The sequence below is a fragment of the Sturnus vulgaris genome, chromosome Z (genome assembly GCF_052056855.1).
Source record: "Sturnus vulgaris isolate bStuVul1 chromosome Z, bStuVul1.hap1, whole genome shotgun sequence".
Lineage (NCBI taxonomy): Eukaryota > Metazoa > Chordata > Aves > Passeriformes > Sturnidae > Sturnus > Sturnus vulgaris.
Window position 1 is genome coordinate 50,205,889 of NC_142283.1, and position 144,179 is coordinate 50,350,067.

The 144,179-nt window shown below is 37.3% G+C and overlaps 1 protein-coding gene across 13 annotated transcripts; it reads left to right on the forward strand.

Annotated features, from left to right (window-relative positions):
- The first annotated feature begins 4,451 nt into the window (after window positions 1-4,451).
- Window positions 4,452-87,423, forward strand: MPDZ (multiple PDZ domain crumbs cell polarity complex component). 13 transcript variants are annotated; one of them, XM_088157333.1, is made up of 49 exons: window positions 4,452-4,523; window positions 5,094-5,260; window positions 13,402-13,623; window positions 14,541-14,680; window positions 16,676-16,889; window positions 18,810-18,938; window positions 20,120-20,323; window positions 22,285-22,399; window positions 23,477-23,565; window positions 24,773-24,968; window positions 26,248-26,337; window positions 28,300-28,379; window positions 29,106-29,252; window positions 30,476-30,643; window positions 31,658-31,843; window positions 34,557-34,766; window positions 37,190-37,303; window positions 39,881-40,039; window positions 42,808-43,095; window positions 43,992-44,115; window positions 47,131-47,329; window positions 50,139-50,180; window positions 54,389-54,493; window positions 55,274-55,366; window positions 55,864-56,041; window positions 58,152-58,262; window positions 58,786-58,869; window positions 61,406-61,507; window positions 62,732-62,803; window positions 65,538-65,700; window positions 66,301-66,497; window positions 71,094-71,185; window positions 71,321-71,411; window positions 71,755-71,835; window positions 72,391-72,483; window positions 72,573-72,647; window positions 73,993-74,170; window positions 74,729-74,874; window positions 75,182-75,265; window positions 75,372-75,565; window positions 75,816-75,963; window positions 78,843-78,929; window positions 80,243-80,339; window positions 81,006-81,049; window positions 82,113-82,235; window positions 83,052-83,156; window positions 83,275-83,387; window positions 84,403-84,526; window positions 85,166-87,423. In XM_088157333.1, exons 1-49 carry the CDS (start codon window positions 4,508-4,510, stop codon window positions 85,310-85,312), a joined length of 6,426 nt encoding a protein of 2,141 aa, XP_088013459.1. In that variant the 5' UTR covers window positions 4,452-4,507; the 3' UTR covers window positions 85,313-87,423. The 13 variants fall into 13 exon arrangements, with proteins under 13 accessions (XP_088013459.1, XP_088013460.1, XP_088013461.1 ...); XM_088157334.1 differs by having other exon boundaries at window positions 81,009-81,049; XM_088157335.1 differs by having other exon boundaries at window positions 61,430-61,507.
- The last annotated feature ends 56,756 nt before the right edge of the window (window positions 87,424-144,179 follow it).

Below are 144,179 nucleotides of genomic sequence, written 5' to 3' on the forward strand. Positions count from 1 at the left end.
GACATTGGAAAAGTAGCTAGGAAAAAATACATAGAAAAACATGAGATCTTTCAATTTACTGTGAATAGTTTCCACTGCCTTAATTTTTGACAAGACTGTTTGGAGTCCAGGAATTCATATTAGTTCTCCACCTGGGGTTTGTAGCCAATTTTCAGGAGGTAACTGGGAGAAATGAAAGAGCTCTTACAATCTGCAAGCAAGACTGAGCATTTAGCAGTAACAAGTATCTCCCAGTTCCTGTATGGTTTGGTTTCACTTCCTGCACCACACAGTGCTAACATAATATGCATGTTTGAGTGATAACCAGAAAACTGGGGAGGAAGATGACATGGGATAAAAGTCAAGTACCAAAGGATATCCTAGCCCAGACAAATCCAGGCCAAAGTGTTAGATTAGAAGTTTCGAAATACTCTTTTTAGCAGCTATAAAATGCATGTGGTGCTTACCTTGCTGCTTAATTGAAATAGATTTGATTTTAATCTCATGCAACTCCAAGCCAAAGTTTGGGCCTAGAGATCACTCTTAAGATAGGCATTTCTTCTGTATCCTCAGAGCACTTCAAGTAATGCAGGAGCTATGGGGCAAAGCCTATTACTATGCTTTCTATCTTTGGCATTGCATGTTTCCTAATCCATGCTGTGAGCATTAGTTTCCAAGGTATTATCTAAAATGGCTTTATAAAATAGTAGATGGAGTATCTGTCAATAAAACAGCGTAGGTTTCCTTGTAGAAACTAAGTGATCAGTTGTGAAGGAATGATCAATGGAAATGGGTCATCTTTCTGTTTTAATGAATCTTTTGTCTGTTTAGCTAAATGCCTTCTGCAATTTTAGTGGAAAGGAGGTGATCAAATAAATTTAGGATTTAAAAAAAATTCTGCCACCTGTATATTCAGAACTGGACAGAAAGAAACCAGAGTTGCAACATGGCAGCTCTTTTCTGGCAACCACTGTTACCAAAGAAGAATGGCAATGGCAAACGTGTATATAATATATTTTTGTTCATTAGCATGAGAAGAATAAAATTTAGGAAATACAAGCTTGAAAGGGATCATCTTTAGTTTGTTCTTAGAGAGACTGTGGCATGTTTGTCACCATATACCGTAGACCTATCTAAAATTCCACGTGTTTTCTATTCTAATATTCTAAAATGGAAGGAAAAAGAGAAGATGATGAGGCTTGTTTTCTTCCCTTTTCTTTTCTTTTTGGTTTGTTTGACTGTTTGGTTTTTGTTTAAATCACAGCTTTCAGCTACCTGTGTCTTTAGAACTTGAAAATAGATTTACCTGCTATTTGCTTAACAGTATTTCTTTGATTTGCCGATAAAGTCTTAACTCAGATAGTCTGTGTTCTTATTACTGTGAAGAGATTAATGAACTTCAGCACTGAAATACAAAAATAGCTAAATCTGCTTTGAGCTAAGCTAGTAAGCTCTTTGAGGTGTGAAGATTGTTTTATCATGTATAGAAGAGCTGGTTTTGGCTTTGGGGTCCTGTGATACAGACTGCAAAATGAGAAAATCAGAACTAAACTTTCCACTGTGCACCTAGAAATCTACAATGCTTTATAAAAATATTCACTATGGCAGAATGAGGCCTTTCAACAAGTAATCGTGCATTCCACTCTACTGCTCACTAGCACATATTGCTAAAATACCTAGAAGCAAGCTGGTTTAAAGGCCAATGTGTCCTGCAGTGGGAGGTGGTGTTTATGGAGATGTCTTTAGTGCATTTTGGACAGGTGTGTGGTTGCTTCTCCAGTACTTCCACTATGTTAAGATGCCACTAAGCTGGTGCTGACAGATTCCACTTGTTAGCATGGATGTGGCAGAGCAGGAGCCGTCACGTGGCTTTTTGCCCCTTCAGAGTGCAGACGCAGCACACAGGGGTCCTCTTGGCCTGCTACATGTAGAGGTGTGCCTCAGTGCCTTGTGTATGCCTCAGAGGACGTGTCTGAGGAAAACGTTCTGGTGACATTTTTGGTCTTGCTCATGGTTATTGCTGCAGTCGACAGAAGCATTAAGCTGGCCAGCTGGGGAGGGATTCCCTGCTAATATAAACCCAAATAAGGAGAATAAACTGAGAGTTCAAAATGGATTTGCTGCTGCTAGACCAGACATAGCACTAGAGCAGTATTCAGTCCTCTCTCTAAAACATGACATAAATAGAAAGTAGGTAATGAGTGTCTTAGCAGAGCTAAGGGCTTCTTTTCATTCCAAATTACATGGCATAATATCAACCTATAGATATGTTTAGGACTTGTGTGTGCTTTTGGAATCTTCTGCTATAACTTATTAGAGTTCATGCCTTCAGGGTTGCATGAACACAGTGATGACCTTGGGTGCTGTCACTTGTAAAATTTGCCTTTCACAGCGCAAGAAGAATGAGATTTTAGTCAAATTGAGTCCTAAGGTAAAGCAATATCCAGCCGCTCCAAAAGATAAAGCATTTTACAGCTGCATCTCTTCTTGAGGTTCTTGCAGAACAGTAACCCTCTGTTTTTCCTGAGTAGTTTCATCTGTTGAATGTATGATGTTATGTGTTTGTGTGTATAGTGCTGTGATAAATGAAATGACTGAAAAATACTCCATTTCTAATATTTTGCACAGTTCTCTGGTTCCATCCACTGCATAGCCCCAAGAGTAGGTAATGAGAAAGGACTGGAACAGTGAAACAGGAATGAACAGCTTTGATTGGCATTTCCACTGAGGAAAATATCTACAAGCATAACACACATACCTCTGTTTTTAAATAGGGCTCTGAATAGAAGTGGTAGTAGTTTTTAATCTAGAAAAAAAAAACTATGGCTGATTAAGGTTTGGGGAAGTCAGATTCCTTCATAATGTTTAAATAATCTCATCCAGCCCTTCCTATGTAAAATAGACTTCATTTTGTCCTGTTTCTTAGAGTGACAAGGTGAAAATACAGGATATTTGGGTTGTTTTTCAGATCTGGTAATAACATGCTGCGATTTTTTCTTGCCAAATAAGACAAAAAATTCATTAAGGCTTATTTTTATTTAAAGACAATTTGGATCATGGAGTAACATTACTTTGACAAAGTCAGGTTTAAATATTTGAATATTGTATATTGTCCTAAAAAAGATGATGAGTGATTCTGTATCAAAGTATTGTCAAATTCAAATGCAATCTTCAGAGAGGTTGTAGACTCCCCATTCTTTTAGTGGGCTGGATTGGGCTCTGAATAGCAAGATCTAGTGAAAAGTTCTCTGGCCATGGAAGTAGGGTTGGAACTAGATGATCTTTAAGTCTCTTCCAACATAAACCATTCTGTGATTCTGTGAATAAAACTGATAGGAAGCTTCCGGTGTATTGAAACTAGGGAAGTCATATTGATGGAACTTGAAATCATTTTAAACCCATTTGGTTTACTTCTTCTGCACAAACTGCAAATAGTATAAGCTTGACAAAATGGTAAGGTTCTATAACTAATGATCCTGTTAGGCTGTCTTATCTAGTGATCTGTCAACATCATTCCTTTTCCTGTTTTTATCCAAAGACTCAAGAAAAAAATCACTTCTCCTGAGTGCTTAGTGATCACAGCTCTGCATGTTTTTAAGTTCTCCAGATTCAAGTGGCAGTGCTGTACTGAAGTGTTTTCCTACTGTAAAGAAAACAAAATCACTGTTATGAAAGATAAGATGAACAATTCATATACCTGCAATGATATTTGAGCTCCTCACTTCTCCTCAGCTATCCATCTCCATCAGACATGTTCTGTCACTGCAAATTTCTGAGCAATTGCACGTGTGCATTAAAAAGCCCCAAACAACCCCAGAGAACCAAACCAACAAAAAAGAATAAGCAAAGCAACTTCAGAATTTCTTTATCCCTGTAGAATTTTCTTCCTGGAAATCCACACTGATGGAAACACAGCTATCATCCAAGAGATAACTCAATTCCAATAGATGCTAATAGTAGAGTCTCTAGTGTGAGAGTCCTGCAAGCCTATAGCCTTGTGGTTTATATGATTCTTCTTTCTAAGGTGGCTGTAAAAAATGTGGTGTGGCTCATGCACCTGAAATTGTCAACACAGAGCTTGAAAACTGATCCCTCAGGGAATATCTTTTGTGAATCACTGAAAAGGAAAGCAATGAAACGATGTAAAATATCAGTGGCAGCTATGATTCACAGTGTCTGATTAAAGCAATGCGGAACATGTTGTGCAACAGTATGCAGACAGCAGCTTTGATATGGAAATGCAAATCTATTACAAAGTATATTCCTAAAGCAATTTTCAGAAAGGTTTTGAGCACCAAAGTGAGTCAAACTATGGTCACCTTTGACATTATTTTAATTATCTGTGGAGATATTTTTTGTGGATTGTTATTTTGCTGTTTATTGCTTTCAAAAGTTAAGATTTTTTTCTTCCCCTTCAGCGCTTAGTGTTTCTATAAATGTGACCCTTTTTTCTTCTTTCTGTTACTTTTCAGGGAAATATTTACTTGTCTCTTTCCAGTGTTGAAATAGAACCTGAGAAGCAGAAAACATGTTGGAAACAATTGGTAATTGCTTTGCATTTGTATCACAGTACTTTTGTGGCCAAATCAGGTGTGTGTGATAGATATGGGATATGGGTGTATACTGCTGAGAGACCTTTTGAAAAAAATTATCTACTGTGCTTAGAAATGTATGCTGTGTTTCGGTTTTTGTATTTGAAAATAAAAGTTGTATGATCATATGTTTAATGTGCTTAAATTTTTGCCTTGTCTTGATTTCATTGTTTTAATATTTTCTTGAATTAATAGTTTGCATGGAAAGGACAAATGTTTTCTGTTATGACTATTTATGCCACTATTTATTTACAGTGGACTGTAGCCACAGTTCCTGTAACTGAATTTCAATGAAGACTCATTCATTTTTGTAACCCATTTCTTGATGGGTAAAAATACAATTTTCGTTGGTTTATGCTTTGCCTCTGACTTTGTGCTTCATTAGATAGGGTGGGATTTTTGTTCAAAACAGAGCCATTCAAGTTCTTAGTAGTTTGAGCAGTAAAAAGAGTTATATTTAAACCTGTTGCCTTGTGTGGCTGTTTCTAGACTGCTACTGACTAGAAATGATTATTGCTACAGATACACATCGGGCCCTCCAGGCCATGGAACGCTTACAGGCAAAACTTCGGGATCGAGGTGACGTTGCAAATGAAGAGAAACTGAACCTATTAAAATCAGTGCTGCAGAGTCCTCTCTTTAATCAAATTCTGAGCCTTCAGACTTCTGTTCAACAACTGAGAGATCAGGTAGGAAAAGCAGTCTTGCTAAGTGCAAGGGGAAATTTGCCAAGGTAATGCAAAGATGTGTGTGTTTCTGCTTGTTGAACAGTGAAATAGCTTAAACTAAACATCTGATCCAAAGGTTCAGGGACATACCCCACTGACTTTTCAGGGCTTTGTTGAGGCCGTATTTTGTGTATGTGATTTTTATGTATATGCTCATTACTTAAAATGTGCAGGGTAGGGAAATGGTGGTATGGGTGGGGGTTAACATAAAGCTTTCTTTCTCTGCTCTTCAAAAGGAACATGTTTTCTATGAGGTCTTGGACTTATTTCGTAGGAGCCTTTTATTGCTCTTTTGTGTCTTACCCTGCTAAAACGAGGATGTAGAGGAAAGCTGTGGAATAGTTGACTTCAGAAGGATATGAAGATCTACTTTGTACTTTGTATGGGAATAAAAGATCAAAGAGAAGCCAGAGCTCCTGCCTCCTTTTTGCTTTCAGGGTGTTAAGTATTAATTTTCTGCATGTTTTCAATGCTTGAGAAAAGGGTCAGCAACTTGGCTATATTGACTTTTTTTGTTGCTATAATTTCTTGTCAGCAGAATATAGAAGGTAGTTCAGTAACTGAATCAGGGCTAAACCATGTATCTGGCTTTACAAATTGTTGTTCCTGTTGATTCCTGCAAGATGGCAAGCTCTGTTCTGGTATGCAGAATTGCTGAAGTGGGAGGGAGCAGACTCTGCACATGGACCTTATTGTCAGTGTGGAGCCCCATCTGGTCTTTCACCAGACTGATGAGGATTCCTGACAATCCTCACAGTACTTCAGCTGTGTAGCAGAAGAATGCACTGTGGCCTTTTATTGCTTAACTTGTGGATCATCTTGATGCTATTTTGCACAGGCAAGAAATAAATTATACTGTATTCATCATGATGATTTTCAGATTTTGTCAGTTTAGTATTTAGAGACTTGATGACAATGGAGTAATTTTTAGAAATCTCAAGAAAAAAAACTGTCCTGAGGGTTTGTTTGCGCTGCTATTTGAAAATGAGAATTTAACAGTGACATCCAGAAATTACGCGAATAGGGTGAAGACCCTGGGAACATGTAGTGAGAAATAAAAGTATGCCTGAAATGTTAATAGAAGTTTGGTAAAATAGCAAATTAAATTTTCACTTCTGGACATTAGCTGTGAAGTTAAAGGATAGCTATCTTTTTAAATACACTTGCCTAAATTAGAAAATGAAGCAGGAGATACTAGGATTGGTAATTTAAGGCATGTATTTTTTAAAAAGCAAAGAATAACTTCACTTCCTGTCCTGACTCTGCAGGTTTATCTGTGAGGTAACTTTTGGGATCTATGCATATTGCATGGTATATACACCCTGTCTAGTTGACAGGGGAGCTATTTGAATATGAATTCCCTCTTTTATGTGTGCTTATATGAAGACTTACACATGTCAATATATGCTTTCAGCATTCTTAGATTTGGATTTGTGTCAGTTCTTCATCCTGTACTTTTTCTGCAGAATTTCTTCTCTACAGTATAACGTGAGATTATTTGGTTTTAGTCTGTGCTATTTAAATATTTACAAAGCATACTGAAACAGGACAAAGAATTAAAGCATGAAATAGACAGTTATATTAAAAAACCTTGTCTTTTCAAAGACTCACTTTTGAGGACACCCTTCAAGGACACCCTTTTTACAACTGTGGGAGTACTGTGCTCTTGAAGCTTTTAAGGTACAGGATGAAAACTGCAAAGCATGTAAGTAGTGACCAGGTTTTTTGACCAGGCCATGCCAGACTAAAGAGACAAGTTGTGTCCCAACAGTTGCAGTCAGAGCTGTGTTTGAGACAGGAGGAAAAACGGTGCTGAGTTGTGCAATGACAAAGTCTTGCAGTTATTACCCACTGGAGACCAAGATGGCTAATTTTTTAATATTTGATGATGAGCTGCAGTGACAGTTGAATGGGGATTTGATTCTTTTTGAGGTGAAGTGTAATAGTCTGTTTAACAGCTCCTGTGTTTTTAATGAGTTTTTAAAGAGCTACAAGACTACTGCAAAATTCTTGGGGAGGTCACCTTTCAGGACAGTGTAGTTTGAAAATGGGGATGGGAGCGGAGAAGCCAGAATGGCAGTTTACTTTGCAAGTCAAACGGATTCCGTGCAAGTGTCCCAGCAGAAGTTGATCAACCAGTGAGACTTCATTGCAGGCCTTTAGGGTCGTCAATAAATTTCAAGGTAAGGATGTATTCCTTACATGAAACACTATGTCTGGAAAGCATAGAAATGATAGTGAAAAGTCCTGCCCTCTATTTGTGCAGTGTGTGTGCTGACTGGTATGTTGTTTTATCTTGAAGCATGGTGCTAAAGTCAGCAAATCTGATGCCTTGGTTCTTATTAGTAGGCTTTAAAGTTGTGGGGTATTTTTTTTTCTTAAATGAGCAACCAGGATTTGTTTGTACTGCAAAAATGTCACTGTGAAGTTAACTGAAGAGAAGTCTCGGCACAGCAAAGCAATGTTTTTTTGTGAGAGACTTCGCAAGTCTCTTGAGCTGGGGAGCGCTGAAGGAACCAGTTTTTTTCTTGTCTCTGTCCTTTTTCTTCAGTTAATGCTTGTTTTCTCAAGTTGAAGAGCAGTCTTGTTGTTGGAAGATAAGGCAGAGATGGAGAAGAAAAATAGAGATTGTGGCGGTTTTAAATAGCTTAATAATATTTTATTTTCTTTATAAATTATTCAAAGAAAATGATCAGACCATGCTAGAATTTCTGAGCTGCTTCTCTGCCATTCCTTTTTGTCTCTCAGTTGTTTACCTCCTCCTCCACACCTCAGCCTGCCTTCTTTCCACTCAGAACTCTGCAAGAAGAAAATACCTGGTGGTTGGCTCAAATGGCAGGGCTGCAGTTCTCAGTTTTGGGGGGTTTTATATTTGGTGGTTTGTTTTGTTTGGTTGTTTTTTTTTGGTTTTTTATTTTTGTTGTTGTTTTGTTTGTTTTTTGTTTTTTTACTTGTGAGTTTGACCATGGTTTTTCCTTCACAGTGTAGTGGTGGGTAGGAACTGGATGTCAGTGCAAGAGAGGATTTAGGGAAGAAGTGAGAAGCTGTCTTTTCATATTGCCTGTGAACACTTAACAGTGTTAAGTTAACTCTATTTTGCACAACTAGAGATGTTTAATTCATGTTTTGGGCCCCTTTTGGCAACAATAATGTTTGCTCTTTTAAATGAAGTAATCACAAAGAAATGCTAATTTGGGATCTGCTTCATCTACTTTGAAGTCATACAGGTGCAGCCAGCAGAGTGGTGCTGGTGCCAGTTCCTGTTCCTGGGAGCTCAGGGCCTTTCCCGGCTGTTGTGCTTGCATGTTCTCTGGCTTGTGCTTCTCACGTCAGTGTGATTACTGTCGCAGCTGGCCTTTTTGCTACTCAGGAATCTTGCAATCAGACTTGTGCTTCTTGGGGTGTCCAGAGCTTCTCCTTCAGTGGCTGGAGTGCAGAAATACTGAAAATTTATTTTTGCCTAAGTTGAGACCTAGCAATGTTGACAGCATTGCTTTAAGTGCTGATACAGTGCAGACATGGCTTGTGTTGCTTTTTTGTTAAAAAAGTATTTTGAGCTACTGCATGTAAGCACTGCTTGATTGTATTTAGTGTCTATCTATGTGACTAAAATTTTGTCATACTAAGTGCTATTTATGCATTTTTCTTTTTATCTTATCAAGTTATGTTCACATTGGAGACGTTTATACCATAAGGAGAAAGCCAATCAAGGAAAAATAGCATAAGCAAGCTTATAAAGCAAATCTGTAATGTTTCATACTGTAATTATGCAGTCACAGTGCTATAAAGCTACTTACTTAAAATGGAATTATGGCGATTGTATTACTGCAAGGTAGTGCAATTTATAAGTTATGAAAAATATTTAATATTAAGATTTACACTTGTGGTGTATTGCTCCCCTGGAATCACCTATACGTCTGTGGTCAGCAAGAATATATAGCAGCTACTCTTTACTTTTTAATGCTATAAGCCTGGATTTTGGGGGGCGCATGGAAAAGAGTGGTCATCACATTTCTGCTTATAATTTATCTCGGAATTCTGAACTTCTACCTTAAGTACTACTGTAAATGCCACCATAAATGTTTTTATAGTTTTTAAGGTGTAACCATGTCTGTTTCAGAAGAGGAGATGTGAAATGTGAGGTTTTTGCACACACACATAGACAAAACTTTATTCTCTTAACAGTCTAACTTTTTTTGAGGTTTTTTTTCTTGGGGTTTCAGAGGTCAGATGGCATTTTATGTGAGGCTGGCTTCATGCACTGAGCACATCCTCCATTAAACATGAGCTGTGTTTGTTTAAAAAAGGTGTGGTGGAAATGAGATGTTGCTGTCAGTTGCTCTTGATGTTACTGTTCAATACTGTTTTGTAGCTGTGCTGTTGTACTGAAATTTTGAGAAGCTTTTAAATTTCTAGGTTAGCTAGTGGGAATTGGAAGGTTATTGTTTACTTTTCCTGCAATGTATGTAGTATGCAAGACTTCTGTGCTTTAACCATCACACAAATAAATATAATCCAGTGTTTTCAGAATAGTGAAGTTGTTATTGTTGTATATTAGGAAAACATTAACAACTTCCATCTTTTGCTTTGAAAGGCAGAAGGAATGGGAGAAGTCAATTCTGATATGTCTGCAGTAATGTCCCAGCTCACAAAAGTATGGAGAAGGGATGAAATTTCAAACGGAAGAGTGGTCACTATATTGCCTGTTTGAACAGGACTTGGTCAGTGAAAACATACAATGTAAAAACTAAAAAAATGAATTGGCCTATAACTATTTCTATTTCAGCAAGAGAATGTGCAAAGTCTGTAGCGGGGAGAAAACCATAATTTCCTAAGGACATTGCCTTCTCTTTTTGAAGAAGTCCTTCAAACTTGAGTAGGAAAAGCCTGGTGATACTGGGCAGCTGTTCAGGTGGAAGTTAAAATGCCCATAATGGGTACTCTGCTCTTAGAACATTGCAAACAGTGCAGTGAGCTGACTAAAGCAATCAATCCACTGTTCAGTAGTACTAGGAGGACATACTTAAATCATAGTACAAGATTGAGTGGTCCAAGGAGTATTTTGGATTCAGATTAGGAATGTAATACTATTCATAAGGGCAATATGTCGTATTCTAAAACCTTTTTTTTGACTTGTAGTTCCATTTCTTCTTTGGTGATTATGCATACAGAAAGTATTTTATTGTATACTAGAGAAACACAGTATCATAATGCAAATACTATTTATAACTTTCATACTATTGTAAAACTGCCATAATTTTAATAACTGTGGCTTGATGTAGGTTTTTGTGCGTGATTTTCCTAGTGCAACTTCCTCTCTACACATTTGTGTGCAAAGAAGTACTCTACATACACAAAAGACATGGGCTTTTTATGCAGAGAGGGGTTTCACAAACTGGGATTGTCTCTGTGATAGCTGTCTGAAACACTGTGTGCTGACATGGAATAAATTTAAAGCAGTGGGCTCTCAGCTACAGTCAGTTTCTGTGACATAAATTTCTGTTTCTCTCCTTTTTTGCCTGCATGGCTTGTTCTTTGTAAAGTAGAAGGTGTTCTAGCTTTCTCTATGTGGTCTCAAATTTTGCTTTTAGCATTATTATAAAATTTTCCTTCTTTTCCCTTTTTTTGTCTTAGAAATTACTACACACTCTGCTCAGAGTGGGGAATTCACACACTGTTGGGTTTTATAAGGCTATCAGTAATACCAATGACTCTTCCCTTCTGCCACCCTGAAACATGAAACATCCGGAAACTCCTACCACAGTAAAAGGCCCCCAGGACAGAATAATGCAGTTACAATGGTACTAAATGAAATTGCAGACATTTAATGTATTTTTCTCTAGGTGTAATCATACTGATTGAAGTCATTACCATTCTCGGCTGCTGAGCCTGACTCACTTTGTTTGAAGTTACCACTCCAAAAGCTGCAACAAAGTAGTTTTGTGAGCTCTCACTGATTGATATTGGATGAAATTAGTTGGTTTTACTCGTACTATTCTGTTCTTTGTTTAGTCTGACTTTACTGGCTTTGCCAGAGCCGGTGATTAGTTCTCTAGGGACTGCTTTGAAAAGGGAACTCAGTGCTGTTTTCTGCAATGAGCACTGCAATTTAGAAAATGAACTTGAATCTATTACTTAATGACATTTGTGATATCAGACCCGTATACTGTGGCCTTTGGGTGCACATGAAAGGTAGTTCAAATATGCGTCTCATATAACTCTTAGGCTGCTTCATATTGCTGTAGAAATATAAAAATACTTTAGTAGAACCAGTTAAGAATGGTTAATTGTAGTAATGTTAGATACTCCTAGGATTAATGATTTCACCAATGACCATTTTTTGTGGGAAGAAGCATAACAACATGTTCTATAGGAAGATTTGAAGGTGGAGGGGAATAAAAAATGAAGCACATAATTGACCAAGTTCAGTTACACAGTTTTATACATTGAAATGGACAATATTGGGAAGGTGGAATTGAATTAACCTATTATATGGCCTTATGCAGGTAAGTATGTCATAGATTTTACTAGTTTTGAATCCATTCATATAATGTAAAGGGAAGTCTTATATTCTCAGAAGGGTAGAATTTGGTTACATCTTTAGTGTTGTTGCATGTAATGAAGTGTGAAACAAGGCTTGTCTGCATATGCCTTACAAGCTTGCCAACATGAATGTATATGGTTAAAGTGCATATGTGCACACTTTAGGCGTTACAACTTGTTTGAAACATAACCCAAATGATTCCTCACATTGAATATAATCAATGGGATATAAAAATCACTAAGTTCTAAACATCCACATTTTCTTCTTTACAGATTTTTGTGTCAGAGCAGGCTTAGAAATGCCGTTGAGAGCTTTTCTTTTTAATGCTGCCTTGTGGTATTTTTTCTTTAACTTGAGGGCCTTCCCAGCCACATAAATTGTTCAACAAGCTACGTTTGTTTTATTGCATTTTCCAAACACACTCGGATGAGATGGAATTGTTTGGTGGAGAACAATATTGACCTTTTAATGACTGGACTGTTGTAGGACTGATATGATAAACCTAATAGACGTAACATGCTTGAACAATTGAGACTGGTGCAGTAGACATTTTAGAATATATCTACTGTTTTGAAATTTTTATTGATATTTGAAGTTTAAAATATGACTTTAAGGAAGGGAACCTTGGGTTTCTGTATTGTGATGCAGAATGCTAGAAAGTGCGCATTGTAAAATTATGGAAAGTGTTTGAAATTGCAATATAATAGTTAGTGAGCCAGGCAAGTAGGAAGCACATTTGTCTAGTGTAAAGCAGTATCAATTGATAGTCAAGGGACAAAAGACAAATGAGGGTTTCTGCTTCACCTGAATTTTATATCACCAAAAGCCATTTATTAGATTGGTTGGCACAGATCTGCTTGAAAAGAGGTGATTTACTACGGCTGTGCAAAACAGGGAATTTTCTTATTTTCTTTCCTCTTCTAAGAAAATTGGATTGTAAAGTCTGTCTGTGTAAATAATTAGTAATTTCAGATCAGCCTGGTGGTTTTAGACTTGTTCAGTAATCTTGTATTTAATCCTAGCTCATGTAGATATTCACATTGGTAGCTGTAGTCCAGAGTGTTGTGGAAACCCTGACCAGTGAAATTTGTTCTCTATATAGCTGTGAGATTTACTTATTTTTTTCATCAATATGGGCATACTTCTTTTTTTTTTTAATTGTAAAGTAACTGTTAACATTTTTTTGGTTTTTGTTTGCTTGCTTTTTGTTTGTTTGTTTTTTTCCATAAATACTGATACTGTAGAAAAAAATAGTTCTTGTTTACCTCTAACACAGTGATGGAATACTTCAAGATGCTATGGTGATGGGAACAAATCACTTTTAGACAGAGTATGGAAAATAATTTTAGGGTCTAATGAATTTCTTTTCTGTTTATGCTTGTAGTTCGCAACTTTACATTGGGTATAAATATTGAAGGTAATTTTTCTCCTTAAAATGTCTGCATAAAATTGAAATTTCAAGTACTTCTAATGATCAGTTGGCTTATGATAATGTTCTTACCTAACGAGAAGATTTCTGCTCTGTCTATAAATCCGTGTTGCCTTCAATCTTTTACAGGTGAATATTACACCTTCCATACATTCCAGTGGTGAATTCCCTCAGCTTCTCCATCATGGTGTGAACGTGGGGTCCTTGCCACTTAATGAGTCGTATTTGTTGGCTCAGCAGAATGGCAGCCCAGCTAATGCGTTAGAAGCATCAATGAGATCAATTACTCCTCAGATTAATGGGAAATTCTCTAGTGATGACTTTGAGCAGCTAATCAGAAACATGTCCCAGGTAACCCTATCATATAATAACCACAAAATATGCATTACTGATTATATGAAGATTAGGATACATGTACATTTATTTAAAAGCAATTGAGTTACTACACAAGCCACTGTACCACTTACTGTATAAGATAAAAGTAACCTTTTAGTTTGAGAAACAATTAGTAAATGAGGAAGCTGTTGAAAACTAGCCCTGACGCAGTCACTCAGGAGTTACTGTCCTTAGCTGACCAGTGTGTGTATTAAAGATCAGCATGCCATTATTTTTCCATGCTCATTGTAGAACTGCTGCTCTATGCATGAGGGAGATACTTTGTCAGAGCATGCTCTTATATGCATAATTAATGAAAGCTAGTTCTATGACTTTCTTTGACCTTGCTGTGCATTGTTCTGTAATCTTACTAATTTGCTGTAGTAGGCAGAAATGGTACATGAGTCTCTTCAGTGGCTGGAGCTGAGAATGCCCAGCCATATATTCTAGAGTTTATCTATTCAAGGAGAAGTCTAATGGTGTTCAGGAGAGTGTTTTTGCATAGTCCAACTTTCGTTTGTATTTCTGTAATTTGTCCTCTTTTTCTGGTTTTGATTGAAAGTTGTCCTATACCCTCTAAAATAGATATATATAATATAGTCATTACTAAACCAAAACTCAGTATATTTATCTTTTGTTTCCTGATTTCCTCTTCTGGGGTGCAATAATATTTATTTCTCAAATATTTTCTGTATGAGAGCAGAAAATTGGAAATGAAAAACCATGTTTTAGTTATTAGCTTGTATAATCTTGCCCAGCTATAGTTGTCATTAGAAGTTAATTTCTAAGTTGTTTGCCACATTTTTTATTGCTGTTTTCCAACATTTTTAACCTCTGTTAATTTTTAATCTTTTAATTTGTGTACCCTTTTTTTTTTAACTTCTGCTGACCAGGGTCGTCTTGTTGAGACAATTGACCTTGTTAAACCTCTAAGTGGTGGTCTGGGCTTCAGTGTTGTGGGACTCAAGAGTGAAAACAGGGGAGAACTAGGAATATTTGTACAAGAAATCCAGGAGGGAAGTGTGGCACACAGGTAATACTATTACTGAATACTATACCAAATGTTAATGTGACACTGCAGTGCGGTTGTGTTAGTGCTGTTATTTTTGTGGTACAAGAGCATGTTTCTCTCTTCATATTCTGAGCATCATTGCAGATGCAAAATTACCTGCCGCAATTTATGTAATGTTGGAACAGGCATCATATGAACTGTTTTTAATTTATAGAAACTACAAATGTCATTTCCCTGGAGTTTTTAAATAGCGAAAAAGAGGAAGCTACTGTTCTGTGTCATGTCTTTTAAGGCTGAAATATATGTTTTGCCGTTGTTGAATGTACTGAAGAAGAATTTGATGCAAAAAAGTCAGCTGTGTCTGGCAGTGTTGTTAGGCAGAGTGCCATTGAGCAGGTGTGAAACCCACATTTGAAGTCAAGCAAGTCTTGACCTAAAGTCAGGGATATTCGCAGAGGTACTCAGCTGGTATTAGAGAGCTCAGCAGTAATAATAGCTTGCTGAAAAGTATGCTTTAGACTTAAACTCGGATTCCACAACTAATGTTGAGACATGTGCCTGAGGGAGTGGACAAACTCAGTGATAAATGACACTAATTCACTGCACACTGGTTAGGTGTGTCACTGCTCAGGATCCTCACCCAAGCTGCTTTGTGGTGTACCCCGTATGTTGTGTGGAGAGGCTGGGTCTTGTTGGTGCTGTTTCTCACTGTGCTTTAGGGAGATACTTTTGGATTATTTGTGATCTGAACATTGTAAGTCTAAGAAGAGCATGGGCAAGAGAGACAAGAACATGGTATACAAAGTTAATTGTTGTTATTCAGTTACAAAGTGTAGCATGCTTGATATCTCTACAATATTTTTAATCTGCCTAATTTCCACTTAATCTTTTGTTTGTTTTTGTTTTGGTTTACGTGAGGGATTATTTTTTGCTTGTTTCCTTCTCATTTGACAGGTATTTACTTTTACTATGCTTACTGCTTGGAGGTGAGACCTATCTTTACTGAATCATTGCCCAATTCATTGTCAAGAAAAAGAACATTCAACAACTGTTGCAGTGCTTAAGATATATATATAAATGAGAAAGGCTCTGGCAGTAATAAGTCTTAGAGAGCACTCTGAAAACCAGTTCAAATTCACAAGTGAAATACTATGGATTGAAGCTAAATTGTCTTTTTCTACCGGAGTGCTCTATGTGGTGTAGGTGTTCACAAAGGCTGTTTTAATAGAAGTCTTTGTTTTCCTTGCTGCCCTTTGTTATCAAAGCATTGCCACTTTGGGATGCAAAGAAATGGTGGAGGAAAAAGAAGGTAGTTCAATTGTGTAGGCTTTGTACACTTCTTTGGAACAGATCTGAGGAAGGATGTAATTTTACAGTGATGCTTCCTTTGTCAGAAAGCGAAGAGGTTTTTTTAATTTGTTCAGGGCTTTTTCCCCTTGTATAAAAGGGATCTATTTTACCATTTTTGTTCAGTTTCTTTCTTTGTCCTTTTTTGTTTTTGTTTTTTTGTTTTGTTTATTATTTTTCTTTTTTTTTCCCTTGTTTTTCAGCAAAACAAAATTTGTTTCTGTAACACTGATGAAAGTGTGTTCCACTCCATGGTTTGATGAATATTCAGAATGGGTGCACTGAACAAAGTGGGGCACTTGGTCTGTAAAACAAGAGGCTCAAAGTCAAGGATAAACCTAAGTTCCCAGGCTATGTCTGGGAGGGACTGAAATTAATATGCTTAGTCTCACATGGGGGCTCAGGGAGAAGAAAACTGGCTGGGGGGTAGTCACCAGGGGAAAGTAGCAGTGGGATTAGCTTCAAAGGGAGCGATCACCAGGGTGCCACATCAGCTCCTTTTCAGCAAAACTGCAGGGGGGGATTAAAAAAGTGGTGGGAATAGAGACCAGGCTATTAAAAATACTGGAAAGCTGTCAAAATACTGTAATTTCTGTGACAATGCTTCTTTGTGATTTTACTTACTTGTTTATTTTGTCATCCCCCTTCCTGTTTACACCTATGTGACAGAGATGGAAAGCTGAAGGAAGCAGATCAAATCCTTGCTATTAATGGACAAGCCCTTGATCAGACAATTACACATCAACAGGCTATCAGCATTTTGCAGAAAGCAAAAGATAATGTCCAGCTAGTTGTGGCTAGAGGCACTTTTCCTCAGCTCATCAGTCCTGTAGTTTCCCGGTCTCCATCTGCTGCTAGCACAGTTTCAGCCCATTCCAACCCGGTAAGTATAGCCCAAACCTCTGTGTATTCAGTTCTGGATGTGCATGGACTTTTGAGTAATTTTTTGTAACTTGTATGTACATTTCTTCACAGTTCTTGAGGTTTTTCTTCTATTTATCTTTATATGTACCTTTCCCCTACAAAGAGTAGAAAATACCTAACCTTGCTGGGGGAAAAATCTTCATCTTGGATGTATTCCTTGCTCCCATCTGCCAAATTATCTATATCCACCAGTGCAAATACAGCATGTTTACTTTACTTGATGAAGCTTTATTTTGAGGTTGCAGTAAACAGGAAATTTTTTTCTTTGCCTTCTGCTTGAGCAAACAATTTTTGGGGCATTGTAATCAGATCTGCACCACCAGCTGTATGGGTGTTTTAGTGTTTGTTTCTCTGTTGTCTGCATGGGAGCTCCAGTAAAGTTACAAGATGCACTTAAGGACTCCCCAAAAAGCAGCTCTCCTGCAATTCCTTTCTTATGAGAGCTTTTGCACATCTTGGTGTAGACAACACAGTTCAGAAACATGGTGATGTTAACTGTACCTTCTCTTCCTCTTACCTTACCCATGTAATGACTTGTTCTGGGATGAAACATCCTATATTCAGTTTCTGTAGGTTTTACTGTTCAGTTATCTGTGGCCCTTCTTTAAGGGAGTAAATTACCAGTAGTATAGAGAGCAATCAGTCTGGAAAAAGGAACTGTTTTAAGTGTTTTTTTTAATCATTAGCATAAAACCTTTAATGAAGGCATGTCAGAATTATTCTTTTTAACTGTGTGCAGGAGTGCAGCTGACTGACCTAACTTTCCCTGCCAGCACATAGGAGAGGCCTCTCTACTCCAGCATTGCTGTGACAAAATTATTTCTCTATATGATTGCCTCTTTATTTGCCTCCCTTGCTCGAAAAGATGTTTCTTACAAAAATTCCATAACTGCTGCTCGTTTTTTTAGTATGCTTTTCCCAATTCTGGTGTTCTCTTCAGTTTCAAATACATCATAGGAGCCATTCTTTTTCCTTCAGGCTTTATTTTATCATACTGGATTTATATTAAGACTGGATCTCCAAACAGGTATCGCAGGCCTTTGAGTTTGCAATATCTTGATTATTAAAAAAGAAAAAGTTTATTTCAAGATTAAACCTGTTCTAGCACCAGCTGTGGTTTTAAATTTCAGATGAGTTTGCTGTGTGAGTTCTTCAGGAGAAAGAATACTATGACCTGTCCCTTCAAGTACTGCCCCATGCGAGTGAACTAGGATTTGTCTTTCTTTGAGCAGTTTTGCTCCTGTCAGAACACAAAGTCTGTCATGAGAACTTCATTCTAATGCTGTTGTCATCAGACAACCCAGAACACTTTATTATATAGGGTAATTCTGCTAATACTTGCCTCACAATATTTGGTTCTGCTTTCAGCCTTAAAAATACTGAATTGGGATTTTGCTTTCTCCTGTGCTTTGTTATAATGTGATATGAACATGCACTTATGTGAAGATATTAATTTCCAGTCCTGTGTGGTTTACTAGCAGCAGTATTTACTGACTGAAAAGGGGAATGAAGGTGGGCAGCCCTAGGCTGCTGCCTAAATTCATCTGACAAATTCTTGGAAGATCTGACCCATTACCCAACTCTGGTTTGTACCAGAGAAGTTCCACTTGTTATAGAATTAGTAATTTACTGATTAAATATTGTGTAATGTTACACTTAATAGTAATTGTTAAAAAGGTATTATATGTCCATCTTCCTCTAACTTTCCATTATTAAAAACATACTTAAGAAATGGGAGAGAATAGCTTTGCTAAGAATAGCAAATTCTTATACATGTACTAATAGTTTGACTTGATAATCTTAAAGGTCTTTTTACACTTGAATAATTCTATGATTCTTTGTGTTTAATCATTTGCACGTATATATTTATTCCTTTTAGGTTCACTGGCAGCATGTGGAGACCATAGAGTTGGTGAATGATGGCTCAGGTCTGGGATTTGGGATAGTGGGAGGAAAGTCAACTGGAGTGATTGTTAAAACCATCCTCCCAGGAGGGGTTGCTGATCAGGTAAATTGAACCTACCTCTCTGTTACTGTTCAGTAAGGTGTGAAGTTACTCTTTTATGATCAGATCAAATAGTGGTAGCTTTTATCCAAATAAAAGTAAAAATAGAAACAGTAATTACTAAAATTTTTCCTCTGTAAAGGTATGCTTAATGCAGGAGTCTCTGCATTTGAGTGTTAAAGATGGATTAGGCTCTAAATCATGTTTTCATATCCATAATGTTATACATTCTGTGCATTTAGAGTCTTAATTCCTTCACAAGTATACTGGTTGTAATTAGGTGTGTTGTGGACTCCAAAGATTGTTTTGCTGTGCACTAACAGCTAAGAGCATCTGCTTTTCTCTGCTGAGCTTACTGACTTTTGGAGCCAGTATGTGGCTTCATGTGTCTGCTTCAAGACACAAGCTCTGCTCTTGCCTGAAGGGCTCATGTGAATGGAATTTGGTTATCACAGGTCATTTCAAGCCTGTTCATTGGACAGGTACCTAGGGCTGCATTAATGATGGTCAAGGATTGAATGGGCATAGAGACACTGGTCAGCTTTCCAACAACAGTAGTAGTAGCCTGACAACAGGGCCTGGAGATGCATGGACAGGATTTACTGCTGCTGTTCCCCTGAACAGGTAGATAAGTTCCTTTTACAAACTTCTCTCTGTAATAGTCGTCGTATGGCCTAACTTCATGTGAAACTTTTTTTTTTAATTAAAGGTAAATTAGTAAGAGACTAAACCAGTGTAAAGCAATTTAGCTGGATCACAGGAAGAGAGAAAATAGTTTTATTTTGAAGTCATGGTTAATGCTGTTACTACTAGTTTTTTAGTATCAGTACAAATCTGAATGCTTTTCTTTGGAAGTGTTCTTGAAAATTAAACCCAGAGTTCTGCAGTCTAAATGCAATTGTTATATATGAGTAGGAGTAACTGTAACTAAACGCATTTTTTTCTCTGTGCTTGGGTGATGTATTGAAAAGGGATCTCCTGGATATTTCAGGGGAAATTCCTAGTAAAATTTGTGTGCCGTTAGGCAACCTTCTTTTCTTCTCCATGTTATCAGGATATTGACTGGGCATCCAAAAAAGTCACCCGATTCTTATGTCTTAGAAGTGACTAAAGCTATGTGCTTTTTTTCAAATTTTATGGTACGTGGGAGAAATGATGTTTTTTTGTCATTGCTTTTCCTTCAGCATGGAAGACTGTGTAGTGGAGATCACATCTTGAAAATTGGTGATACAGACCTAGCTGGAATGAGCAGTGAGCAGGTGGCACAAGTTCTTAGGCAATGTGGAAATAGAGTGAAACTGGTAATTGCAAGAGGTCCTGTTGAGGAGCCAGTTCTACCAGCAGTTCCTCCAGGTACACCAGTACCCACCTCTACACCAGAGAAACAGGTAAGCCACAGTGAACCCATGTAACCCATTACAAACTTCCTTCCTTTTTAACTGCTATTTGGATGTCTTTTGTGTTTATATTGTCAAAAGCTAGGATTTTCTTTACCAGTAGCGCTATTCTCATCTGACTGTCTGGAAGAATTGAAAGGTAATGAGTCCACAGTGCAAGGAATGGTAGTCTTGAAAACTTCTGGGATTAAGGCTTAGGACTTCCCTAAATATAATCTGATTAACAATTTGTTCTGGGTTGCTTGTAAGGATTTGTTATTACACTGGGACAACTGAAGCAATACAGTCTTCAGGACAGAACTAGTTGACTCTTTAGCATTTCTTTTTCTGCCTGCCCTTATTCTTTCCATATAATTTAATCTGTTCATCAGAAATTTTCTCCCTGTCCTAACCAGCAGACAGATGCCAATCCTTTCCTACATCATCTGTCATTGTTTATTTGCTAGATGTTTTCTAAAAAAAGTAAGCCAGCTGCTACCCTTACTCCCCTGCTGATGATTGTACTTTGTATTGTTACTCCTGTACAACTGTCAGCTGCTTAAAAAATGCTGTAAATATTATCATGACTTGCAACCTGCCTAATTTCCTTATGTTTCAATACCTCTTTCCTGGTACTTCTCTCCTGGCAGGAGGCAGGCTATTTTTAAACTGCTCCTGCCTACACAAAAGGGACACCCTGTTAACAGTCATGCAAAACTCGCTGATTTGGGTCTGGAGTGAGTTTGATGATTCAAACAGCTTGATTTTTTTAGTTTTTTCCTATCAGATATGGTGTGGGTAGAGTCTTAATGATGCTCTTAAAAGTATTATTGAGATCAGAATGGCTTTGCAAAATGGGCACTTCTTGCCATATTACCTGCAGATGTCTGTCTTGTAAAAATTCCTGAGACTATCGGAATTGGATCTTTTTTTAGTGGCATTACCTGTGGCCAAAAGAATCCTTTATTTTCAATCAGGGGGATGATTAATGCATTAGAAAATTATTTTTCTTGTGTTTAATTTGGTTTCTTGTGAAGTTGCTTGGATAAAGAGCTCAAGTCAGATTCCTTTTTGGCAAGCAGCATCATAGCTCTCCTGAAGTCTTTTATGGTGCATACTTACCTAGTCAAACTGGGTTTAGTTAGTATCTGCCTGGTTGCCATATTGTCACTTAAAGAAAAAAATGAGCTGCTATTTGGCATGCAGAAGGAACAGAATAAAAACTTTTAATACAAACCCCCATTGTTAAAATAGGATTTTAATATATATTCCACTTTCATTAACAAGTAATTAAATAGCCCCAGAATCCGTTGTTATTGAAATTCAGAGTTATAGCAGGTATTAATGAAGATTATAATTATTTAGCCAGCTAGAAATATAATTGCTATGTGCTAAACCAAAATTTTTTGAGCCTTTCAAAAGCAAGAGATGAAATTGCCTGACTAGTGATAGCTTTTAGCATATTTTTAACTTACAAGTTTTAAAAAGATACCTATAGTTAATGAACAGAAATTTGGAGAAATAGAATACAAAATACTATTTGGAGATTTTTTGTCTTTTTAGTAACACAGCAGTCTAAAGCTAGTTCCGAGGAGAATGGCCTTTCTGCCAGAAAGGCAGCAAGCTGCATATTCATATACATATGTATGTAACTTACTGTACAAGAAATTAATTATTCAATTTGTACAAATTTCACCAGTTATTTTAGTCATTAAAAAATTATTTGCTAGGTTAAAGGTAATATATGTCCCAGAATGGTGGGGTGAGGAGGACATGACCTGCTCTGCATTGCTTTACCATGAGGAATGCTACCTATTTCTTGCTTCTCTGATGAACTGCAAATAAGAACAGACGCAAATTTCCTAATTCGTTTTTTTGTGTTTATATCTAATTTTATGTGTTACTGACATTAAAGAATGTGGTGAATCTTTAAAGAAAAAAAGCTTCCTTTCTCATCCCACTTTTCTTTTTAGGATGATGCTTCTATTGATAGCTGTGAAGATGGGGAAAAATTCAATGTTGAACTCACTAAAAACAACCAAGGTTTAGGAATAACAATTGCTGGTTACATTGGAGACAAGATATCAGGTAATTGTTGATTCCTGCACTTTATTATACAGTCTGTTGCATACTATATTATATGTGCATCAGAGACTTAATTTTGGTATAGCTTCTCTTAAAAGAACCATTAACCATCTAAAATCTATTTGAAATTTGTAAAGGAAAAAGAATTGTTTTCCTTCTGTAAAAAGGATGTTCAGAATAAAAGTAGTCGATACTATTATAAAATCACACCTTGGTATTTTAAAATCAGTTTTTATCTTCACTTTTGGCTAAACTTGTGCTTATGTGTTTTTGAAAATCAATGGTAGAATAGGTTGAGCCCTTTTTGCTAGAAGTAGCCTTCTTACCAGGCAGCACAATAGCATTCTGAGTAGTTTTCTGAGATTGTTATTAATTTTTAAACAATGTGTATAATGCTAAAAGCACATCAAGAATTTTTTCTGATTGAAAATCAGAAATTAATCAGAATTTCCTTCTGATTCAAAAGTAGTAACGAGTTAGTAAACGAAAATGTTTCTGTTTTCATGGGGTTTCTTTTGTTTAATTTTGTAGTTTTGTTGAGGCTTTTAAAACTTTGTGACCTTTTTATCTAGTAGTGATAACTGAAAGTAAAAACTAGTTCAAATCTAAGTTGTAGTCCTGTTTCCTTATAATATTCTTAATCTGGCAATCCAAACATGCATTTTCTTAAGCTGTTATTAAGTAGAAAATTCAGAAATTACTAGATTAGTGTACTCAAGCTGAATTTTCTGTTCAAATCTGGCAAAAGTCCGAGATACGTTTTTTGTCTATGTTGGTTTCCACATTTAGATTAAAGTAAGTTAGATTATTTCTTGTTTTGCATCAAGAATTGTCAATTTGGTGTTCTAAGGTTTTGAATAAAATCTGATCCAGTGCAAACAGTCATTAATCTGACTCATTCTTTAAGACAATAATAATATATATATTTTTTTCTCAAACCATTGCTTTCTTTCTATCTTACTTAGAGATAGTGTTTTCTTTTTTTTTTTTCCCCTGCTTTGACTGGTGCCTTTAGTTGCATTATTTAAATTGTTTCTTAATAAATTAGTTAACTTAATTTTCCCTGTTTTTTCATCCCAGAACCTTCTGGTATCTTTGTGAAAAGTATTACAAAAGGCAGTGCTGTTGAACATGATGGCAGAATCCATGTGGGAGATCAAATTATAGTTGTAAGTAAACACAGGAAGAAGTGGGATTTCTTGTCTACAAGACTCTGCTTCTTTATATTGCAAAGAAATGCTCATGTAGTTCTTGTATAAAATACTTACGATCAGTGTTGCAGTCCTGAATGCTTTTCTAACAGAGTATTTCATCGCATGCTTTCTGATTATGCGACCTGCATGTAACTTATATTTCTTAATTTGAGTGACCTCAGACACAGAACAATAAAAACCATTTTTAAAATATGGTTTATTTACGCGTGCAGGAAAAATTAAATAATCCTGCCTGATTTTTAGTTACTTTAGATTTAGAAGAATTGCAGAGAAGGACAACAAATGACTAAGGGTCCAGGGGATTCATTCTTCATTTAAGAGGACTTAAAATAATGATGTGTGTTGTGTAGGTTGACAGAAACAAATACAGGAGTCAAAGAGCATAATATTGTAAGAAGTATTTGAGAAATTTAAGGCGCTGTGGGGTAGATGTAGAAATAATAGGATATTATGGAGTTTGCAGGGAGAAGAAGAATAAAATGTGGTGGGTGCTAGGTAGGGATAACGGGAAAGAATTGAGAAGTGCTGAAGTTTAGAATTTCGGAAAGAAATCTGAGTTAATGAGATAATCAAATAGTTTCAGACAGAGATGACCAAAATTTTATCATTTAAACTATTCAAATGATGAACCAGTGATAATATCTGGCTGGTTGTGACAGTATTCTGTTTGGAAATTGGACTTCATGATGTTCATTAGTAGACTTCTCGGTACTTGACCTTAGAATGGCTGCACTCTGTAGACCTTTCTACCACAGTGAATCAGTGTGTGTCTCCTTAGTCTTCTCTCTCCAGAACTCCTAGCCATGGTGTGTTGCTTTATTCACCCAGTATTTTCTCCTTGGAGGTAGGAGAAGTGGTTGAGTGGACAGGCTGCAAAACGTGCCCTGCACAGCACATGCTGTATCCTCTCCCATGTTGCAGAGCGGATCTGCCTGGCCACACCATGGTGGTCACTCCTCCCCTCTTTGCTGTGGTGTCACCTAGCTCTGGGGTACTCCAGTGGGAGTGCTTAGCATATCCAATTACATTAACTTGTATAGGTTTTGTTCTTGCCCCTCCACTTTTTTTTTGCTTAGGCTAACAGATGCTGAGAGCTCACTGCATTGTTTTGCCCTAAACGTTTTCTCCCCTGGGTGAACTGAAAGGCTGCTTAATCCTGCAGGTGGATGGAACAAATCTTCAGGGTTTTACTAACCAGCAAGCAGTTGACGTTTTGCGGCACACAGGACAAACAGTTCAGCTCACTTTGATTAGAAGAGGTCTTAAGCAGGAAAATCGTATTCCACCCCAGGAGGACTTCAGTGCTCCTGTTGAGAAGGACTTATTATTCCAAGCGATGGATAGTACCACAGCCAAAGGTAATTAATACTGACTTTGCTGTAAAGGTGGGTTGAAACATTTTTCTTCTCAATTGCAAACTGTAAATAAAATGGACCAGATTCATTCTGAGTGGCTTTTACAGATGGCAGAGCTGCTGTACATGAGGGTGGAATTTTGTCTACTATGGTTTGACTAATCTTTTAGACACAGTGAAGTTACTTGCTACATTTTCAAGTTGAGTGTTGAAAGTTCTTCCTTACATTGTGCTTCTGGCTGAATTGCTCCAAGACTTTGATCCTGCAAATGTTTGAATGATAAAAAGGCAGCAGATGTTTTATTCATGCTCAAGAGTGAGAGCTGCATTCAAAAGCAATCAGAGAAAGACCCTCATTGATGACCGTAATCAGTCTCATCCTCTTTTACTCTTGCTTTTTACAAGCTACAGGTATGAGAGAAGTAGCCTGTATTTAGGGGCTGATTGGGTATTGATGATGCATATGTAAAGAGACCAGTAATAATTTTGCTGCTGATGGCATGAGATTAGTGTAGCTTTATCTTACTTACTCTACGCATATTTAAGTATATGTGTCACATCTTGAAAATCAGTGTGTTTGAATGCAAGATATCTGCACAGGGCCTGGAACCACAAGACAGCTGCTTATGTTATAATTTGATGTCAGTGAAAGTATGTCACAAGTATGTCACAAGTAATCAACGGAGGCCTAATCCCCATCTCACACAAGATTTTCAGAGCCAGTAGGATGTTACCTGTATGTCATCCTCTCACTCCTGCCTTTTACAAGAAGTAAAAGACCAAATGTTGGAATGCTATTTCTCCAGCCAGCAGGTGTTCAAGACATCTGATAGGCAGCTAAATACATAATAGAACATGGTGATAGGAGAGGTTTTTTACGTACGAAGAGTGTGCGAGGTCTTCAAGGCTGAAGTATTTTTGTTTCCAGCATCAGTGTTTTGAATTGCACAAAGAAAAAATAAAATTCATACAAGAATGCTAAAGAATGTTATATTTAGGTGTATTTTCATATAAATGCAGGTACTGATAGTTGTGCTGGTTTTTTTGTTGGTTTTTTTTTCATTGAAAACTCACTGGAGAAGGCAAAGCATTTACGGTAGACAACGTGTTTGAAATGTGATGTTTCTTCTGGGCCACCTGTGCCACATTTCATTTGCCAAATCTGGGTACTCTGAAGTCCAGTGAAGGAGAGAGTTGGTGTCCCAGAGCACTCCTGTGAGCTTGATAAGTATTACGACATATGAAATAGCTAAACAGCTGAAAAGGTTTCTTCTTTTTTTCAGATAACAGTGAAACAGAACAGGAATCCCCATCACTGCCATGCAGTGCCAGAGTGGTAAATATTGGAGATGACATGAAACAACAGGAAACAGGTTCTCAAGACTTAATATTTTTTTACGTGAAAATGCACTTCTGTATGCTTACACAAAGATCAGGTGTTTTGTATGTCTTTCCATCTTCTGTGAGCTCTGTAGCTGAGGCAGAACTAGAAAGTCAAAGTAGTCATATATATACTCATGTACGCTTAATCATTAGTGTTGTAGGAGCAGACTACTGTATGTATCTAAAAATAATTATATGCTGAAGATATCACATGAAGCAGTCTACTTGGGCTACTTGCTCAACCCTCTCCTCGTCTAGCTTTGCATGTCTACTGTTTTTAGTATAGTCTAGAAAAAATAATTTCTTCCCATTCCTCATTATCTTTCTGGTTGTCTGCAACTGCCCAGGTACAGTTCCAAGATTTCTACATCTGATAAATTTCCTTTTTGCAAATTCTTGAGCTTACATTTATTTCATTTAGTATTCTCTGATAATGTCTGAAATTCAATCAGTTCTGGTGCACTGATATTCTCCAAATTTTCCCATACTCTTTGTCAAAATTCCTATTTTGTACTGGGTATTTTTTTCCTGCTTGATCTCCTAGAACACTGTTTGGCATTTCAGAAGTCTTGTGTGATGATGCACTTTTCAGATTCAGGCATAACTTGATAGGTAACATTTTTGTTCAGAGGTAACATTTTGCTTCCAGAGGAAAAAGGGGAACTGAAATTTCTGCAATATGTATCTTTTCATAACTCATGCTTTCTGATTTTCTTGGATAGATGAAGGAATTTCTTTTTAATGTCTTTCCTTCAGATACTGCTGGGTCTTGGCTTTGGGGAAGGTATTGTCATATTTGAATGCCATGCAACATCTGACTTTATATTTAGTAATGTCTCTGAGCCATGATTAGACTTAAAACCCTGTCCTAGGCTCTTAGTCATGTTTTATTCTTACTGAAATTAGTGGAATTTGATAACTTTGTAATGAAGTTTCTTGTCTTTGCCTTTGTGATGAGCATTCAGATCTGAAGAGTTTATTTTGATACTTACGGTAGACACAGCCTAGACCATGGACCTTGAATATATATAGGATCCTGTTAAACCTGCTGTGTTTGTTGGCTGCTCTTGTATCTAAATTCTGCTTTTTATTGGTTTCTGACAAATGAATGAGGGGAAAATGAGCAGGAAGAAAGCATTTCTCTGTTTTTCAAAGCTGCAAATAAACTTTCAGTCAAATTAAGATTTGCCACACTTTATTACCTAGCATGTTGCTGTATCAGTACACTTCTCCCCCTTCCTTCCTTTCCAAGTTTGTTGTGGTTCTTTAGCTATTAAAATTTTATCTCATTGATTGTCAGCATATATGTGAGTCTAGGGAAAAAAAAGCAAAGAGCTTGGACTTCTTGCAATCTGTTACTGACCTCTAGGGCTTACAGTTTCAGAAAAGCCTTTCACAGTTCTGCTCATGGTTTTAAAAGTAAAAAAAAAAAAATCTCCAGATTGTGTTTTTTGGATATTCTCTGTAAAAGGCAGGGTCTGTCCAAAAATATCAGTGAACAGTTTACATTTTTAAGAATTTTAGCCATCCCCCTGAATCAGTCTGATCAGCCCACGTGTAGTCTGATTTAACATATATCGTGAATGCAGCCTTTTCATTTCCTTTGTGCTATTATCTTGAAAAATTGCAAAATAATTTACTCATTTCTGAGGCTAGTATGTTTTCTTTCTTTCCAGCCACATACCCCAAACTATTTGACTGAACTTCATGTCTTTCAAAATATGCAGTTAGTTTTGCATGGTTGGAGTCTTAATACTGCTTTGTGAGTTTTTGCTCTGGTAAACCCAAGCTTGGTGAGACTAAACATGCCAAGTTTTTAGTAATTTTTAGGAGAGTGCTGACATGATGGGAATGATTGTGTCATTGTGCGTATTCCATACACTTTATCAGTTGTAGGAATTGACTAGGTTTTTTTAATTCTTTGTCACAATAATCTTAAATATAAATTTTAGATTTCCAGCTAACTAATACAGAAGAAGCAGCTGCAAAGATAAAATGGCAGAGGATTATGGGTTCGAATTATGAAATAGTGGTAGGTAAATTATGTTTACTGTTGGTAAATATGCCTCTATTTCATCTGTGTGTCTATTCTGTTGACAGCGTATGGATAGAAATATATTTGTATTGTATTTGTTCCTTCATGTATGAAAATTACACATATGCTTCTTAGTATGTTGAGGGTATTTTAATTATAGACTTTGAATGTAGATATGTATTTTTCTGTATTTTATCAAAACCATAACACAATTTTTAGATACTGTGCCCATGACGATTGTTTCACCAATTTTTTGGCTTCAGGATGATAAATGTGTATTAGAGAAAAAATTATATTTAATATGAATTTTAAAGCTCCCTTCAGTTAGCTAGAACTTGAAACTTAATTCTCATTCTGCGTACTGAAGAAATGATTTGACGTAATGATGTAAATATTGCATAGGACATATACTGTAGATACAGAAGAAAAGTAGCATCTCAGTTTAGGACATAGTGCAAAATCGCATGTCATAAATGTAGAAGTAAGTATTATTAAATACATTGTTGTCATAAGCAGTTCCCATTTATTGCAAAGTGGTGTGATCAACGCCAATAACTGATCAACGAGTCAGTTTTTACCTGACTGTTCTCATTACACATGATAGTACTTCTGTTTTCTCACTTCTGGAAGTGATTTTGACCTCGCTGCATGTGAATTGAAACGGAAAGTAGCACATCTGGCTGTAAATATGACAACTGTAACCATTTCTTCATCTTATTTTAGGTGGCTGTGGTTAACAAATTTAGTGAAAGTAGTGGGTTAGGGATAAGCCTTGAAGCTACAGTGGGTCATCATTTCATCAGATCTATCTTACCTGAAGGGCCAGTTGGACGAAGCGGCAAGCTGTTCAGTGGAGATGAGCTGCTGGAAGTAAGATAAAGTACTACTTTATCTTAGTCTGCATGCAGTAAGGTTTTTGAGCAGTATGAGTTTCTTCTCATAGGTTTTGGCCATGGGAATAATGTACTCAACCAGTTAGTGGCTGAGTAGTCGCTTCATATGTACTTATGTATAGGTACTTACATGTATTTATATGAGTACATATGCTTGCATACATTTCTCAGATTTTTCAATATAGTCCAATGTCTCTCTGTCGTGGTGTAAGCTCAGCTGGCAAGTAAGCACTATGCAGCTGCTTGCTTTACCTACCTCACTCACTCCCAGCCTGATGGGATGAGGAGGAGAATCAAAAATAAAACCGTGTAAATTGTGATAATGGCAGTTTAATATTGAAACAATTTAAAGTATAATAACAATAATCATCATCATAGTAAAAGGGGAAAAATCCCCTCAAATGATGTACTGGAACACTGGAATGAACACTGGAAGTGTTCACCACCTGATGACCAATGCCAGACCTTGTTCCTGAGCCCTGATCAGGGCACCTTCCAGTTAACTCCCCAGTTTATATACTGGGGGCATGATGGTCTACGGTGTGGAATATGCCTTTGGCCAATTTGGGTCACTTACCCCAGCTGTCCCTTAGCCCTCATAGCTTTTCTTTATTTTTTGTACCTCCTCACTGGCAGAGCATAAGACATCCAAAAGTCCTTGATGCAACTTAGCAGCAAGTAAAACTTTGTGTTATCAAAGTTATTCTTGTACTGAATCCAAAACAGAGCACTGTATAGCTACTGAGAATAAATTAACCCTATCCCAGCTGAAACCAAGACAGTCATCAAAAAAGACTATGTAGCAAAAACATTAAGATTGGATAGGACTATCCCGTTTCAGTGAAGAGACTAAACACCTAATTACTTTTCTAAGTTATTTTCTTAGACTTAAGATGTGAATTTGGCTTACCTGAATGCAAGAGACATGAAGCTACATTGTAGGTAGTGTTTTTAGGGTGGTGTCATGCAATTTAAAAGACTATACATTCAATTCAATATGTACCTTGGTGCTGAGCACCAAATTGAGTTGAATTGAAGGTTGAAAGTGTCTATTAGCATGGGGATTTTTGTTGTGTTTATTTTACTTCTTTTTTTAATGAGGTGATTAGTGAGTTGGGGTTTGCTTGGGGTTTTTTAACTCATTTTTGTTGTCGTGGTTAAAATACTCTGTAGTTCTAATCCCATTCTTTATTTATTGAGGTGAATGAGATCTCTCTGCTTGGAGAAAACCACAAGGATGTGGTCAGTATCTTGAAAGAGCTGCCTATTAAGGTGACAATGGTGTGCTGTCGTCCAGTAGCTCCACCTGTCACTCAACCAGAAATACTGGAGAGTCTAAGCCTATCTGACGTTCAGCTCACAGAAAAGGTATTTTGTTTTTAAACAGTCACTGAAAATGACAGTTTCCTTGAAAAAAAAAAAGCCAGATGAAGTTTTTCTATATGATTAGAAATATATTTTAATATTTTTGGAGTTGGAGCCAGACAAATAGGAAACAGCAAATAATGCTTATTGGCTATTTTTTAGGCTGCCAGAAGATATGAATCCTGGCTGGTCATAGGCAAAAATTTTCTAGGATGTATGGCTATCTCTCTAAGTACTGTACTTCTTGTTCTGTAGGTGACATATATGACTATAGCAAATTGAACTGTGGGTTCTTTAGAATCTGAATGTATTTAATCTAGTTTTGAACTTTGTTTTCTGGGTTTGCATTGTGCATAACTGTGTTTACATTCCTTGACTGACAATGTCTGTCGTTGGTAAGTGAACAGCTCTGGGCAATCTGGTGGGCTAAACACTGTAGGAATGGCCTAGGGTGCAGTATACAAAGAAATAGCATTTGTATGAAAAGAGAAACAGTTAACTCTGACTTCTGAGCCAGGCATCAAATTCAGCTTATAGTTTAGAAACTTCTCTATGAAACCAAGGGAAGAAGAGACTGAAGAACAGTCTGTATAGGTACATATTTGTTTGTTTTTACTTTTATTAAATATTCTGGCTGCTGTCAGTATGATTAAGTTTAATGAAGGCATATTTTAGACATACTATTTAATAGCATATATTTCCTGTATATTTGAATATATATACTAATAAAGTTTTTTGAAGATTTCCTTTTGGCAGAAATTCCATTTTGTAAATATTTTTCTAGTGACTGGTTTAAAATACTTGCAGCTTAGCTATAAAGGATATTTGAGTTTTGTGCTGGGTTTATCAGAGTTTGTTAAATCTTCTGAGTGCTTGCACTTCTTCTGTGTTTAGAGATATGTCATGTTTAGAGATGTATCACTTAGGTTTTATCTTGTTTTTTTGTAATCAGGGTTTTGTCTCTAAAGATTCTCACGTGTTTACATTTTATTAGTGAATATTTACTGTTCTTCTCAGGGTCACATAGAACTTGGATTCATTGGCTCCTCAGACACAGAGGGAACAACTTTGGAAACAGCTGATGAGGGTCAGAGTATGGAAGAGGTACAAAGCTCATCTCTGGCAATGTGGGAAACAGAAGTACAGCACATTGAGCTGGAGAAAGGGAGTATGGGGCTTGGATTTAGCATATTGGACTATCAGGTAACTTCTGCACTTCTTTGGACGGAGGACAAAATATTTTGTATTGTTTGGATCTTGCAGTATGTTCTATATATTTTAAGGGTAAACATTAATTGAAACAAAGCAGTAGAGTAGAACTAATCACTGCTGGTAGGCATTCCAGTAATTATATTATATATTCCTCTCATTGTATTAAGACTACAGCTTCTAATGATGATTGTAATACTGGTTCAGAAAAACAGATAATCCATTATATACTAGGGTTTCCAGAAAGCTGTCTTCACTGACCGTGGGACAGTGAATGATGTAGCCAGCATATTTAGGCATGTATTTTGCACCTGCAGTGAGGTGTTTAGAGCAAGATCCAATAAAGGACTTAAGTGCTTAAAGCAGGATTTACTAAAATCCAGAACTGCAATCCTGAAATCCCTTGCTTAGCTTCTGTCTGTCGGGGACATACTTAAACATCCCTATTCATTTTGTGTTAGAGTTCAGAATTCCTGGATATCTAAACTGTGTTTTTTGTGTGTCCCAGTGAACAGCTCAATGCCTCTCTCTTGCCTTCACTTGGTCAGGATGCCAGAAGAAATATTACTCCCGTTCCCAGTTTTCCAGTGAATAATTTTTAATTTAACATCGAGTAATTTCTCCCTGAGGTCAATGTAGGCTTTTGCTGAGCTGTTTTGTGCTGCTGTGGGGATCAGGTCTCTTCCCAGGTTTCTGATGGATCTTGTCCATAGGAGTATATACATTTACATCTGGAGATAACTTCCAGGTGAAAATTATGTCCCAGGGCACTCCTTACAATTAAGCTATGGCTTAGATTTTGCATTTGCACACTGATAAGGTGAACAGCAGTGCAGTGTAATAATGTGAAGGATAAAGGCACAGTCAGGTGTCTTTTATGAAGCACTGACTCATCGTTAAAGCGTTGCTCATGATGTTCTGCAGTGAGACATCACAGATGAGCCTGAGTGTTTGAAGTCCATGTCAGCAGACAGTAGAACATATTTCCACTTCAGTCTCTTCTGAGCATTAACACAAATGATGGCTGCATATGTGATTAGTGACTGAATTTTATTTATGGATAATAGTACTAAAGGCTTGTGGGAAGTGCCTTAAGTTGGTTAATATATTTTTCAAATATGAGTTAGCCTTACACCTTTAGTCAGCTTTCTGAAACTTTCTGAAGCTTTTGTTGATGTTATTATATTTGTGTATTGTCATATGTTCTCTCCTTTGATATGCAGTAAAAAAATTTCACGCAGTCACTGAAGTTCTGCTTTCTTTTAAACTGTGAACAGTAATTTTACAGAGAGATTTATATTCGTATTTTACTGTTTCCATCAATTTTTCAATTCATTTTCAATGAACAGTGACTAAACTTGAGGAGAATTATGCTCGTATTAATACATTCCTCATGTTTTATACAATGGCAGGCCTGTAGAAAGGTCTACATAATTTCTAACTGTAAGGAAAATTGTCACATACACTAGAGAGGCTTGTTTCTTTTTTTTCATGTAATGCAGTGCCATTTAAAGTGACAGTGTAAATATTTGTTGTTAAAATAGTGAAGAAGATGTCAATGCTCAGGCTCAAGCGCTATTTGCAGCTCTGCTAGTTATACTGTGATATGAGAAGTGTTTTATTGCTCCATGGCGTTCTTTTTACTGCAGTAGCTGTCATCAAGGGTTAAGGGTCTTTTTGGTGTCCTTCCTTCCTTCCTTCCTTCCTTCCTTTGCTCCCTCCATCCCTCTCTCCTTCCACACCTCTCTCCCATTCCAGCTTTCAGCAGTCTCCCTATTCCTGTGGCTTTTTCATGTTGCTTTGATGGTGCCCATCCTTTCAGCTGTACATCTTGACATGGGAGCTTGTTGCAGTCGCATGCTGGTTTGTAGATGTTTGCTTTTCTCTGCTTTTGCTGTCAGTAAAGCTGTTACCTGATAACATTTTTGGATTTTTTTTTTCTGTTCATGCACTCATGTTCCTTGTGAATGTAGTTCTGCAAGAATCACACAAATATTTTGCATGTGTGATAGTTGTTACAGCAGAATTACATGTTCCCACTACTAGTATTTGATGCTAGCTTTTTTTATCAAAATCAATATATTGGAGGATGGTCACTTAAAAGCAGTTTTTTCTCAAAAGCAAACATCACTTTGTTTTGTCTTGTTGAGTAGAGTCCTATATTGGTATGTTCCTCTCTCATGTAAGTATTTAACTAGGCATGCACAAGACCTTGCCTCTTGAAAACTGCTTTCTCAGTTGAGCAAGATCATGAAGTATAAGACAGTTATTGAAAATAAATCATCTGTTCCACTAGAGTGCATGTGTTACATTTGCCCCAACCTACATTGCCCACCTATGTCTTCAAACTGAGTGTGAAAGGGAGGATGGAGTTTGCAACACTGTTGTTGCAGTCGGAAGTATATGAATTTCTGATGTGTATGGATAACACTGTGCAATTTACTAGTATTTTATGTTGGAGATAACGTGATGTTCCATCACCTAGAAAGGAGTAATAATTTTCACATTTAAGAATTAAAAATAAGTGGAGGTCTAAATGTATGGACAGCACAGACAGGATGGTTTGCTCCTACCAGAGGTTCAGCTAGAGGAGAGCAATACTTCTTAATAATGCAACTGGTTAATAAAAGCTCATGAATAAAAATTCTCCTGTTGAGATATAAAAGACTAAAAAATTTAAATCTTTTTATTCCCTTTATTTAATTAGGATCCTGTTGATCCAGCAAACACTGTAATTGTGATTCGCTCATTAGTTCCTGGGGGTGTGGCTGAGCAAGATGGCAGACTTCTTCCTGGAGATCGGCTTATGTTTGTCAACGATATCAACTTGGAAAATGGCAGCCTGGAGGAAGCAGTGCAAGCACTGAAAGGAGCCCCAACAGGAACAGTTAAAATAGGAGTTGCCAAACCATTGCCTGTAAGGATTTGGGAATTCATCTGTACTTCTTATATCATTGAAGCTGATACATGCTGATCTTGACTTCTCCATGCATTTTGTGTTTTTTGGGGTACAACTGGGTAGCCTAACTATTGCTTTACATGTAGGAATGGCCTGGGTAGTATATGACTGGTGCAGTGATTGCAGGACCCAGCACATCTGTCTTGCAGCTGAGAAAACAGGAAAGCACCTTGCAACTAGCAGAGTCTTTCAGGGCTGAAAGTTGCCAGGCATAATGTTGTACACTGTTACACTTTTCATAGTTCTCTGAATGTGTGAGATGGTGACACAAGTTGTTTTTATTTGTTTTGCATGGAATTTACCAATTCCTTTGATTTTCAAGGTATAGTATTGTTACACTTGTTATTCTCGGGGAGATTGTTTGATTTATTCTGAGTGGTGTGTGAGAGAAACAACGAAACTTTCAAGAGATTAAATAATAAATTTTACTTGCAAACTTTAGAACAGGAAGGTAGAGTAATACTTAGCAGATTTTAAAATGTAGGCATTTTGGTTAGAAATGCAACAATATAAAAGCATAAAATGACACTTCAGAAAATGTACATGGGGAAAGAAAGAAAAAGAAAGGTTAAGGGTAGAAAGGTATGTAGTAACCACCCATGGATCCAGTGACAAGACTTGAATGTTGCAATTGCAATGCCCCTTCAAATCGCTGGCCACAGTCTTGGTCCACCTGGGGTGGGAGAAACCTATGAAACACAAAGTTCAGTGAGTTAATAAACACTCAGACTAGATGAGAATGAGCAAGTACCTCCCCTGTGGTGGAGAGTTTTACACTGTCTCATGTAGCACCACAGATCATGAGGCATTTCTGTCCTTGATGGTTTATGACACCTAAGAGATGTTACAGCTTCCTCTCAGGTTAGCATAGTTGAGCCAATTGTAGACCGTAAGAAGGCATGAAAACCTTCAGGCTTCGTGTGAATGTCCCTGTACATCTCTGGGGAGGGGGGTTTCACACCTGAGCCACATGTATAAGGACGTGGGCATGGTAAAAAGAACTGTCCCCCCTCTCAGGCTTTGCTTTTTACCAAGCTCTTCCCTTATCCTGCTCAAACCCCAGCTTGTAGACTCAGGTGGTGGGTGTGCACCCCCTCTGCAGCTGAGTGGTTACTTTGTGCATGGTCAGCAAAACACCTGCTGCTTCTGCAAATGTTTGACACATTGAGCATTAACGTTCCAGTCCCTCTCAAGTATCCATGCGATCTTTGTATTTAAACAGCACACTTTGTTTACGTGATAGTGTATAGCCTTCAGTTTGTATACATCTAACTGGTTATTTCAGGTTTGATTTTATAAGGTATTTGGAAAAGAAGGTTTAAGAAGACCTATGGTCACTGAGATAGTGTAGCAGTAAGAACACTAGTGAACAAGCATCCCTGATGGGTTAATTTCAAATCAGTAGAATGGGATTAGTTCATACATACAAGGACGATACCTTTCTCTATGTTAGTAAACCCAAGCACAGTTTTAGGGGTTCATTTTTTGCTTTTCGTGAATTGATAATCTTGTAACCCTTGTGGATGTAGATATCAAATTTTCATTCTTCATTCTTGTGGAGAGAGTGGGAGGGAATGGCTGTTGTTTAAGTTCCCAGAAACTTTGCTTTTCATAGTAAAGAGTACATTTTAACTTACTCTGCTAAATTATTTTTTTTAATTGGAGACTTCATATTAATTACAATCAAAAACTTCATACTCTAGAAGATGGCATTCTAAAAGAGAAAATGCATGGGGATTTTGTTTCTGTTCCCAAAAATTGCATACATATAGCATTTACACTTCAATATTTCATGTATTGTGCTTGCCAAGTAATTAAACATTGCAAATAATCCCTGCTTTTTTTGCAGTACTGGACAAATGCACCTACTGTCAAATTATGTTGGAAAAAACTATTGGTTCATAGTCAGAATTATGTTTTTTCCTCTAGAGGCTGACAGATACCATCATAAAACACAGAGAGTAGAAGTCTTCCTGCCTGCAAGCAGGATTGCTCTGTGGCTAGCAAGATTATAAAGACCTCTGCTGTTAGGCTCTTTCTCTGTTGGCAGGTTCAGTGGCAGTTTTAGTATATCTTTATTAAGACCAGAAATTGAAAATGAACCTAGACTTTAGTGTGAGCTTTGTGGTATACCTAGACAGGGCTTATTCATTATTTGGGGTTTCAGAATGAGGTGTGAAGCTGAATCAATTCAGGTAAATTTGAAAAAAGAAATTGTCTCTTTACCCACTGAATACTGTGACTGTGATTGAAATTATCTCTTTGCTGCATTTGGAATCCATTTGCCTTTCTAAACAGCCCCCTGCCCCCCTTGCAGAATGCACTCTGCACCTGCTGTGTCCAGGCCACTCATCCGACTCAGAGCTTCGTTCTTTCTGCAGCTTTCACCTGAGGAGGGCTATGTCTCTGCTAAGGAAGATTGCTTTTTCTACACTGCCCAGTCACTTGAGGAGGGGCCAGCTGATGCAGCCCTCTTCCATGCTGAGCTGGCTCTGGTTAGTGGCCCAACTTACCACAGATCTCTTCAGTCTACGCATTTTGTAGTGAAAGGCGTTGCCTTGTCACTGTCCATGCTTATTTTTTGGTGTTTGCTGTCTCCACATTACTCATCCACTGTAGGTGGGGTGGATTCTGACTTTGTAGAAACTGACATCTAGAGATTACAGCTTTTTTGCATGAGCTGTGAATCTGGCCTATGATATGTTAATTGCTAAGAAAAAAAAAAGTATTTTGCTGATGTTTTCAGAAGTGCATGGCTATCCACTTGTCCTTGCATGCACTGAGCAGTTCTTTGGAAATCTCACTTTTTTAGATTAATGTTCATGTGCTTATTTTTCTGTGTATCGTAATGCATCACTTCACTGTGGAAATTTTATGATATTCCCTTTTTGCAAGTAATCCAGCCTTACAAGGAACACTGTCTGTCTTCAAAAGCTGCAAATACTTCCACCTAATAATATTCTTCAGCCTTCAGCACCAATCAGTGATTATAAGATTTACAAGGTCAAAAGGTGTTCACCTGTACAAACAATGCAGCTTACTTGAGCATTCAGCACCTTACATAGCACAGAAGTTACCAATAAGAACTCTGATTAAAAAAGACACAGGAACTAGGGCACTACAAAAAAGAAAAAAATCCCCCAACGCCTCCTCCCACAAAAACAAAAAAAACAAAAAAAAACCCAACCAAACAAACAAAAAAAAACCAAAAAACAAAACAAAAACCACCCAAACAACAAAAAACAGCAACAACAAAAAAAGAAAACATAAAACCAGAAAAAAACAAAGAATACACATGTATGTATGTATGTATTCCAAATGTGTATTCTCATGGTTGTTTGTTCTGGTCTGAGTCTGATGTTGAAATTATTAGGCCCTCATTTTCTGTGAACTTGGGCAGGAGAGTAGCTTCTAAACACCAGAACTTTGTTCATTAGAGAAAATTCAACAAAAACCTGAAATAGATCCTGTCTAGGTAATAATCTCTGCGTTACTGCTTCCAGCAGGTTTTTTGGTTTTTTTCAGATTTGCGGGTGACAAGCTGGCTTAACTTGCCTTTAAACAAGACTGTATGTTTTTAATTCTTCAGTTTGTTACCTTTAGCAGTTAGGTAATAGTATTTGTCTTGCTCCTTTCATTGAGAAGAAGCACGAGTTTTATATTCTAAATAACCTTTAATTAAAGATGTGATAAAATGATCAGATTAAAACTATCTAAAAAATTTGGTTTCCATCTGTGGTTCCTATTAAAAGAAACTTGTGAAAAAAAGTAATGAAAACACATGACATAATAAAATTGTCAATCGTTTGTCAGTTGTCTAATTAAATGTGCAAAATAGGAAACTAAATGTGCAGTCACCCAGCTGAAGATATGTTTTGAGGGTGCACATATGAGATACTGGTTTTCATAGACAGATCTGAACTCAGATTTTATAGATATATCCTGAATTTTCACAATACTTTTTTTAGGGCATAGCTTTGGTAAAACAAATATGCATTTTCAAGAAGATGAGCTGAGAGTGAGTTACAGCGAAGAAGCAGTTTGGATTAGCATTTAAGTCTATAGGCTTGAAATTATTTAAAAAATAATCCTTTTTACCCTGAAAAGGAATCAATGTGTTGAATTACTGCAGATTGTTACAACTGCTGTAATGGATTCATGATATGATTAACCACAGGGCTGAAAAACAAGTTAGATCCCTTCTCTGCAGATGGGTGCACTCATCTGCTTCATACAAGTTTATGATACGCACCATAAATTAGGGGTATTAGGGCTTTATTTTACTCTTTAGAAGAAAATATTCAAAATAAGGAGTAATGGAAAAAAATATATTTCGTTTTAAAAAAAGGCAAAAAACCTACCCAGATCAATGTCTGAAGCTCTCTTAAATTAAAATGTTATTAATTTTATTATTAAATTTAAAATTAATTAAATTTAAATTAAATTTTATTTCTCATGTAAGAGAAATAGAAATACATGAATGCCCATAGTAATCTTGTTGTCAAAAGCAAAATAATTTAAAATCTATTAAAAAAAAAGTAATAATTTTTCATACAAATGTACTGTAAAGCACTGCAGTTTCCAGATTGTTTTTAAAAGATTATAAAAATAACTAAGCCTAAGAAATTAAGTCAAGGGGTCAAGGGAGCATTCTTGACATATGGCACCAAGTGAAGCTAATTTTTTTTCTGTGCTAGTTTTCGGAAAAGAAAATTACAAAGAAAAGAAAAGCCCCAAAGAAAGCAAAATACAGGCATCAAGCAGTACAGCAGAATCTTCTCAATACTTTGTACTTCTATTAATAGTTATGAGCATGCCTCAGCCCCGCAATTTACTCTGGTTCAGGCTCTTGGCTTTACTTCAAATATTCTTTGCAACCTGTGAAGAAGTAGCAATACAGGTTTACTGGAAGCAGAAAATTTTCCTACTGTACTGTGCAAATGTAATTTCAGTCTAAAACATGGAATGAAAAAGAAGAAAAGTGTCAGTACGTAGTGGCTAGTGTGCATGTGTTTGGGGCTTATGTGGTGTGATGGCAGCAGCCTGGCTGATTGAATTGGTTTTGTTGTTAGGTGGACTCTGGCGAGGCAGATCTAGCGGATGAGTCCACCTTTGAATCACAGTATTCTCTAGAGAGAGACGTCTTCCAGGATTCAGCAACAGCTCTGCATGACAGTGCCTGTAGCGGTGAGGTGAACGACGGCTTCTCGCTTCCATTACCAACTCCAAAGGTAAAATCAAGGGTGTTTTTATTGATGGCAAAGTTTGATTTTAACTGTGAGTAGGCTGTATTATCAGATATAAATCTGTGTCATCCTGGTTCAAAATGCTATTGGTAAAATTTTGTTTAGAGTAGTGCTGATGTCTTTCAGATGTCTTTCTTAAAGGGAGAGGCAGATAGAAGGCACAGAGCTTGGCTTTTTGCTAGGGTAAAGCATGATTTAGCCAGGGTATGGTGAGCAGTCTCCTAGAAAAATAAAATAGTCATTCAGAGCATAGTAAAGAGTGGTAACACAAATTTTTTCTGTTGCTCTAGATTTTAGTATGAAAGCAAGAGTAAATTTTCATCCTGATTTTTGCTTTTATGCTTCATGATTAGTATGTTTCTGTGGTTTTGAATGAAATTTTCATATTAATGCTGTAATTAAAAATAAATCCATATATATCAAAACTCTGCTGATAATTTTTATGTAAAGCAAAAAATGAAGATTTATTTAAGAATATTAAGATCAGTAGTCTTTTGTTTCTTGGTCACAAACCCATAATGACCTGGTTGTGTTTTCTTTCTTTCCATGGTTTTTCGTGTTCTTTTTTCTTTTAAATCTTTAGATTTATTTCACTATCCTAGAGCTTTCCAATTCTATTCTCCTAGCAGTCTTAATTGAAAACCACTGGGTTTACAATCCATGGTCTTGAATAGAGTAGCTGCTGCTTTTTCCGCTGCCCCTGAGCTGCAGTACCTCCCTTTAACGTTTCTGGAATATGTTGGTGCTGGTTAGAAAGATAGATTCATTTTCTAATGGTTTCTCGTAATTCACAGAGGAGCACATCTCTGCTGTGCCAGTGGGACAGCTTGCACTGTTTAATTCTGTAATTGTTACTTAACTGGATTATGCATTTTACATGCTTAGGAGTATTTTCTGAGATAGAGACTGGATTTACATTCTATCTATCACACTGAGGCTCTAGAAAGTGGTTATTTTCAACATTGATTTAAAAATAGCTTTGGTTTACATACTCTTTTAAAGTACCATGGTCTTGACTTTTCAGTGTTCATCTCTGTACACCAGTATGAAGTGAGTATTACGTTTTTATCAAGTAACCTATTCATGATTTAAAAAGCAAATGTAGTGGGAAAATCTATCCATTCATTAAGACTTTTGAAGCGAGAGAAATGCAATAAAAATTAAAATAGCACCATTTGATGCTGTGATGAATGCAGAGATATTTTAGTTTTTTCTGGCTACAGGGCAGTTGGTAGGTTCTGAATGTCACTTTGGTGTCAAATTTAAAATAGGTGTTGAAAAACATGCTTGAAATAATGCAGATACTCTAGTGAGACCACATACTACTATAGTTACAAATTCCTGGAATTGAGTTTGTCCTAATAAATCACAACACTGGCTTTTCTTTAAGTGAAACAAAAATAAAAATGAGTATATGATGCAATTATTAGTACGTGTATATGGCATATGAAATAAATGTTGAGTATGATTTGATGCTTGTTTTCACTGATCTAGAAATGGGTACAAAACAGACTTAAAAGTAGATTTCCCTGTATTTAAAACCTTATAAAATAATTTAAATAGATTATAGAATCGTGTTCTGTTCTCAAAAAGGTAGGAAATTATGTCATTGATTATGTCATACAGATTAGTTGTATTTAGGCTCTGCTCAATTATCTTCTCAGCTGTTACTTAAACCACTTATTTATTGGTAAAGCTTTTTTTGATTCTTGTCTGGGGACAGAACAAGCATGTATGCACTTCATGAAAGTTGACAAAAATTAGTTCTAAGGCTCATGAGACAAAATGTTGCAAAATATCCCCAAATGCTGGGAAACATGTCTCCCCAGCTTTTTGGAGAAGCAGTAGAACAATTAATAGTGGATAACAACTAAGACAGAATAGCGGTAGTTGATTTTGAGTTCTTTTACTGCGTTTCAGAAAAAAAGCCCTATTATTGATAGAGAGCATCTAAGTCTTAAACTTATAAGTCCTCGATATATCATTTTAAAATGTAATGGCCTACATGTTTTTAAAATAACTGATTTTAAAAGGTCAGGTAGAGAATATTTGAAGTTTTTTTCTTTTCCAGAATGTTGTGATTATTGAAATAGCTTGACACATTTCAAAGGCGGGGCCTCAGAATCCTGGAAGTCTAAACAAATATGTAGAGAACTTAGTCCTACTAATGCAGGCATAATTGGTAGCTTTGCAATAATTATTAACTGTTAAGCTTTTATAATTGTATTATTGTATTTCATTGTTGTCACACTTCAAATCCCCCATATTCACCTTTTGCTGAGGCTTGACCAGGTTTTTACTTGTCATTCTTTCTGAGGAAGAGAAATCTTAATATGTTTCTGATCAGTTAAATGGGTGATAACAATGCGTTCTTATTGTCTGAGCTGCTTGCAGTTCCTCTTTGCTTGGTAAGTGTGCTGAAAGTAACGACATTAGTCTTGCAAAGTTCTTTCACCTGGGAAAAACAACTGGATGCTTGAATTTTAAAAACTTTCTGGAGTTATTCAAGTTAGTAACTTAGTTTACTGATTTCTAGTATTATAAGGCAGAAGAAATTGTGTAACAAATCAAGTTTATTTTATAGTAGAATGATTGCTTCTGGGGAGCAGCAGATGAGGTTGATTTTGCTGATCTAAGAGCAGTGTGTTTAAATTCTGTGAGATTAGTTTTTGTTTAAGGTTTTAGCATGAAATATAGTTTTGAATTATACTACAAATGAATGGTGATTGTTCGTTGTCTCCTGTTTTGAACAGTCTGTTGGCGAGGAATGCCCAAATGCTGCAACTGATTTCCGTCTATCTGAGAAGAATCTGTACAACATGAATCTGAATCAGACACCGAGAGATGAAAAGTCTATAGTGGACAGTAGCGTGGAAACTGGAAGTGATTTTACTAAAACAGATCTTCTGACTCTGGAGGTTTCAGATATCAACCAAAATGAAAGTGAAAATACAGCAGCATGGACTGGATCTCAGACGGCATCAGCAATTGTACTAAATACAAGCCTTGCTACTACCACACAGCTTGATCACAATGAAAAAGTAAAGTTATTTGCCTTCCTTTTTTAAAAAAAATAATTAAAGAAAAACATACAGGAAGCCTGTAATTACACTGAAGAATTTCCTGCAGAAATTGTCGCATGCCAATAGCTGTGTGTTTTTCTTTGGTTGTTGATGTGTTGATGTGTTAGCTCACATCAAACTTTAGGATACAGACCTTTCCAAAACAGGACATAATTTATGTCATCAAGATAGTATTTTCTCAGAAGCTGGCAATACAGGGTATATCCAAGTCTTCTCAGGCCTTGCATCATTAGATACTGCTGGACCAGAGTGTACCCCTTGAGCAGGACAGGGGAGTTTTCTTAGCCCGTGTTGGCCTTCACAGGGGCATGAGTGCAAGGCGCACAGCTGGAATCGGGCCTAGGAAGCCAAAGGGGGTGGTGGGAATGTCTTGCACTCATGGTGTTCTTGAGAGCCTGTGCAGTTCAGCTTGCAAACTGACCTATGATGCTGCAGTGAGCAAACATAATTTTCCTTTATATGACAGTCACTGTGACGTGTTTCTTATTTATTCAGTTCAGCGATTTATTAAGAAATGCTTAAAAGAGCTGTAATTTTTTAGAAGATTTGTTACTTTAGTACTGGCAAATTGTCAGACATCTGTAGTGTATGAATCTGAAGCACTTCCATTCTTTCTACTAATTTTGATGTCCCTAAATTAAAATCATGCTCTGTGATAGATTTGGTATATTGCGTGAATGAAAACAGAAATCATGATATTCATTTGATCTTTGATGAACTGACTTTTCCAATGTCTGTATAAGGAATCTGACTTAATTATGTGCATGGCTTTTGTGTAAGGCAAAAGTAGTTGAGATCAGTATGACCAATCATATTTTTATCTTGGTAATCTGAACTTGTTTCCCTTACATTAGGATCAATTGCTTTTAATGGAAAAGAGATGCCCAGTATCTTTGGAGGGAAATTCCACACTCCCAAATACAGTCAAAAACATGTATGAGAAGACTATCACTATTGCAAAAGGCAATTCAAGCCTAGGTAAGTTAGTGAACTTTTTTTGTAAACTCTTCAGGAATATGGCTGTTAGTTTCCCTTGTATGTTCCCTGTTATATTTGTAAAAAGTAAATATTTTCCATTTATTGGGAACAGGATATTCATTCTTTGCTGGTCTTGTCCTGTTTGAATGTAATGGCACTGGATCCATTTGCTGTCACTGTGAACACAAAAGTGAAATGTGCAGTCTCACTGAGAATTTGTTTTCCCATAAAGGAGTTTAGTCATTCCTAAATGTTAACAGAACAATTTTAATGCACTGCTTTTTGATGTACTAATAATAGTGAAAAAACACGATACAGCCAAAGAATGCTGTAGAAGAGCACTATGGTCAAAGACCTGTAGATGAGACTTTCAAATATTTGTAAACACAAAATGGTCTTGCTTCCTGAGGATGGTCAAAATGGACTAAACAAGCTGCTTACTTCCTTGCCTCAAATTTGTACTTGAATCCAAAGTGCCTCAATGTTTCTGTCATTGATGTCATTGATAAATTTAATAGGTCGTATTTTTAATATTATAATTTTATAATAGAGTTCAAAGTTTTTAGATATCTGCATTCTGCAACTTCCTGAGCACACTGACTAGAAACACATATTGGAGTGAGCGCAAACAACAGATGATAATGTTTTTCATTGTCCTATCCTTCTCTCAGGTGTGGCCCTGGGCAGTGTGAGGGGGAGAACAAGAATAAAACCCTCCCAGAGCCCATGCCAGGAAGGCTTTGTGTTGAAAGCAGTGATGCAGCCTGCCTCTTCATGGCTTGCATATTCATTTGGTTTGATTTAGGTTCCTGGCGCTGTTTCTTTCAGCCAACTCCGTAATCTTGAAGACTCTCTGGGATTGGTAGGGCAGGACTTTGTGTGGGTGCTGGCTATTAGCAGTAACTCCTCAAAAGCTTTAACATGGGTTGTCCACAGAACTGGATGTTTAAAAATAGTCCCAAGTCAGGACTTCCTTGCTGTGCAGAGGTGGGTGCCACTTTTTTACAGCTGTGATGCTGTGTTTCAATGGGCATCTATACCTGGAATAAACTACATTCTGATGACTGGATACTCAGTCTGCCACGTACCACTTTCATGAAACAGCCATCCTTCAAAACGGATCTGGTTTAAAATCGGGGTCTGAAAAATAGAAACATGTAGAAAAGGCTGATATGGGTATAAGGTTTATCTTATGAGGGGCTTGGTTAAGTGCTACCTTTACTGGCCTCATTGCCAGGCTGTATAAACTGCAGGTCGAAGTGCATTTCAAAGCATCTTGGTTTTGTAAAAAACGTTTTCTTTGAAATAAACTCTTCATTCAGTGGAGTAGGTTTTCATTTTATGTATATGAGTATTTTAAGTGCAGTGGACATCAAAGCAAATTTCATGTCCAGCATAATATGGCATGAAAATACTTGGGGCAGGGTCCATATTGGCAGACATTTTATGCAGAAAAAATACACTGGTCTTGATATGTACAAAATACAAATGTGAATGTTTCTTTTTTTCTGGCTTTTGACTGTAGCATTTTTCTTCTAGTCCGAGTGTGCTCTGGCCTGGGAAGCAGCCTGGACACAGTGACCAGTTTACACCCATGACTGCACTGCTTTTTACCTTTCATTTTTAAAAAAGCATCTAGCTCAAGAACTATGAATGATGTTGACAGCTGGAGCTGCATAAATTAAATAGTTGAGGGTTAAGAGCTGGCACTTCTTTTTTCCTTTTAAATGATGTCATCCATAGTTTGAAGCAGCTCTTTAATGCCAGCCACTGCTGGAGCTCTAACATTTTGACTATGATTTTTTTAAACAATGAGAAGCACTCAAATGCAGAAGAGCTGACATATGACTGTCCTGCAGAAAATTTGGCAACTTTACTGTGGCATTTGCATTTTTAACCTAAAAATGTAGGTGTTCAAAGTGTGACATCAGCCTTGTGGATCTGTAATGATGATGTTAGCATAGGAAAAGGAGAAGGGGGTCTGTTGTATGTGTGATGTTTTTCGAAAGTGCTATTACATTACCCTCAGTAATGTCTGTTACTATCTTAACCAAACAGCAAGGTTAGGTTCGGAATTTCAAACCACATTTCAGAAAAATAAAGGTTTTTATTAAGCAGTATTAAGATAGTGGAAATTCATTGGGTGGAATTCAAGGTTCCAGCCCTGCACTTCCCACTGCCTTAGTGAAGAACTAAGCTTTTCTTGAAACTGTTACTAGGGTCTGTTTCATGAGCACCAACTGCCTGAAGATAACAGTGATAACTCGTGTGTAAGAAGAGTCACAATGACACATGAAGGCCATCATAAGTTAGTCCCTATTGGTTCCCCTTGGGAGAGGAGGGACCAAGAGCATACCTGTCTTATTTCCCATTACTAGAAAGAAACTAGAGAATATTAAGAAGCAGTATCCTTCTGTGCCACAGTAGGATACTGATTTAACTAAACTGTTGGGCTGTATCCATTAGCAATACACAGACTTTGGCAGAAGTCAGGATGCTCTTCTGGGTCTAAGCTATGGCCCATCTAGGAGAGTGGGAAGGCAAGCCGTCTCACCATCTCACTGGGATCTGATTCATGCTTTCTATTGAAAATGAGTATATATTTGCTTTTGACCTATTAATTACCCATTTAATCATTTCACTTTCTTTCCAAAGAGTGTTGTCATAAACAAAAGTGGAATGTGTATAAATTCAGTGAACCATTAGAAGAGTGGTGATTTTAGATAGTTTTTAAGCAAATTCATTATTTTTCTTACGCTTTGCTTAAATATTCTTCAGTCTTAATTTTTCTTGTATTGACCTAAGTATGTGAAATGACAACAAGGTAAAGTTACTATGATTGTGATGTGTAATTGCTGTCTCAAACGGGGAGAGTAAGAGCAACATTTATACGCTTGGTGATACTGGCAGGTTGGCTGACTTTTCCTTCCCCTGTGTTCCAGCTTACATTTCTTTATCTTGGTACCCAGAGCTGTGGCTCAAAGACATTAACTGTTCCATGTGTTTTTACTATAGGGATGACAGTAAGTTCAAATAAAGATGGTTTGGGAATGATAGTTCGCAGTGTTATCCATGGAGGCTCAATAAGTCGTGACGGACGGATTGGTGTGGGGGACTGCATCCTGTCCATTAATGAAGAGTCAACCACTAACTTAACCAATGCACAAGCCCGGGCTATGCTGAGACGACATTCACTCATTGGACCAGACATAAAGTAGGTAAAACTAGATAATGAATTATGGCAGGAAAAATCTGATAATAATTTTTTTTTTTGTCCATACAGGTATTTAAAATGAAAATGCTGTTATTACACATCAATTTACCTTTAAGTTGCAGCATGAGGTGGATAATTCACCTTCAGATTACATTTCCATGGATTTCAAAGACAAGATCACTTGTGTGAGAGGCTTCAGATATTCTTAGAAATCACTTTCATGAGTATCATCATTACTACTGCCCTGCCTAGTTTTATTGAAAGAATAGGATTGGACAGAATTTTGCATTCATAGGGCGACTCTTTTACAATTTTCTCAAGATGTTTGTGGTTCTTGAAGGTGGACTGTCCCGGACATTGCACAAGTAATTTTATTTAGTTCTTTTAATGGGTGCCGGATAGAAAGTATGAAATATGATGTTAATGCAGAAAAACATTTCAGTATATCTATGACAAGCAGTAGAAACACACTGTTTTTTGTAGTCACTTCCAATTTTTTCTTAGTACATATGAGTGAGATGTTGCTCTTGTGTATAACTATCTGTTCTTAGTAGTAGTAGTTTTAAATTTCCAATAATAAATAGAAGTTTTGAGAAACCTATTTGAGAAAATTTCTTCTTCTCAAGTTTACACAATTTACAACATTTTAACTGCTTTAAAGTACAATTCTTTCTAGTTGCTGTGGTTGTGGAATTAACTTTGCCCACAAGCACCATCTGGAAATAAGGCTATTCCTGAAGATGTGGGTGGAAGTGTAGACACACTGATGCTGGGTTTACAGCTTCAAAACCTAGTGGCTGTTTTCTCTGTTTATCCTGCGGTAACATTGAGTGGGCCAGATATGGAAATGGATTAATGGAGTTGTTGGTAATAGAAGGCTCTACTTATTTGAGAGGGTGGCCTTGAAAGAATCAGTTCAGTCCCAGTGTGGTTATGGGTAACTGTGGTTAGAGCTGAGTTCAGAATGGACAGTAGGGCATTCCACACTCTCCTAGAAGCAGTCTAGCTTGCAAGAAACCTAGTATTTTGGGAGCTAATGGGTAAAGTACTTTCACTAGGTTTACTTGCCTGCCCCATAGCTGTCATGCATTTAAGATTATGATTTAATGTAAGCTTATTTTAATAAAGGAATATGCTCATATAATGAATTAAATTACTGTTAATGCTGTCAGGAATATAAGCGAGTCAGTTTTGATAAAGTGTGACGTAGGTTATTACTGTAGGCTTCCAAACTGCAGCTTGCCAACTGTCATGATTGAAATCGGTTGTATGTGCATGTGTGTGTATATATCTGCTTAGAGACACAAATGCTGCAGCACCATTCTTCTATGAGGTGTCTTTTTTTAGTGCTATAGTTTGTGATCAAATATAGATGTGTTCATTATTTGTGCTTACCTTTTTATAGCTGCTGTATTTTATTCTGTGTGACTACAGGTTTTATTTTGTAGTCTTACTCTTTTACAGTTATGTTAGAAATACTAAAATCTTGCCTTAGGTGTGGATATTCAGATTTTCCAGAGAAAAATGCATCCTATTTCTAAAAGATATTTCAGAAAAGGGGCAGTTCCTATTCACATTCTTACTCAAAATTTTTGTCTTTTGTTTTGTATTTCTGTTCTTTGTTTCATTCCTATGACAAGTTTTAAAATGAAGCCAGCTTCTCCATTTTAGAAACGGAAGCATATCCTTCGGTAGCTTCCAAAGGAGTCTTGCAAGAAAAATAACAGTATTTTTTGGGACTACATAGTTTTGCTGTGAAACTTCAGCGTAATCAAACTTCTCTTTAATTTTTAACTTGAGGGAGCAGCTCAATATCCCAGAAAAATATGATACAAACATGCAGATAAAACCCCAAATCAGAAATTTGGATATGAGAAGCTTCATGTTAAGATACTTCTTCGTATTTGCTGAGAAAGATACACACCCCTTCCCTGTTCCTCTTCCATTTTTGTCAGTTTGGGGCTAATGTGGTGCATCACCTTGCAGCATTTTTTATTTAAGTACCATTATTTCAAAGATTTAAGTTGAATCTCTTTGATGTCTTCCTTGGAAAACAAGGGTATGCATCCAGATAGCATCCCTCTTAGTCCTTACTGCAAAATTTACCCCTTAACTTTTAGACTGAGCTTTTTTGGGGTAGCAGAGTGCCGCTAAAAAGTGATTAAGCAGATGTATTTTGCTTCCAAAGCTATATTTCAAACAGTAGCAAATAGTATTTGCAGAGAAAACACAAACCCATTCTTACTGGCCATGTAAAAGCATTCTTTAATTCTGTTAAAGGGTATTTGATTTTGAATAGTTCAAGAACCAGCAGTCTGAGTTTCAGAGTTGTGTATTTAAATTTTTTCTCCTCTGTTTGTAGAAAACTGGGTGTGTGGCCTTACTGAATGCATTCTGTTTCACTTCTCACTATACCTTGCAAGGAGGTCTTTTATTTCTGTAATAAAGCCAGTGTCTTGTGCTCAGCAGCAGCTGCTTGTAACACCTGTCAGATAATTATAAAACTGAATTAGAATTCACCTGACTAAACAGGGGGATGAATTCCTGATCAAGAAATTAAAGAGATTGCAATTCCATTTTCCATGGCTCCTAATAATCACTCCTATAGACAATAATGAAGGGCACATGTTTTCTGGGTTAGATGTAGATGAAATGGAGGTGGAACAGGGTAAAAAAAAAAGGAAAGGAAGGAAAAAAAAACCCAGCTCACACTTCTACATACATAAGTATGCCTCTCACATTCAGCATGAGATTGATATTAATTAACACCTTTGTAAAAAGATGCTGCATCATATGCTTCACATTCTAGATCTTCTCCAGCACCTGCTGATGATCAGGCCCTCTGTTATGTGTGAGTATTGGCAATTCAGAAATTCATTATGGCTCTGTGTTGCAACTTGTCTGTAAAATCATTCCATGCTTTTATGACATCAGTAGTAATGTCAGGGATATATCCAGATATAGGTACATATTCTTTCTTCTTATGTATGTTTGTGTGTGCATGCACCTGTGGCTGCACATGTGTATGTGTATATGTATTTTTTTTTCATTAAAAAAGATACAACTGTGTGTGTATAATTGTACTATATATTTATATATGGCTTTAAACTTGAAGATTGAAACACACATTCTAAGTCTGGAATGAAAAGACCTGTATTCTAAAAAAATTATTGTTAATATTTTTAAATTTCACCTATGACAGCCACCCAATATGTGCTCAGAGCACGTGTGCATGTTGTGTGTATGTGTACAAGGTTCACTTCTAGAATTGACATGAGTGCTATGTACTGATATCTGGATTAATCTCAGTGTCATATTTTCTGTGGCACTTACATTTTACTTTCTTCATGTATGCAAAGGTTCAAATTGAACCTTAAATGTTAATTACAGTAATTTGTCCTGAGCATTTTCCATACTTTGTAATTTATTTGTTGGTGTTTTAAGATTTTGTGTGGCTGTTCAGTCAAGCATGTGATAAATGTTCCTCTGTACTGCATGCAGTGTTGTGTTTACAAGATATTTTCATATGTACAACCATTGGTGTTTCCATTGTCACTGCTTTAGTTGCTAGTGCATATCTCTGGGGGTAAGAGAAGTGATGATAGCTCTCAAGAAAGAAAACCAGAACACTTCTCTTCCGAGCTGTACATCTACAAAAGAGAGGAAGATGGTTAAACCATGCATATATTTTCCTTTGAAATTGTTGCACTTTAATTTCTCTTGCAGTGAAGAAATATGACACAGAAGTGGAACAGTCATTTATTTATTTTGTTTCTCTGTCTTCATGTCTGCTTTCTTGTTTCTCTTACTGTCTTCTCTGTAGCTATATCACGATGATTACCAGTCTGTTTTGCAGATCAACTATTCAGTTGCCTTGGTGGGTTTTATTTCTGCTTTACAGCACAAAGTTCATCAGGGTTGGTCAGAGGAGCCAAAAGTACTTCTTGGTCTGTGCCCCTCATCATCCCAGCCACAGCCTGAGCTGTACAGGATGATGCTGAATCTCTTCAGACCTCTCTTTGACCTCTGAGGGAACTCCAGCAGCAATCCAGCAAGTGATGGATTTGATAACTGTGGGGTGTCTCACAATGAGCACTAAGCAGGGAAATTACTCTTTCATTTCAATAAAAACATGCAGAACACAGAGAGTAGAACAGTCGCATCAGTAATACAGGTAATAAGAGCAGTTAGGGAAATCTTGGCAGTTAACTGGACTTTGGAAATCATGAGCAAGATACAAAGGCAAACTCCACACAGAATATAACTTAATGTATTGGATCGCTGTAATTTGATTAATTTGATTTTCTTTTGTATGTTTTTTTTTTTTTTTTGCAAAATGCAAGTGTTCTGGTTTAAATTTGTGAAGCAACTGAAGCATTACAGAAAGCTAGATAAAAATGAACATGTAGATAAGAATGAACAGTTAAAAATATACTAAACGTTCTTTTAAGTGCTTTAAATTTGGCTATTAGAACTGTAGTTAAGCACTAGAATAGAAATAATGTATTTTTCCAAAGAGCTAAAATGTATCAGCTCCCAGTGAGATTATTTAAATTTTATTCCAGCTGTGGAAATCAGTTAGGTAATTCAGTTGCTCAATTTTAGATGCATTTTTTTAAAATGGTAAAACAAACCTCTTTTCTTTATAGTTCCAGTGCTGTAAACAGAAGGGAAAGCTAAGGCAGCTTTTCAGAGATGTTTCTAAGTAGCATTTGAAACTCTTTGAGAGCATCCTTTTAGTTCATACGTTTTTAATGATTCAGCACAATGTCATTTATTTAATCATAAAACAAAACACAATAGGGTGTCCCAGAAGTTGGAGTGCATATGGTTTGCCTCCCCCCTTGAGATGAGCTGATCTCAAGTGCTCATGTATAAGGTAAGGATTACTACTGCCCTTGGACCTTGGCACTCTGCATAATTATTTGCCTTGTGCTCCTTGCAGAAAAGGACTAGACAAGAGTTGATATATGCTGGACACTACTATCAGAGGTACAGTCTGATGTATACATTCAGGCTGAATCTGGGATAATGTGTTTCCTTTATGGGGTGTGCCATTCTCCTTTCCACACTTTGGACCATAGCTTCCAAGCTTCAGTTTAGAATAAATGAGATTGTCCAGGCTTTCTAGCCAAAAGTTCTGGTTTCTTTACTGTATCTTTCTCTCAAGGGAAAACTACATTATTTCCTACTTACTTTTGTAAGTGATGATTATTACTGAATGCATGTTACATTTTCTTACATTGAAATGTAACTAGCAGGTCTTACAGGTTTTGTAGAGCCAAGGTATTCTTATGGGCCTGTTGGCTGAAGCTGCTACATCAGCATTTGACTCATGAGCATTTTGTGATCATAATACTAGTACTTTGCTATAGCTCAACACACTTGGAGTTGGAGATGGCTGAGAAATAGTAGTCATTATTCTCCAAAATTCTCTTCTCTCTTTCTTTTTGCTTTAGCATTTCCCAGTGCTAGAACACCCTCAGGAAAGGCAGATAAGGGATAGTGACATTGTGCTGAGAGTTTGTTTCCAAGTGTATTTTAACTTCTCATCTCTCCCAAAGGAAAATATGTTGTGTCAAGTGGAGTAACTCTTACGTGTTTGAAAAAAGGCCAATACAGAACAGGGAGATTTAAGGAAGAGGTAAAGTTGTTGATAATGATGATTTTAGAATGGGTATGGATTTAGATAATACAGTTTTAGAAATTTCCATTAAAAGAACTAGTAAGTTAACTTCCATTTAGCACCCTAGACATCTTCATACTTTTTGCACTTTTCTAGATGTGGTAGATGTGAGAGGAGATGTGCTTGGACACACACAGATGGACACATTAAGGTGATCCTTACAATAATTTTTGGTAGCGTGTTTTAGACTGATAGCATTAATTGTATAAAAGATTATTTGCATTTCTTCTGATGCTTGATGTATTCAGCAGAAAACTATGGAGAGAGGGAATCAGTGGTAAACAGGGTATGACAAAGAGGACATCAGTCAGAAATTATGGACAAGGGAAGGCTCCATGTAAAAGCCTCAGACTTTAAAGCCTCGTCCCAGCAGCTTACATATCCTTATGAAGTGGCCAAGATCTTTTATTTTTTTCTTTAGCCCTGTCTCTTCATGGGGAAATATGTTATTTTTTCTTTTAGCAATGTTATGTATGGCAAGACAGAATTATTTTTCTGTCCTTTTTTCATCAGCCTTACTTGTTGCTGTACTTAAGCCTGACAGCTAAGCTGTAGATTTTTAAGAAGACAAAGCATTGTTAAAGGAGGGCTATCTAAGTAGCCCTGTGTATATCATGGTCCATAATGTGGTGTCCGTTTGCCTCCCAGATGGAATCTTTTCAAGGAATATTCTTCAGGCCTTAATCTTTTTTCCCCTCTTGTTTCACTCTTCCCAGTCCATTGGGCCATTTCTGTTTCTGGCTTTCAAACATCAAGTGGAGTCTGCACATCATTTGGCTGATGAAACACTGCTGTCGCACTGTCCTAAACTGGTTGGAAGTGCATGAAGGCCTGGAGGAAGGAGTTGACCAGGGGATTGGTCCCTGTGGCATAGGTGGTGTGCTGTAACACATTTTTATGTCTAAACCCATGAAGTATTCTTCATTAAAAGCATAGAAATCTAAAATAAGTACAAAACCACCCAGAAAAGCACAAAACCTCCTATAGGCCAACTTTCAGAAACATTTTGGCAGTCATTGAGGGTGGTAATGGTGCCTCAAACCTTACAGATCCTTCAGTGTTTGTCTTTGCATGAGGAGTCTGAGTTTTGAATGAAGCTAGATTGTCTCTTGTTACATTTCTGTCACTGTTGAAGCACCATTTACTTTAATTACAAAAAAATTATGTGCTGTTCAGCTACCTAATTTGACTATAAATGTGTACTTGTTGCAAAGTCGCAAAGGATTTGTGTAAGTGCTTATTCCCAACATACCAGCACTGTGGCTTTGAAGTCAACAAAGTAGGCTTGAGTGGCTTCTTCATCCATACCACACCCACTAAAGGGAGGACTGGCATTCCTTATGCTAGTTTAATCATGTCTCATTTTATTGCAGTATTACGTATGTGCCAGCAGAAAATTTAGACGAGTACAGGGCCAGTTTGGGACAACAGACAGAGGGAGCTGTGCCACTTGAACTTTTTCCTTCACATATTGCCAGGTAAGTTGAAAGGCTTACAGCTTTCTCCCAAATAGCTCTCAAATGCAACTCTTTCCATACACCTTGCACATTTTGGGAAAATAAGTTTTATTTTAGAAGAGATAAAAGATGGATGATTTTCTTCAGACCAGCAGCCACTACAATAGCAAGCTGTTAAAAATACAGTTTTTGCTTTGAATAGCAAAATTTTCAGCGTTTTTACAAGGCTGTTTAATCTGTCCAAAAAGATTGAATTCTTTCTCATTCTAAATTTCTCTTAAATATCATGCAATTGGATTTATGCATTGCACAAATACTGAAGTGCTTCCAACATAAGACTTCGGTATTGATGGTTTTTCCAGAACATAACTGGGAAGAATAAATTATGCCATTCTTTTCTCTGAGTTTCAAAAATTAATTGCAGTTACAATCCAGAATTTCCAAGTGATGAATAATTGGTTTTTTTACAATTCAGCTCCAAAAACAGTAAGTTTAGTTGAGTTCTGCTGTTGTAATTTCTTCCATTTTGAAAACTATAAATTAACTTTAGCTTTCATTTGGTTCTCGTTCCAAATTACAGTTTTTATTCTGTGTTGTGGATAGAAAATTCATTGCTGATAAAAAGTGGCCAGGGAATTCCTGAACATCTTATGTATTCTAAAAGACATCAGGAAAGAAAGTTCCCTGCATGAATCGGGTGTACAAATTCTGATACTGACTCAATATATTAAATTATTCAGAAAAATCTAGTGTTTATATGGATATTTTAGAAATTAATTGCATGTTCCTGTTTATCATCAGGGAACTCCCAGAGCTTCCAGAACGTGAAGAGGGGGAGGGAGAAGAAAGTGAACTTCAAAATGCAGCTTTCAGTAACTGGAATCAGCCCAGAAAGTAAGTGCAGATCTAGTTGCACATTATAAAATGTCATCTCCAATTTAGAAATTTTGAAACATATTTTAAAAAGAGTAAAAAAACAATTGCTGCACCTTAGGTATGTTGTGCATTGCAGGAGTGATTAATGGTTGACTTTTACTGCCGTTGAGCTAAAATCCCTGCAGTCTAGCAGTGTCTTGATTGTTATAATAATTTACTTGTTCCAAGCTGACTCTCAGGGGTCAAGTCAAAAAAGATGAAGAGAGAGATTCAAAGTTTCTATTAGAATGCAAAACAAAGTGACTGATACTAGACTCAGTTACAGAATTTCTAATCAATCTATATCCATTTCCATCAGTCCAGTCAATAACTTTCAGTGAAAGACAAAACTTTCCAAGGAGAAGTTATTTCAGAATTTTAAAAATAATTGTGCAAATCCAGATGTCTTCAATGTACAACTTTGTCATAATCGGAATAGATTTTAGTTTAGTTTGGTCCTTTTTTTGTCACAAAAGGGTTGAACTCTGGAGAGAGCCTAGCAAGTCGTTGGGGATCAGCATTGTTGGAGGACGAGGGATGGGAAGCCGCCTGAGTAATGGAGAAGTGATGAGAGGGATCTTTATCAAACACATTCTGGAAGACAGTCCAGCTGGCAAAAATGGAACACTGAAAACTGGAGATCGGATTGTAGAGGTACCATCTGAATGTCTTTTGCTACAATTCCCCCAGCATCTCAGGAGTCACTGACATGGATGTGTGGTAGGCTGACAGCTGAGCAATTGCTGCAGCTGATACCACTTGAACCACACAGACTGTAGTACCATCTGCTGATGTTTGTGTGCCAACAGCTGCCTGTTAAGTTGAATATCCAGCCTGAAACAGATGACTGACTGTGTAAGCAGGAGTCTGCAAAGCCAGCAGTTTGACCTGCCTATTTGAAAACCAGAATGGGTAGAAAAAAGCTTAAGTTTGGTGAAACTAAAAGATTTTTCACCTTTGCGTACTGGGTAGCAATAGAAACAGCCAGTGCAAACCATGCAAATGAATGCCAACATTATTTCCATCTTAAATCTTAATTGATTCACATAATTCTTATGCATCTTGTGCAGAAGTTAAGGGAGGCACAATTTTTTTTCTCCTGACATGAAGAAATCTGTGTTTGATACTTCAGATATCATGAACATTTTGCCCATGCCTGAGTGTGACATAGCCAGTGGTATTGCAGAGCAAGATTTATTTTCATTTCTCTTTTACTTAGCTAGTCTTGTGCTCATGCAGCCACTTCTGTTTCTCACTTAAAGATATTGAAGAATGAACTAAATGGAATAGATCTTTCCTGACATGACTATCAGTGTCAGACATTGCCCTATCTCCAGTGTCAGGCTAATAGGAACTGCCTGCATTTAACCCTGCTGGATGTCCTTAGCTGACTATTCATCAGTAAGAAGCACAACAAGCAGGGTGATGGAGTTGTTGATTCAGGCTCAGACTGGACTTGACTTACACGGTGGTACTGAACCTGCAGTTTGCTGTTTGCTACGAGATTGATATTGAGGATCTTGAAATAATACCTTAGTATAGGTAGCAGCTCCTGTAACAGGATGGAATAGTTTGCAGTGTATAAGAAGCTGGGAGGTGGAATTTTGCTTGAAGGCCACAAAGTTAAAAACATTCTTTTCATCTGAAAAAATATATTTTTATGAGTGCAGTTCTCTGACAAAGATGCTTGCAGAAGCTGGAATGGGTGAGTGAAATCAAAATGTTGTGTTAAGGTGACTGTTTCTGAATGAACGGTTTCAGTTTTTCAAGTTGTGGCATATGTAAACTTCCATCTCTGTAGAGCATACAGTTTTTCAGACATGGGAATTTGGAGGATGTTGTTGTTCTTGTTCAGTTCCTCATAGGTTTAGAATTTCTCTCAGATTGTTTTTGTGCTCTCTTATTTGCACTGGATGATTAAGTTTAACTTAGACAATTTAAAAGTTATAGCGGTCCTTCTCATCATATATGTTTGTGTGCTAGAATTTCCACTAACAAATAACACTTCTGTGTTAGCTTCCAGCTTTTATTGTGGTCATTGTGACAATACTTTACTGATGCTAACCTCACCTTAACATTGTTCATACCTGGATAACAGGACAAATTGTTTTACGCACTCATGCATATACAGACATGACAAAAACTGACCAGGCACGAATTTGTCCTTAGCCATCCTGTGTAAATGCATTCTTCCAGAAGATAGAAGCCTTTTCAACTCTGACCTAAAAGTTTAACTTCTGAAGGAAGTGTCTAGTAGCTAAAATTGATTTTATCTTGCTTTAGCAACAAAAAAAAAAAGATAAAACAAGAGCAAAGAAGTACATTATACTGGCAATACCCCATCATGAAAGACTCTAGCACCTAACAAATTTCAGTTTTTAAATCTCATAAAGTCCTGAGTAATAGTTCTTTCTTGAGGTGGGATTTGTAGGAAGCAGTATTCAGTAAACACTCCTACTGTCTTCAGATTATCATATCTTTTCAGTTACATTGCTTGTGGGAAAACTTAACAGAGTCTGAAGTAAAAATGTTGGAAAACGTGTTTTTAAAATGCGGAATCAGAGAATATTTATTTAATGTCCTATAAGTGCTCTTGGAAATATCAAACCTGTGTTTGAGGGATCTTGGGCCAAGTCAGTAGAAAGGTCCGCTAGAAACAGAGGTTTGGGCTTAGGTTTTAGTTAAAGTTTCCTAATAAAATTCAGAACTGACTCATGACTCTTGTAGCTTCTTGCAATGTTAAGATGAGGCCTTCCAATTACAGGTGGATGGAATTGACCTCAGAGATGCCAGCCACGAACAAGCTGTGGAAGCCATACGGAAGGCAGGCAATCCTGTAGTCTTTATGGTACAGAGCATTATAAGCAGACCGAGGGTAAGCATAAAGAATATGAAAAGAGATGTAAATACGTAGTAATAGATGAAGCAAATGTTCAAGATGGTGGTATTTGGGAATGGGATATTTAATCCTGAAAGTGCCATCTCAACTATTTTAGGAACAAAGATTTGATTTAAGTATTATTTCCATTTAGAATGAAATCGATTTGGATTTGGAAATACCCTCCAGTACGCCGTCCTCAAACTATATTGAAAAGCCTCAAGAAAGATAATTTGTTGGGGGGCAGAGTAGGAGTCTAACTAAAACCATCTGTTAGAGATTGACAGCGTGTCTGAGGAGCGCATGCAGAAATACAGCACCTGTTAAAAAATTCTGTGGACATTAATGAAAGGACCTAGAAGTACACGGAAGTGTCACTAAGCTGTATGGACATTGCAGACAAAAGCTACTGAGCTTTAATATGAGTTGATTGCACCACTAGAAACTAAACTTCCTCATTGTAGAGTCTGTGTAAGCTGCATGTTTATTTACTAGTTGTCTCATAACTCTTGTTCCCCAGCCAGAGTCTCTTTATAGCCCTTCTTCAGCTTCTGCTCCCTGTGGGCAGAAAACTACTAACCCATTTTATCGTCAGTCATCTAAGGTAAAGTTGCATGAACAAGCTCTGTTGATGTTGATTATTGACACTCAAACTACTAAAGTAATGCTTCTGCATTTGCTGTGGTGTGAACAGAATTGCTGCTACTGAATGTTTAGGCCCATTTGGGACGGAAATGATGCCATTGCTTTATCACACTTTCATTTAGAGAATATTTTATTTAGAGAATGCTCCTTTGCTATTTTTGATTGTAGTTCTTTATTCTCTATTTTCAAATTATGCTTGTTGATTATTTCTTGACTGTACTAACAAACTCTTTCTCTGTAAGCAGAAACATTGCAAATGCTCTTCCTGTACCATACATTATGTTGTGTTCTTCATAAATGGCATTATGTTTATTATTTTCATCTCTCAAAACTTGCATTTGTACTTAATAATAGGATCTTCTAAGGAAATTTCCTGCTTTCATTCACCATTCACCCAAGCAGCTAGCTGCCTACACACAAATTATAATTATTATGGCGTCACTATGTATTTAACCAGGCAGTCCATTTTAAGTGACCTTTAGCTAATGAGTCCATTTCTTACCTTTTGTTTTTTCATGCAGGTTTAGTAGTTAAAAGAGAGCCTGTGTGTACTCCAGAACAGCCTGAATAATGCAAGTGGCCTGTGAAAAGATAGTGATAGTTTTGATGATGAGTTACCCATAGAGTCTGTATTTCATACTGATTCCTTTCTGTATTTCTGAGTTAGAAACAATATATCACTGTGATTATGGTCCCATAGTGTTACAGCATTATGCTGTATGAAATGCTAGCTAGTTTCTGATAACTTAGCATCTTGGACACATTGATAAGATTCTGAATGGAAGTTAGCTGTAAAAATGAAAGATCAGAAGGAAAAAAATCCTGTTACTCTAGACTGATTTGAATTAAAAAAAAAAAAAAGTTAAAGAGAGAACTCCCTTTATTTTAGCATCTGCTCTTCTTGTCCTAGACTGCACAAAAAGTATGCTAAACTGAACTGTTCAAGCAAATTCAAATGTTCCATATTTTATCATAGTAGTCAGTCTCTATTAAATCAATGCTGTTGCATGGATTAGTATTAGGGCTAGTATTTTAGGAGCTATGCCATCATGATAAAATAAAAAAGGAAAGATTTGGAATGACTGTAGCTGAACTTTTGTTTCCTGTTTTACTAGGATTTTACTGTTGATATATGAAGTATTTGTGATTCTTATTTTAATTGCCTAAAATTTCAACAGGATATGTTTTAAAATTCTGTGCAGATGACATGTAACTGTTAAAGTGTAATAGGATGATTACAATATCAATTTACTTTTCACAAACCTTTCTTTATAATAGTCAAGATCAAATGAGAATCACATCCACAGAAAATCTTGTACCCTAGGGAAACAGCCTGTTGACTTTGAGTGTTTTGACAGAGAAGAATCCTTGGTCATTCATGGGATAACTTTGTCACTGCTGAAGATACAGTAGAGCCAAGACATTTGTTGTCTTACCAAATGGAATTACTTTTTTGCAACATTTATTTGAAAATAAATGTTTAGAGATGTATTTACTATTTTCAGAAGCATTTTTTTAAAAAGTGCTGTAAGAAATTTTTTAATCAGCACCAATCCTTTGAATTAAATTATCTTGTTATAAATTATATAAATGATCCTGGAAGGTTTTTACGTTCCTGTCCATACTATTTTCCAGCAGTGTTAAACTTGCAGCCTTAAGACTTACAGGTAATGGCCAGATGGATACACCCAATGTAGCAATTACTTCTAAGTATACACAGTGTATTTCCAGCATACTATTTGAAATAAGCCCTGTTTCCTCCTTACTAAGCAGATTCTGATCTCAAAATAGAATGCAGTACAAAAAATGCATGAGGAATATAAATGGTTAAGTTATAACCTTTTATATAAATGTGTAAATTCTTTTTCTGTTAAATGATAATGAGAAAGTACCTGGCTTTTGGGGAAGACCAGAATATTTAGTTACAATAAATTATAAATTCGGGCAGTTACACATGTATGTGCACATATACTAAGTATTACAAGAAGTTAGTTAGTTACACCTCTACTTAGAGATGCATAATATTACTAAGCCTTCACTTTTACAAAATAAACAGTGAGTGTATTACCACATAAATTAAATCAAATTGTAAGTATCTATGGTTTTCAAAATATAACTAAGCCTACTGCCTTGTTATATATAATTGTATTCATCCTACCCCAGAAGTCCACAATTTTTTCAATTAATTAATGTGTAAGAGTGTCCCATATGCTGAGATGTTTGAAAAAAAAAAGCACATAAATATTGCGTAATTCTGCACTTGATGTATGTTGCGGTCTAGAACAGGTGTGAGGATTGTTTTTCCTCTCTGCTGACAGAGCATCAGAAACACAGGGCAAATACAGTTTTGTTCAATTTGACATACCTATTTTAAGTTCAGAATGTGGACCTTGCTTAGCCCAAACAACTAAATGAATATGTTTTGGTTAACGAGTGAAAAGAGTTAATTTAAAACTTTTTTTTTTTGCTTAGTTTCTATTATGCTTTCCTTTTAGAACCCTTCCCTACTTTTCCCACAGAACAGTGTTTTCAGTAGGCCAGCTATCTTCAGCAGCACTAACCCATTTGCTGATTCTTCGCAGTTCAACACTGCTAAGGTTGGATGATGACACTCTATCTTTTCACTCACCAAACATCCTACGTGTGCTTCTTTCCCATTGCTGTCTTTGTGTTTAAATTATTTTATACCAGTTTGGGCTATGGGCTATGCTGATGAGCTTGAGAACTCTATGTAGTGAATTTAAAAAGACATAGACATGCATATACTTTTGCCATAGAAAAGTTATGGAGAAATTTAAAAATACCAGCTCCATTAATCATAACCACTAAATCTGATCTATTGAGAGCTACCAAAGGGGTAGGTTTTCAATTATAAGATCAGTCCCTGAGATATACCAAGATATACCAAAATACCAAGTGTAACTCTCTCATCAGTGTAAGTTGTTTTGCTGCTATGTACTTCTTTTTTGGTTTTTTGTGGTTATGACTTTCCAACTTTGATCTCTCTCTTATTTTTGCATGAAAAAACCCAACAAACTTGCAGCTATTTTTTTTATGATGCTGTATGAAAATATTTTCCCTCTGCTTCTTGAAAATTATTTTAATGCACCATGAATGCTAACATCTTTGGAAATACAAAAAAAGTTAGACTATTTTTTTTTTTATGGCTAGTGCTTACTGCATGTTGTTCATAATGGGAACAGTGCTAACTTCTAATGAAAAAACCCTAATCCTAATATGCATGCATTTTTGATTTAATAAAATAATTTCTAGCTGGTTTTACATTTTGGAAGTGATTGTGCCCTTTGTCTATTTTCCCATGTTGTCAAAAATATTAAATGTGCAACAAACACTTATGATTTGATATGTGGTGTATAATTGCGTGTGTGTTTTGAAATCTCTTTTTGTGTCTGTTACAGTTCTGAGGAAAGAGAGTAGATGTGTAGCATAAATGATGACTTATGTTTTCTATATTTTTAAAACTATTTCTGAAAAATGTTGCACACATTTTAGAAGAAAACCTGATGATCCTGTAGTTTATGGATAATTTCTTTCTTAGCACTGATATAAGAACGGCCATCTGTCATCTCCCTCTTTTTCTGAACTCAGGTTCAGTGTATAGTTCAATGTCTAGTGAGAAACTTTGATGAATCAGGCTCTTTAGTAATCCCTAAAATACTTTTGTCCATTTATAAATCAAGTTAATAAAGTTGCTACAGTTAGTAAAATGAATCTGTAATTGAAAATGAGTTATTGGTTAGTAGTACTGTGTATTGCCAAAGGTGCTATAACATGTGGATTGCTGTTTTCTGTTACTGTAGGAGGTATCGAATCCAATTAGGGTTACCTTCCGTTGTTCCCCAACTAACCCTTTTGCTCCCACACCATTCAAGGTTTGTCTTAATTCCCGTCAGTTGGTCCTACTGTATGTGTGCTGTACTTTTGTACATGGCCTGTGATATTTTCTGGAGTACTGCTTCTTCTTCCGCCTGTGCCTTCATTTTTTCAAGTTCCAGACTTGCTGCCATTTTAAGTATTTGCTTGACTGTGATCAGAATGACCCTGGTAGCTAAATGTGTTCAGCAACTGTTGGATGCTTTGCATTTTAAATGAAATACTGTGGTGTGGCACACTGGAAGTATTTCATGAGATTAAGCCTTTTAAGTTTTTTGTGCATTGCCCGATTCAGGGAGCAAAAGTCTTATGTGTGTGAGGACTGGCTTCTGCTTCTGGCTGTTCAAATGTGTCAGGCTGAGTTCTGCAGGCAGGACATGTTCCCCCTTCCCCAAATGGCATTGCAGCACAGTTTTTACCTTTGTACAACGGAGCCTTGATTTCACTTTCATTTCAGCATTTCCTTAAACCTCAGAAATGTTCAGATTATGTTAACGTTGTCACGCGCCCACAATGGTACAAAAAGATGCATTTTTTTGTCAATGATTTTGTCAAGTGGCTGCAGTTTATAAGTGCTAATCTGTCAGGATGTAGCCCTACATCCACACCTTACAAATCTTCCAGAGGTCCTTTACACCAATATTGTGCTCCTTTTTTGGTCATGTTTTCTTTAAATTTTGCTGTTCTTGGACACTGTTGCGTACAAACAAAAAAGTACCTCTAAAGTAATCCATTAATTTTGGTTTTAAAACATAAAACCTAAGGTTTGCTGATCTGGTTTGATCTCACACTTGTATTGGATTTGTGTTGCAAGATAATGGTAGTTAGGGTGACCTTTGTCATATGATTTTCCCCATCCAGCTGAAGAAGGGAGTGATAGAGCAGCTTCGGTGTGCGCCTGGCCTCCAGCTGGGGTCAGCCCACCAAAACTGTATTTCCTTATGTTTCCAGGGTATAATTTAGCTTTAGTAAAATTCTAGGAAGGAAAAAAGAGTGTTTCTAGAATTTCTCTCCCTTTTGCCCCTCCTCAATGTGGAGGTATATTATCAACTTTTCTTTTTTGTGGACAGATGGACTTTTGATTGTGAAAAATAACTCTTAATATTACTAGGTAGTGTTTCTACTCTTCTCCGATTCTAGTAGGTGACAATGTCTTTGCTAGAATTTTGTTGCTTCAGTTTAGGGATGTTAGGTGTCATCTTAGGAGGATGGCATTGTGTTAGATTTGAAGCATGGTGGGTGCAATGTGACTAAAGATACAAAAAGTCATATATAACACATATATTTTTAATAAAAGTTATTGGCTTGGATGTCACTTCCCACACTTTTGTCATTTAGTGACTTCTTAGTTAAGTTCCTGGAACAAGTTCCTAAACAAAAGGAAAATCTTTTTCAAGCAAAAGTAGAATGAGAGAACTGAAATAGGACATTTGCAATATATTAAATCTTTGGAGTTACAGAGTGAAGATAAGTAATTTTTGTTTAGACATGGGACCTTTCTCAAATTTCAAAATGACTAAACTGATAACATCCCAGGTTTCTCAACACCTTCAATTTGAAAGCTGATGTGTATATTCTGAGGTGTATATTGTTAGTAATTTCACTGTTGCCTCTGTTGAAGAGATTATTACCTGAGTGATTTTGGCACCTAAACTCACCATCTGAGATAGTGCGTTCAAGCTTGCTGATGGAGGTAGTGAGAACTGAAATTATGAGAATAGGGTTATGAAGCTAGGGCAACACACCTGAAAAACTTGAGTGTTGTAAAAATACTGGATTTTCATTTAAAATTCTTGGTTTTTACTTCAGTAGCTGATCTGCCAAGTATCTAGGTCTCTTGGGCATGCATAAGCTAAAGGATGATGATATTCAGAGGGAAATTTCTTGCTTCCATGTTTACTCTAAACAAGGCAAAATTATACAAATTTCACATAGTGAAATCCCGTATCAGAGTCCATATTCCTTAAGGAAACTGCCCTGAATGGAAGCTTGCAAGGCTGTGGATTTGGGCATTTAACCATTATATTGCAGTAGTCCTGTGTTTATACCTCTTAATTTTTTGTAAATATGAATAGAATAAATGAAGACCAAAAGATTTGTCTCTTGTGATTTAACCTGTGTCCTCCTTTTTTAGATCTTCTCTGTGCAGCTTATAGGAAACTAGTAAATGAGACTGAAAAGTCACTTTGGATTTCTTCAGTTATCATCTGTTTAATTTTAGTTTTTAGCTGTCCTTTCAGTTAACATGACAGTTGTTTTTTTTTTCCTGTGGGTATTTTTGAAAGTTCCCAGTTTTTTGTTTACTTTCTCTTTGCTCATATTTGGCTTCCTAAGCATATGATGGGAAGAAATTACATGTGATGACTTTTAAAAATAAATTTGGGAATAAGTATTTTACAAATCTGGCATAAAACAAAAGCACTTGAGTCTTCATAAAAGGCTTTTTCTGAAACATAAAGTGGCACATAAAACTTTACTGAATTGGGCTTTTACTGTGAGTTGTTTGCTTCCAGATACATTTTGGAGTGATGTTTTTTCTTATCTTCCGTGGTGTTTGTTTCTGTCTTTGATCTCTCTTGCCTTTCTGTGTGCTGTTACTAATTTAGAGTTTCAGCTGCTTGTTACTGAAACTTTGAAGCTATAGTCATTGCCACTTTGACATTTTTGTATACTACTTTGCCCTACAGAGAGCCTGCATCTTCTTAGCTGCTTCATTTTTCTTCTTCTTCACAGGCATTTGGTCAGTCTGATACAGAGCCAGAAAAGACTTCGCTTTGTAACATGCCTCTGCCCCCTCCCTCAGCATTTTCTGGAATGAGTTGTGATGCTGCACAGTCATCTTCTATCAGACTCCCAGAAGATGTGGAGAAGGACGATGAGTTCGGTTACAGCTGGAGTAAGTGTTTCCTGTGATAATATTTGAAATACTCAATGTTAAAATTGCACTGTATAAGACACAGGTGTGGAGGCATCCAGTTTGAACTGCTTTTTTTGTCATCTGCATCATGGTTTGGGTGCTAAGGTTGCTGTTTTAATTGTGCTTGGTCAAATGCACAAAGTAAAATATAAAACTAATTTATTTTTCTTTGTTGCACTGCAGTCTTTTTTTTTTTCTTCATGGTCCAAATTCAATATAGGACTACTTGAAGAATTTCAGTGTAATCCAGGTAATTGTTGGCAGTGATCAAAGTGATAGTATCTATTACCTGAAAGTGTAACTGGAGAAAAGATTACTTCTTTTGTGTATGAATTTTATTTTTAAGAAAAGTTATAATATTTTCTGAAGTTAGAAGGAAAACAAGAAGCTAAAAATACTATTATAAATAACCTAAGTCTTAGTTTAAAAGAAGTTGTGGTTTACAATGAAAATTTAATCACCCATTTTGGGCTTCTTTTGTCAGATGCTGCCCACTGAGCACTGATCTTGACTCTCTAGGTGACTTGTGAAACTTTTTTTTGTAAATCCAACCTCTGCTACCCACACTTTTACATTTAGAAAAGATCATGCAGCGCTATGGAAGTCTGCCAGGGGAGCTACACATGATTGAGCTGGAAAAAGGAAAGACAGGTCTGGGACTTAGTCTTGCTGGTAACAGAGACCGATCCAGGATGAGTGTCTTTATAGTGGGAATTGATCCAAATGGAGCAGCTGGAAAAGATGGCAGGTTACAGATTGCAGATGAGTTGCTAGAGGTGAGTTTCTGCAATTTATACTGAAGCCCAAATGTACTAACTTCAAATACCAAATTCTTGCTGAAATACATATGTTTTTCATTGGACTTTGAAATCTCAAATATATTCAAGTTCATATCACTATGCTATCAGATTTTAATTCTGATGTATGCCACATAAGTGCAGCATTTTTTTTCCTGGGTATAATAACAGCAAGTTATGGGTTAGATCCTTATATGCACCATTCACTCAAGAGTTGGACTCAGTGATCCTTGTGGATCCCTTCCAACTCAGAAGATTGTGCAATTTTGAATGAAGGTATGCTGAATAAAAATGTGGGACAACAGCAGTTTCTGAGTTACAGAGATGTATGGAGTGGGAGTGAATTGCAGACTGTGAAAAATATTGAAGTCCTCCAGTCCACCCATCTGTGGAGTACTCCAGACTTTCTAGTTACTTCTCTGTTTACTAGAAGTGTGATAATAACAGAATATTTTTATATTGTGTAACACAGAATGTGGAAATTAAATTGGGGAAACAGGAACAGATCTATTTTTATTATAGACGTCTAACTCATGATGTGTTTGGGTGCTGTTTTCTAGTGGATTGGAGTGACCGAACCACTAAACATACAGTTAACATTTCAAGTACTACGTGAAGCATAACTTATGTTTCTATATTCTCACAGCCCAGTTGATGATACTTGGAGATTCCTTACTATAGTTTTTCCCATTCTTTCTGATAGCAGTAGGTAACATTACCCTCACACAAATGCCAGGTGTAACTTCAAAGTTATATGTGGAAGTGTGTGAGGATGTGCTGGGGAAGTGGTACAGAAAGGGAATGATGAATCTGAACGAAGCTTGAGGGAGACATGGAGAGAGTAAATTATGTAGGCTGGAACTTGCAGACCAGGAAAGAAATTAAGGAATTTCTGGCACTGTGGACCAAGTCTCATAGAGGGAACTTCTTTGCACACTTCAGTATTGTGAGACAGTTCATTCGAAACATCTGTTTTTAAAATCCTGATGTTGAAGAGGTGGAATATTCTGAAAACATGTTGAAATATGTCTGTCTGAATCTATCATCTTGTGATTTCCTGCTTACTGTCCACACTGTAAACTTGCAGACTAGTGCTAAGAAATTCCTCAACCTCTTCTGGGAGGAGACATCTGATCTTGCTGCCTATACTCCCCAGTAGCTGTCCATCAGCTGTTGAGGTCCATGTCCCATGCCCCACTTGGTGGCAGCCTGACCATGTGTTTTTTGCAAGGCTGTGGCAGCCACTGCAGGAAATGCTGCATTTAGGTTGTGAACTCCGGTGTAAATGACAAGGCTCAATATCCCTGTGACCATGCCTGGTGTGCACACCCTACATAGGAGGCGGTTGGTGTTATGCTCAACCCTCGTTACAGTGTCTTGCATCTGTTGCTTTGCTGTGTCTCTGCTTCTGTTAGTGCTACCTGTGTGCATTTTATTGCTGTCCCTTTGTGTAGGTCCAAATTGTCCTTTTTCAATAATTTCTCTTTTCTTGAGTTAACTTTGGCACCATGGCTTTCCATTTTCAAGAAAAAGTGGAACTTAACAAATCCAAGCAAATAATGGCCTTAGTCTGCAAGTCCCACACTGCTAGCTCCTCTCGTATCTGAATCATTGTTGCTTCAAGGTGTTATAGTGACTAGTCTGCTCTGCCAAATGGAAGAAATATTGCCAGATCACATCTTCAGATAGTAAGTATGGAGTCATAGAATGGCTTGGGTTGGAAGGGACCTTAAAGATTGTCTACTTGCAAGTCTTCCTCAATGGTCTGGGTTGCCATCTATCAGATCAGGTTGTTCGGGTCCCATTCAGTCTGGCTTTGACTACTTCCAAGGATGGAGCATCCACAGCTTCTCTGGGCAGCACATTCCAGTGCCTGACTATCTTCTGGGTAAAGAGTTTTTTCCTGACATCTAATCTAAAACTTTCTTCTTTCAGTTTAAAACCATTGTCCCTTGTCATATCCCTATCACCTCATGTAAAAGTTACTGTTTTTTTGTAAGCCCTTTTAAATTCTGGAAGGCTGCAATGAGGTCTCCCCAGAGTTTGCTTTTCTCCAGGCTAAACAATCATAACTCTTTCAGCCTGTCTTCACAAGAGAGGTGCTCCAGTCTTCTGATCATATTTATTCGTGGCCCTCCTGTGGAGCTGCTCTGACAGATCCACATCTTTCTTGCACTGGCAACTCCATAAATGGATGCAGTACTTGAGATGGGGTCTCATGTGGGCAGAGTAGAGGGGGCAAATCCCCTCACTTGACCTTCTGATCGCACCTCTTTGGATGCAGCCCGGGAAGTCATTGGCCTTCTGGGCTGTAAGCCTAGAGTGTTTGCTCATGTCCAGATTGTCGTTCACAAGAATCCCTAAATCCTTCTCTACAGGGTTGCTCTCAATGACTTCTGTTTCCAGTCCATACTGTTGTCTTGGATTGCCCCAACCCAGGTGCAGGACCTTGTAATTGGACTTGTTGCACCTCATGAGATTCCCACAGGCCCACTTGACAAGTGTTTCCAGGTCTCTCCAGATGGCATCCCATCTTTATGTTGTGTCAACTACACTACTCATCGTTGTGTCATCTGCAAATCTGTTGAGAGTGTACTCAATCTCTTCATCTGTTTCATTAATAAAATTTTAAATTAATTAAAGAGCCCCACTCCCAGAAAAGAGCCCTGACTTGTCACCAGCCTCCACCTTGACATACAGCCATTGATCACAATGCTGTGGCTGCCTCCATCCAACCAGTTCCTTATCCACCAAATAGTCCACCCTTAAAATCTGTCTCTCTCTTACTTGAAGATAAGGACATCGTGTGGAACTTTGTCAAAGGTCTTACACAGGCTTAAGTAGATGTCATTGGTTGTGCTGGCTGTCTCAGATCACCTCCCTGTCTTCTATGTGCCTTAACATTGCTTCCATGAGGATCTGCTTCATGATGTTTCCAGATACAGAGATGAGGCTCTATGGTCTGTGATTTTCCAGGTTTTCCTTTCTTGACTTTCAAGAGTGAGAGTGATGTTTTCTTTTTTCCAGTCACTGGGGACTTTGTCTGACCTCTGTGACTTCTTAAGTAGGACAGAGAGTGCCTTGGAAACTACACATAAGCCAGTTCCCTCAGGAACCTGGATTCCAGGTCAGATCCCATTGACTTGTGCCTATTCAATTTCATCAAGTGGTCTCAAACTTGCTTTTTGTTGGGAGACATTTTGCTTCTCCCAACCCCCACCTAGAGGTTCCATAACTTGAGAGATGTAAGAAGCCGGACTGTCATTGAAGACTGAGGTGAAGAACTTGCAGAGTTCCTCACCATTCTCCATATCCATTGCCACCAGCTGTCCATTCTTGTTTGTCAGGGAGGTACACTCTCCTTGGCCTTTCTTTTCTGACCTCTTGTACTTGTAGAACCCTTCTGATAACTTTTTACATCCCTTGCTAAAGCCCCTTCCTTCTGTGCCTCAGTATTTCTTAACCCATCTCTACACCCATCCAAACCATATCCACGTACTCTTCCCAGATCATCTGTCCCTAGTTCCACAGGCTATGCATTTCTTTCTTAAACCTCAGTTTGAGGAGCAGATCCTTGTTTAGACACGCTGGTTTCCAGCTTACCTAACATGATTCCTTACACATGGGGATGGAGTATCCTCAAAAAGCTACCAGCACTGGTGAGGTCCTCTGTCCGTAAGGAGACAGTTTCTATAAGATGCACTAATTCTTTTAACAGCTAGAAGTCCATTATATGAAAGATCAGGGTTAGTTCTGTCTCTGCTCTTTTTCAAGCCCGTGTTCCTTGACGTCAGTGATTTAACCAGGGCATGGTCACTGCAGCTGAGGCTGCCTCCAATCTCAGTCTTTCTAATGAGCTCGTCTGCACTGGTGAGTGCTGGATCCAGTAACACTCCTTCTCTGGTTGGTTCGTCCAATACCGGGACCAGGAAATTGTTCTCAGTGTACTCCGGGAGTCTTCTGGATTGTTTGCAGTCAGCTGTACCACTTTCCCAGCAGACATACAGATGGTTCAGGTCCCCCATCAAGATGAGAGCCTGCAAGCACAGTTGATTTCTGTACCTGAAGCAAGAAGTCTTGCCAACAGCCTCCTCTCTGACACACAGAACTACAAGAAGTCCTTCCTCCTCATCAAATCTAGTTTAAAACCCTGCTAAGTGTGCCCGTGTTCAGACTTCTGTGTATAAAGTGCTTGGCTCCGGGATTCAATGTGCCTGAGAGTCAATAAATAACAGCAATCTCGTTGTAGGATATAAGCAATTCATTTATTTGTTATGGTTAGAATTTCCCATGGCCCTGCTTAATCACTTCATCAGTCATGAAGTGATCAATGGCAAGAAGAAATAGATGATGTGCCAAGTCAACCCAATATAACTCAGAGAGTGACATTTTTAGCACTGTGGCAGTGTTAGTCTGAAGTCAAACTATAGTGAATATTTTTACTGGAAGAAGGGAGTGAAAGTAGGACATAACTCTTTATTTTTATACAGTTGCTGTTTAGTCAGTGATATAGATTTTTTTAAGTGTAAAGAATTAAAATATTTGGATAAATAATTGCTACCTTTCCTTATCTAGATAAATGGCCAAATCCTTTATGGAAGGACTCATCAGAATGCTTCTTCAATAATCAAATGTGCACCATCTAAAGTTAAAGTAATCTTTATCAGGTAAGTTCTGGTTAAAGTTTGACTAAAAAGGTTTAATTTTTAATGTGCTCAAGTTTCACACAGTGTTTTTTATTTTTAATTTTGGTAACATAGATGTGCTTTTGGACACTACATTTATAACCGAATATTTTTCAGAAACAAAGATGCAGTAAATCAGATGGCTGTTTGCCCTGCAAAGTCAATAGAGGCTTCACAGTGTACTTCAGGGACATTTCAACATCAAGAGGTAAAGTAAATACTTGTTTTTCTTATTTGACCAAAATACTAACATTGTTCTGGATAGAGGAGGATCCTGTCTGCTTAGGAAATACAGTAAAAGAGAAAGAAACCCATAGAAAAACAAGTGAGATTTTAGAAACTTGCTAAATTTAGTACAGCTGGGATGAATTTTGTTTAATTTTATATTCTTCTATACTATGAATTAAGTGTAATATTCCCATCAATGGGTTTTAGAAGTTTAAATAGAACTAGAAAATGAGTAGACTCACTTTAAACGTTTGCACGCTACTTTGTTTTGGTGCAAAATGTTGGATATAGTTGCTTACAGCTCCATTTTCTTTCTCTCTTAGGTTGATATTAGTGTTGCAAACCCAAGTGCATTTTCTGACTTGAGTTCATGTAAAAACATTCAGTATGTGGAACTTCCTAAGGTATGTACTGAATTTACATCAGTCACATTTTTATTCAGTAGTTGTTCAATTTTGTAATGCTGTCCCTCTTATGGCAAGCAGTCTCTTTAGTTACTAGGAGTCAGAAAAGAGATTTCTAGACATCTACTCTTCCTGTTTGGGGATGGACCCCAAAGTTTTCCTCACAGAAGGACTGATTTTGATCTGTCAATTGCTTTGTGTCTCTGGAGGACATTTTCCTAGTCTGTTTTCTGAACTGTTTATGACCATCTACTGATGGTTCCTCAGGTAAAATCAATGCCCTAATTGTTCAAAATAAAAACTGAACCACAATTTACTATGTAAGTTTCAAATGAGGGGGTTTGAGTTCAGAAGTGTTTCATATTTATCTTGCTACTCAATATACTGTTTGTAGGCTAGCAGAATCTATTCCAGACATAGTTTAAAACAAAAATATTGGTGCGTTGTGAAACTCCAGATTTGATATGTCAGCAGGCTTCACTAGTCTTTAGTCATTGTATTCTAACATTTTGATGTTACAGTACTTAACCATTTGCAGTTTTCTGTTTGCCCCAGGATCAAGGAGGCTTTGGAATTGCCATTAGTGAAGAAGACACAACTAATGGAGTAGTTATTAAAAGCTTAACAGATCATGGTGCAGCTGCAAAGGTGAGAACATTTAAAATCTGATTAGGGAATGAAGAATGTTTTTTGGAGTAGCATCCATAGTTTATATTTTTTATTTTATGTTTTTCCAGGATGGACGTATCAAAGTTGGAGATGTGATTCTGGCAGTGGATGATGAAATTGTTGTGGGATATCCTGTAGAAAAGGTGCTTCTGAAGTGTCAGGGATGTTGCAGAAAGCGCACTGCTTAATATAGGAGGTGCTTGTGTCTTAAACTAGTGAGGTTCTCATGACTATACTTTGCTTAATTTTCAAACTGGCTAAAAAACCAAAGATCTGCAGGCACTGTCTGGATAAAGAAACTACTGCAAAATAAGCTAAAGCCTGAATTTACACCTCAGCTATTATTTTACATTAATGCACTACATGAATCCTCCTATCTCTGCTTCGAATGTCATTTTATTTTCCCTGTGGTTGAGACCTGATGACTGAGAGACACTTAGTAGTGTGATAAAATTCATGAACTATTGCTCAGTAATGACTCTGCATAGCTAGTCCACTTTAAAATTGTTAGAACTAGTAAAACTAATATGTGTAAATTTACACAAGTGAGTCGAATCAGTGGTAAATCAAGTCATAAACTGTGCTTATCCATGGGAACTGTCTGTAGTAACAGCCTCATTATATTCCAAGCATAGTATTTCAAACCTTTGGAGAAAAATATCTCCATTCCTAAATAACAAGATTTATTTCTAGCTTCTAGCTCTGCAAACTCAATTTGGGTTCTGTAGTAAATCAAGGCCTTTTTTCTAGCACCTGCCTTGCTACCAAGAAAAGTGATTCTTTAGGCATGAGTAGATTACTTTCTGTTTGTTAAAGGGCAATTAGGAGAGCATCAATCTTAGTCTTTGATGTACTGCTGTCTCTGAGGCAGTAAATAAGTAAGAGATAGTGAAGGTGCCTGTAAGGAGGTAGGGGTAGGTAAGCATTAAAAAACCAGATTGAGTAAGTAATTTCTGAAAATATCTCTGCTGGAATGTCAAGTCTCAAGAGGATTTGGTGTCTTTTGTGTAAGATGGCAATTGATTTTGAAGGGTTTTCAGTATCTCTTTGAACTAGATTTTGTGTTATACCGTGGTGTCCTTCTCTCCTTTCCATAGTTCAGGTAGTATTTTCAGGTTTTTCTCCCAGGGTGACAGTTGCACATTTCATTAGTTCACTAGATATTTCGATATTGACTTCTGTGAGATCAGAATTCGACTCTACCCAGCATTAAAAGGCAATACTTCTGTTTCTCTAATAATGGCTATGCAATAAAGTATTTTGTCTAGAGAAGCCATTGAAAGACTGCAGTATTCTCATCTGGTATAATTTGGTAAAGTTTCATGGGAAAAGGTTTCTTAGAAAAAACATCAATATTTGCATTTGTTCCTTATGAGAAAACCTGCAGGACTGTGACTAGTAGCTCCAATTTGCAGAACTGTTATTTTGATTTATTTTTGGTTTGCAACTGAACTACAGTTTTCATAGGCTTTTCTCTTTATCATTTAGTTTATTAGTCTCCTGAAGACTTCCAAATCTGTGGTGCGGCTTACAATCAATCCAGCAGAGACAGATAACCTGACTACAGCACCAGCCCCTTCCAGCACTGTCCCAGCAGAGAAGAGGAATATGCAACCACCAGCAGCTGTCCCCACTTCCACCTCACCAGAACCAGAAGCAGTCAAAAGTAATGTTTTCCTTGTGTGTCTGTATTCACTAGGGTTGTAACATAAAAAACAAAGACCCAGCTTGTAAATTTTCCCTTTTTGTATCCACTGAACTGTCTTCTGCATTTTATAATATTTCCAGATTGCATACTACATATTCATATAAATGAAGCGTTGTGCCCCCATACTGAAGACCTACCTCTTGCCTTCCTGTTGTAGAGGCAGGAGGATTTTCTCCTCCATCTCAGACATGCAGCAGATGCCTCTGTCGTGGTTGTCTAGAGCTGAGTGATAAATTCTATCCTAAACAGAATATGTTGTGTACAATATCTTCTTTGGCTGTCCAGACTATAACCCAGGTACTTGATGGCATTAAAACTACAGGAGGCATGGCAAGTAAAACTACAGGATAGTACTTCTCTGAGGAGTAGGGAGAATTGGCAGCATCATTCTCTGTGAATCAGCTTTTCAGCTATTGCTGTACAGGTGGCAGTGAACTCTGAAAAATGCTGTTTTAAAGTCACTTTCCTAATACTGAACTCTGTTACTGTAACCAGGATGTTTCATTGTTTTTCTAGACACAAGCAGGTCTTCAACTCCAGCCATGTTAACCTCTGACCCAGCTACTTGTCCCATCATTCCTGGATGTGAAACAACCATTGATATCTCCAAAGGGCGGACTGGTCTTGGTCTGAGCATTGTTGGAGGAGCAGACACTTTGCTGGTTGGTTGGAAAAATATGTGTGTTACTCAAGTGAAATAATAGTAATTAAATTAAAGTCTGATAGAAGAGATTTTTTGTCATTTGTGTCTAGAACATTTATAGAAAGGTGCAAAAGAAACAAAAATAAGGAAAAGCCCTTTTTAAAATTAAAAGTATCAGCTTCTTAAATGTTTTGGTAATTTGTTCATCATGCATCTGACTTCCATTCCATCTGACTTGTCATTGATGAATTATAGTAGCTATTTTCTTGGTTCAAAGTAGCGCCTGTTCTTTCAACATGCAATTTTGGTGTTGTTTTTGTTGACAGGGAGCAATCATTATCCATGAAGTATATGAAGAAGGAGCAGCGTCTAAAGATGGACGACTGTGGGCTGGTGATCAGATACTAGAGGTATGCTGATTTCTTTAGTTGCCTTTGTTTTCATTGCTGGATAAGTCTGATGTGTTTGTCTGCTGTAAGGTGCTGCACAATTTACCATTGTATGCTTTCATTGCAGGTGAACGGAATTGACCTCAGGAATGCCACACATGATGAAGCCATTAATGTCCTCCGACAGACACCCCAAAAAGTTCGTCTGACTGTGTACAGAGATGAAGCCCAGTACAAAGAGGAAGACATGTATGATGTACTGAATATAGAGCTCCAGAAGAAGCCTGGTAAAGGCCTCGGGCTGAGTATTGTTGGGAAGAGGTATGTAATGTACCTGAAGATTCAACGTCTGGAACTTGGTTATCGTGTTTCATTTGTGGTCTGGTGCTCAGATCATGTGGGCTTGAAGATCATACATCTTATTTTTGTGCTTATGCTAACCAGCCTTCCCTAGAGAACTAAGCCAGTGTTACTCAGCAGAAAAATGAGTCAATGTTTATTGTGTTACCAATAGCAAGCCATAAACATGACTGTCAAACAATACTGTGATGTAAAATTCATGTATTTACAGAAACGACACAGGTGTATTTGTATCAGACATCGTCAAAGGAGGAATAGCAGATACAGATGGGAGATTGATGCAAGGAGACCAGATATTAAGAGTGAATGGAGAAGATGTCCGAAACGCTAACCAGGAAGCTGTTGCAGCTTTGCTAAAGGTATCGGGAAAAGAGAAGATGGATTAAAGTGAAAAACTGAGATCCAGACTTTTTGAAAGCTTTAACTTTATTCAGACTGAGATCAGACTGTTACCAAGATATCAGTGAGACGAGTTGGGGATCCAAATTTAAGCTCCCTGAAATCTAGATCATTCATATTTTTATACTTTGCCTGATAAAACTGGGAGCAGTGATGGTGCAGAAATCTATATGTTTATGAACATAGGGCTTATAGAAGAACTTTATAGAATACCAGTAACTAGAACAACTAAAAATTTAACACTATATTTTGTCAAACAAACTGATAGCTGGTTAACTGTCTCACATTTTCAGAAAGATATGCAGAACTGACTTTGAATGATGGAGAATTCAGCAGAGTAGTTGGGCTAAAAGTGACTACTTTCATAGTTTGCTTACAAGGGCCTGTAGTGATAGGACAAGAGGGAATGGTTTTAAACCAAAAGAGTAAGTTTATATTAGTTGTTAGGTAGAAGTTCTTTAATGTGAAGATGGTGAGTCACTGGAATAGGATGCCTAGAGAAGGTGTGGATGTCCCATCTCTAGAAGGCCAGGTTGGATGGGGCTGAATAATCTGGTCTACTAGGAGAGGTTAATTTTTTTTTTTTATTATATATGTGTTGTGCCATCTTACATTCATTAAATTCTACAATGTGTTTTTGAATGACCAAGCATTTGGTGTAAGAAACTGCTTTCTCAGAGTTTACTGAAATAACTATCTACAGTTCTTGGACCCAACCTATTCTTGATAAATTTTTTGTTCTGATGTCCTTCCCCTACTTCCAAATCAGAATCAAGCCAGAACAGGGTCTGTGTTGTGACAGTAGACTTGTTAGTATACTCTTCTTTGCTTATAGTACTTTTCCCTTCTTACATGATAGTTTTTAAATTTTATTTAAGAACACAGCATTTCTTCTCCGTATGCCGTACCTCTCCTCTGAATAAAAATGCCTTTACATGTGGGAAGTTTCTTCCATTTTGACAAGCATTTTGGAGTAGCTAATTGAAGATGCTTAGTTTCCACTTACCATTCTTATATTCAGATTTTAAGTACTTCATCACTGCTCAGTAGTACTTGTAGTTAATTGCCATAGCCCTGAGAAATGGGCTTTTAAAATACCTTAGCCAGATTATTGTTAATAATTGGTTTGTTCACATAGTATAAGTGGAATAAAACATGGTTACTCACATGTAGGCAGTCACTGTTTCCTGTTCAGGTACCCATTCAATTTTCATTCATGAGAGTAGGATCTAGAAGTGAATTGTCTTGAACTGCCTAAAATGTATTTTGCTAGAAAATTATTTGGTAATCTTTGGAAAATTCCAGTGTATTTTAAGTAGAATGAGACTAATAGAATGTGTCATCAGTCTGAGAATTCTGCCTGTTCTTGCAGTGTTTCTTTTGAAGTATCTCCTAAAGTATGTGAAAAGACTATCAGCTTTTCCCTTCACTAGACTTAATGGATCTGTCAAATGGAAGAATTTAGGAAGAGAGAGAAAGGTGTAATAAAACTAAATGGGAATTGATTTATTCACAAGTTCCATTGGAAAGTATTACCTCCTACTTTCACACATAATTTTAAAATCTCATTTGTGGGTTTGTGTATTTGTGAGGATGTGGTAATTTTATTTCCTCAGTTTTCCACTTTGAATAAGACTTGTCCATATGGTTTAATATGACTAAATTCATACAGGCAAAGAAGAATGGTTTTGCCTGAGCTTTGATCATGTCTTTTCCAGGACATTGAAAAGTCAACATTATTTATAAAATAAAAAGTGATTTAGTTATAAATCTGTTTTAGTGTCACCTCTAAGAGAATAGCAACAGGATATGAGGTATTGAAACCTTGTTTGACTGGGTATGTCTGGTTGGTTTTGACATATTGGCCTATTACTGCGAATTTTTCTAACAAATGCATGAATTTCTCTTAGGATAATAAAACTTGATAAATAAAGGCAACCTCATGTATTATTAAATTCTTTGAAGGCAGAGGTTTAAACTGACAGCAGGGAACAAAAAATCAAAATAGCAACAAAACTGAAATTTCTACATTAATATATTGCAGATCCATGTCTCTCTTTACACTACTTATGTTGAAAGTCTTTTGTGATAATAACTTTTCTGTTTTTTTTTTTTTAATAATGTCTTGATTTTGAAATACTTAATTGCAGGGTGAGTTTTCTCCTGAGACATGCATTTTATGTAGACATGTGAATACTCAATGGTGTAGTTGAAATCTTAAAGGCTAGTGAAAGGACTTTCCAATGTGCAATCAGTCCATATCATCCAGCTTATTGCTGGGAGTCAGATGCAGAAAGTTCACTTAAACTGTAGACGTTTAGGAAATTTTCTGCCCAAAATTTCATAGTTATATTGGTGTCTATCCAGAGTAACAGATAATTTTCGAAGTTTGAAAAAAATTAGTAACTTCCAGTTAAATTACCATGTTCTCAGTCATGTCAAGAGAAATAATGATTAGGACTTCAGGGTGTTACACTGTTTTTAGGTTTTATTGTAAAAATTGTGTGTTGACATTGCAGTTCAGAAGCTATTCCTCATTAAGTGCAATGTAATAGAATAAGTCCTCTTGTGTGATTTTTGTGTCTGCATTGCAATACTGGTTAGTCCAGTATAAAAAAAGTATTCTGCTCAGTATTGAGTATCATGGTGTGTTTTGTGTGTGTCAGTGGTCCTGCCGTGAACTGTCTCTGCAAAGTGCTCGTTTCAGCATTGCTAGTCCATCATTCTTCCCTCTGTCTGTGGTTTTTTTTCTTCTTCCATCTTCTAGAAAGCCACTTAAGTATTGTGGGTTCTAGAGTTGCAGACAGAAGAGATGTGTTACAAGTAACTGTTTCTTTAGTGTTCCTTAGGTACAGTAAGACTAGAGGTTGGAAGAATAAAAGCTGGGCCTTTTCACTCTGAGAGAAGAACATCCCAAAGCAGCCAGGTATGTAACTGGTTAGTTTAGGAGAAATAATGTTAAATAATGAACGCAAAAAAAGATTGGTTTTATGATGACAGTTACTTTTTCACATACCAGATCCAAGATGGAAAAATTTTACAACTGTTCAGTAGCCATTTTATATGTTCAGCTTAGCAAATTGTATCTGTTATAGACAGTATCCAGCCAAAAATATAATCCAGAAATTACTTTGCTCCAGGCTTCAGCCTGGAAGCATAGAGAACTTCAATTCTCATCAATAGCAGAAGAAGTTACAGTCAACTTTAAACCTTTTAGTTACTGTCAGATTACTTGGCATACAGTGGAGTATTGCTTCAGAAAGTTTAGGGAATTTCTCCATTCTTTGCGTGTTCTTACGGTAATCTTGCCTGCCAGAAGCAGGAAACCTGTGCTCTTTCCATCAGACTTGTCCTATTTATTTTATTGTTGCTCTGATGGTGGATTATTACAACCTCACATCAATTTCTGTATTTGAAAGCATCTTCAATGGCATAGCTGTTTGCACTCTGATTCTTTCCAGTAGGAGCTGCAGTTCTGAAAGCTCACAAATTACCTTAAGAACTTCCTTTGGTTGTGAACTGGGGACAAAAATTACCAAGTATTAATTATAAATAGTTTAATTAAAATTCAAGCGAGCAGGTTAAAACAAGACAAGACTGACATTTTAGGCTCTCTTCAGAATTAGTATTGCAAAACAACATTAAAACATGTATATTCTGGCTGGTCTTATTCTAAGATGAAGTTCAGAGTGTTGAATGTTTTGAAGAGTGTGTCACAGTCAGTGAACTATTCTCACTAGGAACCGTCTTGTTCCTTTACTTGCCCTTCAAGTATAGTGAAAATCTTTCTGGAAATTGTGTTGATCAAGTTGAGTGGAGAGTGTAATCTCAGTTATAGCTGATGCAATAGGTGAACATTTGAGAGTCCACAGGAGGATGAACTGAGATCTGTCTTTTGTATTCTGTCTTTACTATGGTACTTGTGGCTCACTTGCATTAGAAGATCTCTATAAGGTGATAGAGGTGCAGATAACTGGGTCTTGTTGGGCCATCAGAAGAAGCACTTCAAAGCTCTACATGGGGTTCTAGAAATACAGTGTCTGTTGGTCTAATGATGCTTCAAAAAAGAGCCATCTACAGTGACCAAAAGGTTTGTGGAGTTCTCTGACTCAGTTTTAACTGGACATAGAAAAAATAAAATACTGCAGAATATAAACTGAATATAGCAAGTTGCAGTTTTATTTTTAGTATCTGGGTCAGTGAAGCTCCTCTCTAATCCCAGTCTTACATTGTGTGTAGGTCAGTGAAGGAAGTGGCAGTCTCTCATCATTCAGTTTCCCAGTTTCTGGGTCCGGTGCACCTGAGGTCTTTGAAAGTGGTCTAAAGAAGAATACCAGTAAGTCGGAGACTTTTTTGGTGCTTTCAGTATTTTATACATGTGAACTGGTAGCTGAGATCTTTCTGTTAAAATGGTATAACTATGTGATGTAGGCCTCAAAGTGATTCCTTAGTAAAACGCTGTAGAACCAGTTACTGCTCAGTACATCATGTATATCTTGTAGTAGCTTTTTATGAAAGAAACTAGCAACTTCTTGTATCAGCAGTTAAGATATTGACAATCTAAGTTGAGCCATAATTTTGTATTTAATCTAATTACATCATATTACAAGCTGTCTCATTCATAGAAATCCAGATACATGTAGAATGGCTGTCTCATGCTTCAAGTTAGAACAAAGTTATTGCTGATCAAAGCATTGCTAGAAAATAATAGGGTTTCTTCTATTCTATTTGAGCATGCATAGCAGTCTTGTTCCAAAAGTTATTTAAATGGAGAAAATGGCTGATTCTTTCACCTATTCTAGAAGTATTTATTACAATAATCAGAAATAGAAGTATTTCAGATTATTATAATGTTGACCACTGTCTAAATCAGATTTAAATTTATATAACAAACAAGAAGAAAGTTAGAATCATCATAGTGATTTGGATAACTTTATTGAAAAAGTTTTCTAGGAATGCTAGTTTAACTTTTTTTATTTATTTATTTTAATTCATTTGACAGCAGCTTCTGAAATACAGGGACTAAGAACAGTTGAAATAAAAAAGGTAAGTTGTAGCATGCAGTGGCGTATATTAGGAAGAGGTTTTGTAGATGATGTCAATGGGTATCTTTACAAAATGAAAGAAGTCTAGGCATATTCATTGTTTTAGGAAAAGAAGAGGAAATTAATTTGTCTATCTTTTCAGTTTCGGACTGTATGATCTCCCCTGCCTATATTTTTATGTAAAGTAGTGTGACTTATGCTATTATGTTTTGTGAGTTGTGTTGAAAGCAAAAGAAGGAAGAGATACTAGGACATAATTTTATTGTTCCCAGATTGAGTTAAATGCAGACTCTGTTTTGGTAAAGTCAGGGGAATTGTACCAAAGTTGCAAGGCTGATTTTTGGTGTTTGATATTTTTCTTCACACATATTTTTAATGAGTAGACTCTTGCATGACAGCTGCCAGGTTTTCAAGTGTGAAATTCACTCACCTTCATTATGCATGTGAACCTAGTCACAAACTGCATCTTATTTTCCAAAATATTTATATTTATTTGTCTTTGCTTGGCATCTAGTTCACTTGATTACATGGATTGTATTCATCCATTCTCTTTTTACAGTAGAATCTGCAAATACCAGTTGCACTGACAGTTTTTAGAGTGAGTTATTTGAGTGTGGTGCAGTGGTGAACAGCTGCTTTTGCTCTTCAACATTTGGGCACTAGGGGGAGCATGAAGATTAATTCTAGTCTTCGGGAGCTTCATAGTAGGATATACGTATAGACAGTACTAAGGACAGCAATCCCATCTCATTGTTTTTCCTTGCTCAGACCTCTGTGCTGACATTAAGAATCAGGTGCTGAATTTTGTAATTATTTAGTTTGGTTAAGATAAAGCACACAACTAAATCAGCTCATTTTCACCTACCACTGAGAAGAAGAAACATCCTTTCTGGTCTCTCTGCTTTCTTCAAGTGATGCAAAGTGTATAAGCTTAAAAACTGGCTTGACATGGGAATTCTAATTTTCATACAATAGAAGGTTCAGCGATCTCTTGAGATTAGCCTACAATTCTCTGTGTTTTTCTTTCCAGAAAAATCTAACCTTTTTTTAAATTGCTATAACAGAGCCCTGCAGATTCACTTGGAGTGAGCATTGCTGGAGGTGTAGGAAGTCCTCTTGGAGATGTTCCTATATTTATTGCCATGATGCACCCGAATGGAGTTGCAGCTCAGACTCAGAAATTAAGAGTAAGTTAATTGTTAAGAGGGCTGTAAAGATTGCATGGGTAATGCACTGTAATTACTCTAGACAGGTAGTAAAACAGCAGTTCAATGATACAGTCATAACTGCTTCTGGCTGTGGAAAGAATCCTTGCTGTTTGGATTAATGAAAAAGGAACTCTGATTGCTAGCACAGGAAAGTGTAATTGCTGGCATGTGCTAACTTAAGAAAGAAGGTCCTAAACAGTCTTGGATCTTAGTCAGCTTGTGAAAATTAAAAGCACAGAAAGTGGTTCAGAAGGATGCGTTCTATAAATGAGTGCCACTGCTGAGAGTAGTGGTCATTCCTGCAATGTAGGTGTGCAATCTGTTTTATCTCTCATGCTTTCCTATGCTTAGGATAAAGAGCGTACATTTTAGGCTCTGAGTTAGGGTCGGACATTTTGTCTGAAACTGTATTTAAATGCATGCTGTATCCAATCTGCATCAAAGCTGGTTGAATTTAACTCAGGTTTCTTGGGAAATGGTATTTCAAGATGAAGTCAAACAGAATCTCTGATAATTTGCAAGTTCAGTCTGTCTGTCTTCAGGTGACATGCAAAATGCCTCTGTTTTTTTAACATGTACATTTCTAGAGTTCTAGGATCAGTTCTGTAAAGCATAACTACATTTTACACTCGTTAAAAGTGTAACTAAACACTAATCTGTACACTAAACTGCTGTAATTGGCTTATTCTGATGTTGAATTACCTGCCTTCATACTGGGTCATTTTGTAGCTCTGCTGTTGTTAAAAGTGACAAATCCATGTAACTGAATTCGATTTTCTACATTTTCTTCTGTAGGTTGGGGACAGGATTGTTAGCATCTGTGGAACATCTACCGAGGGCATGACTCATTCCCAAGCTGTTAATATCTTAAAAAATGCTTCAGGCACTATTGAGTTGCAGGTAAAAAAATCCTCAGTGACATTTTGAGTATTTTCTGAATACTGCTTTGCCAGCTGCTACACTGAACTATTTTAGTGTCAGCATTCTTATATCACTGATTTCCAACTTCTGTTCCTAGGTTGTAGCTGGAGGAGAAGTAAGTGTCATAACTGGTCAGCAGCAGGATCCGCCTACGTCCAGTCTTTCATTTTCAGGACTAACTTCAACTGGCATTTTTCAGGATGATTTAGGGTCAGTAACTATAGAATGTACAGGCTCTGTAGCCTCTTTAGATGATACTCCACCTATTAACCTTCCAAATTCTAGCAAATAATGGATGACATTTTTGGCTTAGTCATGATTAACATATTTGGTATACATGGCACCTATGGGCCATAGGTCCTCCTCTGCATTTTTCATTATGCAATTTGTTGTGCTGCAAATATTTTTTTTACTCTCTACTGTGGATTTTTGATGTGATCTGATTTCTTCTGCAGCCTCTATTGCTTCACTGAGATTGGGTAGCTGGGATTAACTGACACACCCAGAAATTATCTTTTCACTGTTGTATCTGTGTTTCCTTAGTGTGCTCTCCAGTGCTGGGTAATCAGTAGTATCAGATGTTTCTGGTATACAAGGTATACTGCTTCTAGTATTCTGCAAGGTGAATTACATAAACAAGTTTTGCATCAAACTCTGTCATAAATCTGAGGCATTTTTCTTTTAGGAATGGGGAAAGAAAAGAAGGATTCTTTAGCCACACATATCTACTTTGAAAAGTGGAATTCCGAAATTTCTTACTATCAAAGTATATGTGGGGAAATACACCTGTAAATTATCTGTATAATATGCGCATACATACAAATATACAGTCATCTATTAGAAGAGAAGCAGTTAAACTTTAATAGCATAAACTATTTGAGCTAATTTTAGACATTACAGGATTTTTAAAGTAGATGTTATGGAATCTGGAGATACTGGCAATGCCTCACTACTTCACTGGTAAGCATTGTTGGTGGCACATAACAGCCATAACTATGCCCTGAGCTGTGTATTTGAAACAGCTACTTTCATATAATAATACAGGCATTAGGTAATTTACAGTGTTTTGCATTAAGTGAAATAGCCAGTTCTTCATAATAACAGTATTTGTAGTTGTAGTGGAAAGGGAAATGTATTGGTTAGCTTAAAAGGAATAATGGGGTTTTTTCTACATGTTAAATCCAAAGTTCAGACAAAATAAAAATACTCTTTTCCCATTTCTTAGACCTCCTCAGTACAAGACCATTACTCTGGACAGAGGACCAGACGGCCTTGGCTTTAGTATTGTGGGTGGCTATGGCAGTCCCCATGGAGACTTACCCATTTATGTGAAGACAGTGTTTGCAAAGGTAGGTGGAAATTTTTTCCATCAATCTGTTTATTAGTTCACTGCAGTTACTGTTCTAAATCATGGCCTGGGTTTGCAGTCAAAAGAATGTTACAGTTTCTCACAGCTTTTCCTTTTTATTGCAAAGGCTGATCAAAACGTGCTTGCAGTATTTGAAGGCTGTATTCTTCAAAAGATTGAGAATTTCCAAATATACAGGATCCAGCTTATTAGCAGAACCAGCTCTTGAGACTGGAATTGTGTTAAACACTTAGGAAAAAAGCTCCCTTGCCTTATATTTAGAGTGTGTTTACTTCAGGTAGTTGAGGGGAATGTTTTATTGAACTCAGACTTCAGAGAAACACCACTTTGTGAAAAGTTCTCCAGGTCTTGAAAATCTTGCTTCTACAATACTAGGGTTTAAATCTTATACTAGCTGGAAAAACAGGGTTAATGGAACCAAACAATTGTATAGATCCAATTTCTAAATGTGGAACTTAGACCGGGGAGGGTGTACTACAGAATTAGCGGTCTTCACAAATGTTGGCTCTATGTTTATCCCTGAAAATCAAAAATGTTGCAAGGGGTTTATTTTTCAAGAATGTGTGTCAGGAAGAAAAAGAAATGCTTGAGTCCACAGTTACTTCTTTTATCGTTCCAGGGTGCAGCAGCAGAAGATGGACGCCTCAAGAGGGGGGATCAAATCATTGCTGTGAATGGGCAGAGTTTAGAAGGTGTGACCCACGAGGAAGCAGTTGCTATTCTGAAAAGGACAAAAGGAACAGTCACTTTGACTGTGTTGTCATGAACTGGCTGCCTGACTGGTTAAGGTCAATAAGACAATATTGTTTACTTTCCACATAGTAAAGAGAATGGAAATGTTTATGTAATCTTCTTGCTCTTTCAGCTTCACAGGACTGTGTAACAACACTGAAAAAAAGTAACATTTAACCATATTTTTGTATACATTAGAAGTACTTCTCTTTCTGAGAAACCACTGGGATGAAGTTATGTTAACTATGGAAACACATGGACATTTTTCCTATTAGTAAGTCACCACGAAAAAAAGAAAGTTTTCATGAATAACTGCACAAGAAAATGGAAATGTTTTGGCAAGAGACTTCGCGTATTTGAATAATGTTGGAAAAATTATAAATTCACCAAGTCAGCAAGGGTGTTGCATGAGTAGCAGTAGTCAGAGAATAGGAATAAGGTTATTGAAGAAAAAAAATATTACTCAGACAGGGATTTTGTAGATAAGGGGAAAAGTCTGTAATCTGGAGGCAGATAGTTAACAGACGAGATGGTTCTTTGGAATTAGATGATTTTTAAGGTTCCTTTCAACCCAAACTCTTTAATGACCATATTATTTCACAATGCTCAAGTAGAAGGAACTAGGTTGGTGATTTGGGTGGGTTATTTTGCTTGTCTTTTAAATTTAAAAAATTTAAATTTACTAGTGTCATGGTGTATCTGAAAAAAAAAAGAACACCGTGTTTCACTTGGCTTAGGTTTGAGGGTTCCATTATTTTGGTGGGGGGGGGGGTGTTGGTGGTAGTGATGCTGGTTTTGGGTTTTGTTTGTTTTGTTTTTGGATTTTGTGGGACTTGTGCTCAGGGCTGAAAAACCATTACTAGTGGAAAGCATTCCTGGTGATTGAGAATGCCCAGCAACTGCAGTATTAGGAGAACTAGGCTTTTAAAATAGGAATATTTTATAGTCTATATGGGTGAAAACAACTTTCCTAATGTGAAGTGTCTGTAAGCAAAGGTTATCCTCTTCCGACGTGCAAGACTACGTACAGGGTCGGTTCAGACATTTCTGCAAGCTGCTTGCATCAGAGCCATGAACAAACCTCTCACAGCAGCTCTGCTTAGCTGCCAGCAGATGTCTGGATAGTGCCAGTGTGAAAGGAGTTGACATTAATGGTGTTGCTGCCATTATCACTAGCAGCAAAGGTAGAGTCCTCCTTGAACTGAGGAGGCATACAGCCAGGAGTAATGAGTTGAGGATGGGTAAAGACCTGAAAATGCCTCACAGTGGACATGAGTAGTAAGACAGCAGTGAAGGTTTGCATCAGTAATAAGTAGAAGTGGAGCTTTGACAGCTACAACTATTATTTTGGGGATATTAACATTAGAGGCACAGATAAAAGTGTCTAGTAAGTACAATGCAAGTAGAACTGTTCTTTGATCAGCAACATGGTCAATAAATGCATCATTTTCTCATCACTAAGACTTTATCTAAAAACTGCACTCAATGAAACACTTAGTTGATTGTAACCTGCCTGCCTTTGCCTGCCACACTTTTAGAAATCTGTCAAATAAAGCATGCTTTTCCCATTATTTATTTTCCTGCAGAAAAAATTAACTGAGTCTTTTGAGAGAGGAAGATACCAGTCAAACTAGTACGCTATTTAGCAGCAGTGTTAATTAGCAAAAATGGAATTTTAGCAAGAAGGCCACTATCTCAACTATCACTTAAGAGAAATATGAACTGAAAAGGCAATGGTCAGGCTATTATTAGGGGATAATACAAAAGACTAGCATTCATTTTAATGGGTCACAAAAGCAGTATTAGGAGTGTCTGTCAAATAGTGTTAACAAATTGATAGCTATGTGTAAGTGAACTAACAAAAAAACTCACTCTCTTTGTCTTTTTAACTGTTCTAGAAGTTACACTGTGGTAGACTAAGATGCAATAAACTAGATGGTACCATTACTGGATGCTGCTGTTATTGAATTGCTTTTTTACTCATTGCTTGCATAGAGTGAGAAATGTCTACATTAGAGTATGTAAAGTCACTTTAAATAGTACCTATATTTGTAACAGAAGTAGTATACAGCTATTTTGTTACTGCTCTTGTGTCACAATGGGGGATTTAAATTAATAAATTCAGAACTGTTAAGATGAAATAAAGTTCTGTGTGTGTTACTGGTTGCTTTATAACGGCATGTTTGCATTATTCATTCTGTTGCAAAAGGTTAATTCAAAGCAATTTAATAGTTTAAAAAAGGCATTACTCTTGATGTGAAGCTTTAAGCATCTTCTAAAAATTGATTTATTTTTTCAGATTTTATCTTCACTTGTAAAGTTTTAGCAAATTTATGAAACTGTGAAGCTGTCTTGCTTTTTTGTAATAGAGAGCATTAATCATTATTTAAAAAGCATTCCTTCAGGTGTGGGATGTGCCATGAGGGACAAAACCATTGGGCCATGCAGCTTGGGACTCAGAGAACAGGCTCTGCCCCAAGCCCCATACCAGGAAGCTGTTGCATGATGACTGCTTAGTGTCTGCCGTGATCTGGGTCATGTAGTAATAGACTTTTCAGGCTTAAGATGTTTGGTTTTCTTTATTTTGTTTTTAATACAACTTTCCAGTCACTGGGGTTAGTCCTGCAGTGGCTCAGTTCTACCAAGTTTTATGGTTTTGGATACATTTTTTCCATGTTATTGTGTTAGAGGTTCGGAAGACTCTGGAATCTTAAAGGCTCCATCCCATTGTCTGGTCAGATATCCAAACTATTCTGTTAACTTCGCTTAACTTTCAGCTATTTATTGCTGAGGGATAATCAGAGTGGTATTAATAAAAAGGTCTTTAATTGTGGAGTGGTACTAATGAAAGAGACTGTCACTTTTTGAAAGCATGGGTCTGGACAAAGGATAGCTGATTCATAGGAATGCACATATTTCTTTTCTTGACAGTAAACAGGTATTGTTGGCATGACTGCTTTTCTGTTCATTTATCTGTTAGATTTTATTTCTGGGTTAGCTTTATGGTAGCAATAGTATTGTTAATTCTCAGCTGGGAGAAGGGGTGGAATTCAACAGCAATTGCTGATCCCCTCTCCTTCACTCTATTCAATCTCTTTTTATTAGAAAAAATAAAAAGAAACTGTATATTCTATAGGCCTAGATGAAGAAAAAAAGTGTCATCTTTGTTGTTAAGTGTCAAGATGTTTTGCTGATAAAGACTTGGAAGTAATGTGGAAGTACTTAGTACTTTTAATAGTGTTTTGCAAAGAAAGCCTTACCTCAAAATGGGAATGACACTGGAAAGGGGCATTTGTTAGACTTCTACACACACTTTTTCTTGCTTTTTATAAACAAATAGTTTGAAGCATCTGAAATATTCCTGTGTAAAGGGTACTTCTGTTTTAAGCTCCAGTTGAAGCTACTAAAAATAAAGTTTTCACATTCTTTACAAATGTTATTGAAACCGTAAACTTTTTTAACAGTAAACAGTATTGTCCTTAGCATGTTCAACACCTGCAGTGTGGATTTTTCTTTTGTACCTGGTTATCATGTATGTTCCTTAACAGACAGGTAGATCTTTAATATAATGTGTTTTAGTCCATAGTCGATGTTGCAGTGTAATGCATTTACTTGTGAAGTCTGGCCACCTGTATTCATGGAAATGGTAACAATGACAGGTAAGAAGATCCAATTCAAACACTTGAGAAGAACACGCCTAATGGAAAATGATGCCCAAGTAGATTAAGGTTCCTATGTTCTTATTCTCTGTCATAAAATCTTAGTAAGCTTTCTACTCCCAGTGAAAATGATTGTTTGAAATGGGTAGAAAAAAATGTAGATGCTGCTTCTCTTATTTCAGTAGAAAGGAGATTAAATTCTGGTAAGATACTGATTTAAAAAGTTGTGTATACCTGTCCTGAAAATAACAGAATTTTCCAAACTAAATTATTCGTTTCCAACTGGAGATTTTTTTGTTTAGTTGCAGCAGCAAGTTGGTTTGTGAAAGTCAGCCAAGCAGGTTTTCACTTCTATTGCTCTTCATACTGCATTCTATTCGGTCCATTGTTTTTGATCTTCATATAGGTAGCTTAATTACTTATCTTTTTTGACTGCCTTGGATTTTTTCCATGACTACATTGGATTTTTCAAGTGCTTGGAGTTATATATGCCCAGTTTGTTGATAGGCAGACAAGAAAAAGCTTTTTGTCTAAGAGGGGAGGTCTTGAATTTGCTAACACTTGTTAGTATTTTTCTTCAGGCACAGAAGAGGACATGATAACAGGACTCAGAGAACGGAGGGCATAAGGTACATTTAAATGATGCATTATTGGATTTTCACTACTGCACACCAGTTAAAGAAGTTTCTTGTTTGGGCACCTCACACAAGCACATGAAAGGTCTTTTCAGGCTGTAACTATCACGTACCTCATTATCACAGGGATGCCAAAACCACTGTGTCCAACAGTTTGGGTTTCACATTACTGGGAATTTTACAAAAAGCAGTGGGAGCAGCACCTTGGGTAGTTAGTGTAGGTAAGGTTGTACTCTTTTTTGGGGTAAATATTTATCGGAAACTGTCAAAAACATATAGAGATTCTTTTGACTGAAAAATAATATATTAATTATTCATTGTTAAATGTGAGTATGTCTGTTGGAAGTAGAAAGAACAGTATTGCAAATGAGTTTTAGATAGATTGATCTCAATACAGTCCTAATTGGTAAGGCAGCAGATGTTCAATGGAATTCCTGTTTGTGACAGAGACCACTGAGGAGAGGTGATAATAAAAGATTGTCATATGGGAAAAGCATTAACCTTTGTTACTGTCACCAAGACCAGAAGGGTGAAAGTGCTAGTATTCATAATTTTTCTTCTTTTTCTTCTTTTTTTTTTTTTTTACTCGTAAGTTCACACTAACTCCTTTTCACAGATTTTATTTTTTTCCCAAGTGTAGAGGTCCTCTGAAGATGTTTTTCTGAATTACACCTCTGAAGGTGTAATTCTTCTAAGAAGGTGTTATTCTTCTTATACTCTTGAAATTAAAAAAAAAAAAAAATCAGTGTTTCAAATACATATTTTTTCTTGGGTTTGATGAATATGTACAGATATAGGTAGTGCAGGAAAATATTAATGTTAGAATTCTCTTGGGAAATCCAAGCAACTCCATGCCCAGTGTCTGGGCTAGAGACTACAGTTTTGTTGATTGAGGAATTAAGTAGCACAAGTGATACATTTAGTGCAGTAAATCAGTGCTGTTTCATGGTGATCTTAAGCACCAGACAATACCCACTGCATCTGCAGCTTATTTTTACGTGCATCTGGATAGTACACTTCTTGAATTGCCATGTCCTGGAAAAGATGGTGTAAGAGAAGTTCTCATTGCAAGTCATGCTTCAATCGAAAACTGAGGTCCAGCAGTGCCTCAGAAGAATAACTGTAGGCTTCTGTCCATATGAGAAGTTAAGAGTTTTAAGTTTCAGGCAGACAGAAGCTCGAGTTGGCTGTTCTCTGACAGATGTGGTGGTTAGCAACTCGCCTGAGGGTGCAGCAGGCTCCAGAGCTGCTCCTTGATGGGACTGATGCATACTGGCACTTTTCAGTCCTGTGGTACTGGTGCATACTACAAATTTCACTTGTAGTCCTGGAAATCAGCTTGGGTGGCTGGTGGCATGTGGAGGTTTCTAAAAAGATCTCTTCTTGAGCATCTTGGCTTAAATTTAAAGAACATGTAGAAGACCTGAATTTTTTGTGCCTTTATCTCCAGTTTTATCAGGTACCTCCCTTTTTAAGCATATACATAAGGAGAAGTAATGCACTCGAATTTATTGTTAATGTAGACCTAGAGGTTGTTCTAACTAAATATGTATGTTAATTATTTCACAAAAATGTTTGTGGACACACTGTCTTGGTAAGACTTTTACAGCCTCTTTCATGGCATTGACAGCAGTGAGTATCTTTTTGTTAAATTAACAAAACCTTTGCAATAAGGGTAAATGTGGGCAGGAAGGAGAATTTCTTGAGACAAGGTAGGAATGTCCTGGTCTGAGCTGATTTTCCTATTGTGACTGAGCATGCTCTTTTCAATCTATGCCTTATCTTCCTAGGAAAAACTGGGCTTTGTTTGTTTCAAATGGAAGCTGACCATCAGAATTCTGTGTATATAGTCTCCCTCTGGAAAAAGGCTTTATTTTTGTATTGCGGTTGCTAGAGCAGGAAGGAAAAGAATACAACTGGACCTTTGCTTTAAATTCAGATTTATGGAATATTAAGATTTAATAGAAATAGCTCATTAACAGTTTGTTTGCTGTAATATATTCTCTTCTTTCAACTCTAAGTCAGAGTCTTTTCGAAGCTAGCTGTTTTGCCAGCAGCAAAACCATTCTTGCCTGCACTTATGCTCCCATTTCTTTTGATTGGAGTGTGTACATTGGGCTGGGGGGTGGAATCATGTGTGAGGGGAGGGTGTCAAAGGCTGGCTGTGTGCTCATGCACGTGTGTGCATGTGTGGATCTGGGAATTAGTACTGTGTAAGTGCTAACTATTGGCTTGCAGATATTTGCTGCCAGGTATGTTTTTTTCTTAAAGAAGAAATAAAAACAGGTACTCTAATCCTATTTAATATATATAGGTTCTCAAAGGATTTTTAAGAAGAAATTTTTAAATATTTGATCTCATTTAATGTCAGGGAAAAATTCAGCAGAAGTGTTATCTATCTGTTTCTTCTTTGTGATTTTGTGGTTCCCAGTGAACCTTTTTCTAAAGTGAATGTAAATCTTTTCTATTAAGAAGTTTAACATAGAACACTTTCCAGATTCTGCTTCCAGGGCAATGAAGTCCTATTTGAAGCTGAGAAATATTTGGGTCTGGGATATTGATGCTGTGTTTCTGGAATCACCTCATGAAGTATGAATACACTTCAGGGTTTCTCACTTTCGCCCTTTGGGCCCATGTGAAAGACCTCACATTCGTAGGATTGTTCCTATGATAACAGGAATTATACTCAGTTTTACTTTGCTGATCGTTTGAAGTCATGTACATGTATTAATGACTCAAACTGGAGTATAAACTTTGAATCTGTTGGCCAAACTAACAAATCTCTGCTCAAGCCAAAAGTGGCAATCTGAATTGGGTTGGTTTTCTTCTAAATGTCAGGGAGGAGGTGAACCAAACAGAAATGCTGGGCAGCCAGCAGGAGACAAAGGCATTTACTGACAACTGCTCACCTTTGCACTTTCTCTGTTTTGAAAGATCGAAGCAACTGCCGTAGTATGAACTTCCAATTCAAAAGTGAATTGTATTAACAGGAGAGAGATAAGTTAAATTAGAAGGTAGTAGAAGAAGAGGGGAAGTGTTCGCCTATTGATGCACAAATAGGCGTGGAGATGGCTCTGTGAGTGATTCTCTTGTATTACAAAACCAATAAGCAAGGTGTTTGTGCAGTCTGCTGCTGGTTTCAGCTTGCGCACTTAGCCTGGGAACTTCAAGTGCTGAACTGGGAGAGGCTATTTGGCTCTACTACACAGCCCCACATGCACACCTTGAAGTCAGACTAGCCCATGGAAGAAGGACCTAGATCGGCTGATAGAAGCTGTCTTTTGCTTAGCAACATTTATACACATTGATAATTTTCAATAATAGCCACTAGATAGCACTAGAGAATCAAGGTAAATCTCAAACAGCATGGGTTGCACAGATTTAAACGAACACTCCAAAACAAACAACCGTTAGAGCCTGTTGTTGGTGTGCAGCTCATATCAGCAGCCTAATGGAAATTATTCAGTCAGGAGAATGTTATTTTAACATCTGGTGTATTTAAAATGTCTACACTGATGTATTTCCAAGCAGAACACCACATAGCAGTAGCTTGAACAGTTACCCTATTCTGACCCTGGTTTTAATGCTTTTGAACTTTATTGAAAACCACAACCTTCAACAAAATATGCATTAAATCCAAAATGTTAAATACTGGCCATCATGAAGTGAATGCTTTAAAGTAAAAACACATCTCTAAAAATATCCACAGGGATATTATGCTTTCCAAAAATAGGCTTAAAAAATCCTCAGTTTATTTGCAGAGAGAATAAAAAGTCTGTCACGGTCTGTTTTTCCTTTCCCTAAGTTTATCTCTTGCAAAATTATTTGTCATTTTTAGTTTTTCAAGTATAGTTTAAGGTTTTGAAGAAATCTTTGCTCATTACCTCTATGAGAAGCCAAGGACTGATCTTTCTAGTCTCTGCTATGAAACCAATAAGGATACTGCTTCTACTTGCTTACTGATGTCTTTCAAGAAGTCCCATATGAAATTTTTTCTAAAGGGTGAGGAAAGGCATAAAGGTTCGCGGAGAAAGATACGGGTTTCTGCCTGCATATACAGTGCATTTTCATAGGTTATGCAAACCTCTTGCAAACCATGTACTCAATGCGCATAAGTAATTTTGTTTTGCACATTCATAAACAGGTTTTTTCTGTCAGTCTTGAGGAATATACACAGGTAAGTATGGTGCTGCGGGTGCTGTGCCAGGTAAGAACTTGTGTGTCTCCTCTGAAAGCTACATTCCTCAATTAAGTTTCAAAGTAATTTCCAAGTAATCACAAATTCCTCTGTTATTTATTAACAGGGGTTTTATACCCAATGCCATATCCTCCTTTGATAATGTCTTGAGAGTTTTACACAAGGATCTAAAATCTGAAGTTTGATGGTCTTGAACTCCTAGAGTAATGTCCTAAATGCTTGTCTTGAAGGAGAGATTCATAATCAGCTCAGGGCATCTAGCTCTTGTGGCTTGCTTCTGAAGTACGTTAAACAGACTGATATCAAACTATTTGGGGCTTATTTGCTATAGGCATGCTTCACCTTAGGTATGGGGACTTCAAAGACCTCAGTCTTGGATGTCATTGATAGGAGCTTGCAGGAGTTCCCAGTGGACTGGGCTGATGCATGTGTGAGCTCATTCAGCCAGTGAACTGTTTCTTGCAGAAATGACAGCCTGTTATCAGGAGATGCATGGGCTGTCTTTGAGGCTTGCTTGCACTTACAGTACACTCAGAATATCATTACCTACCAGTTTCTATAAATTCACCTTTTCCTGACAGCATGTGAGAGGCACATGTCTAAACAAGGTAAGAGATTTAACAGAACTGAAGGTTGATCATCTGTTTCTCTACAATTTAAATGAAGATTTTGCAGCCCTCGTATTTCCTCCCTGGCCAGTCCCTCAACTGCAGCTTGGAGGGCTAAACTTCCTTAGTGATAAGAGTCCATAATGAGAGCATGGAGCTGAGTAAGGTTTTCACTTTCAGGCTGCTTCAGGCATCCTTTAGAAGTTGACAGCTATTTGCAGTTGCCAGGCCAGTAAAGTGGTTCCCTACAGGACTAGGAGGTGAACTAGTGTTACAGTGCAACTAAAGCAAGATTGGCAACTGACACTGTACTAGAAATCCTTCCAGCCCCTTTTTGGCCTTATATTTATTGCACATGTAAAACCATAGTAAGCATGTTACTTCATTCTCAAATGCAGCAGATTTTGCAGCTTGTTTTGCATCAAGTGCCAGTGGCAGGGAAGCTGTTTTTGTAAGTGCTATGAAAACAAGTTCCAGCAAAACTGATCTTTATCAGGTCCCGTTGAAAAGGCTGCACATACTGAATTGTGAAACAGGCCAGTTAAATTTTAAACGGGTTACATAAAAGGTTGTTCTTAAAGTGGCACGTACTGGCATTGTTCTCACATCCATTAACTTAGAGCCAGAAAGTGAAGAGTCCAAGAGACACGTAAAACTCAGTGGGAATCCATCTGTGCATGTGTGTATAAGCAATTTCTAGGTAGGGTAAGGTACAATCTCAGAAACCTATCTGCAGCATCCTGCTTATTGCACAATTTTGTTTTTCCTATGTGGGGTGTGGGGATGGTACCTTGCAGATTATGAATTATGTAATTCAACAGCTTTTTTTGGGGGGTGAGAATCCTAGTTTTGGAGACCTGCTGTCAAAACACTGAGAATCTTTTTCGTATAAGTTTAGAGGGGTAGCAAGGCTGTGCCCAGAAGCCTGCGTGTGGCCTGAGCAGGGAAGATTCCCCAAGTAAAGGCAAAGGGATGAAACACTTAGGCATAAGACAACCTGCATTTAGCATATTAGAAGTGGTAAAATTGAGTTGAATTGCCAACATACAATTCTAGCCAGTTAATTTTGAAAGTATGGGCTCTTGTTTGCCATTCTTTTTGAAGGAACTGGATTTACCACAAGGAAGTAGTAAGTGAAGGCACACATGTCTTGGTAAACCAGACTGACTCCCAGGAGATGTAGGATGGCATCAGTGCAGACTAGGAAAGATGACAATGCTAACTGATGCTCTAGTTTTTTGGGGGGTTTTCTGATAGTATTTCTAATCTGTAGTGAAAGCTGAAGCAAGATTTCTTCCCAACTAATCTCTGATCTTTAATATATAGTTTAAAGTGTTTATTTTATTTATAAAAGGTTCCTTTTCCAATTAACTTTATTTTAAAATTAAATGGAGTTTTTGTATGGAATTAAGAACGTTTTTCTTGTGTTACAAAGTTACACTTTAGGGTATTTTAAGATCTAAGAGCAAGTAAGTTATAGCGTGCCAAATTGAGACATCATTTACATACCTGTGATGCCTATTAATCTACATCAGAGGCCTTTCATATTTACTCCTGTGTATCTCAGATGATAAAATGGCCCAAGGCATTTGGTTACCCTTTGGTTTCAAATGCTCTTTCATTAGCATTGGGTATGACTTCATTTAGATGCAGGACTGCTTCTCAAATTACCATGGGGAAATTTTTCCTTGTTTTACTTTTTGCATGGGAATTAAGTCGTAATCAAAATCCCAGGAACACTGCTGTAGCTAAAAGTTAATCAAGTGGATTGCAGTGGCCAGCTGCTGGGAGAAGTAGTAGGGCCAGGTGAGAACGGTACATGCATCTGAAGTGACAGAATGCAAAACAACCTCAAGAGCTGGAGGGCCAAACTTAATTTCCTTAACCTATTTGCTGCTGTCTTTGGCAAGCCACAAAACCTACTTGTTAACTGTATTTGGTCCTCAACACAGCTTTAGCTGTGTCTGCAGCGCAGTGAAGTCTCAAAATGCTGGGTCATTCAGCCCTCCACTGTGAGTAATGATCAGAGCAGGGGGAGAGAGTTAGAGATAGGGAGATGGTTCCTCCATTGTGTTACAAAAGCTGTGCATTTTATTGAAGCTTGAGTTAGGATCAATCCATGGCCCAGGCAAGCTAACCACACAATAAAATAGCATGGTTTGTTGAACAAAAACAATTGCTGAACCCACACTTGACACGTTTTAATGATTAAACCCAACTTCCTCTCCTCTGTTGCTGTGGTCTTACACTTGCTTGCACCAAATCTATGTGGGTAATTGTTTGCTTGTATACAGTGCCAAGCATTATTTAATTTTAAAAAATGTGCTTGGCAGGGGGAGTTGGAAGCTGGAAAAGACAGAATTTGTGTCAACAATGCAAGTGATTCCCAAAAAAGCAGAGTGAACTTGTGTGCAAGAGAAGAAGCTGTGTGCAAGACACACCAGTGCTATGTGTGGTTGCTGACAATCCCAAAAGCAAGCATTAGCAAAGGTATCTGACTGAAAACTTTAGAAGCCACACATCACTCTGCTATCCTGTCTCAGGAGAGATGCAGGCAGGCTTTGCCTTTCCAGTGCTCTGTAGATCCTGTTCTAGTGCTTACAGTGCATCTGAGTAAGGACCAGCTCAAGAAAGGGTGAGATTTTTCCTGCCTATGTATTCCTGCTGATAACAAGTGGCTTGGGAAAATTGTGCTACATCACTTAAGAATCAGTGGGGGACATCTGCTAATCCATCTCCATTTGGTTTTCATTAAACAGCAGTCTTATACATGTCTTACAGACTGCTGTGTTTTAATCTCTGAAGGCATTTAAGATGAAGCGGGTACACCACCAAAATAAAACAAAAGGACTTGTTGTTTTCAAAGTGTGGTTACCCCAAAACACTGCCTTTGGATTATGTTGTGTTCAGAGGAGAGATGCGGTGACCTGAAAGTAAGCAGCAGACAGTCCAAAAGATGGGTAATGTTTAAAGCTAAGCCCAGCTCTAGAGAGAAGTAGTTATATGTCATGTATGCTTTACTGATAGACTCCTAAGTTAAGTGATGTGGGAAAATAAATCTGAGTTTCAGCTGGAACATTTTCCCTCTCTATCCATGTAATCATTGTTTCCTTCTTTGCTTTTCCAAAGACCTATAATTACTGCTTGAGCAGACAAAACATGCTACTGGAATTAAGACAACTATAGTAAGCAGCTGTCTTTGTGTTACTGATCAAGTCAAGGAGGGCAGATCTGAATTAAATTTGCAAAGCATAAAGTTTCCTTGTAGCAAAATCAGCTGAAAGTAACTCACCCCTTATCATCTTCTCAATGAAATTTTCCAGCAATTGTACTGTTGATATACACTGAAACTGCTGTTATGGAAAAATAGTTGTTGAGCAGTCCAAATGCTTTACGGGATGATCAATCCAGTGATATCATCAGAGCTCCCTGGCCCTCGAGGGGCCAGAGCAAATGTCCATTTTTTTGTCCAAATGTATAATTTTTAGCTAAAATGTAGTTATGATCAGAGTCCAGTTGCACAATTTGACCCATTAAAGGTAAAAATTCCTTTTCATTGCCATGGGTACATGTTTGCACATTACTAAAGCTATTCTCTATCTTGCCTTAATATGTAATAACTGTTTACTGCTTTCAAATGTGGCATTTTAATGCACTATGAAATGTCAAAAATTATAATTTAAATCCTAGAATCTGTATTATACATACTGTTTGCTTTAGGGAATGAAATGGACAGGATAACAGCCTCTGTGTGCCAGGGAAAATATGTGAGACACTTATTTTCTCTTTGAAGGGAATTACAGCTTGGACTGGAGAAGCAGGACAGGCCTGGCCCCAAAAGCTGGTGTGCTTTTGTCATCAGCAGAGATCCCCCTCTGTGGTGCTCCATATTGCATGGTGCAGCAGAGCAAAGGCAGGTAAAATTCCAGCATGTTGCTGAAATCTGTGGAGCTGGACCTGGCACACCTAGGGAGATGAGAAGAACCATGCAACTTGTCTTTGGGTTGTCACACTACAGCTCAGGACAGCTCATTCAGAGAGGGCTTGAGAGCAGAGGCTTTGGAATTGAAAGAGCTCCACACTGCTTGGAATTCTGGAAATGACCAGTTCACTGTAAGTCAAAAAGAAAGCTGAACTGGGTTACAGATGATCTTAGTCCTCAGACCCTACTCCTCTTGTCCTCTAAAATACTGGAGCAACAACGAAACACTTGTTCAACAAGACAAGGGAGCACTTGCCACTTCTTGTGGTTGTTGTGCAGAATAATGTCAGTAGAAGCAGATCCTTTCCAAGGGCAGTGACTACTAGAGAATACATTATGATAAAATCAGCTCAGTCGAAGGAAACAGAGAAGGTGCAAAATGTTTAGCTGTAGAAACTATCATGATGTTCTCCAAGAGACACCTGAGATAGATATATTTATATATTTTTGTATATATAATATATATATAAAAAATATAAGAGCTCTGGCTATATATTATATATTATATATATTATATATAATATAGAATATATATATCATATATTATATAATGTATAATATATAATAAATATACTATTAGGTGCAAATGTTTAGCTATAGAAACTATCATGATGTTCTCTGAGAGACACCTGAGATATCTATATATTCATATTTATATTTATATATATAACATATATATTTAAAATATAAGAGCTCTGGCGTGCAGCATTCCGAATATTTTGCTGTCTGAACATCCACTGAGATAATCAAATGTCTCTTTACAGAATAAAGGAAAAGTCAAATATCCACAGGTAGACTGCAAACAGTTCTCAGATTAATTAGCTGCCTACTGTAGTTAACTGAATTACTTTCTTAGCAATTACGTACCCAGCGCCTCAGCCTTCATTCAGTTAAGGCTATGAACCTCAGTCTTTCCAGTGTCCAAAATCTTGAACCTTTTCCTCAGGGTACCACATAACACTTGTCACCCAGAAAATTATTACTTCCCAGCAGAGTGAGGAATAGAGCTGACACCCTTTTTTACTGTTTACTGGCACTCTTTTTACCCTATTTACCAGCAGCACCACTGGAGCACTTAGCAGGGGAGTTAGCAGCTCAAAAATGCCTTAGTGACAAACCATATGATGTTCTGCTCTATGCAAAGGACTGGAAATTTCTTTGGGCTGGCACTGTAGAGCGTGAGACTGTTTATATTGCTCACTAATTGCATAACTTAATTTTTAAGTGATAATTATGAAGCTATAAAAATTTTAATGGATTTTAATTATTTAAGCTATTGTAAGATATTTAGTGGAAGCAGCTTTCCCTCCTTAATAGAAGTTAATACAGAATTAATAATAGCTAGGACTGGAGAGGCAATCATGCCAGCACCAATGTTGTTCAATAAAGGTGTTAAAGTGGGAAAATGTAGAATTCTGTAGCCAGATGCTGGATCTTATACAGAATTGACCAGTGAACTTGTATTTGGTCTTGAAATATATTATCACTAGAGAAAAGTTTAAATTTTCAAGGGAACCTGAAGTATAATTTTAAAATTTATGGTAATTTCAGAGATTCTCAAAGACTTTGGGTCAGCTGACGACAAACTGAGATGGGATTTGCTTTTGATGGAGATGGCGTACAAAGTGGATCACATCCATAGGCTAAAAATTCCATTTTATCTGTTCTCAAGCTTGAATCCTGTGGCATTATGCTTCGTATAATCACACAAATTAGAGTGGTGAGGGGAACTCCATTTATTTGGAAATGGATCATATGTTACTCCATTAGTATGGTCAAAACTAACAGCCCAAGGCCCACCTCCAGTTTGTCAGAATCAGTGTTTTGGAGGGAGGTGGTAGGAAACAACTGGCAGCATATCATCCCAAACACGTCAGCTAAACTTTTCCTACTGTTGACTTGCAACAGTAGTGGGAGCTTTGCACCACTTAATTAGTGGTTTGTTTCAGTCTCTTCTGCCTTCACTCAGAGCCAGGATTAAAAAATACACGAAGGAAATGGATTTTCTCATGTTTGGGCTTGGTTGTTTATTAAATCTTATCAAAAAGCACAGAGCATTCAGCAGCACTTCTAGCCACCTTCTAGAAGTGATGAAAATGGAGGAAGATCCAGCTGCTACAAGGTCTCTTAAAGCTAAACAGTCCAATAGAGAATTAAGACCTATATTATTTATACTTTGAACCCAATAACTAACTTCCCATGACCCTCAGTGTGACACTGACTGACCAATCAGAAACTACAACCTGAAACCCATGAAGAAGAAGGAAGAAGATGAACACCGAAAGAGACATCACCCAAAATCCTCCATCTTGTCCCATACCTATTACTATACTATAAAAATCTCTAATTTAAAACCCATCACCATGTGAAAGCACACACTTCTATTTAACTACACACCCGTGATTTTAACTTCATCATTCAAATTTAGAAACCTTCTCCAAGGCCTCAGGTCAAAAGCAGTGTTCTCTAGCAGATCAGTGACAGAAAGCATAGAAAGCTCGAAATCTCCAGGTTTTTGGGATCCGACATTGACTCACAGCCCAAAGCTTAAACTGGGTTTGGCTATATAGCCTGCAGAGTTGCCCCCAAACCCGGCAAGGGTCTTATGAAAGACTGAAAAATACTCCTTGTTCTCAGTCCTTCAGCTCCACAGTTAGCAACACCCTGTGTTACTCTGCACACACTTGAATGGGCAGTCCCAGGCTCAGCAGAACAAACACTGACCACACCGAAAGCAGTTGCAACGCTCTGGTTTTAAGGAAGGCAGTATTCTGCCAGAGAGCTCTGTTGCCTAGTGTCAGAAATGGCAGAATCTCAGCAAGAGAAAACTGAAACTTCTTTAACTGGGTGTCCTGGTTCAGGGCAAATTTGGGAGATAACTTCCAAAGGCCCCCCCCTCAGGAAGCAAACCTGAGTATCCCCTCCCCCAGCTGGTTCGGGAAGAAATTTCCTCTGAGAGAAGTGGAAAAAACCTGTTAATTCAACAGGCACAGAACTGCCCAGCACAAAAAGAAAACCAAAAAAACAAACCAATACCGAACAACAAAACCTCTCAGTGCTGTGAAGAGATGACAAATTCAGAAAGTCTCTCTCCTGTGGTGGTGGCTCGGCTCAGTCTGGAAAATGCCGCTGCCCAGGCCAGGCCCCGGTGGCCGCAGGTGCGAGCTCCTGGTGCTCCCCCGGGTCCCCAGGCCAGAGCAGGTTCCAATAATTCCAGGGAAAAGGAAAAAAACCACTTTCCGGGGAACTTCTCTGCTTCAGTCAGTTAAAAACTAACTAAAGCAAAGGAGAGCTCTCTCTGCTGTCCACCACGGTGACACAGTCCAGGAGAAGGAGAGGATGGAACTCCTGTCTCTGTGTTTTGAAAACAACAGCCTCAGACATTCCACTGCTTCTCCTCCCCCCTCCTTCACTCCCAAATCCATCCTAAAGGTACAAAACTTATCTCTGGGCTAAACAGACAAATGGGGATACAAATCAACGTAACAAAGTCACCTCAGAACACTGGGGCACCACTGGGGAAATATGAGCTTGAGCCAGGTAGGCAGCAGTCCTCAGATACGGTGCATTTACAAGTGCCATGTGATGGTGACTCTATGGTTGCTGAGAACATTAATGATCTATTTAATGCAGTATCTGTGATGGGTTAATAATTGAAGCTCTCGGCTTCTACTGCAAGGACATGGGGTTCAGCCCTTTATTCATATCAGAATTTTGGCTGCTAACTTGATCTTAACAGGTGGTGTAGATTAACTGTGTGCTGGGATCTCTTCTGTCACAAGGGTAATAGTTACACATTCCAGGAAAAAGAGAAAAGACAAGTCGGTGAAACAAGCTGGGATAGGCCCATAAAATTTTGTTTCTAATAAAGAACAAAAGTAACACTTTTAAATTTACTTCTGAAATAAAGATGCAGATTTTTTGGTCAATATGGATTTGTCGATATGCCTGGAGCAGAGAAGTAGAATAACCAGTGGGACTGTATAGTGAATTTCCCTTATATGCTCAACATGAAGGAAAATTAATTGGTGCTAAAATAATAGGTCATTTGTGTCCAGCCCTGTGAAGATTATGAGTTTTTTCTATCCAAGAAGTTGCTTCATGTAAGAGGGAAGCTTACAGACCATGGGTAAAAATATCTTGATCTTTGACCTTGTTTGTTTGAGGTTATGTAACTTTTCCCAGATAATTATTTTTCTGCATTGATGAAAACCTATTGAGCTGTTATTTAATGCTTAGCCACTGCACTATGCTTTTAAAAAGGAGGTCACAAAAGGATTTTTTCTGTCTCTCACTGTCATAAAATGGTGTACAACTTTTTGTCCTGAGTCTGTTCTCCTTTTCTCAGCTGAAGTTTTTAGTCCTTTGAACTAAAGAAGTTGCTTTCCTCTGAATCATGGAAAAAACCACTTGCCTGTGGCAAATCAGTGGTAAAAATATACAGGTAGAACTAAGCTAATTAAACACAAATGTTCAGTCTCATTTCAGATTCTTTATCTGAGACATCTCCGCTGTGGTGGAAGAGTAAATTCAACCAAATACAGTTAATTTTTTAGGTTTAAAAAAGAACGTTTTGTTGTGCCTTCCACTTAAAAACCAGAAAGTCCTGTGAAAAGGACACTATTGATGCTTCCTACTCATTTTCTAAAGGCAGAAATCATCTTGATGATGTGAATGCATTTATCTTCTTCTACCTACATTTTGGAGCAGAAGTGCTGGCAGAAAACAGAATCATGCCTCTGATCTCAGAGGTATGTGGTCTTGATCTGATGGTTTTGGTGTGCAGGATTTGCCCCTGTGTTTATGCCAATTTTCTTAGTTAATAGTAGAGCAGCATACACACCAAAAGCCAAAACACAGCAACTCCTGCCTGGGAGTGGTGGGCATGTCATAATGAGTGGTGGGCACATTGTCTATGTGACACTGGGTTTAAGTCATTGTTTATGCCCAGTATACATTTATTTAAGAAGAGAACATTTATTTAAGAAATTTTCCAATAATTTCAAGGGTAATAGGATGTCTAAATAAAGTCCTGTGATTCTGGATATTTGTCTGCAATTCTTGGGATCACTTTTAGTTTCACTGAACTCTCTTTACACTTTTAGATTTAAACATTTAAGCGGGTATGCCTTTTGGTGTTCATTCCACTTAAATCTTCACTGCAGCAAGTGATTGATATTGCAGCAGGTGTTTGATTTTCTTCTCTTGGCTTATTTAAGTTTCTTTTGAGTTTTGTTATAGAAAAGAATCCAAAATGCATGAGAAGGAGTAGTGTAGGCATTTAAAAAATCAGGAATCAGAAAGCTGAGAGGGTGAAATGAGTCAGTAGGAAGAAATTACAGCCACTCCTATCTCTCATAATTTTGACTGTGTATTACTCCTACAGATTTGAATTCTCTAAAACAGCTCATTTGAATTTTTAATGCAGTCTTCATTGCCAGATAAGGTAAATAATATCATTGTATGTATTATGCAAAAACTTTTGCACTTTTATCTGGGGTGTTCATTTTGGTATTCCTAAAACCTGAGTTCAAGCATTGGAATGATCCTCCTGTCTCAGTAAGAATATTTTGCAGTTCAGCCTGGTTTCTATCAATCTTAATCTCTTAAAAGGGGATTCTGTTGCTCCAAATTCTTTGGCTTTCCCTGAGACAGTGAAGAAAATTGTGGATAGGATTTCTGTAAGCAGCATCTAGATACGATTCCACTGACACTCATAAGAAAAGTCATCTGCATTCTGTGGGGAAGTGCCTGCTCCAGAAAGAAAGCCCTGTCTCAGAGTAACCCGTGCTATTTAGGTGGGGTGCCCTAGCAGTTCCGGATTCAGCTTGGATCCCATCCAGCTGCACAGCCCTATCTCAGGGAAGTGTGAGCAGCAAGAGAGTGCAAAAGTGAGCAGAAATAACCTCTGCAGAGAAACAAGAATGAGAGTATTACAAACAGAGGGAGAGTGGTTGGAGCAACACCATCAGGTGCACAAAGATCCAAGAGGGAAAACACCTACATGAAAATTGCAAACTCTGAAGAAAGAAAGTAGAGAGCTTAATCTCAGGACTACTTGATGCCACTAAGTCACCAGAGTGTGGCTGGAGCGGGTGGCAGAGCGCAGGGCAGCAGCAAGGAGCTGGCCTGGGGAGCTCCAGGCAGTGGCTCTTCTTCCCCAGTTCGCTGGTGTTTTCCTCACCAGCAAAGAATGTTTAAATACCTTGTCAAGGTGGCAAGAACATCTGAATCTTCTTGTGTGTATGTGATCTGACAAACATCTGTCTCTTTTTTTTCATTTGTGCTTGTCTTGTCACGCTGTGCAGGGTCTGTCAAGGGAGCCCAAATGGACTCACCCAGAAGATGGTTATTTAAAAGGTGAATGTAAAATTAAATGAAGTGGGGGTTTGTGAGTTTGTTCTCCTTTTTTTAGTGATCATTATTTAAATGCAAAATTTTCAGGATGTGAATTGCACCAAATGTCTGAACTGAGTGATTGCTGGAAACACATTGCTTGAAGTAAGCTGGGAGTACATGCCTCTAGGGTGGAAATGACAGCAGGCATACTGGGTCAGCAAAAATATATCAGGAATCATTATCTCTGACTATGTTAATAGGAAGATTTCTGTAATCAGTCAAATTAAAATAACTGCCCATTTTACTTGAAAACTGCTCTATAAAAATTGGTGCCCTCCCTCTCTGCCCCACCCCCTCCCCTTTCTTGTAATGTTTTTTCTCTTTAGTTATTTAGTTATTCAGATTTGTCTTCTTCTTTTTAGTACTTCATCAATTATTAACTAAGCCCTCCCCAGCTTCATGTATTTAAAACAGCTGGTGTGACTTTAACAGTCCTTCATTATGTTTTTGAAACCAGCTAAAAATCATAACTTTTAGTTTCTTTCCATGCTACTTCTTTTTTTCCATCACTTAATCTGTAACAGTTGTCTAATGGTGCTCTTATGCTATCTGTGACAAACATGTTACATTGACAGGCTTGGGAGTTTGAACTGTTGTACCAAGAAAGGTTTCATACTTGGATTTAATGAGTAGGAAGTCATAGGTGAATTCTGATATGGCTTCTTGGAATCCAGTGCGGCCTATTCATAATGCTGTGTCTAACCTCTTCTTCATTCTTACAGGCCAAGGAAGAAGAAAATAAGTCTTGGGTGTAGATTCTGGAAGTTAAAGAGCAACTCAGTGGGATAGCTTTTAATTTGGACCCATGTTTTGTTCATTCAATGCTCAGCTCCAAATATTTAAGTTTTAACTGGAATGGCCTGGCTATTCTGAGGAGCTGTATCCCACTGCTCTGGGCAAGCACAGTGTTGCTTGACACGGTGTGTCCCTAAGCACAGCCAAGTGACTCAGGTGGGTTGCTTACAGTGGCATGCTTGCACTCACAAAACACCAGCCCTGTAACTAATGTGTGAAAGGTACTGCTCAGAAATATCCCTCCCCCATTTTCTCATATAGACACAGCTTTTCTTTCTCAGGGAACAGGGAGGTACTGAGTGTTAAACCTCTGCTCTAATTCTTGAGGGTGAATTTCTACTGGGCGACCATTTCAATGACACTGCTTTTCTTCAAGGCTTATGGCATTGTCCAACAGCCTGTTTTATGCAATGCCTGTTCATATGGCTGTCATTGGTTAATTGCCATGATGTTAATTCATTCCAGTGTAGGTTGCACACATTTTTCAAGCAATCAACATGGTTTGCATTCTATATTTTTATTACTGGGCTCTTTACACAATCTGTTTCAAAATTCTATTGCATGAAGTTTCTTCTTCCTTTCCTGCCATCAGTACAAATAATTTTTGGAATCAATAGTAAATTCTCCCCAGTCTGCAATTCAATATCAGACTGAAGCTCAGCTCCACCAGATATTTTTGGGTAATGAAAAGCACATGAAATGTTGATTTGGGCCTGTTTCATAAAATTTCTATGTATGTCCATATATAACTTTAACTTTGCCTCATTCTGAATTAAATATTTATATTGTGTTTGATTCTTAAAGAAACAGATGACATCCGGAAGACATGACATGGATTTGATTTTTTTTTCTTAGGGTTGGGGTTTTTTCCCAAGAATAAGGTTCTCATTTGCCTTTACATTTTCTGGTAACTTGTATCTATTAAGAAATTGTGTCTTCGTTTTTTTGGCTCAGTCACCTATCACAGGTGAGAGCAAGAAAATCCTACTTCTTCTTCAAGAGAATTGCAATAACAAAGTTAGTGCTAGGATCTGCCAGTTCATAGGTGTTGGAACTTGATGGAAGCCCTTTCTCGATATTTTACTCTCAAATGATTTGACCATGCTGTGCATCATGGTCATACTTGCATGTGAATGTGCACATGTAATACAAGACAGTGTTGTTATAGAAATGGAATTTATTTCCTGCAGGTACTGCTCTTGATGGATTTTGAAAGAAAGCAAGTGCCAAAGACAACAAAGAAGAAAAGTAATTTCTCACATAAAACAAGAACTTTTAAAGAATCAAGGTTGTTAGTGGTGACTGTTGTACTTCAGCTTAAGGCCACCACATAAATTACATGTGAAAAATTACCCATGGAAGGTTACACACACCTGTTTGTGTCAGCGCTATGAAATATTAATTTCAGTGTAGCTTCTGTTTAACTGAATATCTTTTTCCCTTCTGAATGTTATTTTAGGGTCTTCCTTGAGTCTAGGCAGAATATTAATTCTTCCCTATCTTTGTTTGGTTGAGGCAAACATGTTATGTTATCCCTCCCAATAAACCAATGTCAATGATCCCCACTGAGAGCATCAGTTAAACTTCCAGAAAATTCAAGGGATATTGATTTGCTTTTCTACATAAATTACCTTTAATGGTGAAGTCATAGACAGAACTCTATTGATTGCTTTATTTAAAATGAAGTTGTAATGCATAATGCATTCCTGGTCACTTGATTTTTTAATTTCCTTGGAAGATTTTCAGCTGAATCCTATGCATTCAACTGCCTGTTTTTTAAAAAGTTTGTAAAATATAAAAGTGATAATATAAAATATAAAAGGTTGTGACCAAGTTTGAATCGAAAGACAAAATTGGTGATAAAAAAGTTCGTAGGGTGTATTACAGTATAGACATAAACAAATAAATCTTCCTGGCTATAAATTACTATAGCTGCATTGACTAGTCCATCTGCTCCAGCATGTCCCAGGAACATTGCTATTTTTTCAAATGTATCTATTCTCTTAAGAGGAATGTTTAAATCTGTATGTAAACATACTAGTAAACATACTAGTAAATTTGAAGCAACAAAGATTTATTGTAAATCCATACTACTAAGATGTTTCTGCAAATTAGAGGGCATTGTGTTTGAGCTGTGCCTCTTTAACCCTTTCTCTTTTCTGGATATTTCTTTTGTACACCCTATTGATCAAGAGGTGCTGTAAGATACCTGCATATTGAGGTAAGTCTTCCCCCACCCTGCAGCCCCACCCCGTCCACCCCACCTCAAAAACCAAAAAGATATTGCAGTGAAAATATTTGGGTGGACAGTCTGGAGTCTGTGATTAACCACATTACCCAAAACCATGGTTTGGGTTGTGCTGATGAGGTGACACTCAAGACTCTGGATTCAGGGTGATATTTCCTCTTAAATATGTCCAGAATATGGAATACGTCTGTGAGGCTTTGCACTGTGGAAGAAAAATATGACACAGGTGCTTGGAATATCTCTAAACACACTGCGTTTTGCAGCACAGTTTGTGCTCCCTGTGTGCTGCCCACAGCCTTTGGGAGCCAGACTCAAAGCTCAAGCCAAAAGTGGAATTTAGTTCCAACTGCTTTCTCTCCAGGCCTTGGCTGCATCTGGTTGATGTATATTATCAGTGCTTGGCCATTGAGTGATGTGAAACCAGCTGATGAGAGCTTATTTGTTATTCTCCATCTAATTTCACACAGATGATTTGAGTAAATGTGATACCAGAATTCAGGATTCAGATGAGAAGTGACCTTCTAAGGAAAGAAAGTGTGTTTGTTTTTTTCCCAATGCTGATATGGAGCATACTGCTTTTTTGTCCTTCCTTGCCATTTGGCTTGCTGCTAATCTTGTGCTTCAAGGATGTATTTATCTTCCCTTTGCCAGGCATGAATTGAGGGGTATCTTTTTTGACCTTTCTTTTTCCCTGGGAAAATGCCCAACTATGACACATTGCATTGTTGTCTTTCTGATCTTGCAGTAGGCCTGAAAAACAGGTTGTAGAAAGTGCATATGCTTCTGCACTTTGACTTTTAGTGATATCAGTCAAGTGCAAAAAACAAAAGTTTCCCTTTCCAGCAATGGGAATCCTTCTGGGTACTGGGAAAACTAAATGGAAAGTGGGAGAATCTTGAACCTCCTTGCCTTGAACTGGAATTGTATTTCACCAGAACTATTTTAAGCCATTTTTCTCCTCAGTTTCTAAGTCATTAGAACTCATTATTTGTCATTCATCAGCTCACTATTAATAGAATTGCATAAGAATTACCACACAGCAGCATGATACAGATCATGGCATAGCTGATCATTTCACGTGCTATTCCAAACAAATATTCTTCTCCTGTATCAGATGTAGTGATGACATTTTGTCAATGGTGATGCTCTGTTATTTATCACTAGCCCCTGGTGACAGTGAATGGCTGCCTTCTGAAGAATCTGTGCAAGCATCTCCAGGGTTTAGCAGATGTTGGAAGAGGCTGGTTTTGGCAAGGAGGAATATGGTAAGAAATAACAAGAACTTTGTATGTGCCCTGTATGTGATCATGATACCCTCCAAAAATTGGAAGATTCCTGATAGAACACTACATAACTCTGTTCATATTATATTTTCATGCTTAATACCATACGTTCTATAAAATGTATTTAAAAATAAAGAAAAGCATTTTGAACAATTTCATTTTTTGGGGAAAAATTCCTGGGTTCTCACTGTTCCCACAAATGGAGTAGAAAATAAAGCTTTCTTTTATATGAGGGGAGAGACAAGATGTGGCATGAAGTTAAGCAGAGGTGACCATGGTGCACATTTTTTATTGGAACTCGTGAAAATGGATAATGAAAACTGCAATGATTAGCTTGCTTTTGTGTTCTACCATCTCAGCATGAATGCAGTATGTAGCTGGTTTAAGAAATATGCTGAATATTTGCAAGATGGTGGAGGGTAGGTTATGAAATAACTGGTATGGAACATCTCACCTACACTACCTAATATGGAGTGATGTTTTTGGTTTTTCTGTTTTGTTTCTCATCTTTGTGCCAGCTGTCTAGCTATTCTTTCCTTGGTGTGTTTATCTGGGCAAATCCAGACTGGAGTTTCCATTATATTGTCATGTAAGAACCTAATCCGGCACAATTTGTATGTGTGAGTAATACTCATCTGTATAAATGGTGCTGCTGGAAACACTGATGTTACACACAGGAACAAATATTGAAAAAATCAGATTTAGACTTACTCTGGTGAAACTGGAAGTATAGGTAAAAACTCAGTGGGATACCAGATTTACCACTTAATATAAATTGTGAGGTGGTAGAAGGAGCAAGAAATGGTAGGAGTGACTTATACTATCTGATATTTTTCAAAACTTGTTATGACCATTCCTCTGCCATGGTGAAGATAAATTGTTTCCTTATACCATTTTACTCGAAGGGGCTCAATGAATGCCACTAAATGCAAGTGACACCTCCATAATAAGAGCTGTATTCTTATACTGAATCCTCTCCAGAGGAACGCTCTCTTTTGGCTATGCCAAGAGACTTTCTAGTCTATAGCCTGGCAGTATTTTGTCTTTTTATTCTGTTCAGCCAACATTCTTCCACCTGGTATAGATGTGATGTGTTCATCTGAAGCAGATGAATAATTTCTCCTTTGTTAAATTTTAGAGGACTGGAGACACAGCTTGTTTAGATTGCTAGTAGTTTGGAAGATTTGGTGTATTTGCTGGTACATGGGATTGCTGGCTGCAAAAAAAGGCATGCCCTTGACAAGGAATCTACTTGACTTGTTTTTGGCAGAGAAGTCAGCCAGTCAGTGACTCCTGGGAAGACTCCCTAGAGTCCCCCAGAAGAGTGGGGGATCTCAGTCTCTCTGCAGGGATCTGGCTTTCTACAGACCAGCCTCCTAAGAGAGTGACACAGTCCCTTTGGCATCTGCTCTAAAGCACAAGAGCCTTTGTGTGGGAGCTTATGGAAGAATGCAGAAATCTCTGAGCCAAGAGGTGAGATCACAATGTGTATTTCAAATAACAACTGGAAACAGCCATCTCTAGGGGCAATGGTGTCTTAAATATACTCTTGAGCAGCATAGTGTTGGAATCATCCTGTGGCTGCAAATGTGCAGTGGCTGCTAAATGTCTTAATGCTTGGACACTACTTTATTAATTACTGCTTTTAGGCAGTGTTTTGGTTTAGGGCAAATTTGGGAGAAAACTCCTAAAGGGGTTCTTTTAGAAAGCAAACTTTAATGGCTTTTCCCTCAACTGGTTAGAGAAAAGATATTTTTGGAGAAAAGTGGAAAAAAACAGTTTATTTAATAGGTATTTACTAGTATAAAGAAATTAACAATATTAAATAATAAAACCTTTTGTCGCTCTGAAGAGATGAAAAAATTAGAAAGTCCTTTTTGTGGGTTGTAGCTCAGCTTATTTCAATCTGTATTCAGTCTTCTGTGACTGGGAGATACTGTGGCCCAGGCTAGGCTCCAATGGATTATAGGTATGAGTTTTTTGTGTTCTGGGTTTTTAGTGTAGAGCAGGTTTGAACACTTTCAAGAAAAAGAAAAAAAGCATAGTATGGGGAACTTTTCTGTTTCAGCTAGCTAAAACCAACTAAAAAGCAGAAGAGAGCTCTTTCCTGCTGTCTACTGCAGACAACACCATCTGTGAGAAGAATGAGGAGCAAGTGCAGTCTCTGATAACAAAGTTTGTGGGTTTTTTCTCCCTTTTTACTTTCAGAACTAGTTTTAAAGCTGTAGAACTTACTATCTAGCATAAACAGAACAGGTGATTTGGGATACAAGTATTATACAGTTACCCTATGACACTCTACCCCTTATCCCCATATCGTCAGCTTACTACTAAAACTAATATATATTCTAACTCTATAAATACATATATTAGACATATATATGTAAATATAGTAATATCTACTATATGTAACTTGGTTTTTGAGTAAAGATAATCTTATTAAAGGGTTTGTCTGTATTTGCGGCAGAATTGATTTAAACCGTTTTCCTTAGTAAATTTTGACATGTACTATTTGGAGCTTTGTTTATTATATGTTAGGATTTAGATTGGGTCAGGCTTGTTTGATTGGTGGGCCTTGGGTGTCAACTAACGAGGTGGCTTTTGCTAGATGTTGCTCTTAATTTTTGAAATATCCCCTACCCAATGCTTTTAGGGTGTATTTTAACAGTTTGTTGTGTTTCTCTATTTTGCTTGCAGCTGGTGTATGGTTGGGGATATGGTATACTTACTTAATGCTATGTTTTTTGGCCTAGGTGTCGATAAGGCTCTTTTTGAAATGAGTTCCTTTATTTGACTTAATCCTTTTAGGGGTACTATGCTTTTTTAAAGGATTTGCTTTTTAAGATTTAGGATGGTGTTATGGGCTGTAGTGCAAGGCACACAGTAGATTTCTAATTATTTAGTGGAGTCTTCTACTACTGTGAGCACATAGCTTGTATTTTGGCATGTCTGGGACAGTGTTATGTAGTTAATCTGCCAGGCATCCCCTTATTTATATTTGGACTACTGCCCACTACTATAGGGGCTTTACTTGCTTGGCTTGTTTGAGTGTAGTACACGTTTTACGGTTATGGAGAAATGTTTATCATGGTCAAATTTACTCTTTAGTTTTGTGCCTATTTCTAGGTGGCATCTTTACTCTGATGACCTAAGGAATTATGAGTTTGTTGAGTTAGGAACAATTCTTTTTTGTGTTGTTAATTTAAGTCCATTTTTGCCACCTCTTTTTTTTGCAGCTTTATTTCCTTGTTATTTTGATAGTCTTTATTAGCTTTACTTTTGGGCATATGGGCATTTACATGGTGGACTTTTATAGATAGTTTCTCTATTTTGGTAGCGATGTTTTTTTTTCTCTTTAGTAGTTCAAACTGATTTTTCTTTACATTCCTAATTAGCCTTTTTCTATTTCTTTAGCTGTCTTTACAGAGCATTGATTACTATTTTTGAATTAGTGTAGAAGTAGAGCTTGGTTATTTTTTTTAAGTAATGTTTAAGGTTAGTTGAACGGCTTTGAGTTCCATGAGTTGGTTTGATCCACCTTCTCTTGCAGTAGCTTCTGCAACCTGTTGTGTTGGGCTCTCGCTCTATATGGCTGTTTTCCACTTTCGTTTCATTTCTATAATGTGACAAGAACTATCAGTAAAAAGAGCATAACATGTTTTTTTTGCTGGTAGTTGGTTGTATGGTGGAGCTTCTTTAGCTTGTGTCATTTTTTGCTCTTTTATATTAATGAGAGTAAAATTATTCTTTTGGGTCAGTTTGTAATTATCCCAGGGTGATTCAGTTTTTAATATGGGCATGCTGTGTGATGTGAACGATCTACTTGCTCCATGTGGCATTGGCGGTATGGTGGATCCAGGGAACTTTTTTTTTTAAATCCACGCCAGCACTGGTAGTTGGGGTGTTAGGAGTTGTGTTTTAGTGCCTAGTACTTCTGAGGTGGCTTGGGATTTTTGTAGGCAGTTATAATTTCTATTTTTGTTGGAGTGTAGTTGGCTTTTGACTTTTTGTCAAAAGAGTTTTGGCTCTAAAATTTTATTGATTGGCTTTGAGCCTTACTAGGCACTTTCTGCTGAAGGCTCTAGGACAGATTATGGGTTTTGGCTGTAGAGTGGAGTGCACTCTTCACATTTGTTCCTGACTGGGCCAGGGGCTATCACATGAACGATTTTTTTGCTTGATTTGGGCAAAGGCTTGTTGTTGTTCAGGGCCCCACTGGAAAGGGTTCTCAGTGTGGGTGACCAGGTGGAGAGGGCTCACAATCTGGTTGTACTTAGGGAACATACATTCTCCAAAAGCCTGTGGCACTTGAGAAAGCTTGTGTGATTATTTTGTTGGTTGGTGGAGACATTGTTGTGATTTTCTTGATGACATTGGTAGGAATTCTTGTCCTAAAAGCAGATGTTGGGAATGTTTATAGGTGAAAGAGTCAAGCTGGACTGTCAAGACTGCCTAAATACCAGGGTAGATGGAAGTTTTGAGTAGAAAGATATACTTTTTTTTTCTTTTCAATACAGCTATTTCTGCTATTTCAGCTATTTCTGAAAACAGTCACAATTGCTTAACAGTGTTTTAGTTTTGACTGGATTTTACTGGTCTGAGCTATTTTGCTCTACTGAATCTTTCCCTCCTTCTTATTTACCAGAAGTATAAATTCATGAAGTACTTGGATCTTAGTGATACAAGTCTACTTAAGCATCATTATATTTGAAAAATCTTTTGGATAATCGTCTGAAAATATTCTTAAGGTGAAATATATTTTATATATATATATATATATATATATATATATACATGCATATCTATGTCTAGATATCTGTAGATGGATAGATCATCTGCATCAGACAATGGAGTCTGGTGTGTCATTTAAATACAACATACCATGTTTGGGATCATATCCAAAAGTTATTCCATGGAAATTGATAAAGAAAAATCTAGATTTCTCCTGGGATTAATCAAATGCAAGAGCTTTTCCTGTATCAAACATTGCAATAGCAGTCCCCTGTAAATTTATTTGATAGCTATGTAACTTTTGAATTAATTCTGGCTTGATAATTTTATAAGAAAGTTGAAAAAAACTCAGTGAAAGTTGGTGAGAAGCTCTGCAGAAATATTTACCAGCTCTTGTTAGCAAAAATATGGCTTGGTGTAAAGAAGGAAGCATTTTTGGAAAACGTTGTACTCAGGAAAAAAACACCATTGATACATAGGAGAACAGACACATAGATTGGACTGGAAAAGTAATAATGATATAAGAACAGTGGTACATAGGCTTGATGAATAAATGAGATAAAGATAAATATTTGGTTTGAATTCCTTATATGAGTTTGTTTGTTTTCTTTTTCTTTTTTTCTATTGTCTTTCTGCTTGAAGTCTAACTTTTTTAGATTTACTGCAGAAAGCTGGTACATCTCTGAAAAAACGATTTGCTATTAATCAGGTGGAAAAGTTAACTCATAAAAATTGACAAAGAAAACTTCTATGAAAAGCAAAGTGCTTAATACTCTGCTTTTATGACAGGCTTTACTAATTGTGCGTTGGGTGTTGGTATACTCTGAATTAGGTCCCAGAATACATGTTTTTCTTAGTGCTATTTGGAGGGAGTCCTACCTCTGACTTCCCTATTCCACTATTTGCACTAAAGCAAACAGTTCAAAGAACAGTGGTCTGTTGCATAGATAGGACTTTAGGGCAGCTACTTTTAAGGCTTTTCAATAGATCAGCATTGAGGATATAATAAATATAATATAATATAATATAATATAATATAATATAATATAATATAATATAATATAATATAATATAATATAATATAATATAATATAATATAATATAATATAATAATATAACATATAACATATAACATATAACATATAACATATAACATATAACATATAACATATAACATATAACATATAACATATAACATATAACATATAACATACATATAACATAACATAATGTAATATAAATATAATGAACATACTTGGAGCTTCAAGGTAGAAAAGTTCTCTAAAGTGTTTTGACCAGGGAGCGTGGGAAGTCATGCTCTGGAGAAGACACATGCATGGGTCAAAAGGATGAAGAGGTTGAAAGGCACTACATTGCCCACAAGGACAGGGAAAGCAATGAAATGAAATGTCAAGCAGAAAAACTGCTGTTTACATGCTGGCTGTTGATATGCATTCTGATAGCTCCTGACTAGCTGCCCACACTGACAGGGTGCAGGTGGATAATTTTTCTCCATGCTACATTTTCTACCACCATATCAATGGCATGCCCCTTTCCATTGTTTCATTTGTTTCCATTTGGGGTTTTTCCTGCAGCTGTACGAATGCTTTAGACTTCTCCACCTCACACATTTTGTTCAGTCTGTTTGGCACCATAATCTGCTATGAGCTGAGAGACCAGAAAGCTAGAATTTTTCCTATTTGTTTTTATAGCTCATTTCTATCTCTCCATAATTTTTTTAAGATGTCTGATAGATAAAGTATGCTTTTAAGTTTGCCTGACCTGAATTCTAAAAATATTTAGTAAGGATTGCAGGACACTAAATGTCTCTATAACATAGAACTTGCTAAAAATTATATTTAAATTTATGAGGGTTTAAATTTTTGAAATGCTATTTCTGAGTAGTCCTCTTTCACATTGCTGCTTAGAAACAGACAATTCAATGGCTTTATTACTGAGAAGATCTGTTGCCTTGGTTTTTTAAATAGCAATTGACAATGAAACATTAGAACAGCAATATTACAGACACGAAAGAAAAGAAGAATGAGCAACTTTCAGGTTTTTATAATGTAGCTTTTGGAAAGTTCACATATACATCTACTTCCTCAATACCTTTACATTTGATGTGCATTCTATATTCAATTTTTCACATTAATTGTGCAAAATATGTCATACTGTGCATTTTTCTTCTCAATCTCTGAAAATAGGAGTGTCTTGTACTTTTGAAAAAATGAGTAGCATATGTAGAAATATGAGTATTTCTGAAGACCTGAAATGTATTAATTAGAATTTTTTGCTGAATGGAGGAACCTTGTTAGCATGTGTGAATCCTAAACTTTCTATGTTCATTAAATCAGAGACAAAGGTTTAACAAACAAATCCTACTTGTTAGACATATTCTCACTGTCATAATTTTTCTAGATCCTTTCAGTTTTACATTTTGAGCCAGAATGATTTACATGGTTTTTTTTTCATTTGAATCAAACTTTCTTTAAAATAATATCAGATGTAACTGAAGTCAATTATTCTTAAAATATTTTTAATCACATCTATTCCAGAGTAAGGCAAGCATGCCACCATAATTCTTCTGAAAGTGAAAAAACAGATATAAAAAATAAAACTCATTTCAGAATAGTTTACATGCAGTAAAATGATAACATTTAATTTAGTATGATTTTGGACAAATGATAACAGATCACATGACTAGTAATTTTATAAAGTCATCAAGGTCAGCTTACTGACTGTAAAGTCTCTGGCAATCAGTCAGGTAGATAAGCATACAATAAAAATTTGACTTGCACACTGTTTTTATCATAAGGTGCATTTGTTTCAAACTAGGAAATATGTCATCTCTGTTAATTAAATTGTTAAAAAAGGGTTTTTGAAAAAATCAAATAAATAGAGACACCAGGGAGATTTCATTTCCCAGAGATATTTACACAAGATGAACTATTTTGATTGCAAGGCAATCTGGTGCAGGACTCCGTCTTAGCTTCCTTTTTCCTTGTTCTTACTTGCCGAAATGCAAACTAATTCTCTATTATTCACAGATTTCATCCCCCAGCTACCTGCAGCTGTTGATTGTGACTGTAAGAATCTGAGGCTGCAGGCTGCAGTAATTTGTTTGCTGTGTGGCCACGGTGAGTAGAGGCTGCTCAGGCTCCCATCCCACTCAGAGCACCCCAGTGATAAGACAGCTGACAAATAACCTCTTGTGTACTTTGGACAGAAAAAAACCTCAGTCTGAAAGTGTTTCTCCATGCCTCGTTTTCGTTTGTCTTGTTATTGAATTGTATTTCTATTATATATGATTCCTTTTCTTGATGATGACCTTAACCTTGTAAATTTTTGATTGCAAACTGGTATAATGGACACAATTCCCTGTTTCATTTAAAATAATTCAGAACTCTCCTGACATTAAAACCCAGTAATTATTAAAAAAAAAAAAAAAAAAAAGCCTGATGTGGGAGAGAAAAGGAGAAATGTGTTAATGTGTTTGGATTTGCATCTCAAGTCTGCTGACTTTATCTCAGACACAACATTCTTAGAGATATCTCTTGCCAGAAATGAAAAAATAACCAGTCTTTAAAACATTTTTTTTTTAGGCAGAGCAAATAGCTAGTCTTCAAGATATTTCTTTCCCAAGGTTATCAGGCCATGTTTCCAGAAATTATCTTTTACTATTTACAAGTTTAGAAGCTCCTCACTAGCCAGTGTAGTGTGTATCATTACATTAGGGGTTATTGTGGTGGTATTACCCTGGCTGATTTATAAAAACTCTATAACTCCAGATCTATGCAAATGAGAACCCTGTTTTGCTAGATGCCCTGCTCTGTATGAAAGCCCCTATGATGAAAAGCAATTCTGTTCAGTTACTGTAGTGAGAATATTTATTTGCATATAAAACACAAATATGCAACTGAAATACTGACAGAAAAATGAACATTTAAAGGCCAGGCTACAGACTGACAAATCAAAGAAAGAGGAGAATTGGGTAGACAAACTAAGTTAAATTAACAACATCAAAGCTTTCTGTGGGCTGCAGTCAAAACCTTTGTATGTGAAATGAGCACTTGAAATCAATACAAATATCATGCTGCAAGGGAGAAAGTGCCATGGGGGCAGCTCATTTCTTCTGGCCTTCCTTGACAATCCTTTGCTGTGTGGGTGAAGAGCTATGAAGGAAAAGACCATGTGCTCTGTGTGGAAGTGAGGGGGCTGCACAAAGGGCAAGGTTCTTTCAATCTGGTGCTTCAGTTGCAGTATTGTATGAAGCACAATACTGCTTTGCACAGGGAAATATGGTGACAATCTCAAAAATTGCCACTGCATTAGTCTGAATCAGGTTCCCTTCTAGTATTTGCACACTGATTTTTGTAATTGACAACAGTAGCCCCTTATTTTCTTCCTTTTTAGAGGCATGCAAATTGTATGTTACTGAGGGGAATATAATCAGGATATTTAGCATAATTTTATAGTGTATCAACACAGCAGAACTGAAATACATCTGCAATTTCATATGAAAACTATGCAAATAAACAAAGCATAGTTAGTAGCCCCTGCTTGTGGAAGGCCTGGCTTTTATATTATAAGCAATTTCACTCCTGTTGAACAGAGAATGTATGTCATGGCTTCGATAATTTGTTCTTTAATTCCTGTAACACTGCCTAGCTAATAAAAACATATTTCTGGCCTTGCAAATTATAAAGAAGCTATCCAAGTGACCAGTATCTGATGCTGATACATTGTTGCTGTGGGAAGACTTGATTTTTGTAATTTAGGTTAATACATCTATAATTAAAGGGTTTTTTTAAATAGGATAACTATAGTTTTACTGCATTTACAGTTTTACACATTTTATGGAACTTCGACATAATCCCTTCAAGGACATTGTGGCTTCATAAACCAGTCTTCAAAAAGAGCAGAGTTTTCGAGGTAGTTAACAGGGGCCTACAGAGGGGCTGTAGAATACAGTTGTCCTTTCCAGCAGACCTCTTGACACATGTGGAACAGCAGCACAACATCTGCTGAGCCTTTATGTTCAGAGCACTAATGCTGTAAACACCACACCACAAATACCCCATGAGAACATCTGCCCATCCTGCACAGCAAAAGGATGCCAAAACAGCACCCACAAACTGGAGTGGGTTAATGCTGTACATGCCAAACAATCATGTGCTCTTCAAGGCGACAATGTAGTAACACTGTGGTGAAACAGAGTGAACCCACAGTGGCTGCTGCACTTCAGATTAAACACCTTTCTCCAGGGAAAGTTTGGTTTGGGACTTAGTTTAGACTTGCCAGCACTGGCAATCTGTATGAAAATGGGTAAAAATCTTCCTATGAATGGGGTTAATTTTCATGTCAAATGAAGGCAGAATTATTAGCATGCAGTCTCTTCTCTCTTTAAAATACTAATGTTGATTTATTGCGAGAAACAGAATGGCAGAAGAGCATCTTTTCCCTTGTTTTCCCTATAGATTTCCAGGAGTAAAACCCAGTATTTAGTAAAAAATTCAATGTATTTTCCAGGCTGTTTACTCTGGGTGGTGAAGTAAAAGCTTTTCATTTTTTACAAATATTTATCCTTTATAACCTTTATCTCCCTTTCTAAGACTGCTTTTAAAATATAATAGAAATGAAGTTTGAAAATAATGATCTTCCACAACTGTGTGGCATAACCTTTGAACGAAGAGGTGTGTGAGAAGAATTGGGGCTGTATGCAGCACAGACTGCAGAAGGACTAGAAAATTTTGACAGGCCTGAAGGCATGGTTAAATTCTCCCTGAATAATAGAAACACAGTGTAATATAAAATTCTATCTATTTTCTGCCACTCTCAGCTTGATCTGGGAGTTATACTCAGGATAAATGGATGGATTATCATGCTACAACTGTAAGCACACTCTCTGTGTCCTGCTTTCCATAACTGCAGAATAGGAGGTTATGAAGGACCCTCAGCTTTTTTGGCAAAATGAAATAGGAACTTTGGGACTTCGATCTTAATTTTTCAAATTTCCATCTTATTACTGACAGCCAGCATAGTGACAGCATTTCTGCATTGTCTATCTACATTGTGAAGTACTAAATTACACCCTCTCTCTCCTTTAATATCTCACAATCTCCAAACAAGGTACAAACTGCTCCATAACAACTCTTAAACATTGGCCTTGGCAAAGAAGGGGAGTACACGGCACTTCTCTTCAATGACTGAAACAACACTGAGTCAAAGTGAATCACTCATTCCCCACTGAGTACAAGGCAAGATAAACACCTGTACACTGCACATACCCAAACCAGCTTGATAGAAACCTCCCTTCTTCTGTGACTAGAGAAGGACTTTAACCAGCAAAACAGAAGCAACAGATTGTGGTAAAATATGCTCCAGTTACCTCTGCTCTTCTCAGCCTTTGTTTCACATCCAAGTCATGACAAGAGACAGAAAACACAGGAATCCTCTCTGCTTCAGTTGCTGTAAGAGAGGTAATCTTGTTCCTCTGTCAGTGGTTAGACCACCTGTTTAATCTTCAAGAATGTTGTGAGATTTCTAAAGGTACCTGTCTCCCTATTGATGATGGGGGAGCCTATCAGATGAGGATGGTTTTCAGTAAAGATGAAAAAAAATTTTTAACTTTTGGCTATGATGTCTGTGAGACTGGACACGCCAGCATCCATTACTGGCAGCACCAGCAGGAGGTTAAGAAGGGTCTTGAATTCAGTGCAGGGTCTAAAATAAGGCTCTGAGGTACTTCTGCCATCAGCTCATGTGTGATGATTTTTCATTTTCTGTTCCTCCAGACATAAGAAAATGACTGACATGAGTAAAGAAGGTGTTTTTCTAGCAATAGAGATATTATTTTGCTCGTTCATCAGCACTGTATTACTATACCATTGCTTTGGAGGAATATTTTCCTTTGAGGTAGGAATTGACCAGCCACCAGAATTACTGCAAAAGGGAATGGAAAGTTACAATTGTTGTCTGAGAAACAGACAGATGTTTTGCTTTGTCTGCAGTATAGTTTTACATAGCAGAACCAGATTCACCCAAAAGAGCTTTACCTCATCAGCAGTCACAAAACCATTAGTATTGCTATTTTAAACTCCATTTAAAGCTGGTTTATGTATTTCTAAATTGCAAAGGAATTGTAAGTGGCCATCAAAATGTGTATTTGGATCCTGCCAATAATACATCAGTACATACTCTTCAAAGATGGCAAGTCAGTGTGTTCCTGGAGGAGGAAAGAGAAAGTTAGGAGAGGAAAAAATGGGATGTGGGGGAACATGTGCTGAGGATTGGGAAGGGTCAGTGATAATTTTGTGTGCCATGTGGTGGGAAGAGTTTAGGAGCTCTCCTAGGACTGGAAAACAAATGTGTGGTGGATTGACCCTGACTAGATGCCACAGGACCATCAAAGTCACTCTATCAGATGAGCAGGGGAGAGAAAATATTTCAAAATGCCTAAAGAAAAGGACAAGGCGACATCACTCCCACTTACTGTCACAGGCAAAACAGACTTGGGGGAAATTGAATTTATTACCAATCAGATCAAAGCAGGATCATGAGAAATAAAAACTAAATCTTAAAACTCCTTTTCCCCCACCTCTCTTGCCAGGTTTTACTCCTGAATTCTCAAACTCCTTCTCCCAAGTGGAGAGGGTGACCAGGGAATGAGGGCTGTGCTCAGTTCACCTCATGTCTCCAATGTTCCTTCAACCCCAGTGGGAGGCCACTCCTGCTGACGGGGCTTGTCTAAACAGGATAGAATTGTCAGAAATTTTCTGGCAGAATTTTTTTTTATCAGAAAAAAGAGACAAAGCTCAGGCAGGATCATCAATCTGTAGAAGACCTGCACGACCCTCTAGACTTGCTGCTCCTGCGAGTGGTGGAGAGATGGAGATTTCTGTCACAGGAAAGCCCCTCTGTCTCCAACCTTCCACCAGCCTCTGTGGCAGACAACCAGGCTGGGTTGGAGACGGTAAGATCAACTTTGGGCAGCTGGGGTTTAACAAATGGTGGCTTTCTCTCTCTGTCTCAGTGCCTGTTTCTGTTCCATGACAGTCCATTGCAGGGACAATGCCAGCTCACTTCTCTCACCAACTTGTTACCGAGATTAATTATCCAGATTTTTAAAAAGTCGTGGCCATACCTGAGCAGCCTTTGTGCTTTTTCTTGGTCTAGATGACTACTGTGCAACAGCCAGGATGTAGGGGATGTTTGACTCCAGATATAGTTCTGTGGTCAACCAAGGGAAGTCAGTATGCAGTGTGCTCAGGGGATCCTGCTCTGCTGACAGTGAATCCCAAATAGGATTTGTACTTGACCTGGAATTCTGAGTCTCTATTTGGTGTATCTGGCTTTCCATAGCAAGATGGAGAAATACTGCAAGGAACCAGGACTGTTTACAAGCCTCAGGTATGAGCACTCAGCTCTAATATACAGGATGAAGGTATCCAAATTCAAATGCAGCCACAGCCACAACATGCTGCTCACATCTCTCCAGCAGTTTCTAGTACTGGTTCACTTGGAACAGTCTTACTGGAAGAGCAGTGCTGTTGAGTTCATAAGAATTTTAATGAAAATTTAGGCCTATGTTTAACCTCAGCTCACTTTTTAGTCATCTGGTAGTAAATTAGGTTTAATTCATGTCATCTGATACACAGTTTAAAAGTCTGAGTTGCCTTCAAGTGATTACTTTCAGCTACCCCTGAGCACTAACCTGAGCTTGCAGTTATCTTAAGTGTCCCAGAGTTGTGGACTGAGATCGGCTTTGCAGACAACCCATTTGCAAGGACTTTTGAATTTAGTTGCACTTTTTAAAATCCTGTGCCTGTATTGGCCAACATAGATCCTTGAACAGCAAAGCTGGTACTGCATAAGTGCTTAGATTCCTCCCTACAATGCTGGTGAAGACCAAAAAACTAGAGCTAGCTTTTCAGAAGTCGGTGGTGCTTTACTTCTACTACTCATCCTGTAGAAGCTATATCCTGTTATTCTTGATTACGAATTAATTTTTGGAACACATCTCCTCCACATACAGTAAATATAACAGAGTTTCATTCCACTATTATCTAAACAGCAAATTGTTCATGGATTTTACCTTATATGACCTAACTTTGGTAAATTTTGACTGTACAACTTCCCTTCATTAATAAATAGCTACCTGGTGTTGTTTTGGACCTCAAATCCCAGAGAGCATATTTACTTAATAATAGATGATCTATGCAGCAACATATGGGCAGGTCATTAAAAGAGGTTCACATTATCTAATTCTAACTAGCTCACTGTTTGACTTTCTGCACAGTGAATTAAGGCTTGGCTCACGACTCTGCTTCTCTGCTCCCCTGGGAGCTGCAGTTCAACACCAGGCTAAAACTTTACCTGACCTGAGATGAACCATTTTCAGCAAATTCTGCCTCTCAGCCCACAAATGTCTGTCCCTTCCCAAGTAACCTTGAACCTTGGGCGGCTGCCTGAGGACCACATGGGTGTGTGTTTCCTTTCTGTAGATTCTACAGAGCATCCTGCCTGATGTCTATTTGACCACGGACAAGCCTGCTGGCTGCAGAGGCAGGGAGGGAGGAAGGAAAGGTAGGACATGGCTTTGAGTGCCCTCAGGAACATGAAAGGCTACCTTATCTGGTGTTGTTTATACACTATACATCTAGTATATATATACACTGTATATATAGGGTATGTCTGGTGTTGATATACACTGTATATAGCTTTTCTAGCTTGAGAAAGAAAAGACTGTGAAAAGAAAGTTTAGGGGAACTCTTATTACCATGTTCCCGTATTTAAAGGATGGCTACAAAGAAGATGGAGATTCCCTTTTCACAAGGAGTCACAAAGAAAAGATGTGGAGCAATGGGTACAAGTTACTTCTGGGGTGATTCTGGTTAGATACAAGAGAAATTTTTTCACAGTGAATAAACTCCCTAGGGAAATTGTGGATTCCTTGACACTGAACACTTATAAGATTCATTCAGACGAAGTGCTGGGCCATCTTGTCTGTACAGTGCTTTTGCCAAGAAAGGTTGGACCAGTTAATCCTTGAGGTCTATGATACTGCAGGCTGTTCTCAATCCTAGTGATAGGTGATTACTTAGTGATGAAATTTATCAACAAACAAGGAGTTAAGGAGAAGACTAACACTCTTCTGGAAATGTCATCCCGTTCTGCTAACTTAAAATTCCAGTACATTTTTTAATTACCTATAAACAGAGTTGCAAAAGAACTGCACGTGCAGTTTCTTCACATAACATTTTCTGAACATCATATGATTCAGAAACTGCTTCTCATAGTGTTTTCTTAATGCAGGTGGCAATGGACATTTTCTTTCCTCTAGAGAGCACCATATTTCTATGAGGGGATTCCCAGGCCGTGATTGATATAAAGTCATTGTTCTTTAGTATATAGTCTAAATATAGCATGCAGTTAGATAAATCAGGGCTAGAAGAGCTCCAAATACATTATACAGATGGCAAGCTGGTCAACTTCTGGGATGTCCTGGCCCAGGACATCCTGGAGGTCTATGTTCTCTGCTGTCTTAATTCAGGCTAATAGACTCAAATGAACTGCTGCTGTATGACTGGTTTCAATTTTACCTATTGAGTCATGCTGAAACAGTACTGTAAAAACACATCTTCAGAATTATTCGTCTAGGTTACTGTTGCAATTCTTACCCAAAGCGGTGTTTCAGACATGTTATTTTTAGACTGTGATTTTTTATTTTATTTTTGTGACGTGTTCTGGGGTGGATAAGCAAGAACCTTCCTCATAGAAGAAGAACTTGTTTCCAACATATTATGTGATAGTATCATAGCACACTATTCTATGAAAATACATTTTAAAAACACACTAGGGATTCATGCTTGAACTGGTTCAGTAGACATGTGAATCCTGAAAAACTCTTCCCCTACAGTCTGTGAACAAGTTGGTACAGCTTTACACAAAACGCATTGCAACTTGTTCATGACTGTACGTCAGTTCCTCAAAGCAGGAGCTTTTGGCAGGGTGAGCAGCACTGGCAGTGCAGACCAGCTTACAGAGCATCCTAGCTCACCTAAACAGTCACAGGTTATCTGTGCATGCATGGACTCCCACGGGTTGGGGCAGAATCCTTTCGCCAACTGATTTAGCCAGTTGTGAAATGTTCAGTTCCCTGTTCGAAGAATCCGTGAGCTGTTATGTCCTTCATCTAGGAAGTAGGAAATTCCAGGCTTCCTTCTGGGATTGGGCATAGCTCAGAGAAGCCCGGAGTCCACAGCAAAATTCCAAAGGGCAGGTATATGAGAATTCTGCTTCAAAGAACCAACTTTGGAAGCCCGGGGGCTTTGAGTTAGACAAGGGAAGTGCTGTGGATGTATGCTGGAGCTATTAAATTTGAATATGTACGTGGTTCAAAACTGAAACAAAAACAACTCATTGGGACACTAACTGAACTGACTTCAAATAACCTGTATATGTTTTTAATGCACATTTTCCATGTCTAGAATGCTAAGATGTCAGAAGACTTATTAAAACAACAAAGCCAGAAGTTTCTTCTGGGCTTGTGGTGGGCAGGGTAATTAGATTCAGAGATCAAACAAAGAGACAGATTTTTAAATTTAGACTTTTCATATATTGCCTTATAATAACGGGTGTATTCACTAATGGTCCTATATATTTTTTATTCTGCTCACAGCAGAATGCATTTTTTTTTAAGTTCATCAAAATTACATTATAATCTAGGTAGTGTTAAGGTGGTATGCATTTCCTTTAGTTAGCACATGATAAAAGACAATTGCCATATACTGGAGGTAATCTGACAAACAAAGCATTAAATATGAAAGTAGCTGTACTTGTTTCAGTGGGATTAGTTATGTGCCTAAAGAGAGAAGCTGATGTGAATATATTACTAGCCTATAGCTACTTTTAGCACAAACCTGAGTCTGCAGGAAATGCAGAACGAGTATTTTCAGGCTGACAGTTTTCATTTTCCATGTTCAAGATGAAGTGGAACATTTTCAACATAACTGCAATGGGATAAAAGATAGGAACAAAGAGACAGCTAAGTTTACTAGTAATATGTATTTTTTATTTTTTATTTCCATTTTCAATCCTAGGTGTGAACATCTTATGGTTCACTTACTCTGATGAGACTGGAAAAGTTTGCACTAAACTACAAACATTGACTAATGCAACAACCCAAAAATTTATGGTTTGTTCAGATTTTTCCAAAATCCCTTAATCTTCCTACTTTATGTAACAGAGATTCTAATTCTTCTTCTCCCTAAGCACATGAGACAAATGAGATTGTACTAGTTAGCATATGGGTCAATGAAGAAAATAGTATTTTTCAAGATTTTTTTTTTACTGCAGATGTCTAGTCTTGGAAACAAAGAGACAAAAAAGGAATAAATATTGTGTGGACCACTCCAGGGTGAGGACCAAAATGGAGAAAAAAAGGAGAAGGAATATTTTGGCATTTCAAGTTTTTCTGCTCTATTATTCAAGATTTCCTCTAGTGAATCAGACTAATGCTGAATTTAGACTTCTGCCACTAAACTTGCATTCAACTTTATCATGACAATGTTGTGATATTGGAAATTTTCTGAAGAGAAGTATTTAATTGCCTTAAATTTAATAGTCACAATCTCATTTCAGCTTACTTCTATAGATATTAGAAAATTAGTTTTAAATGAGTTTTTACAGTATTTTTTTTCTGAGAAAATCACAAGAATATGAATGAAACTAATCACAGACCTCAGGCATCATGTTTTAATTATGAAAGAAAGAAGTCCTCAGTTGTAAAAATAGAGCAGATTTATTTCTGTTGCTTGAACTTAATAACTAGGCCCTGTTTAAAATTTTTCTTCTTCATGTGTTTGAGTGGAACACCAGAATTTTAAGCTAATAATTTGCATGTCAGAGTGACTCATTTAGTAAATAAAGGAAAGGCTGGAGATGATGTACTTTGGACTTTAGTAAAGTGTGTCCCACAGCATCTTCCTGGAGAAACTGGCTTCTCCTGCTATGAAGGGGTGTATTCCTTGCTGAGTGAAACCTGGCTGGCTGGGTAGATCCAAAGGATGGTGGGGAATCGAGCTCCATCCAGCTGTCAGCCAGTCACTAGTGGTGTTCCCCAGGACTCACTGCTGGGGCCAGTACAGCTTAATATCTTTATGGATGATCTGGATGAGGAGATTGAGTGCAGCCCCAGTAAATTCACAGATACCAAGCTAGGCAGGAATGTTGATCAGCTGGAGGGCAGGAAGGTTCTGCAGAAGGATCTGGACAGGCTGGATTGATGGGTAAGGGTAAACAATAAGAACTTAACAGTGTCAGGCTCTGCCCTTGGGTCACAACAGCCCCAGGCAGTGCCACAGGCTGGGGCAGAGTGGCTGCAAAGCTGCCCTCAGGAAAAGGACCTGGGGGTGCTGGTGACAGCAGCTGAACATGAGCCAGCAGTGCCCAGGTGGCCAAGAAGGCCAATGGCATCCTGGCCTGTTCCAGCAATAGTGTGGCCAGCAGGAGCAGGGCAGGGATTGTACCCCTGTACTGGGCACTGGTGAGGCCACAGCTCCAATCCTGTGTCCAGTTTTGTACCCATCAGTACAAGAATGATATTGCTCTCCACAATTACCTGAAAAGAGGTTGTAAACAGGTGGGGATCAGTCTCTTCTGCCACATTTTAAGTGAAAGGCCAATAGAAAACAGGGGTGGTGCCAGGTTAGATAGTAGAAATGTTTCTGCTGAAATAGTGGTTAGGCATTGGAATAATTTGCTCAAGGAGGTGGTGAGCCACTGTCTGTCAAAGTGTTCAAGAGGCATAGATCTTGGGAATATGGTTTAAGAGTGACTATGGTGGTGCTAGGTTGACAAGTGGGCTAGAAGATTTGAAGATCTCTTTGAGCCCTGATGGTTCTGTGATTCTCTCTCTGGATTCTGCAAGTTAATTGTGGAAAATAGGTTTAAGAACCATCTGTAGAGGAGGGTTCACAACCTATCTCAAGTAAAGAGAGCTGTGCCTGGACTAACTGCATTTCTATTCTCCAAAGTATCCAGAGCATTCTTTAATTCTTGTTTCCTATAGAAAAAACAGCTGAACTCTGGACACCGGTAAACAGTGATGAGAAAACACCACTCCGAATTTCAAATAGCTTAGGGCTGGAAAACATGCTGTCTTTAAACTCTCCAGGGTACTTCAGGTGGTAAAGTAGCAATCGATATTTAAATATCAGCTTTTACAAAATTACTTCTGCTAATTCAGTATTTTCTTTACCACAAGGCAGCAATAAGATTCTGATGACATATTTGATAGTTTTGATTTCTTACATCACTATGAAAACATTCCTCTTTCAAAAGTTCTTGCTGCTCTTGGACACTGCCCTAAAGTAGAAACAAAATGAAAACAAAAAGTCACAAATGACGTGTAAGACATTTCAGCACTATGTTTATTGTGCTCTATCAGGATAGGCAGCAGACTAAACCAAGATCCAGCTCGGTGTGACACGATGTTCAGTGGGGGAAGAACAGCACTGCTGCAAAGGAAGACAGCACAATCATGAAGCAGGTTGGAAGTTTTTAAGGATGCATTCTTTGTTCATGATAATAATTGGTACTATTAATGACACTAAATGTGACATTTGGTGACATAGATTGATGGATTTAAATATACAGTGGAGAAAATCTTGGTTTAAAACTCCAAAAAGAGAGATAGAACTACACTAAGGGTTTTTTCTAAGAGTTCTAGTGGCAGCTAAGGCCACTAGCTGTATCTAAGAGTATTTTTGAGGAAATAATTAGCTTATATTTTACACACAATTCTTTTATGTGTTCCCTTTAGGAAGAAATATTGTGGGGGGAGGGGGAGAAGGTACAGTAAGCCCTTAATTAATTGTCTTTTGTTGACATATTCTCTAGGCAGATGAGGTGCTTTCCCTAGCAACTTTTTTTCATTACCTGAAATAACATTTCTTGGTTAAAAAGGCTGTTGCTTCAGTAGAGTTGATTTTATGACAACATAAAAAAAGAGTGTAGTTTATGGTATTGCATGGAAGTCACTATGATGAATTGAAGTATTTGCAGAAGAACATATTTTGACATTGGAAGCCAAACTTCAGGATATTAGGCCTTATTCCAAATTGAGTGAAAACCTAAGGTATTGGCAGGTATAACCCTTAAAGAATTCATCTCTTCTGCATGCTTTCTTTACATCCTTGACAGCATTTTAATGGGATTTTTCCAGTCAGGTCACACCTAGTGAAAGATCTGGAGAGACAGGCAGAACTCTAAAGAGGTTAAACAAAGCAGTTTGACTAGGAATTTTGGCCTTCAGGTTTCATTTTTGTGAACTTTTATTAACTGCACTCATATGGAGCTCACTTGAAATTTACATTAATATAACTCATTGCAGAACTTGGGTCCAAGTGCCCAGTGTGAATAAACAAAGTGATTGCATTTTAATGGTGAAGGCTTTGTCCCGTGTTTTCTGTGGACAACAGGTGAATATTATACTGCTATATATCATGTTGCTTCCTCCTTTTTCAGTTGTTTATTGCAAGCATAGGACTTACTATAATTATTTTAATATGTGCATCTTCCACAGAAGTTCCAGTGTCTGTACATTCTATTGCAGAGGGGACTTCTAAATCTGTTGCTGCAAATGAGGAGAGAGAAAATGTTAAAGTCTGAGAAAATTCTCAACTTTTCTGGGACCTGTTTTCAGGCCTAGAAGAAAAAGTGTAGAGTTTTAATTCCATTCCAGTCTAGAGGTTAACTAATATCATGATGACATCAGGAATGCATCTGTAATAGTGTATCAGTAATAGTCTGTTAAAGCTTATGCAGGCAGGCAGAACTGCATGTACCCCCACCCACACTTTGGACACTCCTGATCCTTAGGTTTGAGAGCAGGTATCTCACTGTGGTTTACTTCTCTACAAAACATTACATCTTTTTTCTTACAAGCAAAATAAAAATGTGTTTAAAAAAATCAGAAATCCATTTATTGTTAGTGGTCTTACTAAGAGAGGGGCAGTCCTCAACTGCTTATTACTGTGTGATCCTTCTCTTATCTTCAGTAAGCTGAACTGAGATCTGAATGTTTTATCCTCCTTTGAGCTCAGCCAATTACTTTTCTTACTTTTTTTTTTTTTTTTTTTTTTTTTTGTTGTTGTTGTTGATTTTTTTTTTTTTTTTTGAGAACTACCAGTCCGGAAGTCTTCTGTCTCTGAGTTGAATTCTACCTGCAAATAAAGAGAGAGAGAGTAACACGAATATATGGGGCCAAAACATAAATCATGTCAGCTAGCTCATTTTTCCTCATAAGTCCTCGGAAACAGAAGAAACCTTTTAAGTAATGTAAATTTTCCCATATTCATCCGAACTGTTAAGGAAGCAGAGAACATTTTAATCTTCCTATTTGCCAAAATGAGCCTGTGATGTCAAAGGTGATGCTGCCTTGCAAGTACAGCATATGTTTTGTGCTTGGGTTGCTTTATCAACTCACAAGTTATATCCTGAGAATGAGGTGCCACTCATATTAGCAGTCTAGCCATAGATGAGCCTTAATGTGGGACAATCAGCCAAGTGTGTAGCCACATGGCCTGGAATATACAGAATGACTTATTTTAGTCTGAGTGAGAATGTGTGCTCTGTCGTGAAGAAGCGCTTTATGTAGTTTCAGATTAGAGCATCAATATGCACTGCAAAGCCCCCTGTGCTCTAAAAAGCTAACCACGTTTAAGCTGTGTAGATGCTTATTGCTGGATTTCAATGTCTCTTCGCATACAGCCTTGAAAAAAAGTGAGAGCTTTAATTACATTTGGTATGTATTTTAGTGCAGAAGCTTTCAGTCACTTTGAAGGCTTAAATAAATCTTTAAATTTCGAAGGTTGGGAGAACTATCAAAAACTATCCTCCAGCGACTTCTGTGATTTTTATACCATACATTTTAAGAAGCAAAATGAAGCATCTTGTGAGCCTTTCCATGTGATCACTTCAGTGCATGTTCTTCATTCTCAGTAATACAGAGCTGGCACATTAATGTTCTGAAAGGAGGGAAGACATTCAGCAAGCAGCTCTGGAGGGAAGAGATTGATTACACCCTGATAATGGTATGAATAATTTAGAAGTCTGAAGTAATGAGAATCTGAGTACTGATGCTAAGAAAGTATTGGGGGATACCGTCAAGAAAAATTTGTTTTGTGCCTTCCTCACTCACTGACAAAATAAGCTGAATACTCTCTTAACCATGTAAAATGAGCACCCCACTTCATCAACCAGAGTTTGCTTCACATGCAAAGAAGGTCACAGGGCAGTTTTATTTTAAGGCCAAAAAACCTGCAGATGTAATTCTAGAGACTTGGTGAACTCTTTCAACAACATGACCTGGGTAGTGACCTAGCTCCCAAGTGACATACTTCAAAAAAGTACAGGGCAGAAAAGCAAACAGAGCTTCTCCAGTACTTCTGTGGAGTCTGATAATTCTGTTGCTAAAACTTATTTTCCACATAGTCAATGGATTATCACAAGAGTTGTGAGATGGGTCATTGTTGAAGAGGGCCATCATTCAATTTCTCACCACCTTTGAAAGGTTACATACTATGAATTTTCAGATCTTGATTCTTAAAAATGTTTTCTGATTTATGACAGTGGAGATTAAAGAGTTAGTGGAATATCTCTCTGTCTGACAGGAATTTCAGGATGGATTTCACTACCTCCCCACTGTGCCTTTCAATTTGGCAACTTCATGTGTATTCTAAGTACAAAATATACAAGTATGAAAAGAACACAGCTAGATTTTCCTTAGAGATAATCAGACAGTATCTTAGATAACAATTTATGAGTCATTGAAATTATTCCAGACAACAGTAAATAAAACTCAATCCATTGTAGAAACGTAGTTGATCAGAGGGAATACTTCTGAATAAAAAATTCATATTCCTTTCCAAAAACTATAGGTTTAACTTTTTGAAGTAAATCGTGGTAATATGTAAAATAAAAAAGCCCCACGTACAGTGTCAGCAGATGATGGATCAGTTGTAACAGAGAATGATTTTCATGTGGGTTGGTAAGACAGAAGAGAGGACCTTCCAGTTAGATTACAAATTGAGTTGATTATCAGAAAATTAGTTTTCATCTGATATTATGGTTGTTACAGTTGTTCTATGGTATATCCTATGGATTTTCCTTTTTAATGGCTTGGTCTATCCTCTGTTGATTGTCACTATCAAAGCAAAAATCAGCTAAGGGGCACATTTATGTTACAAGAGTTTTTGCAAGACACAATGATCTTCAGTTTGCTAATCTCATAGTCAGGATTTACTTTCTAAAATAGTTTCAATAGCAAAAACTTCAAAAGTAAATACTAAGGAGCAGTGAGCTCACTAAAAGTATGTGTTCCTAAGTAAATCTGAATGTTAGGATACATTGATAGGTGTTATTATCATTTTTCATGTATGTTTGAGGCTGATGCTGTTGGAGAGGATCTCAGTGCTCAAAAAACTTCATCTGAAAACACCAGCATCATATCTTCTGTCATGATCATGGCTTCCCATTGTTCCTAGTGTATATTTTTATAAGACAGTGATGAAAACATACTCATTTGTTGTAAATTCAACTATTCAAGGACTTGAATGTAAACAAACGTGTTCAAGTCTTGATCTATGAGTAACTGTTTTTTCAGTTATTTTCCATAAGTTTTTTTCATGTGTTTTGGTATTAGAAGACACTGACTTTAAAATCCAAAATTTTCCATAGTTCAAGGAGTTGATAGTGAAGTTTGTCTGGATTATATATGTCCATAGTCAATATTTTGAAAGCATAAGCCCAGATAAGAAAATCATTGTTCGTTCTACTAAGTCCTCTTTGATTATATTATGACTAGCATTTACTTACAACTTTTGTCTATTGCTTTGCTTCTTATATTCAAAAATTCATATGCAAGACTTTACTTGTTGGGATGTTTTCCTTGTCTGCAGATAAAAACTACTTCAGGGTATTTGCTTATTTTTTCCTTTTTCTTTTCTATAAAATATATCTATTTTAAATAAAATTTTATGAAAATGGAATAATTATCTTAAAATTCCATTACTTCGTGCTGAAGGTTTTTTATATTTTTATGTTAATATAACTCTTCTATATATTGATAGAAAAGCAGATCCTTCAGTCTGTAAATAAAATTTTTAAGTCATCTATTGCTGTTCTGCTCTATATTGTGAACAGGATATTAAACATTCACCTTTGAATCTTTACCAATTTATTTCATTCCTTGGCACCAGACAAGCATTCTTATATGAAAATGAGATTGTATCTGGACAAAACTTATTTCACACTCATCCCAAGCACACCAGAAAAGAATTTCAGCCCCTTTGTTTGAGTGCTTTTAACTGCAGAAAAACTGGAAGTTGGATATTACTTGAGCTACCATATGTTGCTTTAAGGATAGGCTCAACAAGAGAAGGAAGTGTCAGACAGGTCTTCTGGGGGACCAGTTTCTGAGCATTGGGGTCTTTGTTGTCAAAGCTGATCTACAAATGCACTACAGACCTGTGTTTTTTGCTCAGAAGCATTTCCTGGATGACAAGATGCTCTCAGCAATACCACACATTCAGAACTCGTTGCTTTTTTGGAGATAATCGCTGAGATTTGCACTTCCTGTGACTACTTTACCTCAGAGTGGAAAGAATTGGGTACTGAATATGATGTTTGCTGATGAATAAACTGGGAATATATCCAGGTAGTTAATGTCCTTTCATACAGCTGAAGTTGGGTGAGATCAACTCCACCTCAAATGAAAAGTGTTGGATTTGAGAAATCTGTTCTGCTAATGTTCAGGCCTGGTAAAAGTGACCCACAGGTAGCTGGAACGTCATTGAAGAGGACTCAGCACTAATCCCTGTGTTACAAGTTGTAAATTTTCTTAAACCCTGTATTAATATATGATTACATTGCCATGTAGCCAGTGCTAAGGGAAAAACAATATGTTATTAATTCTGAGGAAAGGCAGACTGGACAAAAAGAAGTAAATACTAAAACAGAGAACATCTAGCAGTCCCCCTAAGTACCTCAGTGCTTTCTCCATTTATCCTCACTGTTCTGTGCAAACTGGATCTGGAAGAGGGAGTGACATGACCAAAGGCATCATAGAACAGCCTGCATTCAGCTTTGTGAAAAATAAACTCTCTGTTGTTACCTGACAGAAAACTGGGTTTAACAGTTAGAAAAGACTGATCATGATCTTAAATGAGCCTGAGGCTTTATCTGTTGCAAGTTTAACTTGAGAAATTATGTGATTTAGCATGTAATGGATGTAGGTCTTGGTATTTGGGCCAGCCCAGGGGTTGTTCCACTGTAGAAATGCAGATGCGAAAACTCCATTATTTTGAGTAACAAACTAAGTTTAATGATGAATTCATTGTGGGTATTCAAAGCAAAAATTATTCTTCATTCAGTCTTCTAGGTAAGCATGGTGTTAAAAAAAGCTGAGATTATTTTGGACACTCATTGTGTCTTAGTTGGGACTGCTTGTCATAAAGCATTCAGAGATCGTGGTCTTTGCTGTCCAATACAAAATTCAAGAGCTTCTTCTTGCTGCTGCTAGAAGAAAATTTTTTTCATGAAGGGTGAAGGCAGGTTGTAGCATTGACTTCAGGGAATCTGTTTGATCCCAGGTTTTCCCTTTGCAAAGATCACCTCTCGTTGTTGTTACAGTTGTTGACATCTGTCAGCCTTTGACTGACAGGGGAAGGTCAGCCTCATCTGGACCTGGTGAAGTGTCCTTGTGCTGCTGGGCACTGCCCTGCAGGCACAGTATGGGGTCACTCACGCCAGCAATTCCTGATGCTGGCATGCTCCCACTCTCTGCAGGGGCTGGGCAGGGCTCCCACACTGCCAAACGCTGCAAGTCAGGTGCTATGGGATAGTGGTGGGCAGAGTAGGACCTTCAAACAAAGCCTGTTAGCAAAGACTTTCCATTGAGTCACATGGTTTAGGAAGAACCCCTCTTGCAAGCTAGAGAGGAGTCCAGGTGAGGCTGGATCCAATCCTAGCTCCAGACTTAGTCAGCAGTTTATGTCTAAAGATTATACAGGTCTAATTGGACCTTTATATAATTTTATCCAAAGAATTAAGGATGGCAAACCTATTTATACAAATATATTAAACAATTTCTTTAAATCCTTTCACCTTTGGGAGGTGTGCTAGAATTCCTTGTTGTCATTTTTATTATAATATACCTTTTTAGATTCCGTGTTGTCATGTTTACTCAGCAAAATATTCTTTACTGCTGAAAAAGGTGTTATCAGCTCTTTATTTTTTGCTGCTTGAAAATTTTGACCTTCCACATGAGGGTCTGCACATCCTTGCTGCTCCCAGGCTCAGCTGAGGAGCATCTTTCTTTGCATGTCCAAACTGGGTTTGGTGGTATGGTCAAGCAGGTCTCAGCATTCTACAGCACTAAAAACAGCAGACCTTTCTTTCTTGATCTTATCAATGATAAGAAGGCCCTCCTTGATCAATCCATCATTGATAACTTGTAAGCCAGACAAAGTCTGAGGTGCTGTATCCCTGCTCAGACGGAGCAACCTGCTACAAGCAAAGTGGTGCTGCTTCCTTTCACTGACTAGACTTCATGAAGTTTGTCATCAAAACGTTTCAGCCCTTACCACTAGCTAGGCAGAGGGTTGTAAATATCAGAGAGATATACAAGAAAGGAAAACTAGTAGGTAAGGTATGTATGTATGCTTGTAACTTGTGAGTTGTTAAATGCAAATTTCCCAGGGAGCTTTAGGACGTGTCCAAGAGAGGATGTCTCAGGGGTGTTTCTGTGCAGCTGACAGCAGTGCCACGGGGCTTTAACAAGGCTCTGGATTTCTGTTAAGGTTACTACAGGTGTTTCTACACTGAAAGGCACAGTTACCAGCAGAAATACATCAGTACATTAATGTATCAGAGAAATCCAGAATTTTGCTCAGTTTTATGTTGAACATTTCATACTTTAGCTAAAAAAGCTTATGGACTTGTTTGCACACAAAGACCAACTCAGCATACTAGTAACTGACAGCTGCAAAAGAAAATAAGATACCAGCATGTGTTCAAGATGTAATATGAATTGTTTTCTCTTTTATAGGAGAAATTCTCATTAACTCATTATAGGTCATCTATCAAAGCAAAAAACATAAATAAAAGCAAATAATTAAGTATATAATTTAAAGTATTGTGTTCAACGATTTTTCCCTTCACATTTAAACCTGGTTTCTTTAAGTTTATTGTAATATCATAAATTAAGATGAAATTTTTAAATAACTACTGAAGTAGAATTTTTAATGGTCCCAAAAATGATATCTGTGGCTTCATGTGGTTTTTGACTTTCCCAACTCAAAGGACTTGGGAATTTTTGGCCCCGAGATGAAATGCCATAATTTTTGAGTAAAGAATTGCTGCTGATCTGTGCTGGCATATTGCACAATTCTAGGACAGTTTTTTCTGTAAAGATGATGTATAAAGCACTATATGTCTAATATCTAGTGGAGATTGTCACATGTTGTTTCATGTGGAAAGAACAAATCCTACTGGAATGGGAAAAACCCCACTTTAATATAATTTAAAAATGCAAATCATATTTATAGAAATTAAATAATGAGGGATCCATTTAGGAAATATTCACCTTTGGCAATAACTTACAAAGCAGCAGATTCTCCAGAGAGTAACAGAAAACAATTTGAAGTTTAGAACAATATCACCCTACAGTGTCCCATAGTCTGATCTGTAGAGTCCCATCTCCCAGTCAGATCAAAAACACTGACCTGTGCTGAAGTCAAAAAAAGATAGGCATCTGGGAAAACATGAATAGAGAAGCAAAGACTTCTTCCACTTCCATGAGCAAAGTAATTGTGGTATTGGCTGCCATCTCAACCACAATGTTGAAATTCATAGAGATAAGGTAAATTCCAGGAAGAAAAAAGGAATGTAATAGAAAATATACAACAGTTTGAGCCTAAAGATGTGGACCACTGAACCTTGAATCCCTGGAAAGACACCTTAAAAAACTAATGCTCTAAAGGTCAGAGTTCAATTTTCAAATGAACCAAAAATTCAAACCTTTAACAACTTGACTGCATCAGTATCTATGTTAAAACTCTTTAAACTTCTTCCAGCACTGGCTTTGGAGGAAATTCAGCATAAGTTGTTCCCTCCATACTGTTTCATACTGGCAGTTTTCCTGAGGAATGTAATTTGGCAGCCAGTGCATAAGGCACCATAGGGATACAGTCCCACTCTATGTATATAAACATATATATGCATATATATATGTAAGAAATATGTAATATATTATGTACTCTGATCTATCTATCTATCTATCTATATATCTATCTATCTACTTAAAAAAAAGGCAACTAGGAGCTTAGCTGCTCCAAATAAAATCAACTCTGAAGAAGTTATATCTCATTTTATGTCTTCATTTTATAAGCAGTTCATTTCATGCTGAGCTCCAGCTTTCCAAAGGAACAGAAATACTGTTAATCAGGATATCCTACAAGAGATCACCTTCAGATGTTAAATGAACTGTTGGGAGAAAAAAAAAAAGAAAATAATATAAGCTACCATTGCCTAAATATTTATTGATCACGCAGAAACTTTCCACTTTGCCTAGAAAATATCTAATAAATAGAGCTTCAAGACAGCTGAAAAACAGTGATTAATGCTAACATTAGCTCTCCTATTTCACCAAAGTGAAATTTATATAAATGGGTCCAAAGCAGAAAGCAAGGCTGTGTCACTATTGCCAAGGGTTCTAGCATAAATAACGTTGCAAAAGACAGAAATACAGAAATATGAGAAATAGAATAACTATTCATAGAAACAAAGAATCATTAAAGTTGGGAAATACCTCCAAGATCATTGAGTCCAACTATTACTCCTACATGAATTTCTACAAACTTTGCATATTTTGGTAATGAATTGAAAACTCTAAGCGAGCTAACATGCAACCCTGAGAATTCCTTATAAAATCAGAATCCTTATAAAGGGTTCTGTGATGAAACTGCAAAACTCTAGAGCAAATACAGACATCTGCCACACTTTCTTACCATACCAAGCAGATCAGTATAAGTAGCTTACATACACCTGTTACACACATATTTAAACTAGGTTAAATTAGAGGACCGGATTTCGTTTTTTTCTCTTTTTCCAACACGGTTATCATGGCTATTATGGACAGTTAAATGTGGTCATAAAAATCTTAGTGAACAGCAGTGGTAATTTTGGTTCCAGATACTTTATTTTCAAAGAGATGTTAGCAGACTAAATGGAAATGGAGTGAAGAGGAGCCCTGGCAAAACTCATTTGAAAGCAGAGGCAGTCAATTTTGTTTCAAGTGGAGAATAAAAATAACATAAAAGCAGCTACAGATTGAAATCTATGGCTAAGACTTCAGTTTAATTGCCAGAAAATATAGGTAACTTTTTTCCCCTCATGGAACCTTTGTTTCTTCCATCTGCATATCTTCCTGGTGAAATCTGTGAAATTACATTCTATGCAGCTCTGAGTAAAAAAAGGAAGGAAAAATATGAAAAGTTTGAATTTATAGTATTTTCTTCCCCAAAAGGACAGAAAAACAAATAATCAAGAGAACATTTTCTCTGGCCAAAATGCACCTTACATGTTTTTGAGACTCTTTCCTTAGACTTTGCTTTGTTTCAGCTGTCAAAAATACCTATCACAGACAGTTTTTCACTTGACCTGCTATTGCTGTGCCCTGGCTCCATAGATAAGTTATAAATGGAAATCAGACAACAGTATTCCTCAAAATTGTGCTTACTGGCATCTTGCATGTGTGTGGCCAGAACAGAAACTGCAGAGAGACAAGAGTAGAAAGAAAATACAAAGTGGCATGTGTGTTAGTTACCTAAAGGGTAAAGCTGCTTAAATAATTATATAGCCAGATTCAAAATCTTTCTGGTTTGTTTCAAGGTATGGTCATAAGAAATGGTATTAGAAAGGGATTTTTCCTCAGTGTTTGAAAACGAAATGCCCTCGTGTTAAAAATAATAAGGTTTTATTCACTTTCATGTAATATTTACTTGTTTCTTCCTTCTTGGATGTCAGATGATTTTTGAATGTCATTATGAATTTGGTAGGAAATGTTATCAGCAGAACTTATAAGTGTTTGAAACTGTGGTTTTACCCCATAAATATTCCCATAACCTAATCCGTCTTCATTCTCAATAATAAAATCAGAGGTATCTTCAAAGGATCATGTATTAAGACTTAGGTGGGGGTGGAGAGGAAGGAAAATTCAGTGCTAAAAATCCTTGTATCAGACCATAACAGCCTCGAGTGCTAATAATGAGTTAGTGGGCTTGGATTGTGTAGTTCTATGGATGAGAAAGGACTTCAGATTAATGGAAAATTTTTCACAGTTTTTTGGTTTTTGTTTTTTGGGTTTTTTTTTTAATCGCATAAATCTTTATCCAAAATTAATGTTTCTTTCTACAAGGAAAATGCATGAGATTAAATGGAGAGAAACATCTATGTTAAGCTGTATAAATTTAATGCCTTTTGTCAGCAAAGAATCAGAATTTCTTCAAAGTTGTTCATAACTTTTAGAGGTTTTAGAGTTTATTCAGGTTTTGCTGCTACCAAGCCATTTGTTTCTATGTCTGCACTTTCACCACTGGCTCACATCAAGGCAAAGCATTTCATCCACATCAGTGCTCTTGCAGCACAATAATTGCTGCGTCCTAGATTCTGGTTCTGCTACTTTAAATGAATGCCCCGTTTTGGTTTTTTTTAAGATTCTTAGAAGAAAAACTCTTTCATAACAGATGTAAAACTTTTTTTTGCCTTTAGTTTTCCAGCTGTGACAGCTGAATATTCTAATCAGCCCAAATTAGAAAAGGGACCCAGGTACATCGTAGTTTTTTTCCCTTTAAAGTTGCTTTTATCCTGATCTCAGTGACTAGTTTTATGCCACACAGCAGTGAACATTATGAGGATGAATTTTGTAAGTAACAATAATTTTAAGTATAGGTATTAATATTTCACTTAACGGTGCATAGGAAAAGAGTTTTAGAAAATATTTCTGCACATGAATATTAAAAAATGAGTGTTTATTAATGGATATTTCTTTTGGAAATTAGATTGATTCACACAAGAATTTTGTACTTTCAAACTGCTGAATAAAATATGAGGTCACCATGCATAGAAATTTTTCAATAAATCGGTAGAGGATTAGATGTCTCCCACATGTCTTTACCTGAGTTTGCTGTAAAGTCTTTCACTCACAGCTGTCAGGAAGAGGATGATTATTGTGCCTTTTGCTGCAGCACAGAGAGCCAGGCCATCCAGGGCAGCTGCCTGACTTATGCCACTGGTGCCTCTCCTGCTTCACACTCTTCAAGTCTGAATAAACCATCCTACAATTTTCCACAACCTCATGATTACTTAAAAGTTTTCTCAAGTCAAGGCATTTCAGCTCCTCTACCTTGCTTTACAAATCAAAGGGTACTTTACTGTTTCATGAGCTCCAGACAACTCTTTCAGCTCTGTTTTCAGCTTAGTGCAATTACAAAATACCCTGCTGTGTGCAAGCACAAAGTACACTGATTTTTTCAGACAGACAGTCTCAAGTGACAAAACCAAAAGTTTCCTCAACTTATTCCTTTATTTCTTTCTGACACTTTCCCCTTTCTCAGACAGTGGAGACATTCCCTTCACAGACTGAGACTAGCTTCTGAGACATCTTGAAAGTTCACCTCTCTTTTCCAGGTATTCAATATTTAGGGAAACTGGAAACCTCTGGCAAATACGACAATATAAAAATACTCATAAAATTCAGGCTTCTCTAAAGTCACTGTGATGGGGAAACCAACTATGTCACATACACTTCATTTGCAGACTGCAAAACTCCTTTCTATGTGGAAAAGTTTAGATTTTCCTCTCCTGTAAACTGAGGAACCTGTAATTTAATCTGCTCAGCAGACATAAATATGCCAAAGAGTTCGAAAAGAAGGGGAAAAAGTGGAAAGGGAGAAGTTGGGATTGATTTATTTCACACACATCCCTACTGTTTGACTGCTCTTTTGAGAAATCTGGCATCAAAACAGTTCTGCTTTCCTCTTATCTGCAAATCTCTTTGACAAACCAGTCAGACAGACACTGCAAAACTCAGGACGGATAAGCTTCTTCATCAGTGGCATTTCTGGTATTTTAGTGTTTATATAGAGTGGAGTTTCAGTCCATGTGATTCAATGGAAAAGAGTAATGAGGCTGTATGCCTTTCAGACTTCCAGTTTCCCACAGTGAACTGTGTTAGTTATCCAAAAACAAAATATAAAGAAAGAAACAGCACATTAATCCTAGTGACAGAAGGGTTTTTTTCCTGTTACATGGTTAAGGTATAAGGCCGGTGCACCACCAAACATCTAAACACAGCAAAGCTTTGAAGGAATCCTTAAAGAGACATTTGGTGAAGATTTACCTGCTTAGCACTTGCTTAGTCGTTTTGAATATAATTTCCATTGCCACATGCTCTGTGGAATAGGCTGTGTCTGTGGGGCTACTGACAAAGGAGAAACAGGGAGAAAAAAATTTGCAAGAAGTGCACATGAGAGCTCCTAAAAGTTACTGGTTTTGGAACACTTCGTGTGGTAGATGGGCTTTATGGGGCTGCAAAGGGAAGCTCCTCAGGCATGGTGCAAAGGTGTATCTGGAAGGAGGGCTTTTTTTATGTATATATTGAAAAGCAGTTACAAAATGAAAGGTAACTTTGGATGCTCTACTCTTTCAGCCCAAATATGACTGAGTAAATAAAATTTATGCCTACCAGATGCTTAAGTACTTAAATATGTATGTTAGTGGATAGTAACTTTTTAAAAAATGTGCAGTCTAATTTCACAAAGGTGTTCAAGATTAAATGGGCCTTCATGTATTCTTTAATTTCAGTGAAATATCTTGGAAGTGCATATCAGGGTGGTTCTCAAACTCTGACTGTGGGCCAATAAAGATTTTCAAAAACCTAAACCCATTTTAAACATGTAAACAAATGCATTTGTCTAAAATTTCTCTTCCTTTCTTTCATATTAGTAAAGGTGTCAATCATATGTTGATGTACTAATGGGCCAGCAGAAATCCATTTGGATTCCCTGTGTAATGACATGAGCATCTTCTAAGAGAGCCTATAATACAAATGTCCCATAGTCCTCGGCATTGACTCTAGAAATCAGCATGACCAAATCTGAAAAAATCCAGAGAAAAAGGTAGAAAAATTTTATTATTCATAGAAAACATTTTCATGAAGGCTAAAACCTTAGTTTGAATTGTAGAAGGGGAACTAAAAACTTGTCATTTTTATGTTCAGATCTATATGTACAATAATGAGTTCTGAAAGAAATATTTCAATTGGACCTCATATAATTTTTTTTCCTGATTATATTTTGATTCTGAAGGAAATATTGCAATTCATCTCGCCTAGAGATTTTCTGAGCAAGCTGGTATGAGATACAAGCATTTTCAAAAACAAGAACACTGAGAAAACAAATGGAATTCCAGAATATTTTAAAGATAGATTTTTTCCTTAAAAAAAATAACGTTAAAAGGGATTAAAAGATAAAGGTTAGTTTGCATTCCACAAGCAGTGTATTTATTAAAAGAGATAAAACATGCTATGCATATAAATTAAGGATTCTTGGGAGGACCAGAAAGCAGTAAAATTCTGTCTGAAACACAATTATTACTTTATAGCATTGGCAGTAAGGGCAGTCATTATTTTCCAGTTGATATGGCCAGTTTGTTTCTCCTACCAGTTCCATCCAGAATCACAGTTGCATTCTTTATCCCCAACCCCTACATCAGAGTAAATTTTATAATATCTAAACCAGTGTGTGGGGACTATGTTATCAAGTTCAAGGTGTTTTTTAATGAACATGCTGTTGATCAATGATTTCAAAACCTTACTCAGTCTGATACTCCTGAATAATTTGTGCCTGTTCAGGTGACAGAAAACCTGTAAAGTGCTGCTCCCTGCTCTGCTATCTCAGCTCTGAAGTAACTTATATTACTTGACATCCTGCAGAAAATGCAGCTAACTGGTAACAGGGTCTCCTATGCTAAAGGCAAAGACCCATTTTAGTTTGTGAAAAATGGAAGTGACATTTGACAAATACCAAAGTTTATTGGTGAACAAAAGTGAAAATCAGAAAGAGATACAACTTGCTGCTTACAAATCCGAATTCATAAAATCTGTATTGTTATAAAAGAAAGCAGACGTCTTGCAGGAAGAAACAGCTCAGTAGTGTTTCCTGGAGATTGAAATTACATTTACAAGAAGGATTCTTGAGCTAAAATAGGATTGTTTGTCACAGATGAAACATATTTTGTGATTTCTTTTTAAAGCACCTATCATTTGACCCAACTACATTCCTGAAGAACAGGCCAAGGTGTTCCTATTCATTCTGTAGGGGAGAATTGTGAGACCACATCTTCATACTACCATTGACTCATTTAATTTCTGAGTTTAGTGATCCAGAACTCATGATTTAAGAAACTGCAGACAACACAAACTGATAAAAAACAGGCTGTATAAAAGCTTGGTGAATAGAAAACCAACCCTGGCTTACCTTGAGATGGCTGAATAACTCTAACTTCAAATATCTTTCATCACGTTATTACATAATCGTCTTATGAAAAGTGGTAGAGAGATACACATAGGAAGGAAAAGAGACCTGTGTCTCTTGTCACCATCTAGAGAATCTCGTTAATCTTGTAATTTTTTTTTTGCATTTCTAGATTTTGACTCAAGGATATACTGTGACTGGAATTTCTAGCCTTTTAAAATTCTTTGAATAAGTAGCAATATATTATGCTTTTGCTGTTATGCCTATAGAATAGACCTAGCCTTGCGTAGCCTTAGAAACCCATATCTTATTTGTCTTTTCACAGGGCTGAACAAAGAAACACAATTTTACAGATGACAGAGGTGATATATGGGGCTTTGAATATTCAGCCTTCCAGAGGATGATCAAAGCATTTTGAGTTTTGGAATGAATTATAAAAAGTAAAGCATAATAAAGAAGCATTCCACGTGCTCTAAAAGCAAAGATCGGTGATAAGAGCAAATCCATTCCTGTTTAAAACAGGAAAAAACTTACTCAGGTTTACTATTGCTCTTAGTTCACAAGGATTTTCTGTTACAGTTCACTGGTCTACTCAATCTTATTTTAATTAAAGCTACTTGCTACCTTAGGCTAATCTCTGAGAATTATAGACACAAACAGATATATAAACAAGAAGAGAGAAAATAGTTACTGATAGATACTCATGGAGAACGGATCTGGGCTCTTTCAGGTTATCACACGTGTTTCAAAGAGGATTAATGCC

Coding starts and splice junctions, on each gene's coding strand:
- MPDZ (XM_088157333.1), top strand. Junction 71,836..72,390: donor AGTATGTGGAACTTCCTAAG/GTATGTACTGAA, acceptor TGTTTGCCCCAG/GATCAAGGAGGCTTTGGAAT. Junction 74,171..74,728: donor AGAACCAGAAGCAGTCAAAA/GTAATGTTTTCC, acceptor TTGTTTTTCTAG/ACACAAGCAGGTCTTCAACT.